This window comes from Rhamphochromis longiceps, linkage group LG13 (genome assembly GCF_057381845.1).
Source record: "Rhamphochromis longiceps isolate RC_006_pf linkage group LG13, R_longiceps_female_GT1.1, whole genome shotgun sequence".
Classification (NCBI taxonomy): domain Eukaryota; kingdom Metazoa; phylum Chordata; class Actinopteri; order Cichliformes; family Cichlidae; genus Rhamphochromis; species Rhamphochromis longiceps.
The window spans coordinates 30839201-30983379 of record NC_140569.1 but is presented as its reverse complement, the minus strand read 5'-3'; the positions used below and the strand labels follow the sequence as shown (position 1 = coordinate 30983379).

Sequence of the window (144179 nt, the reverse complement as noted above, 5' to 3'; positions counted from 1 at the left end):
TCAACAGCTTCACTTTCATGCTCAGTTCTCACCACAACAGAACGCAACACATATTCCAATCTATCAGTTAGTTTCTCACTGGACTTTTCCTTAACTCGTGAACAATATCTAAGATTTTTAATCAACTCCAGTTGAGGCAGCAATATGTTCCCAACTCAAACTGGACACTTCCCTTTTCTGACTGGGAACCATGGCCCCAGATTTAAACCAGTTGCTTCACAACAATGACTTCATTGATGCAAGTCATTGTTCACATTGTAATTTAACAACAACTTTTTTATGATTAACCCTGGCAGTCTTGGCTGTTGAGCACAGCTTGCCCTTTATTAACAAAAAACAGTCCATGCTAAGCAACATATGAGACAGTAAGAAAAGCCTAATTAATGATTGAGAACAAGTCTGGCATCACAGGTCACCAGTAGTAAGAAGACATCATCAAAAGACATCAGAAACACCACCACGTACTCGCCATAACTCATACTGAGTAAAATAACTGCCTGTAGCTACAGAGTTTGTTAAGTGAGAAAGAAATCTGGGATGCAGTGAAGCAATTGACCCTTGGTTTGTGCTCCTCCAGCCAACTTTTCCTCTCTGGTGTCTCTACAGGTGCCACAACCCATTTTTGTGATGCCCCACAATGGCAGGTGCATTTGTACTGTCAATTAAAAGAAGATGGAGGAAACAGTTGGAAGGCTAAATGAAAGAGGAAATGCTCTTCTACTTTTTTCTCTCTTATTCGCTCCCCTCCTATCTGGCTGTCTTTTTATTTTTGGCCTTGGCTCAACTGACTGGCTGCATGCCAGGGCCTGCTGAGTGACTTTGGGTACTGCTGCCAATGTGTGCCGCACCAGACAGGCCATCCTCATGTGCCAACGTTATCAGGGGCACGGTGTTTGGAAGTGGCAATGCTGCTGTTGCCTATGGCCCATGTCCCATGGGGGGGAGCATGCGGGGTGAAAGTGTTAATGCTTTCAAATCTGGTTAAGAGTAGGGTGACAGCTCTTTTACCTAGGTGGGTGGAAGGAGAGGGGGGTGGGGAGGGATAAAGGGCATCTGCTTCCCTTCCAGCACTCAGAAATCCAGCATTAACCAGCACACACACAGGAAGATGTCACAAAGGACACTTCAGCATACATTTATTTACAGAAACCACTTTAAGCTTTTAGCTTTGTTAACAGATACCCAGTTCTACAATGTTTGCCACTACTTTCACCACAGTGCTTAATTTCTATCTGATTTTCAGCTGAAGAGCAATCCCAGGTAGCACACTTCATTTCTAGTATGGCTGTCACAGAAAAACAACTCTTAAGCTCCTTCTTTGAGTTAGCTCTGCTAGCTTAAGGTCAGGTCATTTTTTCAGATCGTGATGTCCTGTTTCTGATGGCGCCCTGTTAGCAAGTGACCTTCAGCTACTATGTAAGAGTATTGTGCTGATAAAGTATTTCATACCAGCATTTCTCAACCATAATCGACAAAGTATACTCAAAGAAATTAAATCTGAATTGTTTTGTCCTAATGAATATAGGGTCCAATGAATATAGGGTTTTACTTACAAACTTGTCAATAATGGTGACCTCTTAGGTCCATATCAGCCCAGCAGAACACTTCATCCTCAGGTTGTCTGTGAAGGTTCTCAGTCATCCAGGTCATCATAGTCAAAGGAGCTTGCAAAGAAAAGCGTCTGGACTTCTTTAAGTTACTTGAACAGTGGACATAGATGGCTTCTTTCACTCAAAGAAGCCATCTATGTCCACTGTGAGCGACCATCCTTGAACAGAGGCGGGGGTTTACAACACCAACTCTCTGCCATCTATAATCCAGTTTTGAGATCCCTTCCCAGACGCCTTAACGCCCACTCACATCCTGGGCCATCTGACCTCAGGAATTCGCATGATATGTATGTATGAAATGTAGACCTTAAAATAATCTGCAAAGCTCTTTCAAAGAGATTAGAGATAATGACCCCCCTCTTAATTCATCCTGACCAAACTGGTTTCATAAAAGGTCGGCACTCCTCAACAAACACTCGTAGATTACTTAATTTAATAGACTACTCATACGATAAAAACATCGAAACCATAATATTATCTCTAGATGCAGAAAAAGCATTTGACAGAGTGAACTGGAAATTTTTATTCGCAACTTTACACAAATTTGGTTTTGGAAACTCTTTCATAAACTGGATAAGAATATTATACAATTCCCCAACAGCTCGTATCAGAACAAATGACCAGACATCCTGCAGCTTCTGTCTCCTGAGGGGCACCAGACAGGGATGCCCACTCTCCCCTTCACTTTTTGCAATTTTTATCGAACCTCTAGCAGCAGCATTTAGACAGGCTACAACAATTAAGGGCATAAAATGTAAGAACATAGAACATAAAATCAGTCTCTATGCGGATGATGTGTTGCTTTTTCTGCAAAACACACAAACCAACCTCTCTGAGGTAACTACTTTAATAAACTGGTTTTCAAGAGTTTCAGATTATTCAATTAACTGGCCAAAATCTACAGTTCTCCCCATTAACTGCTCCTTCCATAATTCTTCCTCTGCCCCACTGCAATCCAGAAATATTAAATATTTAGGTATTAATGTCTCTCCTAAGCTTTCAGACTTAACTAAATTAAACCACATCCCACTTCTAAAGAAAGTAGAAGGCGATCTGACTAGATGGAAATCTCTACCCATATCACTCATGGGAAGGGTCGCCACTATAAAAATGATGATCTTGCCAAAAATAAATTACTTATTTTCGATGATCCCTAACAAACCATCACAAGATTGGTTCAGATCTCTGGATTCATATATTTCCAAATTCCTTTGGAAAGATAAACCCCCGCGTATCAGCTTAAAAACGCTACAAAGAACCAAGGATAGAGGAGGATTAGATCTGCCTAATTTTCACCAATACTTCTTAGCCAACAGGCTTCAGTACATCTCAGGATGGTTAAAACGTACCTTCTTAGATGAGCCCTGGCTAGATGTTGAACAGGCAATAATCTAGAGATTTCAGACCTACCATTTATCAGCTCAAACATCCAACAACATGAATGCTTTAAAAGCATCAACATCAGCTCTTCTCTGACAGCATGGTGGGAGTTTCTAAAAATAACGGAGTCTTCATTAATCCCATGCAAACGTACACCTATCTGGAATAACCCTGACATATTACAAAACAATAATATGATTAATTTCCCAGAATGGAGTTGTAAAGGAATTAAATACTTAGAACATATATTAGAGGGAACAGAATTTATTCCATTTGACAGACTAGTTGCACAATATGGGATCAACAAGACAAGATTTTTAGAATATCAACAAATTAAATCCATAGTAAAAAAAAAATTTAGCCTCAGTCAAGTTGAATTACAAACACCACCAAGCGCGGCACATTTTCTTACTCTTAAATCCCCCAAATTATTATCTAAAATATACAGAACACTTTCTAAATTAGATGAATCAATATCCCTTCCTATTGCAAAGTGGGAAGCAGATTTATCAGTCAGCTTAGACCAAAACTTCTGGTCTCAGATTTGCTTAAAATCCTTTAAATTAATTAAAAAACCCAGTCTGCAATTAATACAATACAAAATACTACATAGAGTGCACTATACAGGTCATCGGATGTTCAAGATGGGCTTTACATCTTCCAACAACTGCTCACACTGTCAAGGCAATACACCAGACAATTACATCCACGCTCTTTGGTTCTGTCCACCAGTGCCAAAGTTTTGGCCCGAGATATGTGAAGACTTATCAAAGTGTCTGAAATGTAACATTCCAACTTCCCCCTTAGTGTGTTTGTTGGGCAGCTTAGATAATGTCACTTCAGAAAAGAATATAGCCCATATGGTTTTCACTGCCCTATGCATCACCAAGAAGTCCTCATGAACTGGAAAAATAAAAATAATCTTAATTCTAACCAATATAGAAATTATCTATTAGATTACATTAGTCTTGACACAGCCTCTGCCACCACATCAGATCAATTGCTCTGGGCTCCTTTTATCAGCTCCATCACCTAGTGGGGGTGGGGGGTCATAGTTTGGTCCCGCCTTCACTGTTGTGATTGGTGTGGGGGTAGGGACAGGCTTAGGGCGTCGGGGGGTTCACCGGAGGCATCTTCCTTGGGGGGCTCAACCCGGGGTAGCGGTCATGTCCGGTTGGGGGCTCTGTTGGCTCTCAGGTGACTGTTTCCTCACGGCTGCGTGCAGCGGGGCTAGGGGAGGGTCTGTGCTGACGGACGTGGGTTACTGACCTGGTAGCCTAGGAGGAGTTGGCCGTCCGACTGCGGTCTGGGGTGTGGGGCCTCCCTGCTGCTACGGAGTCGGGGTGTTCTGCCTCTCCCCACCGCAGGGAAAAGGGTAACACCACCTGGGTCTGGGTGCAGTTCCCCCCTCCAGGGGCAAGGGTACCTAGACCCGGTTTGTAGAGTACGCTTGGGGAGTGTGGAGTGAGTGCATATGAGAGCATGGGGGGGGGGGGGGGGGGGATGGATGTTTGTGTCTGTGTGTGCCTGTATGTCTGTGTCTATATGTCAGGTTGGGTATCAGACGCCACCTCTCTGGGGACACCTCAGGCCCTCCAAGGTTTGGAGGCCTATCTCCGCCCACCACCACTTCCCCTGCCAGTGGCGGACTCCCTCAGGTGTCGGTGCGTTGGTGGTTCTGTGTGTCTGGGGGTGGGCGTCCAGGTACACACCGGCTCACTCCTTGGCGGCCGCTTATCGGGGCCTGGAGCCTGGGGCTCGCTTGGGCCCCTTCGGAGGTGGGGTGCCCCCGGCCTCTCGGCCTGGGGCTCGGTCACTCAGGCACAGCTGGGGGCCGGCGGAGCTCATGGGCGCGTCACTGCAACTCCCCCTGGCTTCTGCTCCGCGGCTGCTGAGTGAGCCCTCATCTGGGACTCTCCTCAGCTCTTACTGGAACAGTGGCGCGGCTGCCCCTCTGTTGGTCTTCCATGGTCTCTTGTGTTCTGGGGGCCTCTGGATGTCTGGAGTTTTGATCTCCTCCATACCCGCTTCACACCCCGGAGGACGGGGCTGTGGCCCCCCCACACACTCCCTAGCAGATCATTACACGGAGAAACCTTTGGAATACAAGCGCGCTGATCCACACAGGTCTGCACATGGGTGTTCACTGCTCGTAGACCCAAATTACACCTTTCTTGGCTGCTACTTCGAAGCACATCTGTCCTGCGTGCTGCACAACAACATTGAATATTTAGTATTTACTGCTGTTTACACTTAGCTAGATTAATGCGATGGTGTTGTGTTTAGTATGTTGCTTTGTTTTTTTTCTGCTTGTTTTCTATTCTTCTCTCAACAGGTGATCCAGGAGATTTTTATTTTTTTTCTCCCCCCCTTTCTCACTGTCCCTCTCCCCTTCTGTTTTTCCTTTCCTTCCTCTTTCTTTCTCCCTTTCCTATCCCTCACTCATGTCTGTCCCGTCTGTAACATCTGAAAATAAAATATAATAAATAATAAAAACAAAGATCGACCAAATGGACCAATACGGCAATGCCACGATGATCCATTTGGCAAAGTAAATCCATTGGGTATCCTTGTTGGTCTTCAGACAACAATTCTGATGGCTAAAGAACCAAATGGGACAGGCAAAAAAAAAAAAAAAAAAAAAAAAAAAAGGAATTCGCATGATAAGGTGGGGCCAGGTTTCACAATGAACTCACCCGAAACTCTGGCTGATTGGGACCCACGCCCAGTTTCCCACCTTGGCTCAGGCGATTAGAGGATCATCAGGGGGTCCTTTTGTCCCTCTGTGGGAGGTTACTCCCACTAGGTTTATATCTGGGACTCCCCACCATTTGACCTTAGAACTGAAGAAGCTTCTCGGATGAGAGGTGAAACGTCTTCAAGTAACTTAAAGAAGTCCAGACGCTTTTCTTTGCAAGCTCCTTTGACTTCGTCCTCAGAATGATGGCTTCTGGTTCTTAGGGTATTTGAAACTGGAATGCGAGGCAGAGCCTTCAAGCTTTCAGGACGTTCGTATGTTCAACCAGCCTCCTGTTTGGATACAGACACCCTCTCTATTTTTGAGGTTAGGCTTAAAACTTTCCTTTCCTCACCAGTCACAGCAGATTGCTGTCCCTCCCTGACACTGGTTCAGCCAGAGATCTACTCCTGTTAAAAGGGAGTTTTTACTTCCCACTGTTGCCAGGTGCTTGCTCAAATTCAAATTTTATTTGTCACACACACACAACCATACACAGTATGACATGGGGGTGAAATGCTTGTAGCTGTACAATGCCCGACCATTAAATGACAGAAGAAAAGTTTTACAATATTTACAATTTACTACAAAAATTTACAAATTAACTTAGGAATTTACAGTAAATAGGGGGTTGTTTAATTGTTGGGGTTTCTCTCTATTATTGTGGCTTGAGACGACTTTCTTGTGAATTGGCTTGTAAACAAAATTGGCTTGTAAACAAAACTGAAATGAATTGAATTACTGGAATAATTTAGAGTTATGCAAAGTCCCACCTTCTTTCTGATAGCCAAGGTTGAATGACAAAGTGAAAGGAAACCTGGGGCCATCACACAGGCTGCTTAACCTCTAACAGTCCATTTTGTACTTAGTTTTTTCTCTGTAAGTTGATGATAAAGTTCTGCCCCATCACTATTAGTATTTTGCAGACCAACATTACAGTTATTACAGTTTAGTGTTTTTTTTTTCTTTTTTTCTTTTAATTCTAAATTTTGGTTTGTTAGTGTAGTTTCAGTTAGTTCGCATCATGGATTCACTTCATTCTCTCCAGTTTCAGTATTTACTTTTTTTTTTATTAGTTAATTAATTTGAAGTATTTTTTTCAGGGACAAGACAGTTTTTTAGGTACATATCAGATATTGTTTGGACACCCTAGTTTTAACAAATTTGTTTTCACAGCTTGTCTATGATGGTTGTGTTGACAAATTTGTCCAAATTTAAAGCTGATGATATAAATAGAAACTAAAGAGTTCACATAGACTTTAAATGCAAAATATTGTTTTTGTTTATTGTCATTGTACACTTTTTTTAAAGTTCATATTTGTGTATTTGCACAGACCCAAATGATACCCCTACATTAACCTGCTTGATATTAGTTCAAATGAAGATGATAATTTCACATAGTAACTTCTTTTCCTTCACTTCGCTCAACAGACAGACGTGTGGAGAGGTTCAACAAGACACAGATCTCGATTAGACAATAGGCCAGCATCACTGAAGACAGACTGCATTAAGAGTTTGACTTTTAAAGTGCTTTTTTCTTTCACTTCAGCCAAGCTGTTTTCAATCCCCCTTTTTTTTAATCTGGTGTGGGCTAAGAAATATTTCCTGTATTTAACATTTTTTAGAATTTGGCACACTATTCCCTTCAGTCACATTTTACTCTGAAACATTAATGCATGAATTAATATTTTAAAATGACTCTAGATACAAAACGGTTACTGTACATTCTTCTTGTTTTAAATAAGTGGTATTCCTCCACCCTGTTTGAACGTTTCAGAATAATTGTTTTATTTATATATAGGCTAAACAGGCATGTATATAGAGTAGCCTGCCCACTGTATAAACAATGTTACATGTAAATGTAAAAGTATTTATGTGTTTTGTGTGTGTTATATTTCCTTGTTTGTTTACTTAATATTTAAAGATTATTATAGATGAGAAGATCAGCATGTGGCTTATGAACATTGCATAGCGCACAGTAGGGAGTCGTTAAAGCAGCAGTAAGCTACATCGATGCTACATCATGCAGACAGAAAAAAAACACTTGAAGAAGCAGAGGTAAGCAGCATCGCCCTGATGTCTTGCAGACGAGCAAGATATAGCATCACTACCTGTTCCATCTCTGTGTAGACTGCACAGAGATGCTAAGCAACATAGCAGCAACCCTTTATCAATGAGCAAAGACAGGTCTATGCTACATAGTGGCTCAAACTGCACACTCAACGCATATACGTCAGCAATACATCACTGTACTCTTTGTAATGCTGGACATACTTAACCCTGAACATTGTATACAGACTAAACAGCCGTCGCGAATAATGGAGAAAAGCCTGTTTTAATCTTACAAACAACATTGGCTCATTACTTAACGAGTAACACTTCAACGGCCTTAAATAAGAGTTTTCACTTATTTGCCTCCAAAAAGTCCCCAAAATTCGCTGGTGTTATTACACTTTTTAATAAAGGATCATTAATATCTAACTTACTTTGAAAAAATAACTACATTTACTTGTAGGGTAAGTTTTTGCTGAGATTTTAGGCTCATGGCAAACAAGCATAGTTTCAGAAATTGTAAGAATTCTCAGGAAAAGCTTAACACAAATATGATGATCCAATTTTTTTTTCAGTAATCCTATCACATACATGGAACAAAATCATCACTGCACCTAACCTACCAACAGTTCCATACTGTTCTCTCTAACACTCCACTTGAAAAGCCTCACAGTTGTGGGAGGCTCCCTATTAAAATGAGAGAAAGCTATTTTTTTCCTCAGCAGCTGCTGCCTTCGCTGTCAGTGGTCAGCAGTTTTTCCAGAGGAATAATGTTGTCTTCTGTCAACCTCCCAGTAGCTGCTGTCCGAGGTTCCAGTGTTAGTGTGCCAGCCTGGCTGGGCGATAAATAAATGATGAAAAGTGAAATGAATAAAAACATGAATGACTGTGGCAATGACACTGTGTGACAGCCCAGAGATGGGAATTAGGAGCCAAAGCGGCGCTAACGCTGGGTTATTGGGCAGGGGCCACACTAACGAGCCGTGAGATTGAGTTTGACACGTCAAAGAACAGGTGCTCGTTTATTTTCCCAAATAAAAGGACTGCGCCAAAACTCGCCCTTGCAAAATAGCACATAACAATGTAAAGCCTTCAGCTGGTAAACAAGCTAATTGAAAAGAGTTTTTCTCACTGGGTTGTGTCCTTATATAGTCTGGCTAATCTTGTGTAGGGTTATCATACACATTCTTGAGGTATTTCCAGACGCCTTCCGGCGCTGTACCGGCATTTTGCCGGGCACAGGTGTGGCAGCGTGGGCAATAACAAGCACTGAGTAATTACCACAGCCATATCCATAACAGCCCTAAACCCCCAAAGTGTGCTCAGGGTACCCCTCTACCCCTTCATCTCCTCCACCACCTCCCTCCATCCTCTCGTCTTGCTATCGCTCTCTCTCTAGCTAAATCATAGAACTGGGCTCAGGTCCAAGGGTCTGGCTGCTGCTGCCCGGTTTCTGTTGAGAAGGGAAATAAAGCTGGACGGGCCTCTCGGGATGCTCTAATGTCTGCGTTAATTGTGAGTTATGGGGAAACATGGCGAGAGCACAGGGGTCAAGCCTGTCAGCAATCACACTCTTCGGGCAGAATTCGCAACCACGCTACCTGTTTATCCTTCCATCACCGGGAAAGAATGCAAGGAAATTAGCATTAGCACACTGATCTGCTTCCCCCACCCCAAATGTCCCCTTAATTTCTTTACTGCTCATATTCTTCCTGGCTGGCTACATCACCCTATGGTATGAGTTGAAGTAGACCAAAATTTGACAGTGAGTCCTTTTATTTCAGCAGCCTTGGGAAATATAAGATTTTATAATACCTCTGAACAGGGCAATATAGTGATGTTATTCATTTAATGAGAAAAACGAAACTCTCTGGCTCAAAGGTAGAATGAGAGCAATAATGGTTCTCGTGATGGCCCATTTTTCTCTCTGAGTCATTGCACACTCTGAACCTGGTGTCGATGTCCCCATCTCTCATTAGCACATCAGTACAGAGCCAGATTAGCTAAAACAGACTGTGTCAGATGGTGCAGAGACCCATCTTTAATGTCACGCACTCAGATAAAGGCCAGTTTATAAAAAGTGAGATATTAAGAAATGAGGGAGAAATATTCCCTCTCAAAACAGCATCTATGCAATCGATGATGCACATGATAGAGGAGACTAGAGCTAATTTTGTGCTTAACAATATATTGCTATAATAATCTCTCTGTAATTTATAATTTAATTTTCTGTAATCCTATCACAGTAACCAGAAAAAAATCATTACTTTCACACCATTACATTCCCTAAAAATATATCTGACTGCACACCTTAATTTGCCGCCTTCCTCACATAGTGAGCTAATTTATGATTTTTTTCTGCGATTGTAAGTACAAGTTGTACTTTGGTGAGAAAGTTCTCTGAATTCATATGGTGACTTAACTTTAACTATAAGCTTCTTAAAATTTTTCAAAGACTACAACTACCAATTTTTGACTACTAACAAACATGAAATATAGGCTTTTTACAACAAGTAATACTTAATAATAAGTATCTGATATATATATATATATATATATATATATATATATATCATGCACAATCATTTTGTAATAACATAATGTTCTATTGGGTAAATATTTGGTCCTGGGAGTCATGTGGATCTTATTTAGACACATACACCCACCAAAACATTGTTTCACACCAACATGGGTACAGCATTTCCTAAATGCAGGGCTACAGGGCCTTACCGAACCCTTCCAGAAAAACAAAACAAAAAACAACTAAAGGTATTTGATAATTAAGTCCAGTTCACAGGTTAATCAGTGGACAAAAAGAAAGTTCTCAGAGGTTATGCAATCCTATGAAAAACTAAGTACACACTAGGATTCGGTAGCTTTTAGATCCATGTTTAGCACCAATAACTTTAAGTAACCATTTTCTTTAAATATTTTTTTCTATAGGGCACAACGAAGAGTGATAGGAAAGCAGAAGAGAGGGGGGAACACATGGGGCAAAGGGTCAGATTCAATATACAGCATGTGGCCACCGGCTCAACCTGGCGAGCTAAACCAGCGCCCGAGTAATCCTTTTCTGTATGGCTTTATCAGTTCCTTAGAACATTTTGAAAGAATTTTGCCAAACACTTCATTATAGTGTTGTTTCAGTTCATTGAATTTTTCTGCCATTTGTTTATGCACAGCTCTCTGAACATCCTACCACAGTATTCCAATGGGCCCGGACATTTCCTATTTGGTCACTGTTCCAGACTGTCATGGCTGTGTGCAGGCAGGCAGGGAGGAAGGACCCAAAATGCAGGACTCACTCAGGCAAAGTTGAACTCAAAATAACCGCTTTATTACGGGTTGCAGACTGAACAGAAGGCTAACTATACTGAGGGAAAAGTACACTAACAGACAGGCAAAACAGGCAACAGAACACAGCGAAATCAGAGGGTGAGCCGCCGTTAACGACGCAACAGAGAACAGAGGAAACACAGGGCTTATATACACAGGGAGTAATCGGGAAATGGAAAACAGGAGGGAGACACAGCTGGGAGAGATAGGGCTAACGATACAGGAGGAGCGAAGTTAGACACAGTGACAAAGGACATAACCCTTCAAAATAAAACAGGAAACAATACACAAAGACGCAGACTAAGAAAACACGGACTTTACACAGGCAGAACTAAACTTAAACCAGAATAAGATGGAACATACTTATTAATCATCATCATCATCATCACAGCCAGACAAGAAATCAAGAAAATAACCAAAAATACAAAATCCAACCAAAACGTGAGAAACTCAAAATGCTGGGTCGAACCGACCCAGCACCGTGACACAGACGTCCTGTGGTTTGTGATTCAGATGCAGCTTTGCAAACCTAAGCTGTGCTTCCACGGTTGTTCTTATTAGAGAGAAGACGTTTGCAGTTTGCAGTTTTTCTGAGCATTTCAGGGTCTGACCGTGGGGTGAATTTGTCCACTCCTGAGAGCAATGTGGCATCATCTTCACACACACCTGTTTGCTCCAACCTGAAACTTCTGCTTTTACAGAGATGTTCACATTTGCTGACAATGAGTTAATCAAGTGTAATTAATTAGCACCAACTGGCTGTAACTTATCCTCTTAAATCCTATGGAAGCAGTAAGGTTATATACAGTAAATGAAATTAAAACTGAAACAAAAAAGTCCTTTAGCGGAAGTAAATCTTTCAGGATGCCACAGCTAAAGTGAGCAAAAGACATTAACTGGAAAAAATAAAATTGAAATTTATGACAGTGGGAGGACTGGCGTGACAAGAGCCGCACTAGGACGATGTGTTATCATCCTTGCAGCTTGCAGGCCCTGCCTCCGGAGAAGAGGAATGAGGTAGCATTACTTTAACAGCTGTGCAAACAATGCTAATGCCTGCTACTGCTGTTTCCCCTTTCTGTATGCAATGCTGCTAATCATAGTGCCTAGCCCCTGTGACTTTACCTAGAAGCCTGCAGACGCAAACTAATACAGACCTCCAAAAATACTATCCTCCTCCAGCTCCTACCAAATGACTCAGGAATTACAGAGAGGATTAGATAGGCCTAAACCTGAGAGGGTTTAACTGAAGATGCTCAGTTGGGTGATTGCATATAAGATCAGGCAACAAAACACAGATAGCAACATCAGAGCCACAACCCTGACCGCTGTTCTGATGTTACGCTCCAAAGCACATTTGACTTTTTAAAATGAGTTATGTTTTCAAACCTCATTATCTAAAGGTTGTAATGTGGCATTTGTGAGCCTGGAGAGTTGGGAGTTAATCAGCATTCTGCGATGCAGGAGAGGAAACAGGGCCAGATTATTTTATTCAAGTAGAAGTGTTGTTGTGGTCGATGAATTCAGGCGACACCTGCTCCATCATCCTCTCTTCCCTCCTGTCTTCACCTGGAAGTTCGCCTTCCTCTGCTACCTCCACATGGTTTTGTTTCATGCAGATGTGTACGGTTGTTGGAGATGTGTTTTTTACTTGATTTATATATTATGAGAAGGTTATGAGCGTGACCAAAGCTGGTAGATAGTTTTCTATTACTGTAAATAATAACAGAATGGGATGATTTGCAAATCTCATAAAACCAATTTGTTTCCTCAGTTGAACACAGAACCATATCAAAACTTTAAAGTGAGAAAATGGACGAAATATTAGCTCTTTTTTTATTTCATGCCTGCAAAATATTTAATTTATGTTGTGACGGGGCCATTTTTACCACTTTGTAGCGTCCCCTCTGCTTTTAACAACAGTCTGTAAACATCTGGAAACTAAGAGAGACCAGTTCCTGGACTTTTGGGAGAGGAATGCTGTGGCATTGCGACCTGATAAAGGGTTCTAGCTGCTTTTGCTTTGTGATGCACCAAATGCTTTCCAGTTGGTACAAGGTCTGGACTCATTATGCAGTTTCGCATTGGCTTACTGAAATATGCAAGGCCCTCCTTGAAAACGACATCTGGATGGATGCTCTAAAGCATCAATGGTGAATTTCCAGATGTGGAAGCTGCCAGTTCTAGAAGCACTAGTGCAACCCCATACCATTACAGATGTAGGCTTTTGAGCTGAATGCTGATAAATATCTGTTATTAACCTCTGTCTCTCTTCCACAGCATGTCTTTATCCTTTCTTCCTTCTCTCACCCCAACCGGTTGCAGCAGATGGCCCCGCCCCTCCCTGAGCCTGGTTCTGCCGGAGGTTTCTTCCTGTTAAAAGGGAGTTTTTCCTTCCCACTGTCGCCAAAGTGCTTGCTCATAGGGGGTCATATGATTGTTGGGTTTTTCTCTGTATCTATGAAGCGCCTTGAGGCGACTTTTGTTGTGATTTGGCGCTATATAAATAAAATTTAATTTAATTTAATTGATAACAAGCTAAATGGAATTTCAAATTTCAGTTCATCTGAACAGTTTTCTATTTTGCCTCAGTCCAACTGAAATGAGTCTTGGCTCAGAGAAGACTGTAGCATTTCTGTTCACATATAGCTTCTTCTTTGTATGACAGATTCACATTTGTGGACTGCGTGGTGAACAGTACTCACAGACAGTCATTTCTGGAAGTCTTCCTGAGCCCATGCAGTGATTTCCATGTTGCAAAGTCTGCGCACAGAGATTTCTCCAGATTCTTGGAAACATCTTGATGAAATTTGGTTTTTGGAACTGGGGAGGTACATCAACTATATATTGTATTAAAAGTTTAGCATGTGGCAATGGGGCAATGAATAGCAGGGTAACAAAGTTTATTTAGTTTTACCACAAGCTGCTGAAGTCTGATAAATCATCATTACATATTAGCAGAATTTTTAGTTTTAGAAAATCATTAACAAACGAAAATAAAAATAGAAACAGAGTCAGTAGATTCAGTTAATGAACTACTTTGGATGTTACTGTGTTTTTTCCCTTTTTAACACACAGTGGGAACTCTCTTTAATGAGCCAGCTCACCCACATGACAAAGAACTCCTCCCTGTGTCACTCCAGCAGATTTTGACTATTCTGATGTTTCCATTTGATAAAAATCCGATGCTGTCCATTGTCAATCTCTCACATGATTAATAAAGTTCTGTTTAATATTTCTGTTTTCACTGATCAGGTTAATCAGTCTCAGTGAGGAGACCCAAATTGGATTCTTCCTGGACACTAAGTGCCTGGACACTGACCCTCAATGGTTAAGTTTTGTATTTAGAGATACAGTAAGAGAGGGATGCTGCAGAAGTCATGAATAATAGACAAAGGACATCACATCACAGACAATACTGCACACACAACTGCCTCTCATACACTACTCTGCCTCCACCTCCTCCTCCTTGTCCTGTTTTCCATAAATAATGCATTAAAGGAAGAAGAGCTTGTTTACTTGTGGTCTGTGCGGTTCTTCACAGGCAAATTATTTCCCTCTGTTTGACTGATGGGTCAACATAAGACTTTTTTTTCACATTTATGGTTTCTTTGCGCGCACGTGTGTGTATGTATGTGTGTGTATAGCATGCTGGAAACGAACTAGATAAATTCAAATATAATATTATAGCCAGGACACATTTATATCACATTTGCAGTGGTGTGCTGGAGAGGCAGAAATCTGAGCGGGAGTGAGAAACTACCCAGACAACAGGTAAACATGCTAATAGCGGTGATGATGGTCCAGATCTGACAGAAAAGCCCACACAGCCAGACTGGCCTGTTAGTGTAATGATCAGCAGACTGTCAGGTGTTTAAAAAAATAAAGAAAATCTTTCTCAGTTTGTTTACCTCACCAGATGCCATACCTTTACACACAAGCAAAAGAGTCCTTCGTGCAAAGACTTTTTCAAATAGACTGCACCATTTTGTTTTCCCAAGCAGAAGCAAAACCCATCTTTGCCAGAAATGGAGTATGTGTACAGTATGGAGAGACAATTAAAACCACGATGTGTAATGAAGGAAATAGGAGTCTAATGAAGAGGTTCAGACGGAGCATCGCTGACCCTCTCCGACCTGCACATGAAAAGCGACGCATTCGGCAGAATGCCTACAAAGCACCATCCCTGCCTCTTTGAAGTGGCATGCGGAAAACTCGCCATCTGGCGTGATCACCACATTTTCACTTTGACAATCCTTAAATTCTCACACTTAAACCAACGGTCTGCAATCTCGCCGCCTTCCTTCTCTTCCACTGCCTGCAACACAGTTGGCTGTGCAGTTAATATCGACACTTGAAAAACTAAAGTTTCTTTGTATGGATAATTGCTAATTGTCCACATTGGTTTCATTACACACAGCAGATATTAGCAAGAACAAGACTGGGCTTGAAAAAGTAGTGCTATGGGTTCACTGACAATGACTTGAAAGCAGCTAGCTTTACATCTTGTAATAATTAAAGGTCATGTGTCACGTGCAGTACTTCAAAATAGTAAAGGCCTTCATTACGGTCATCCAGTCCATTTAGCTACACAACAGGAACAAAATTTGATATCCAATATGCTACAGAACTTTGCTGGAACATTTTAAAACAAGAAGGTTTCAGAAATGATTGTATCACATGTTAGTGAATTCTAATCAAGTAGATTTCAAGGTAGCACGGACATAGATTCTTCAGATCTATACCCTTGGTGATGTACGGGAGTCTTCTGAATCCTGAATAATGAAGCTTCATGTCTTAAAAACCTCGTGGTCCCAGCTCACACACAAACAGGTTGCAGACTTACTTGTGGTTCCTGGAGTTCCCAAAAGTAGAACTGCAGGCAGAGGCTTCATCTATCAGGACCCTCACCTGTGGAATCATCCCCAAGTATGGATTCGATTTGGATTGGACATAGTTTTAAAATTAAGCTCAAAATCTTCCTTTGTGATAAACCTTATAGGTAGAGCTGTATCTGGTGACCCTGAACCATGTCTTAGTTATGCTGCTAGAGATTCCAGTTACTGGAAATTTCCCATGATCCACTAAGCACTCCCCCCCCCCCCCCCCCCCCCCCCCCCCCCCACCCCCTCTTCTTCTATGCAGTCATTAACTACTCTCTCCTTTCCATACTTTTAGTTAGTTTTCTCTTTGTTTATTCTGATCTCTATATATCCCCCCTTTGTCCACACCTTTGTACTTTTGGTTGCATAGGTTTCCCTGTGTCCTTCCAGGAAATAGTTTAACAGTCTCTGCTTTTAAACTCTCCTGGTTCAATTTTTTTAAAATCTAATAACATGTCTCTGACTTGGCCGAGGCCTTCTCTTATTGTGCTGTTATCCTTGCAGATATAAATAATTACTACTGTAATGTGGTCACATAGCAAGCTACAGTTCTCATCACTGGGTTACAAAGTGGTAGAAGTACTGTAGAAGTGGAAGGCTGGAGTGAGACCCGCTATGATGTATGATTTAGACACAGTGGCAGTGACAAAAAGAAGGTGGAGTTGGCAGCTGAGATCCTAAGACTTTCATTGGGAGAGACCAGGATAGACGGGATTAGTAATGAGTATACTAGAGGGACAGCTCAGATTGAGCAGTTTTGAGACAAAGAAACATTAGAATCCACTGTGGAGACCCCTAATGAGAGCAACTGAAAGAAGGAGAAAACTTTTGTGCTGAGCTGATCCTTTACTCGCAAAGAGTTTCCCAAGAAGGCAGCTCCAAATCTTTGATTTGGCAGATTTTGACTTCTTTTAATTTTATGTTAGACACTTGGCATTCCCTGTTAATTGTTCATACATTATCTGTTCCTTTAAGTGTTTGTGATCAGCACTTACTATTAAAGTTTAATAAAAAGGGACTTTCTGTCTTTCCATTACCATTATATGATCTCAATTTGTATCTATAAGCACTCTGGACAATCATGGAAAAGTCAACTCAATGTTGGATGAACGAACAAAACAGAGTGAGAGATTTTCCCAATGGATCCACTGAGCTGGAAATGACCTAGGACTCATTAATCAGTAGAAAAAGCCTCTCATGTGCTCAATCTGCCCTCAGTACCAGTTCAAGTATAAAGTGTGTGTGATGTCATACCTTGGTGCATCTAAATATGGCTTAGAGCTGTGTTGAATCCAGCAGTGTCAAATATGCACAGCGAAATACAAATCTTGTGCTATTGATGTAGGTGTAACTGTTACTAACACCATCCTGTCCACCCAACCTGGCAGAATCCAAGAGTGTGCTACTTCGCCAAGTCCTCAACCTGGCAACAAAGAGGTGTGATCCTCACTTCAAGGTCTATAAATTATACAGGTCTGGGTGGGATGACAAAGCCATCAACTTTCCCTGCTGGCACCAGACTGGAATGCTCTGCAGGCTAAGCAAACATGTCATGCAGAGGGCTCCTTCTGCAATTAATTCTTAAAACCTATGGTCATCACTAGTAAATCAGAAGTAAAGCTGAGAAATAAAAAATACACAATGTTCTTCCAGATGTCAAAACTAAAGTCAGTGTGGAAGTGCCTTAAACTTGGATTCTTTCTCAAATCCAGCAGGCAGCAGTCCTGTGACTGGTCTATGAGAAAAATACCTTTTGGCTCCCTTGATGACCTACGTAAACACATTCACATGAGCTTGTGGGCCAGGTCAGTAAGAGAATACTCCAAGAACTAGTATAAGATATAAGAAGGGATTATTTCAAGCTGTAAAAGACATGCAAAGGCGGCTTATGCTGAGCACACTTTCAGCCTGATAGCTAATCTCAGGGACGTGCAGCACAAAGCCACTGGAGTGCTCTCTTTAATGTACAGCTCATTTCCAACAATTCTCTTTCGTGGTTCTTGATCTCTGTCCAACAGCACCTTGTTTATGTGCCGCAGCATGCCACTTTTATTTGCTGTTTCTCATTGCATGTGAATGCGCTCTTCATATTTTTACTGATGTTTCACTTGCCTACTGGGTGTTGTTGGAATATGAATGTCTGTGGCCATCATCCAATAGATATTACCAGAAGGAGTTTGGGGATTAGTTATGAAGTAAAAACTTGGTGACAAGAGATGATTGGATGAGTGTGTGTTTGTGTGTGCTTGTGTGTTGGCCTTGCCTGGCACTTGCGTGACTTAAACCCCATATACACGTTGCTGAACACGTGGCAAGATGCATGTGAGTTTCTCTGTGTGTGCCTGTGTGTGTCACGTACGCCGCCGGTCACAGGTGAGTGTCATGTGTGATGATCATTATTGCCATACACCTGCTCCGCTCCCGCAATTAACTTTGCCGATGCAAATGAGCCTTATTGCATCACCGAGGCCTAGCCTCCTCCCCAACAGACTAGACGATGTTCATCTGCTGGATCTAATTAAGGTAATGAGAGAGGGAGGAGGAGATGGAAGGATGGATGGAGGAGTGGAGGAGCAAACGAGAGAGATGGGGAGGGAGTGGGAGAAAGGGGCAAGGTGGAAAAACAGGGAAAAGGGGATGAAAGACACTGGCACCAGGAAATATTGTGTGTGTGTGTGTCTGTGTGTGTGAGACAGAGAGAGAGAGTGGAAGACAGCGCGAGCCTTTATAGAAGTGTGTTTGCAGGAGTGTGCTTGATGACTTTCATTATATACAGTAGTGACATGTCCTATACTGAATGAAAGTCCTGTATTAGTTTGTAGGATTTCCTTGTATTGTATTTGTGTGTGTGTGTGTGTGTGTGTGTGTGTGTGTGTGTGTGTGTGTGTGTGTGTGTGTGTGTGTGTGTGAGAGAGAGAGAGAGAGAGAGAGAGAGAGAGAGAGAATTGATGTAGTGGTAGACCAACAAAAGGAGTAGAGAACGTAGGGGAGGAGACAGCAGGTGTTCTGACAAGGACACTCTTCTCTCTCTCTCACACACACACACACACACACACACGCACACGCACACGCACACACACACACACACACACACACACATATACAACATGCAGTATATAATGCAATTTTGCACATGCAGGGACACAAAACACAACGTCAAATATGCACAAGTTCGTGCACGCATCACCCATACTGTACTAATACGCTGTGCCAATCAGAGTAGTAGATATACCATAGAAAACTGGTATTGAATATAGTGGGTGCAAAAGAAAAACAAAAAAAAACTCTCACACAGATTTATTATATGAAAAGTTGCTGAAAATTGTTTTATATTAGAGGCAAAAGAAGCATTTAAGTCATATTTCTAACTTGATAGTACAAAAGTTTATATCCATATATATATATATAAACACCCAGCACGCCCCTGCGGGCGGTTTATCCTTCAAGCTCGGGTCCTCTACCAGAGGCCTGGGAGCTTGAGGGTCCTGCGCAGTATCTTAGCTGTTCCCAGGACTGCGCTCTTCTGGACAGAGATCTCCGATGTTGTTCCCGGGATCTGCTGGAGCCACTCGCCTAGCTTGGGAGTCACCGCACCTAGTGCTCCGATTACCACGGGGACCACCGTTACCTTCACCCTCCACATCCTCTCGAGCTCTTCTCTGAGCCCTTGGTATTTCTCCAGCTTCTCGTGTTCCTTCTTCCTGATATTGCTGTCATTCGGAACCGCTACATCGATCACTACGGCCGTCTTCTTCTGTTTGTCTACCACCACTATGTCCGGTTGGTTAGACACCACCATTTTGTCCGTCTGTATCTGGAAGTCCCACAGGATCTTAGCTCGGTCATTCTCCACCACCCTTGGGGGCATCTCCCATTTTGACCTCGGGACTTCCAGGTTATACTCGGCACAGATGTTCCTGTACACTATGCCGGCCACTTGGTTATGGCGTTCCATGTATGCCTTGCCTGCTAGCATCTTGCACCCTGCTGTTATGTGCTGGATTGTCTCTGGGGCATCTTTACACAGCCTGCACCTGGGGTCTTGCCTGGTGTGATAGACCCCAGCCTCTATGGATCTTGTACTCAGAGCTTGTTCTTGTGCTGCCATGATTAGTGCCTCTGTGCTGTCTTTCAGTCCAGCTTTGTCCAGCCACTGGTAGGATTTCTGGATATCAGCCACCTCCTCTATCTGCCGGTGGTACATACCATGCAGGGGCCTGTCCTTCCATGATGGTTCCTCGTCTCCCTCCTCTTTCTTGGGTTTCTGCTGCCTGAGGTATTCACTGAGCACTCTGTCAGTTGGGGCCATCTTCCTAATGTATTCTTGGATGTTCGTTGTCTCATCCTGGACTGTGGTGCTGACACTCACCAGTCCTCGGCCCCCTTCCTTCCGCTTAGCGTACACCCTCAGGGTGCTGGACTTGGGGTGAAACCCTCCATGCATGGTAAGGAGCTTTCTTGTCTTTATGTCAGTGGCTTCTGTCTCCTCCTTTGGCCAGCCTATTACCCCAGCAGGGTACCTGATCACGGGCAGGGCGTACGTGTTGATGGCCCGGATCTTGTTCTTACCATTCAGCTGACTCCTCAGGACTTGCCTGACCCTCTGCAGGTACTTGGTGGTTGCAGCTTTTCTAGCGGCCTCTTCATGGTTCCCATTCGCCTGCGGGATCCCCAGGTACTTGTAACTGTCCTCTATGTCTGCAATGTTGCCTTCTGGTAGTTCAATCCCCTCAGTTCTGACTACCTTCCCTCTCTTTGTTACCATCCGACTACACTTCTCCAGTCCGAACGACATTCCAATGTCATTGCTGTATAGCCTGGTAGTATGGATCAGTGAATCGATGTCTCGTTCACTCTTGGCATACAGCTTGATGTCATCCATGTACAGGAGGTGGCTGACAACTGCTCCGTTCCGTAGTCGGTATCCGTAGCCAGTCTTGTTAATGATCTCACTGAGGGGGTTCAGGCCTATGCAGAACAGCAGTGGGGACAGAGCATCTCCTTGGTAGATCCCGCACTTGATGGTGACTTGTGCTATGGGCTTGGAGTTGGCCTCTAGTGTTGTACGCCACATCCCCATTGAGTTCCTGATGAAGGCTCTTAGGGTCCCATTGATCTTGTACAATTCTAGGCATTCCAGTATCCAGCTGTGGGGCATTGAGTCATAGGCCTTCTTGTAATCAATCCAGGCAGTGCACAGGTTGGTCAGTCTGGTCTTGCAGTCTCGGCTGATTGTTCTGTCTACCAGTAGCTGGTGTTTTGCGCCTCTGGTATTCTTGCCAATTCCTTTCTGTGTCCCGCTCATGTATTGACCCATGTGCCTGTTCATCTTAGCCGATATGATGCCTGACAGGAGCTTCCATGTAGTACTGAGGCAGGTTATTGGTCGGTAGTTGGATGGGACCGGTCCCTTCTTGGGGTCCTTGGGGATCAGGACCGTCCGGCCTTCAGTTAGCCATTCCGGGTGTCTCTCGTTAACTAGCAGCTGGTTCATTTGTGCTGCCAGACGCTCGTGGAGTGCAGTCAGCTTCTTCAGCCAGTAGGCGTGAACCATGTCGGGCCCTGGTGCTGTCCAACTCTTCATACTGGAGACCCTTTCTTGGATATCTGCCACTGTGATGGTTACTGGACCCTGTTCAGGGAGGTTGCTGTGGTCTGCCCTCAGATCCTCTAGCCACTGAGCATTGCCGTTATGGGTTGCATCCTTCTCCCATATGCTCTTCCAGTATTGCTCCGTCTCCAGCCTTGGTGGTGCTGTTCTCTTATTGTTCCCTTGCCACTGAGAGTACACCTTTGCTGGTTCTGTGGAGAACAGCTGGTTTATTCTGCCTTCTATCTCTCTGGTGTACCTCCTCAAGCGGCTGGCCAAGGCTGTGAGTCTTTGCTTGGCAGTTTCCAAGGCCTCAGGTATGGACAGCTTGCTGTATTTCTTAGACACCTTATTTGTCGCACCTTTCTGCAACTCCGTTAGTTGGCTAACCTCCCTCCGTGCTACTTTGATCTTGCCCTCTAGCCTCCTTCTCCATGGAGGGTACTGCCCCTTGTCGCTGTTCAACGTGTAGCCAAGCATCTCACTGATCACTGCTGCCGTATTGTAGATCAGCTTGTTAGTGTCGGTAATCGTGGTTGTAGGTATTGCCCGTAGTGCTGCATTAACATCATCTAGCAGACCTTCACGTAATCTTGGTAACCGGCTACGGGGGATCGAGGTTTCAAGCTTGGCCATGATCCTATTTTTCAGGTCAGTTCCTCTCGCACTCAACGATCCTTCTCCTATCGCACTTGGGGCTATGTACCCAATCTCGGGTGGGGGTGATGATATCGCCCCCCTGACCTGGCGTCCTGACTCCTCCTTGCCGTAGCATTTGTGTTGTACCTCGTCAATCTCTAGCTGTGAGAGCAATCCCTTCTTTCGAATGTTGGAACACTGAGCGGTCAGTAATTTGCACCAGAGGTACACTTCAACTGTGAGAGACAGAATGTGAAAAAAAAATCCATGAATCCACATGGTAGGATTTGTAAAGAATTTATTCGTAAATCAGGGTGGAAAATAAGTATTTGGTCAATAACAAAAATACAACTCAATACTTTGTAACATAACCTTTGTTGGCAATAACAGAGGTCAAACGTTTACTATAGGTCTTTACCAGGTTTGCACACACAGTAGCTGGTATTTTGGCCCATTCCTCCATGCAGATCTTCTCGAGAGCAGTGATGTTTTGGGGCTGTCGCTGAGCAACACGGACTTTCAACTCCCGCCACAGATTTTCTATGGGGTTGAGGTCTGGAGACTGGCTAGGCCACTCCAGGACTTTCAAATGGACAGCTTGCTGTATTTCTTAGGCACCTTATTTGTTGCACCTTTCTGCAACTCCGTTAGTTGGCTAACCTCCCTCCGTGCTACTTTGATATATATATATATATATATATATATATATATATATATATATATATATATACATGTGCTTGATGTGTGCATCCATAGTGTAGAGGTTTACACCTTTGCATAACAAGCAAAAGATTCCCAGTTATCCCAGAAGGAGACACAGGTCCCATTGGGGTTGTGGCACGAAGGCCTAATCAAACATGTGGAGCTCCACACTGGCTGCCCCTTGGAAATGAGTGAGCAGCTCATAGTAGCTTTCTATTATATTTATATCACTGTAATTTTGTGATTTTGATGATTTTGATTAACACATGTGTAGAATGTGTGTAGAACTAAAGCTTTAATATAAGTGGTACAGAGTACAATATTTTTAAAATATATATATAGTGGGGTAGAAAAAGCAAAGGGAGTACCTGGAATACAAACTTCATTCAGTAAAGCACATTACCAAATGAAATCGTCAATAATATGTTTAGTTTATTCTTTGTATATAGGGCTATGGGGACTTTGTGGTTTAAAAAGTTATATTTAAAAATACTTTGGGTCATGCTATATAAATAAAAGTGACTTGACTTGGACAGTGTAATCAGTGAATTACTAGTGAATGAGTCCCTGTTGCCTTCTTAAAACAGCTGGGTAACTGCATATGGCAACTGTAATGTCATATAAATAAATGAATAAAAACAAACAAAAAATAGAAAAGAGAGGAGCCTTCTCCAAACTGCAAACACAGAGTTGGCTGTACACTGTTGTCTGAAACACCATCATCCAATATGTTGCAGTCCTAAGTGTTGCAGTGTCTTTTCTGAAGCAAGACCAATCACTCCTTGACACAGCCATTATTTATTACTATCATTAATAAATGAATAAGCAATCGCATTAAGTTCACATTAAATTAAAACTCTAAGCTCTAGCTTAATGACCCTTGGCCATACACGACAGCGCCTGGGTGTTATTATATTGACTGGATTTACTTTTTCCTCTCTCTGTGAACTAAAATCTCAAACTTGTTCCTTGAGAAGTACTTGTGTTAAACCTCAGCCAGTAAAAACTCATCTCTGATCAGTAACTGTCATGCTCTTTTAACAACTCATCGACCACACTGGGTAGCATGTTGTCTGTTCAGCGCTATGCTGCTGAGGCTTTTAACCTGACTAAGAAAATACAGCTGGTTCTGATTCTTTGCATTGGGTGAAACAGATTTCACAATGTATTAATTTTTAAAAATATTTATGTATATTACTGTAAAAATATCTGTTATAAAATTAGAGATTTTTTTCTGCTATGTCTCTAAACTTTGGTGCAACCTGCTAGCTAGCTTCAAAAAAGCTAAGACCTAAATTCAGTCAAGACTGGTATGTTTTTATATGACTGCATGATTCATGATTCACTCTTTTATACACATACACAGATATGGCCTGAAAAGACTGGTTAGCCAAATAGATTAAATGTGTAATATGTTATGCAAAAGGAAAGTTCTGTCACAGACATCAAATCATTTCAATTCCCACTTGCTGAAAGGATATAATGTATTATAATGTTTATAATGCAGTTCTAATGATGCCATGAACACGTTTAACATTCCAACTCAACATCACAGTTTTTCACCGAATGAGCTTATGGATTGTGGGTTCTGATTTGTCTCACTGGGTTGAGCAGGCAACCTATACTGTAGTTGATGCAAGCCTGGGTTCGCCCTGAGTCATTTGCCAAGTCCTCTTCCTCCCAACCTTCCTGTCTGCTCTCAACTCTCATAACAAAGCCCCCAAAACGGTTTATGTATTACGCTTAATACCCATTCATGAAATGAAGTAACATCCCAGAAACCTTTGATCCTCAAAATCTTAGCAGTATGTACTTGTGTTAAAGTGTGAGCACTATGTACCTATAACTATGCATTCCTCTCTTTTGCATAAAGATCAGAACGAGTTTCAGGTCTAAAACTGTCCTCCAGAGGTTTGCTTAAGAAACATGACTGGACGATCCATCAGTTTAGCTTTTGGCCTTTGTCTCTGGGCAGACTGACTGAGTGGTGTGAATCAGTGACATTTCTGTGCCGTACAATCGCCTGTACGATCACCCACTCCTTCCACTTGCTTTAAAGAAACTAGTCCCTGCTGAGCGTGATAGATTCTTTTACACATCGGACACATTTACACATATATGTCATTTCAGATGATTCCACTTAAGGCTGGTAGAAATGTTCTCATTTTAAATACCGTTGCTGACCTAATATGTTCTGAGGTGTTAGCATGAAAAACTACAGTGTGTAATCCACCAGGTGGTGTTCTCATCACTCATCTCATAAACAGGACCAATCTCCAAAAGCTGGTGCGGTCACCAAAGGCATCACTGAGCAAAAGGCGACATATATTTCAGATGAGTGGTATTTTGCCATTAGCTCTTTGCCTCAGCTGTCCTCTCCTCTGGTTCTCTTTTCTTTCTGTCAACCTCTGCTGGGTTTAATCTGACTAGCTGCTGTGGTGACTGATTGACCGGTGAATGAGCTGTTTATTGGATGCAAGGGAAACAAATTGCGGTTTGACGTGTTCCCCGAATTGTCTAATGAGAGTCGGGATGAAGTATATCACTCTCTGCTTCTGCTCTCCTCTCTCAGCATGGGCTAAACCCAAAACAAGGTTTGGACCTCTGCCAGGGCAATCTCAATCATTCAGAGGCACAAGCAGAAGCCCGTGTGTGTGCATACATGTGTGAAAATGGAGAAAAAGTGCTATGTAAATCCTATACACACACACATGCACACACTCTGAATTAGCTGCACTCGCAAAAACTTATTACTTCACTATCCTGAACAATGGACACGCATACATTGTGTGGTCTTTTATTACTTAAATGTATGTCCAACAGCCAGCCATCTCTGATATAATGAAAGTGCCTTGCTCACAATGGCTTTGGTTTGGAATTGGAAAAATTCATGTCTGAACGAGATAAAACGCAGAATACTTGCGAGTCATTGAGTCCTCCCTATCTGCTAGTGAACAGCACTGATTTTCAGCAATTACAAGACATCAGCTACAAACAGCTACCATTCACTATCTGAATAATCTGTAATCATTTAGATGAGCAACAAAATATGCTGCACTCCCTTTCCCTCCACGCTGCAGGTATTAAACTGCCTGAGAGAGCCGAGGTGCTTCGGTGTGCAGAGAACCATATCCCAATTCTGACAAAAATTATTTCAGGAGTTTTCATTACAAAGGAGACTATTAAGTCAAAAGAGGATACAAAGGAAAATCAAGATATCTTAATGGGGTCTATTATGTGTTTTCTTGTTTTTTGTGATTATACGGTTACGGTGTCACATGTGTATATAAATATGGGTATTGCTTCAAATGAAATTGATTCAATTTCATTCAGTCATCACAATGTGCGAGTTAAAACTGCTCCAATATTAGAGAAGGGGACCCCCTGTGAGCAGGCACTTGGTGATGGTGGGGAGAAAGAACTTCTTTTTCAGATGTTACAAATTCCAATTAAATTCCAATAAAATACTCTTGGTATTTTAAAAGAAATATTGATATCATGTTACTAACACTTATGTGACAATACTGTAAATACTTTAGTGCCAGCTGTAAAACAGAAAACAGAAGATTTTAATCATGACACATTTCATCCCCTCAAAAGAAAGTTTTTTATTCCCACTGTCGCCAATTGCTTGCTAACCTGGGGTTTTCTAGTTACTAGAAAAAAAGTTTATTTTAGCTCACTGTGGCGATTTTAAGGAATTATATACATTTTAGCTATGTTATTGAGTTGTACTCAAAGCACGAAGGTTAGGAAACATTTCAATGAATATCAGGACAAATTTCTAGGTCTGCAAACCAGCAACAGCCCTTCCTAACTAAAAAAAAGAAAGACTTACCACGTAGATTTTGACCAAAAAGAAAAAAAACCCAATATAGGGCCTCATCCTGGTTCCTCTGTGGTTTTACATCTGCCTACTTGTACAGTAAGCAGGACCAGAGGAGAAGCTTTGTTGCTGCTGACTGAGGCCTGATTTAGACTATTTAGAGCCTATGATATAGCCTATAAAAGTGGCGATTTAAGTGGCAAGGTGGCATTACAAGCATTTATACCTGTGTTGATGTGCCTCCAATGTTCTGCAGTTTTGTCTCTTCAAGTTGAAGTTTTGGAAAAATGGCAGCATAAGGAGAAGTAGATAGAAATGCACAGACGGAATTGCTGGTTCCAAACGGGCCAATCACAGTTGTTATTGGCAACCATTGAAACAACCTTTGTTGGTTGTTTCTAAGGAAGTGCACGTCAGATAATGCCACACGTTCCAGCATAGGTTTCAGAAGATTTTGTAGTTACATTTGGCATCTGTTAGATCCACATTTTATTCCTCCAGGCATGGAAGCAATGCTACCTGTGTCACAGCTGCTTGTTTATGCATATTCGTTGGTAAACAAAAAATGTATGTATGTGTTGTCTTTGTCTTGCTGAGGTGATTGCAGTTCTCAAAAAAAGGCAGTGGCAGAGCTTGAATGAATGCAACCAAAAGAATTTAAGTATTTTCATAGATGTTCAGTACAAACATCAGTGACACCTGCATACTGTAATATACACACAATCAGTGTTGGTCAAGTTACTTGAAAAAAGTAATCAGTAACTAATTACTGATTACTTCCCCAAAAAAGTAATCCCGTTACTTTACTGATTACTTATTTTCAAAAGTAATTAATTACTTAGTTACTTAGTTACTTTTTAAAAACACGATTTACAACCTGAAGAGGTGATAAAGCGATAGATCTTTCAGTCCAATTCTACTTTTTCTGCATAATCCATCATACAAAATGGAATAAAATGGAAAAGTCTCTTTTTAAAACTTGTTTTATTAGTTTTAATCTTTTAACTTTATGCATCAAGCAAAAATTTAATTATATGCAACATTCACTGACTGGAAGAAATTAGTTTAACATTTAAACCTATTTTCTGCACATTCCAGCACATAAAATAAAATAGTTTTCGTGTTTACACTCAGTCTTTCAAATAGATGCAAGTAAAACACAGCAGAAAATAAATAAAGTCAAAGACTAGCGGTCCTGTTGCTCTATTTTCACCTGTAAAGCAGGAGTGGGGCAGGCGGAGGTTTACCCTGGTGCAGGTGTGCCGCAGCGGTCAGTGGAAGAATCCGCGAGTCTCTCTGTGAGTTTCCCATTACGTCGTTGCTTGTTTAGGGTTTTTTTCGCTGTAAAAAGAAGTTTTCTTCCCACGCACAACGGACACTAATGTTTTTGTCACTTTTTATGGAATCAAACTCAAAGTAAGGTCAGTACTTCCACGCTTAAAACGCTGCACGCTCATACTCTCACCGCACTCCATATATGATCCACTGTTGATCTGCACACAGCTGTTGTCACGAACGGCGCACTCGCTTACGTCACTGTCATGAGACATTCTCGCAAAAAAATCACGGTTTTAGTAACGCAGTAACGCAGCGTTCCTACGGGAAAGTAACGGTAATCTAATTACCATTTTTGCAATAGTAATCCCTTACTTTACTTGTTACTTGAAAAAAGTAATCAGATTACAGTAACGCGTTACAAGTAACGTGTTACTGCCCATCTCTGCACACAATGCATCACAAACTTTTACAATATAAACTCAAATCAATAAATATTTAAGAAAAATGAAGTAACACAATGAATTAATTCAAATGAAGGACAAAACCTAATATTTAAACTGTATTCCCAGCACTTCTGACTCGCATCAAATCAGTTTCATATCTGCTCAAAGGCACACAGTGTTTTTTTAGATTACACACACACTGTCTGTAAAAATAGTAGGACAGTTCAGTAACATAAAAATGCTGTATGCTGTAAATATTCAAGATTGTAGCGGGCACAGAGAATCTGCTGAGGGCTGTTCTCTCGTAGGTCTGTCAAAATGTTTGGGTGTCACATACAGTGTTGGGGAGTAACGGAATACATGTAGCGCCGTTACGTATTTAAAATACAAAATATGAGTAACTGTATTGCGTTACAGTTACTGTTTAAAAAGGTGGTATTTAGAATACAGTTACTTTGTTGAAATAAATGGATTACACGGCGGTATTTTCCTGTTTCATATTGTGGCGGGTCAGGACTGTTTGGATTTTGTTTGACAGCTATGTTCTGTTGTTCTAGGCGGCAGCGTTGCGGTTGCCATGGTTACAGGGTGACGCACTCTCTCTGCGACTGTGTGTTTCCTGGGTGAGAGAGCGCCTTTTTGTTGTTGTTGTTGTTGTTGTTGTGCTAAGCTATGCCGAGGAGTTGGGTTGGCGGCGGTGTGTTTCTGTTGGAAAATAAACGGCTGTGCTCCCTAGCAAGCAAGACCAAACAACACCTCCGTCTCCTCCTTGTCTGAGCTCGCCACAATATGTATAATACACAGCGGTATTTTCCGTTTCATATGTTGGGCTATACCCTCTCTATTTTTGGTAATTCCACACTGGTAGAAACCCAAAAAAACACCCATTAAGAGGCCCTAATGCCTGTGTCTCAATCTCGCGTCTCATAATGACGTGAAGAAATATTTTTTTAAATGATTTAATATGAAGGGCTTTGGAGCGTGATGTCACGGGAGGGGGCGTGGCCGCAGAGGCGCCATTTTAGCAGGCCAAAAAAAGGGCTAAAGGAGCTAAAGCATAAGCAATGGATCGCACTTGCTGTGTTGTCAGTTGTTATATTAGATCGCACGATCGGGAAGGGAATAAGCTGGAAAATTGGCTCTCTTTTTATCCCTTTCCACCTGGAAGCAACGTGAGGGAGCTTATGTACCGGATGTTACCAAAAGAAGGCGCCTGGATAGCAGCTGTGAGATGAGCTGATACCCAGTTCTTTACCATCCCCAGATATCTGTTGGTGCTCCAGACATTTTCATTCAGGTAAGATCTAAATAAGTTCATATTACTCTTTATAGCCTATTAGTTTTATTTTCAATGCGCTCTGAGGTCATAGCAAATTAGAACAAACATCCTAATGAGTGATTTTGTAGATTTATTTATAGAGTTGCTAATTGTTTTTCATTATTGCAGCAAACCAGCCAATGAAATGAATGAAACAAATCCTGACTGGGTTCCAACGCTACACATGGGGCACTACGAAATCCCTGCTTCAAACTACATGCTACATACCACCATGCCAATCAGATTACCTCTTCCATGTGAGGGTGAACATGTGTGGTAGTAAAACCAGGGAAAAATGCTCTTGTTCAATACTCTTAAATGTCTTGTGCTGTATATGTAGTGATAAGTTTTCAAAAGAGACAGTAAATAACAGAATGCTAGTAATGGGTGATATTATTTAAATGCTGTCATGATTTTATGTGAACATTTTGTCATTTGTAAACTATAAACAACATGGATTCTACATTGTTACTGATGTGATGTTCTACACAGGGGTTTTAATAATAGTAATAAAAGTTTGTTTGTTTCTTTATTCAACTTTTGAACAGTGTTACTTAGTAAATGCAAATTATTTACATGGCAATGCACTTGAGGCATAAATGTAGACCCCCTAAATAAAACATTATGGGTTATTCAGAACAGAACTGTGCTTGGGGAAATATTTTCCCATCAACTGAGACAACACTCCTCCACAGTAGCAGGTGGAATTTTTCTTTTCTGAAGACAGCTTCTTTTACCTTTCACTACGGATGGTCTGTTTATGTTTTGATTGAGAGCCTTTTTTGGGGCAGCTAAAGAGGAGAAGTCTATCTTATGGCCAACCACTGACTGTATCTTGGTCATATTACCCAGCAAAGCCCAGTGAGCAGGTTCATCTGTAACTGTCCTTGTGCCACAGATCAACACTGTTGCTTCTACTTTAAACAGAAGAGCAGCAACATGGGTGCAGGTGTCCGCGACTCTGGCCATACAGGTGCAGTGGGCAGCTTCAACCTTCCCTGTGATGCTCACAGTGACCCATGGCTGCAATGCTGGTTCATTCAGTCTTTTAGAGTGCAGTACCTGAAACACACACAACTAGTAAATATGCTAAAGCTCGATGCAACTATTCAACAATATATGTTAAAGTAAAGTTCAAAAACTAAGTGACGCTATGTTTCTAGACACCTTTTTTGTTTTGTTTTTCATTTGAGTGAACTGACCCTTTATTCCAAAGCCTTGATTCTGCACAGCAAGCAAGTTTTTTCCACTCGCTTCCATCTCGCAGTGTCGTGGCGACCGTGACGACTCGAGCATGGCTATTTAACAGTAAAGATTTAGTATTCATGCGGTGTGCTGCCAGATCGCAGCACACTCATAAAAGCTCTGCCTGAGTCCAGCCCAAAACAAATGGGAGCTGCATGTTTTTCTGATTTATTAGAGGAGCCCTCCCTCCTTGTTCTCCTTCTCCTCCTCTTAATCTTTCATTATTGTCTTTTCCCTTCTCTCCCTTTCCCCTCCTCTCCTTGTGTGTTACAGTGTGAGGGCGCCACACTTCCACTTTCCCGCCTGTGCCGTCACGATGATTGCGCGTGCATTGTGCAGGGTGCAAACATGACAAGCGTGTCACATGACGTCCTTAATGACAATCTGTCTGTGATCTCACATTTCTCCCCTCAGCTTCTCCTGTTGATGAAGCATGATGCTTTCCTTTTGTTGCCCTTAATGGAGGCTTAACGCCTCTACTCACAGATCAATATGACTTTATGAATTATTTGCTCTGAGGCTGTTTTTTCTCTTCCCTTTTTTTTTAGGGGCTACACTTGCTCATTAGCATGCTGTCTTTATTAGCCAGGGCCACCAGTGTTGTGTGCTTCTGCTCACGTGTGTGTGAGTATGTGTGTGTGTCAACATGAGGCTTTAGGTGTTGTGTGTGGAAGCCGTGGTGTAATTAATCTGCTGGCCCTCAGCTCTGATTAAGCTCAGATTCTTCCACACAGCTGAACACTCTCCACCTCCCGTCCTTTTGGCTTCTGCTCATCAACACGCTGCGAAACACACAGTCAAATATGATGATTTGTGTTTGTGTGTGGCAGCAAATACAAAGACTGACAAAGGAAACAAGAAGAGGAAACATGTTGGCTTCAATTTCAATTTAATTTCAGTAGCTTTTGCTCCCTGTTTTGTCACCAAAAAGCCACACTTTTTAAAAAAAACAGGTTTTGTGCAAAAACTGCTAATAAATTCGAATGCATTTTCCTGAGTAGCTTCTGTAAACTGTGTGTAAAAGTAGCAACAGGGGCTGGAAAGCAGTTCCCACATCCATGCTTAATACAACAAAACAACAGAAAATATAAGTCCTCTATTTCATGGGTGTTGCCCTTTAGGTGATATGAAAAGTCAATAAGCGCCATTGTACAGACCTAATAAAAAGCTGCTTTACGTGAGCGTGTAAGTGTGTTTGAGTGCACGCCCACAGGCGCGCACACTCCTCTTCCCTCGGCATAATCTGTAATAATTGTAGCCATAATAATCTTGCAAACAGAAGAAAAGGTCAAGTGAATATGGAAAAAAAAAAGAGAAGAAACAACAGGAGAGTGATTGAGGAGGAGAGAGGTAAACCAATATGACAAGAGCAGAAGGAAAAATGGGAACAGAGGAGAGAGGCGGGCATACGTTGCTACCTTCCGCCACTAGTCTCTGCTGTTGCATCAAGGATGAATGAGACTCTCCGTCATCGGATTGGACGCCACACACTTTTTCTTCTCTCTCTCGTCTTTATTTCTTCCTTTCCTGAAAAACCTCAAGGTCTCTCAGGCGGCATTGTGTTCCTGTCTAACTACACAGACAGCACTGTTGCTGACAGATTCATTGTTCCTTTGCAAGGGGAATCAGCACATTCTTCGCAAAAGTTGAGGTTCACTAGCCACGTTTCCCACGGAGAACAGAGGTGATGCTCGGCTTAAAGCATTATGAAGCATTATGCATTAGAGAGTATTACATAATGTTTACAGTGGGCTCATTATGTTCTCGTGGCACTGATGAGCAGAGATGGAGTGGTAGAATGAGCGCCGAGTTTCATTCTCAGCGTGATACATGATTATTGCATGAATTTAATGTGACATATGCTTGAAAAAATAGCTGATGTATATATTCATGTATTCAGAGACATTAAAGTGAGCTTTTGCAGTTTTAATAAGCATTAACACCTTTCTAAAATTACATATGCTAAAAGAGTTATACATTATTTAATAGTGTAATTCCCTCAATTAAGCATATTTAAGGTAAGTGGTGCATAAACACATATCACATAAAGAATTCAACAATGTAGCTGTGAGCAGAGGTAAGGGTATTACTGGAGTTAACTTATGTTAATCTATGAAATTACGATTTCTCCTGTGAAAAGATAACAGGCAATATAACACTGTTTATAATATTTAACCACAATTAACAATAGTAATGTGATTCATGGGGTTTTATCTGCACACACATAATTTAAAGGTAGAAGTATTTATAAATTGTGTGCTTAATTATAGAATGTTTCAAATGTCTCTGTCTTTCTTAATGAACTAATTTCTTGTGTTACACCATCAGCTGAAGAAGCCTGTGTGATGCCGGCAAAATCAAAAAAGAGTAAATAACCTACAATTCAGTAGGTAAGCAATTCAGATACAAACCAGTTAAAGCTCCTGTCGGTCATCAGCTCTTCACACAAAAGGAAAAATAGAAAAGAAGAGAAAACAAAAAGGATTTTAAAAAATGGTGAATGATCATTTTTGTTTATGGATTTAAAGATTTAACAATTACGGTGACATTTAAATTTGAAATGTTCACTAATGATAATGCCACGAATATTAGTCTAATTGTTCCTTTTGCATGCTTTTGTACAGATGTGGCTAAAGACTCTCTCACCCCCTTCATGCACTTGTATTTTAAGCATAATTAATTTGCCACCAAAAGACATGCAAGAAGCCAAATGTAGAGTAAACAGCGATACAAGATTATCACTGATAGCATTTTTGCTCTTATTTTTTAAGTTTGATATAGATATTACACAAATATTGTTCTAATTTATTTAGCAAGCTAAAAACTGTTATTTTTTGTGCGTGTGATTTTGACGTGCTGCGGTGGTTTTGAATGTGCATGATCATTTTTTAATAAATATATTAAAAACTACAGCTAAGCTGTGTTATGAGTCCTTCTTATCATTCTGTTTAAACATCAGTGAAAGATGCCAGATTCTTGATGAACGTGTTAATAAAGACTCAAACTTTTGTTTTTTAATTTCTGCTCACAAATATCATAAATACTTATTATTTATTGCTATTCATAAATGATAAAAAGTGGTGAGCCACACGATTATATGTGTGTATAGTATATCTAAGATTAAATAAATGAATATGTTCCATTACAACTGGTTTATGTCTGTCTGTCTATGAACAACTGTCCACTAAATTCAGCTGCTATATGCAAAACATGGGGGATTACCCAAACAGTGATATTTCTTAACATGAATCCAGTTGGTTTTATGAGAAGATGGACAGTGTTAAATTGACACTCATGTTTGAAAAATTGCGAAATCTCTAAATATTCATTGTGGGGTTTTTCCTCTCCTTCCTTTTCCCTCTCGGGTGCTTGCGATGGGTGCTCTGAGACTTTCTTTCCATTGTGTCGACTTATTTCCCCACAGAGCAGGAGATAAATGGGTCATCACAGATCAGCAGCAGGGACAGACTCTTTAAGTCTCGAGATATGGCTGTTGACAAGAGTGAATACTCAGAAATACTTTTTTTTACACATTTTGGAAAGGAGGGCTGCTCCGCCATTAAATCCGTGTCATTTAGTGAAGCTGGAGGCTGTCATGCAGATGGCATCGTCTTCCTGTCGAACTAACCGCATTTGGATGTCTGTGACGCACAGTGCAATCCATTTCATCCCGATTATTATTTGGGATTCAGATCAGAGAAGGAAAAAAGAAGTTTGGATCGCCTGTACCTGCATGTAGAGCAGTTTAAAGGTTTGGCTCGTGTGCAAAGGCTGAGCGTTTGACTCATGATCATTAGACCTGTTTGGAGCTTGAGCATGTGCAGCCAGCTGATTAAGTGTCTCTTGAAAGAGTCAGTTAATACACTGCTGTGAGGGGCTTCTCTTCTAAAGCTGTCATAAATAGGATGAGTTTCATAAAGTTTATTCTCACTGAAAATCACACTGATAAGATTATATAACATATATTGTGTCTGCCAGTGAGTACATCTTCCTCTTGTTCAGTTTCTTTGTTTTCTTTTAATTACATGCTCTCCGAATGGTGAAAATATAAATAAAAATACACATGTACGCACTGTTTTTTTTAACAGTTCTTTTTTAGTCTCTAAGAATCTAACACACTTTCTAGCAGCACTGGTTTGGCCTGCATGTGATCATGTAGTGAGAATAAGACAGCAGCTGCTGCTACGTTTGAGCACAGCCAGATTTATCTGTTAAAGGGTGTCAAGGCAAAACTATGCTGTGGGTCCCCCTGTAAACCCCCCACCACCTCCTAGATGTCCAGGCTTGAGAATTTTGATGTTTTTGGTGTTTGATTTTTTCACTCTTGTGCATTCCTGTTAGTTGTACTTCGTTTTGTTGGTCATCCCTCCTTCATGAGTATTAACTAAACAGTCACCTCAGTACCACCTCCTACTTGCCAGATGGTCTTGTTACTACTTGCAGTCAATTTCTCTTTGTCCTTGTGATTTCTACTTTCCTTGTGTTTGACCTTTCACCTGAATTAGTGTTTTTGTCTTGATCTTGATTTGTGGGATTAAAGATTTTGATTTTTCTGTTGAATCATATCATTACAGTCAATTTCTTGTTTTTCAGTGATGAAGCAAAGTATGCTCATGTTGTCTTTTATTGTTGCAAGTAACTTCACACATGTGGCTGTTTGGGTCTTTCATGTTCTGAGCAGTTGCTCCTCCAGGCTCTGCATGTTAGAAGTTGTGAAATAGGCAAATAATCATTTTGATCAAAAATGCCCCCAATCACACTTTCCACCTCTATTATTGCAGTCTGTCTGACAACAACATGGAGCGGAGAGTCCTAGGATGAATCCAGAGTTCTGTCTGGGCACTACAGCTTCCTCCCACAGTCCAATAACGTGCTTATGTTATGTATGTCTTTGAATCTTGAATCTTGAATGTTAGGAAAGGTGTGAATGTCAGTGTGAATGGTTGTCTGTGTCTTGTGTTGACCCTGCAAGAGATCTATCCAGGGTGTCACCCTATAACAGCCGGGATAGGATCCATACCTGTGACCCTGAATTGGATTGACATTAGCATAAGTACATATTTGAAAAAATTCTGCGCTGCTGCTAGTGCTCCTATAAAAATTAGAATAACACTATCTTTTTTGTGAGGCTGAAAATGTGGGAAATTGGATTTCACAGTGTTCAGTCGCAAACTATGGGAACAGGGGGAAGACCTTTCATGTCTTTTTTCTTTAAATCTTATGATTTACTTAAATTATTCAGTGTTTCCTCGTGTAAAACACATTTTACAGATTAAATGTTCACAACTTGGTGCTCCTGTGTGAACTTGTGTGAACTTTATTTCTGACATGTGCCCACAAGAACAGACTGAACTGTGAGATGAATATCTCCAAGCATCAATTTCACGCACACACACCTCATCCAGACGAAAAGCAAAGCCATCTTTTCACAGATATCAGCATCACGTGACTCAGCTCCCAAACAGACAGAACCTGACTTCTCTTTGAAAGTAAACTTTTGTGGCGTGAAAAGAAAAAAGAAAAGTCATGCGTGGCAAATATCACACAGCGCTGTTTCACTGTGTGACCAAACACTGAGCCCAAGTTGGGACTAATGAAGTCTTTAATTTGGTTATAGTTTATTAATGTCAGAGACACTCTTCCATTAATCATATTATAACGCCCCTGTGTGTGTGTGTGTGTGTGTGTGTGTGTGTGTGTGTGTGTGTGTGTGTGTGTGTGTGTGTGTGTGTGTGTGTGTGTGTGTGTGTGTGTGTGCAAGTGCTTGCACTAATGTGTGTGTCTTTTTCAAGTGTGTCTGAGCATATGTCTGCATGTGTCCATGGGCCTTCGCATATGTGCATGACTATGTGTTTGTGTGTATGTGTGCATGTGTGCATGAGAAGTGTGCAGCTCTCCACCAGCAATAATATCGCATACATTTTAAAGGACCGTCATTATCGCCGTGGGTTACCCCGCGGCCCCCCATCACAAACCCCACAAACCATTTTCATTCCAAACTCATTAATATGCAAACTTATTCAAATGAGATTGTAATTAAGCATCTACTGAGTGGGAACCCTTTTCATGATAATTTATGATAAACTCCTCGCCACCTTTGATTGAGATTGATTTTTGGCGCAGACGAGCCGACCTGAATACAAAGCTACACCTGAGAGACCTGGAGGGAGAATAACACTTTTAAAACAGCAAACTTATTTCATGGCTGATTGTGCCACAATCATCTTGGAGGAGTAACAAAGATCTATTTGAATAATGCATTCCCACTGTGCTGGTGATGTGCTTAGCCTTAAAAAAATAGAAGAGGAAAAAAACTGGGCATATCTGCTCTTGGCATCAAGGTGACAAAGTAATGTGTGTCTGTTTTTTAATGGAAGGTAAATCAGCCATAACTCAGTTTATCCAGTGTTTTATTGGAACCATTAGAACCTTTTATCAGTCAAACTGACAGCTTGAAAAATATTAATTTTGTGTTCTTATAGATGGTGTGTTGTCTTTATAGTGATCATCTGTAGCCTGAAGCAGCCATGCAAGCCTGTTTTCCCTTTTAATGGGAACCAGGATTTCCAGCTTCATATTTTTGTTCTTTGACTCTACTAGACTAGCTTTGCATGATGCAGAGTTCAAAATAATCCTCATTTATTTTATACTTGACATCGCAACCCCTCAGTTCATCTGTCTAAAATGAGCTGTTTTAGCTCTCCACCTTAAAGCCCACTTTCCTCTTATTGGCTGCCCTTCACAAACAAAAGGTTAAACTGCAGGATGGGCCAATAGACGTTGTTGAGAATAACTTCGTTGCTACTCTTGGTTTTATTCTTTTGGCTCATACTAATCACATTATTATACATTTTGGCTATGTTTAACATAAACATCCACCTTTATTCTAGGATATATTACTGAAAATGATATGTTAAGGCTACAAAAGCATACCGGGCTCCTTTTAAAGGTATGTTCAAGCAGTTTGTTGTTAAACTTTCTTGAAGCTGCAAAGAGAATTATGTGCATGAACAATGATCAAGTAAAACATTATAACAACCTGCCTAATATTGTGTCTGTCCCCTTTTTGGCTGCCAAAACAGCCCTGACCCATCACAACATTGACTCCTTAGACTCCTGAAGGTGTGCGGTGATATCTAGCACCAAAACGTTAGCAACAGATCCTTTAATCAGGGAATAACATTTCCATAAAAGAGTGCAGCAATGCTTAGGTAGGTGGTACGAGTCACAGTAACATGGATGACAGGAACCAAGGTTTCCCAGCAAAACATTGCTCAAAATAACACACTGCCTGTGCCGCCTTGCCTTCTTCCAATAATGTATACAGATGCCAGATGTTCCCCAGGTGAGCAACTTACCCGGCCATCCACATGATGTAAAGACAACATGACTCATCAGACCAGGGCACCTTCTTCCATTGCTCCATGGTCCAGTTCTGGTGGTCATGTGTCAGTTGTTGGTGCTTTCTAGAAGTGGACAGGGGTCAGCACGGGCAACCTGACTGGTCTTTGTCTATGCAGCCCCATACACAACAAACTAGGATGTTTGTGCTACAGCAGCTCGTCTGTTGGATTGAACCACACGGCCCACCCTCCGCTCCCAACATGCATCAGTGAGCCTTGGCCCGGGACCCTGTCGCTGCTTCACCACTGGTTCTTCTTTGAACCACTTTTGATAGATACTGACCACTGCAGATAGATAGATAGATAGATAGATAGATAGATAGATAGATAGATAGATAGATAGATAGATAGATAGATAGATAGATAGATAGATAGATAGATAGATAGATAGATAGATAGATAGATAGATAGATAGATGTAGCTCTAGTGAGTACAAGTATATAATTTAATATCACAATCCATTTTCTACCAAAGTTAAAGTCCTTTTCAAAACTGTGTATGACCCACATCGGCGTCCCAGTCCACCGCTTGGGCAACGGTGGTTTGGATGCAGATGGTAATCACCTTGATAATTAACACTCTGCAAGTACCAGTGGGGGGGATGAAGAGAAGGAAGGCATTGTTTGAGGAACAACATCAAAGACAAAAGGTAGTCTCGAGCAAATGATAGCTGTGTAATTGCCCTGCAGTACCTGCGAGCTGCATGACCGTACTCTCAGAGCTAGTTAGAAGCCCCAGGTGAGAGAACGGTGAGGCCAAAACTCTTCATCCCTGTAGTCTACTCACATGCACATACATGCACACACATCTGCTCAAATTGGATGGAAAATTTGGGATCAACATCAGAGAGTCTTTTGTTTTTTCAAAAGTATATTGTTTATTGGGGTCAGAATGATTTAGGGGTGGGACTTGGGATAAAAGAAAAGAAAAGCAAAGTGCTGTTTGTTTGTGCATCTACAAAGTGTAGTTAGCATGGAGAATAAATCAATATGTTCTTCTCTGCCAGCAGTGCTCCTTTGTTGTTTATTTTTACTTTTTTTTTGTCTCAACGGCAGCTTTATGTCGGACGCTTAGTGGAGGTAAAGTAGGTGAGTCTTGTTAGTGTGAATGGCTTGCAGGCCAGCAGCCACTCTCCTGAGTGTGAGGTGAGCGTGTGAAGCCGCTTCAGGTGTTCACAGAAGCAGTGCAGCAGAGAAACCTGCAAAAGTTTTTGTTTTTTAAAAATGATGCACAAGTGCCAGTTTTATCCTTATGTCTTTCATTCCCCCCCCCCCACAAAAAAAAAAACAAAACTGCACACTGCAACACTAACATCCAATGCCTTTTATTGCCACTCACTGGCAATAATAGCGGCTATCCGGCCTCTCTACTATGGAACCAGCTCTCACTTTGGAGACATAGTCATACTCTGTCTCTACTATTAAGATTAAGCTTAAAACATTTCTTTTTGATGAAGCCACATCAGCACTGATATAGGAAGAGAAGAAGTCAATATTGGAAGCAAAGACATTGCCAAGTGTTTTTTAGACTGTTTGTTTTGGAACCGTTCAACAGCTCCCTCTGTATAATCTGTGACTTTGAGCTTCAGTATTGCTATATCATTAAAATGACAACATAACTGTACAGTTGTGTTTCAACCCAGCTGCAGGAGCGCGACGCAACAGGATAAAAATACTAAGAGGTGCATGACCGGCCAAAGCACCCATGTGACAAGGAGTAAGTAGTGAGCATAAAGTGGCCGTAACCCAACTCTACAAACTGTATGCCTTTGGGCTGTGAGGTGACCAAGCGTGAACCCACACAGGCACAGGGAGAACATGGAAACTCCATGTGTACTCATGCCCAGCTCTCTCTTCTATATTTGCCCTGCTGTCTTATCTTTTCCACATGGCAGAGGGCTAACCTTCCCTGAGCCTGGTGCTTCTTTTCTGCACACACATACAGTTCATTTTGCATCAATCCAACACAGTCCATTACTGTAAATTTCACCACAACACTGCAAACTATCTACTTTAACCTGACTAAAATGTCATGTAAAACCTTTGAATAATAAAATGTTATTATCACTCAGTTTATTATTTAAAAAATGAGTTTTTTGTGGTATTTGTTGAGCTTTTGAAATTACCAGCCATGTTGCACCACTTTAAAAATCTAACCCCATTTATGCTTGCTCTACTGCTGTAGCTAGCTGTAGATGCAAGAGTACTCTGGTGAAGAACTATGACAGAGATGCCAAAGAAAAAGAATCAGTGAAAAGGTGCTAGAAGGCCATTATGAATAGCCACAATGGTAGTGCTCCATGCTAACATACTAGTAACTACTAGAATACTAGAAAACTAGAATTTCTCTCAGATTTCTTGAACAGTCTATATCACACAACAAGCCATATTATTTGTATGTTAGTTACACCCCAAAAGACACCAACATCACAAACACAAACAAAGAGCTCCAGTTCAGAGAATGAGCTAATTTGAGTCATCTGAGCTAATATGAGAAGGAAAAATGTCTTAAGGTTAAGATTATCACCTGTAATGACTTAGAGACGTTCTAGTCCTTGCTTTTTACTTTTATTTAAATTTGACAGTTTGTAAACAGCGTTACATTGTGTTCACTTTGCTGATAATACTTACATATTTTTACATGACGAAGGTTTGTAATGTATAAATGTTTCTGGTAACCAAGTATGTTTAGAGTGTCGTATTGTAACCGGAGATTATAGTGGGCAAAAAAAATCCAGTGTCCTGGCAATTTCATTTAATGAGTAATCGCAGTAAACGAATATTAAAATTCTAATAGCAAGATTAATGAATATTACTATAGAACGAGTTAATTTTTCATGTGCCATAGCCTAGCTTTGCTTCCAATGCCACCATGGAGATACCCTCTCAGTAATAAAATAATGACACCACACCCACACCTTCAGCACATGCTTTTTTGTTCTCATCCCTGTGTGTGTTCATGGTGCAGATGTAATGTTAAGCATCTTGGTAGCTGGGTCATTTTTTTCAAAAATATATTTTTTGGCCTTTTAACAAGCTTTACTGGATAGAAACAGTGAAGATTGTAAGGAAAGTGGAGGTAAAGACATGCAGCAAAGGCCACACTCGAACCTGGGCCGGCCACTTTCAACCGTGTGGAATAGTGTCGCCTGCTCAGCCGACTGAGCTAAACCAGCACCCAAAAGGAACCATTTTTAAGCGACAGATCATTTCAAATGCAACTTTCCAAACCACTGAGCAGTTTGTTTCAAAAATGTGTCTGTAAGGTAAAGAAATAGTTCCTATGTTTCCCGAGGAGAGGAAAAAAAACAATGTTAATGTGTGATATATGGAGAAAGATGGAAGAAAGACAGGGAAAGAGAGGAATATGCCATTATTTTCAAAGTTAAGCATTACTTAGCAAGTGGAATTTTTATAAAGTGAAAATTTTAATTTTACATTTAATGTGCTAATTTATTTTAGATGTATTAGATCAGATTGTTTTTGTAAAACATCTAACAAAACAAACAGGAGTTGATTGTTATTAGCTATTATACCCATGTTCCCTTTATGTTATTCAAAGCTCCCGTGAATATACCAGGCAGTACAGCACAGGCTAGTTTGCAAGTTTACAGTAATTCATTGCTTTGCTGGTTACGCCCATAGCCCTGTCCCTAGGTTACATCAAGGGTAACAGGCATCAATTTATACTTAAGGTGATGATGCCGATTTGATTTTATCTCTGAGTTCAACCTTTTATACTAGCTTTATAGTGTCTAGGGGTTGGAAACATCCTTGTGTAACATCTGTTTATATCGTGTTGGATTCAGCTGGTTAAATCCACAGAGAGCAGTGAGTATAGGAATAGCATCACAGGTCAGCTGATAACAATACACACACACACACAAACGCACTTCTGGAACCCACAAAACAAATCACTATGTGACTTATTTCTGAGTAATCCTTTTTACTGCCCCAAATGAGAAATCACACTTTTCAGCCTTTAGTGTTAACTTTAAGCTGCACTATGAACACCGGCCCACAGGCTTCATCCAGCTCCATGTAAAAGAAAGTTTTTTCAATAACCACAAGTAAAACCATTTCTCTGTGTGTTTAGTGTCATTAGCAATGACATTGATGGCCACTGTAGTAATTACAGCATGTAAACAAAGGGTTTGATGCTGTGATCGTGTTAGCTTGCCATTATTAACATTTATTAGCATTTGCATTTGTAATTTCAAATGCAAATGCGTATTTGCATTTGAAATTATCATTGAAAGAAAATTTCAACAGCAGCAGAGTTTATATGTCTTTACTTAATCTGGACAGTGTAATTAAAATGTAAAGGCATATTATCTGCTCGCATGTGCATGTGTTACTCACCAGGTTATAACACATACACTATATTTTGTTACTGGGTTAAAAGTTGAAGTCTGTTTACATTCTGCTTTGTGCTAAATCATTTCTGAATCATCCTTTAAGACCCCCATAGGAGCAATTACAACATGAAAGATGACATATTGTTAAAATTACTGAAAGACAAAATTAGCATTGCTGGGTGTTGTTCACTGCTTGATTCATCACTCTTAAAATCTCTGAGGACCATTGAAGGATAATGTTAATAAGCTGCTTGAAGACCTATACCAATGTATGAAACAAATTGTGATGTAGTATGGGGTTTATTAGAAAGCATTAAAAAACGAACCCATAGAACATTAAGACTGCTAAATTACTAGACAGTAGCAGGCACCAAAATCAGACTTATATTTTAACCACATAAAACTGAATATTTACGACTGCTGTATTACAACAACTACTACACTGATAGTGTGGAATTTGATTTTAAAAGCAGTGTCTATCTAATAATATAGTCATGCCCTTTGTAAAGCATGATGTCTTCTTAGATTCAAATATAATTAAAAAGATTTGCCCTGACGTACCTTTGAAAGCTGTGGTCTTATATTTAGAAATTCAAAAGAAACTGCAGTGACTGTCTGTCCTAACAAGAAAATATTCAGTCTGTGTTGAAGCTATGTCTGCATTCAAGCAGAGCAACACAATGCCCAGGTCTAGGTCTTTTAACTGTAGTATAACACTCTGCAGAGATGTCACTGTGATTTTCTTTTCATGCAAACTTTTTACTCCCATTCAAGACAGAGGGTACAAGAAGCATTATGATGAAGTAAAGCACAGAAGTATGAGTAGTGAGACAGCGGGCACGGTCAAGGCATGACTTTAAAACATATCCAGTCAATAAGGTTCAAGGTATGTCCAGGTAAGAAGAGATCCTGTCTGTTTCCCAAAACCAAACTGGGAGCTGGTTCCACAAAAGAGGGGCAGAAAGCTAAAGGCTCTGCCTCAGCTTTCAGGCCCCACAAATAAGCCCGCAGTCTGAGAACAAAGTGCTCTATTGCAGGTATATGGTACTATGAGGTCTTTAAAATAAGATAGCCCTGATTATTCAAGACCTTGAATGTTATAAAAAGAGTTTTACATTTTAAACTTGATTCTAGATTTAAGGGGAAGCCAGTAAAGACAACATAGGAGAATTATCTCTCTCTTTCTAGTCCCCATCAGTCCCTGTTCTAGCATTTAGGACAACAAAACAAAAACTTAATAAATACAAATTACAATAGGTGAGCACAGAACCTTTGATATGTCGTTAAAAAACATTTTATCAAATTTATTCTGTCTGCTTCCACGATTGGTGTGTTTTCTGTTCAGAGATTCTCAGCTGTATACCTTGGTTTTAAAGATATTTGAGTTACAGCTGCCTCTCTATCAGCTCAAGGGACATTGTACTTTGACCTCTCGCTGGATAATTTTTCTTTTTCAGACCATTCTCTGCAAATTCTAGTGATTGTTCTGTGGAAAATCCCAGAAGAGCTGCAGTTTGTGAAACACTCAAACCAGCCCATCTGGTGCCAACAACCACACCACATTCAAAGTCACTTAAATCATCTTTCTTCCCCATTCTGATACTCTATCTATCTAACTAGCTGGCAAGCTAGCTGGCAAGCTAGCCAGCCAAATGCATTGGGTTGCTGCCATGTGATCAGCTGATTAGATATTTGTTTTAACAAGCAGTTGAATAACATTGTATATTAACATGGATAAACAAATCAAAACATCAGTATGTGGTCAGTTGAGCCCAGTCAGTGCTGAAAATCTTATATTTGAAATGTTCTGTAGCACATTCAATCCGCTGCTTGATAAGTTTTCTCTGGATAGCACACACCAGGGAGAAAATCCATAAGTGCTTAAGGAGTTGAATTCATAGGGAAGAAGCTGCTGAGTGGACGCAGATTAGCGCAAATGAACTGTTATTGCATCACAACACAAATCCAGACGTGCGTCTTCGTTTCACTGGGTGCAGTCTCTTCAGTGCACTTCAATGTTTGCACTAAAGAAAGCAAATTACAGTTTAAACAGCTACACGTCTCCAATTTCCACTTGCTGGGCCACATCAAGAAACGTAAGAACTAAATGATGTTTGGTTTGGAGTTTTACATTTCAATTTAGCCTCAGGCCTGGAAGCCATTAAGGCCTAATCTGAATCCTGGTCAGTGCTTGCTCCCTGGAGCAGAAAGTATGGCTTTATTAGCATCAAATCATACACAGCACTGACAATGCACACACACACACACACAGCCCACGCCCAATAACAGCGAAACAGCATCTCATTACTGGCCATTAGATTTGTATTACTTTCATTTGAACCAGGAATACATCTCATATTCATAAAGGGAACAAAGTCGCAACATGAAATAGTGACACAGCTGCATGACGGGAGCTGAGAGTCAAGGCCAGAAACAAATGACTCATAAAATGAAACAGTTTGAAAATGTCATTTATGATGCAGGGAAAGGATGTCCATAATTACCGACAAAATGTAACGCCCACTAATGTCCCGACAGGTATGGCTACTGTAGGTAATTAAGCACATAAACATACATCGGTGAATTTGGTTTCAGATTGTAGCCAAAATGGAAATTTATGTGTGACTGAGAGAGGGAATCGAAAGGAGGGCAAAGAGAGTCAAACCTCCTCCATCTCTCTGCCACCGCGTCCATACTGAGTATCTCTTACTGATGGACACAGCACATTAACTGGCTCATTATCAGCCTCCCACCATATGGACTCAGGCCGGGGTGGGTCAGAGCTGCGGCCGCCCCGATCCGCGCTCCCCTTCCTAATTAGGACAATTATGCCATCTCCATCACGAGGGCCAGTTACACAAAATGGTGTCGCGCCCTCGCCGAGATTGGTGTCACTTAGCCCGGACTATGAGAGGCGGTGAGAGGAAATCGCAGTGTCGTTCAGCCGGTGCCGTTGAGCCCACAGAACAATTACCCTGGGTGAGGAGGTTGCAGACTAAGGGAGGAAAGAGAGAGAAGAGACCAAGGGAGGTAGAGGGCAAGTGAAAAGAGGGAAGCCAACAGAGAGGAAATGGCAGAGAGATGGAGGAGGGTGAAGGTTAAAACCTGGTTACAGTATCAATGAAGTTAACACTGGTGACTTCTGGATCGATTGGGTGTGAGGCTGTGTACCTACTGTATCCTACTGGAGAAGGACAAAGACTTCACTCATTTCAGTCGTTTAACCTCTGCTGGTCCCACTCAAGTTAACAGCTTCTTCCAGCAGAGGGCTACTTAAAGGAATATTGTTGGAAAATGTTATAACAGCTCAAACGGTCATGATTTCTTAATGACCTAAGCACACGCACGATAAAATCCGAAGCGGTTGGCACACTAACATCCACCAAGTCACCAGTGATCTGTACACAGACAAACAAACAAGAAATGGAAACGTTTTATAATAAAGGCCCCATGAGCTCTATATTCCTTATTTATAGTAGTTATTCTTATTATCCTAGTATTCTTCTATAACATGGGTGTCAAACATAAGGCCCAAGGGCCAGTTTCAGCTCAGCAAAGACTCCAATCTGCCTCACTGGATGGCTTTGGAAAATTTGAAGGAGGGCATAAATCTTGGACTTTTAACTGCATTTTCTGACTTTTTATAGGTTTTTGTACTGATAAAGACCTCCCGATACCCATTCATCGTGCACCAAAGTAATTTAGCAATACACAACTAAATGACAGAGAATTAAAATGTTTTTTTCAGACTCACATATACTTAGAGCAGCCATTCACACCAACCGTGTAACAGGATGAATTTCATGCTTTTATTTTGTTGGATCGAGCTCGATTTTTCAGATTTTTTTCACATGCGATTAAACGGATCTGACAAAAAATGTGCTCATAGCTTAAAATGTGCACCGTAATGATTATACAATGATATGTAAATAGTAAAATGATGCTATTTTACCAAAGACACACAGCTACACACTGCTCCAGGTCAAATGGCTCTCTGAAACTATTTCTCTCCTCATCAAAGGTCCCAACTGTATCACCAAGAGCTCAAACTGCCCCACTTACATTCTGAAATATGTGATACAGCTGTAATTGTCCCCTCTGCTGGAGAATTGGATAAACTCAGAGTCTCAGTGTCTTCCTTTTCTTGTTTAAAAATATCAAGACAAGCTCATCATCGCTTGATGTCGACTCCATTTTTTCAGTGTGGCTGTGTGGCCCACATTGTAAAATAACTTTGATATCAACGTTCTTGGGTCCACGTTAAGTGTTTAGTTTACAGACAGGAAATATATAAAATAGCATCAAAAGGGACAGAGGTCCTTAAGGACAACTTGCCTGGCCATTTTATTTAAAAAATCTAACAATATACTAAAGTGATGATTCTCACATTTGTAAAATGCCGTTTAGTCAGGGCTACAGGTATGCAATTAAAAACATTCCTTATCCCATTTGATATAAGCTCAGTAATAGCAGCTATTCAGACACATCGTGAGCTCTGTAGTGCAATAATTAGACTATATTCATTATAAGTGTTGTTTCATTGATCTTCAGACAAACAGCACACATGACTTAGAGCTGATCTCCAATCCAAAGCAGACCCAGTTTCTCCTCCTTTTTCCTGCGACTACCTGATGTTCAACCAGTGATGTTTTATTTTCTTCCTTTCATAGCAGAATCCTTGAGAGTTAAATTAGGCCCTAAGGGTGCCGGTAGATCGATAGGCTCACTGCAGGTGCACGCCGACAGGAACAACAAGAGTAGGCATTTTGCTTCTCCTTTCATTGGAATAAAACACGCTTGATTGAGAGCGATGAGTGGAGAGAAATGTGTGAGTTTGTGTCCACCACAACCATCACCCTTGGTTTCCAGCGTTTTGTTCCTGCAGACTGTGTTCATTAGCCAGCCGTGGTATTGACCGTGTTGTACAGCAAAACGGAGATCAAGCTCGGTTACAACAGGGACGCTTGAATTCCCGAAAACAAACTGCTATTGATCTGTGTAAATAAGTTGAATAAGCAGTATATAAGAGGCTGGTTTGAAGGCCCAATCCCGTGTCAGAATGCAGCACCACCTCTTCTTCCATTTTATTGCGTGTTGCTGCTCACACCGACTGCCCTTATTGACTATTTGAAGTATTTATGCAGAAGTGGAGTCCACTTTAAGTGTAAAAAGGGAGTGCCAGGCTGTGTGTGTGAAGCTGGAATTTATAGATGACACTTTGAGCACCTGCCCGACTGGAACCTGCTATATTTTTACAAGGTTGATACACAGGAGACTTTTTTTAAAGCAAAAGTTACCTATAAGATCAATAACAACACAACGCAGCCACGTAAAGGACACTTAGAAATGTACTCTTGGTCCTCTTCAATAGCATTTTTTATACAACAGGAGATACTTAGACCGTGACTAATTAATTTGTTATATAGCGTTCATCTGCTTGGCAAAGCAGGGTAACCCACAGCTATTCAATGGCATAATTAGACCTTTAAGTTAATGAAAAAGAGTTATTCCTCAATACACTAATGAAGTATTTTACATTCTCTTTTCATACAGGGGACTTGTATCCTACTCCAAGGGAAGGACATCATCTGGTTTAAATGGCATTGATTTTATTTAGAGAAAAAATTACACTGATCAATAAAAGTACATTCACTGTAGCTTTACTGTAGGCTAGTTCATATTAAATTGGGATCAAGGCAGATAATCATTCATATGTCAATGGGCTCCTAGAGCTGGTCCCACACCCGAATAAATGGGGAGGACATAGAATAGAATTTTGGCCAAATCAAGGATGTGTATCATAAAGAATGAGATTTCTATACCAGATCGACCAATGCCCAGTTTCTGGTGCTGTTGGCCAATAGGGTGCTAGTGGAAACTGTGCTACTGTTGGCTGATTCCAAAGGGAAAGGAAAGGAAAGAGGGAAGGCATGTTAGGAAACAGCAAGAGAGAAAGAAAAGTGGAGAGTAAGGACTAAATATAGGGGCTATGAAAGGAAGAGAGCTGACTGAAATGATGAAGAGAAGATACGTACATGTATTGTGTGTGCAGGAGGACAGACGGAGAGGAAGCAAGTCCCCGGGCACTGGAGGTAGATTCAAACTGGACTAAACACGATCGCAGACTTTAGAGGGAAAACCAGCACACCGCAGACCACGGCCTCTCTGTGTGAGGATCTAAACGTATTCTACGCTAGATTCGACGCAGCGAACACCATGAGACCGGACAGTGTGCGCACCGCGGATGACGTCAGTGCGCACACTGTGTCTGAGGAGGATGTGCGGAAGTGCTTCAGGAAGGTGAACGCACGCAAAGCTACTGGTCCGGACGGGATTCCCGGCCGCGTCCTCAGGTCATGCGCGGCTCAGCTGGCTGGAGTGTTCACGCACATCTTCAACCTTTCCCTCTCTCTGGCTGTAGTCCCAGCCTGCTTCAAAATGGCCACCATCGTCCCTGTACCCAAATCCTCCACCATCTCCTCATTGAACGACTGGCGACCTGTAGCCCTGACCCCCATCGTAAGCAAATGCTTCGAGAAGCTGGTCAGGGACTTCATCTGCTCTGCACTACCCGACTCACTGGACCCTCTACAGTTTGCATACCACCACAACAGGTCCACTGATGATGCCATAGCCCTGACACTACACACTGCCCTGTCACACCTGGAGAAGAGAGACACGTATGTGAGAATGCTGTTTGTAGATTACAGCTCAGCATTCAATACCATCGTTCCCTCGAAGCTGGACAGGAAACTGCAGGATCTAGGACTGAGCAGCTCCCTCTGCAGCTGGATCCTTAGCTTCCTGTCTGACAGACGCCAGGTGGTCAGACTGGGCAGCATCACCTCATCCCCCATCACACTGAACACTGGTGCTCCACAGGGGTGTGTACTGAGCCCTCTCCTGTACTCACTCTACACCTACGACTGCACAGCCACTAACAGCTCCAACATCATTGTGAAGTTTGCGGACGACACTACAGTGGTGGGTCTTATCAACAACGGTGATGAGACGGCTTACAGGGAGGAGGTCAGCGCCCTGACCCACTGGTGTCAAGACAACCATCTCACCCTCAACGTCGCAAAGACAAAGGAGTTGATAGTGGACTTCCGGAGGTGCAGAGAAGTACACACCCCCATCACCATCAGCGGCGCTGCTGTGGAGAGAGTGAGCAGCTTCCGGTTCCTTGGAGTACATCTGGCTGAGGATCTTACGTGGTCAGTACACACAAACAAAACAGTGAAGAAGGCGCAGCAGCGCCTCTTCTTTCTCAGGAGACTGAAAAGATTCGGCATGAGCCCCCGCATCCTCAGGACCTTCTATCACTGTGCCATTGAGAGCATCCTCACTGGATGCATCACCACCTGATATGGCAACAGGGCAGGGATAGCTCAGTAGGTAGAGTGGTGGCCCCATGATCGGAAGGTCGGGGGTTCGATTCCCCTGAACAGCTACCCTGAGGTACCCCTGAGCAAGGTACCCTCCCCACACACTGCTCCCCGGGCGCCCAATGGCTGCCCACTGCTTCACTGAGTGAATGGGTTAAATGCAGAGAGGGATTTTCCCCACGGGGACCAATAAAGTACACTTTCTTCACTTTCTTCTAACAGCACCGCCTACAACTGCAAAGCTCTCCAGTGAGTAGTGCGGTGCTCTGAGCGGATAATTGGAGGTGAGCTTCCCTCCCTCCAAGACATCTACAGGAAGCGGTGCCTGAGGAAAGCGGGGAGGATCATCAAGGACTCCAGTCACCCCAGCCATAAACTGTTCAGACTACTTCCATCAGGAAGGAGGTTCTGCAGCATCCGGTCCCGTACCAGCAGACTGAGAGACAGCTTCTTCCATCAGGCCATCAGACTGCTGAACACGTCATAGACACCTCAGCTTCACTACTGGAACTTTAACATTATGCACTCCATACTGTACAGTAATGCCACTGTTTTGCACATATTCAACTCTGTATATTTTTGTATATTTTATTTATTGTTTACTCTATTTAATTTGTAAAATATGTGTACACACACACACACACACACACGTAGAAAAATATTTAGTATACACATCCAGAAATGCATATACTATTATATATTGTACATATATTTATTAGTTTCAGATGTAGCCATTCTTGTATTTTGCTTGTTTACATTATTGTATTTTGCACAACTCTGTTGCTTGTGAAGCTCGCACACAAGAATTTCACTCACATGTGCTGTACCAATGTACCTGCACATGTGATGTGACAATAAAAGTGATTTGATTTGATTTGATTTGAACTGTTCTTGTATAGATAGGAAGAGAAGTGGAGTAGGGGTAATCTTGAAGAAGAGTATGTGAACAGTGTCAGACAGGATACTGAGTTTGAAGCTGTAAATCAAAAGGGTGATGATGAATGTTGTCACTGCATATGCTCCACATGTTGGATGCCAGTTGGAAGAGAAAGAGGAATTCTGAAATAAGTTGGATGAAGTGGTAGAGAGTGTCCTAAGGTGGAGAGACTAGTAATTAAAGCAGACTTTAACGGACATTAAGGTGAAGGAAACATGGGAAGTGTTGGGTAGGTATGATGTTAAGGAGCGAGCACAAATGGTCATTAGTTTTGCGAAAAGGATGGAAATACTTGCGGTCAAGAAGAGGGAGGACATAGTGTAAGAATGGACAAAGGTTCACATATGTGGACGACATCTTCTGCAGAAGGCGCAGTGTGAAAGAGATAGGAGACTGTAATGTGGCGGCAGGGGAGAATGTAGTTCGGAAGCATCGTATAGCAGTGTGTGCTTTGGAAACCAAGAAAGGAAAGCACGTGAAGGAAGACCCAAGGATTAAATGGTTAAAGTTGTAGCGGGAAGAATCAATTCACTGCACAGAGGGAAAGTAAAGCTGCCATGCTAAGGGAAACTACAAAGATTGTGTTTGGTTTATCATTTGAACAGAGGAAGAAGGACAAGGAGACTTGGTGGTGGAATAAGGAAGTGCAAAGTAGGTTAGTAAATAAAAAACTGGATAGTCAGGGAGATGAAGAAAGTAGACAGGAGCACTGGGAAGTTAGACGTGCAGTAAAGCGAAAAGTAGCAAAGGCAAAGAAGGAGCTTATACGGAGTTGTAATTGAGGCTGGACACTAAGGGAAGAGATGAAAACTGTAGGGATATGGAGACGAGGAGTCGGGTTGGAACTTTTCTCAGATTTGCATCGAGGAGAAAGATATGGCAATAGAGGAAAAACTTAAGTGGATGTCTGAGGAATGGAGAAGTATACTGGTACCAGTTATCAAGAATAAGAATGTAAAGACCTGTAAAAAATACAAACGGATAAGTTGATGAGCCATAACCAAGCCCAGAGAGGAACTGTGGTACTGCATGAGGAAGTCAGGAGGGGCAAGTATATGAGAGTGGCGAGGGAGGACAGGACAGTGGGGCAGTGGTGAGGTGTGCAGAACGAGTGACAGATGGGTTCAAGATGGGGGTGGGATTACATCAAGATCCTGTTCTGAACCTCTTGGTTGAATGACTGAAGGACATGTTTACAGATGAGGTCAGGCAAGACTCTTCATTGATTACGATGTTTATAGAAAAAATTGTGATCTGTGGTGAGAGTAAGGAGCAGGTAAAAACAAGAGCCACCTGGAGGTATGTACTGGAGAGAAGAGGAATGAAAGTCACTAGAAGTGAGACTGAATACATGAGTGTGAATGAAAGAAAGAAAGAGACAGTAGATAGATGAAAATGCAAGGAGTAAAGTTAGTGAAGGTAGATGAGTTCAGTTATGAGTACCTGGCGATTGTCAGGAGTGATTTGTGACAGAAGGACGGCAGCCAAAATGAAAGGGAACATTTACAAAATTATAGTGAGACCTGCTGTGATATATGGTTTGGAGGTGGTGGCACTGACAAAAAGAGAAGGAGGCCAAGCTGGAGATGTTAAGATGACCATAATGGATGAAGTCAGGGGGACAGCTAAGGGTGAATGGTTTCGATATAAAGTAAGAGAAGCAAGATAGGCAAAGCTGAGTGAATTAGTTTGAAACAGCTTGATTAAACCTTTAATTAATAATAATAATAATAATAATAATAATAATAATGGATACTTTATTGATCCCCATGGGGAAATTACTTGTTTTTCTCTGCATTTGACCCATTCACTCAGTGAAGCAGTGGGCAGCCTACACTGCATATAAACGGAGCAGGGAATACATACATTGTACTCGTAGCAATGTTTATATGTATGTATTATGAATCATCCCACTTAAATGAAACAAAGAGGCTGCGGTTATTATTATTATTATTATTATTATTATTATTATTATTATTATTATTATTATTATTATTATTATTATTTCTACGTTATTTCTACGCGCCTCCTTCGCGTCCCTATTGGTTGTTGAGATTTTTTTGGAGCATGCAATTGGCTGTGTGGCGTAGCGGGAGGGATAATGTTCAGGAAGTGAGAAGGGGTTTGTTTCTGTTTCCAATTTACAGGGCAGCAGTTTGTGCTGGAACCCAGCGAGGAAAGCGTAGTTCAAATTACTTATCGGTGTGTTCTTAGTTAAGAATCCCAAGGGACGACGTGCGGCTTTTCTTCATCTCGGCGGTTACTGAACATTTCAGCCCGTGAGTCATACTGAAGAACTTCTCATTAGCTGAGTTTAGCAGGTTGCTAATTAAGTTTTCTAACAGTAAATGTCTTTGCAGAGCAGTTCTGCCAGTAACTTTTAGCCAACACTGTAGTGTTTTTATCGGTCTTGCGTTGTGCTGTATTCAGCTGTCATTCCATTTTTTATTAGGGTTCTTGTGTTATTAGCTAACTGTTTCTACTACTGTTAGATAGCCGTTGGTCATAGCAAACATTCAAGCTGACCAAAAACTCCATGTGATAAACACAGTCAGTGAGTCGTTAACGTTTTATGTGTATATTGTGCTAAGTACTTGTGAAATATAGAACTATACTTTAATAATGGTCAGTTACACTCGCTGTTTTAGTTTTGTTTTTCAGTAACTGCTTCAGCCTCGTGTGAGTGCGTCATTAACTCCCTTGGAGGTTTTCCAGAGCTCTTGAGTAAGTCCATAAACAGCCCTGATTCCTTTTCCTCATAGGCATACAGCGTTCTGTGGTTTCAGGGCGTTACATGTTTTCATATATATAATTTTTTTTTTTTTAAACAGTCTCAGTTTTTATGGCACCTCCACGAAAACCGGTGCTACCCAAACCTCTTCCAGGAGGCTTCATACTAATAGACACTGATAAGAAGAAATGGAGGCTGGGGAAAATCATCGGGCAAGGTGGCTTTGGACTGATCTATCTTGGTAAGGAGCAACGTGTCAGATGACAAACCTACACATACGCACACACGAAAGCTTGTTTTATGCCAGGGGTAGGCAACTCCAGGTAATTTTGCCATTTGAATCAGCTGTGTTGGATCAAGGACACATCTAAAACCTGCAGGACACCGGCACTCGAGGCCTGGAGTTGCCTACCCCTGTTTTATGCTTTATCATTCACTTCATGGGTTTTCAACCATGGAGGTGCAGTCCCCCAGAAGCCCAGCAACACATAGCTGTGGGTGACATGCTTCTCTCATTCCATTTCTAGAAAAAGCTTGAAAAATCATTAAAGTTTAAACAATACAGTATGAAAGGCACAGAAAGCAAGTTGCTGTAGTGGATCCTTTTTTTCGTTTTTTTTTTAACAATGGTTTCACTTCAAGCCTTTGTATGTTATAACTGCTTTTTTCCACGCAAGAGTTGTCCACAGACCAGCTGTATCACATACTTTGGACACTACCTCAATCTGACAGCAGATGCGCTCTGCAGGTAGATGGCCTGTCCCTTGCTCTCTACAGTCTGCCAGTGTATTGCACTTGAGCCCAAAATGAGTCTTTGAATTTCCGCAAAGACTGACTGAGGACGAACAGATTTGTGATTGTTGTTGATTTTTCACAGCTAATTGCTGTATTGTCACAGACAGATTGCATGTAATTGTCAACTTGACCATATTCAGTAACAAACTTATAACAGGGTGATTCTTATTGCTGTTGTATCTCGGTCTTAAAATGCACCAACAAGATGGCAACTGAATGTGAGTGGTCATAAACCTGGTCGCCATCTTCAAAACAACCTTTTCAAAGGCAACGAGATCACATGCTCATTCCATACAGGCAACCACCATATTCTCTTGCGTGACTGGAGGATAATCTGGTCCTCCCAGTGGCAGTAGACTGTGCTACCTTCAAGGACAGGAAACACAGATTGAGGATGAAGTCATATGCTGACAAACCGCAACATTTATTAATGTTTCAGATTTTTATTGTGTAATTTTCTTTTCTTTATGTTGTATTTCTTGATGAAATTAAAATGTTTTTATTTGTTTTACTTCTGACAGAATGCCTCATTGTAAACCAATATAATTGCTTATCTATGCAAAAATATTAAATAAATACAATTTTATGCAAAATCTTATTTAAAGTAATATCCTAATATTCCATGAAACTGCCAGGATTGTAAAAAAATTCAGTGGCAAGCTTTTAGGTGCACAGGCACCGCTGGAACATAAATGTTGATGCTTGTTATAAACTGACTTTTCAGTCCCTCTAATATGTATAGATCTTTTTATTTCCAAACAGATAACTGCTTACATGCACAAATCCAGTGATGAAAACACTCGTATACATTTCCTTCTGGCCTTGGATATATTTTTAAGATCCAAGAGGCCTGCTCTCATCCATGAATTATGTTGTCTCGTCTTCATTCTGTCTTCTGTTATGTTTCAGCCTCCAAGGACATTGACAGACCTGTTGGAACAGACACTGACTTTGTCATCAAAGTGGTGAGTACATATGTTGCACGCACAGCTGACCTGTCCACCTTCAGGGACACGTTAATGCTGTGATACTTGAATGTGGCTGCACTATGCTGCTGGCAGTAGAAAGCAGGTGTAACTGTGGTTATTGATATTAAATGACTAGACTGTTATACAGCAAAATGACGTTTCCTCTTGTTTTTCATTTTCTATTTCACCAAATATCACCTGACTTTCTCACATGGACCAAAAATAAACATGAGAGCAAAGTGCAACCAAAGTCGGTGTGATGATTCCTCCAACTTTGCACAAGAAGTAATGTTTAGTGTTAACAGAATGGCCTTTGATGGAATCCACATGTTCTTCTTGCTTGGAAGTTGTCACACGTGTGTCTTTTTGTGCCAGTTATTGGACTATAGTGAAGGGAACAAAACTTTGGTGACAGCATCTTTATCTGTTTATCCCTTCAATAAAGATGCTAAAATAATGCACAGGCCATAAGCCACATTCTTTGTTTACTTGCAAGCAGAAATGCTTTGGACTTGAATTAGTGTCTTCAGCCTAAAACACAAGGCTGAAAACAAAAGGCGACAAAGCTTTTGTAACTGTGGCCCCCAGATTGTGGAACTCTCTCCCTTTGAGCCTGAGATCTGTGGACTCCGTGGTCTCGCTTTAAAAAAAAAAAAAAAGCAGCTAAAAACTCATCTTTTTAAACTTGCTTTTGGTTGATTTTTATTTTTAGGTTTTAGCTTCTGTGAAGCACTTTGATTTTTATCTTGAAAGGTGCTATATAAATAAAATTTTACTTACTTTACTTACTAGTGTCCCCAAGATGCTCTGAAACCTGAAACAGGAATCAGAGATGTCTAATTAATGCCTGTTTGTCTATGTGCCGTACAGAAAAAATGCACAGTAAATTCAATTAAATCCCAACCAAAGTCAGAGCTTAAATATTGACACATTTTGGTTTTAAAAGGGCTTATGTCCTGGACTGTGTCTTGGCTGGGAGCAGTAACTTCCTGAAATCTCTGCTGGTTGCATTGCAAACTCTCAACGACACCAACAGTTTAGGAGGTGTGTGCTTCCAGTTAGGAAACAGTCAATCACAAATACTAGTTTTTACGGTTTCTTTATTTTCATCTCATCCCCTTTCACCTGGATGAGAAGGTTCTGTCCGTACACCTCATGTTACATGGCTCTACTTCTGCCGTTTCGTCAGGGTCTGACTCTGGGTTCTGAACCAGTCCTATACATGCTAAATTTTCTTGCTGCTTCCTGATGTTCCAGTGAAATAAATGGGAAGAAGAAAATATTGTTTGATGTTTTACTGTCAGCTGTTTAATTTGAGATATAACAATAACTAATCCCTCTCTTAAGCAAGCTCAATAAGTCAAGTAATCAATCAGTAGTCAATTAATTATTATGCTGTGATGCTAAATTAAGCTAATGCTATTATTCTAATTCTATTTGTCAGCTAGCAGTGTTATTGTATGTGTAACTGTGTGAAGTAGTTCTAAAAGATCTTCGCAGTGACAATTGCAGTTAACATACGTTTGGGCATGGACTTGAGCTAAAAAAAAGAAAAAGCATTTAGAGTTGCACGGGGCTGTTCACATGGGTTCACGAGACTAAAGTTAGACAACATTCATGTGTCATCCAGGTATTTTTATGATTTCTCCCGATACATAAGGAATAATAACATAAACAACCAGGAAACAAAGCATTGAAACAGGCATGTAAGTGACATGATGCTCACTGGCCGAGACACAAATTTTTTTCACAATTTTACCTTTTGGAATTAGACACAGACAATTAACTTTTGCATGGTCACTGGTTAAAGCTGCACTGTGCTAATACTGTGTGCTCATACATGCAGGAGTACCAGGAGAATGGCTCCCTGTTCTCGGAGCTCAAGTTCTACCAGAGGGCAGCCAAACCCGAGAGCAGTGAGTAGCACCACCCGTCCAGTGTCCCGGCAGCTTGCTGGAGCACAAGAGCGTTTGACTGATGAAGTGGCTGCAGACTCAGAGGCTTTGCTGAGTGCTGCTCAGTAATTAATAATAAGCCAAAGCAAACATGCACCTCAGTGGCAGTTGGGCCCCACTCTCCGTGCTTGTCTGAGCTCTCCAACGCCTTCGTTTGGAGAGGAAGCTACTCACACGTAATGATGCCCGGGCCTCCACTGAGCCCCTGACCACCTGCCAGCCTGGTTGAGAGCCAGTCAGGCCAGCCGCCATCAAGCCCTGAGCCAGGCCCACTGCTTTGTCTGGGGCCTCTGTGTGTGTGTATTTGTAGTCCCAATAAGATTGATATTTGTATGCACACGTTCTTACACTTACAAGGACAAATCTTTTTTTCTTTTTTGGCAAAACATTTGCCTACTTTTCCTAGAGCTCAGTTTTTGTTTTTTTGTTTTTTGTTCAGACACAATAGCTCCATGTTAGCACCTGTGTAGATGTGTAGATGCATACCTGTGATTTTTCCTAAACTTGTTCCAGTGCAAAAATGGAAGAGAAGCAAGAAGCTGGACTTCCTGGGCATCCCGACGTACTGGGGGTCAGGAATTGCAGAGTATAATAACCTCAGGTATTGACACAGTCAACACTAATAGGTTTGATTAACTCATAGGTTGCTATGATTGTTTTGTTTTTTTTGCAGCCACCAAATTTTAAGCAAAGAGAAAATAACTTGAACAATGCTGTGTTTAGATTCATAAATGTAAAAAAAAAGCAGGAAGAAAGAGCAGCGTGTTTCTAATGTTATTAAATTTAATAATGCAGCTGTCCTAACTGGAATGAGTGTAGTATTTTGTAGAAATTGACACATTTGGTATTATTTTATGTTTTCCTTAAAAAAAATAAATAAAAGTGTGTGTGTGTGTGTGTGTGTGTGTGTGTGTGTGTGTGTGTGTGTGTGTGTGTGTGTGGGGGGGGTGGGTGGGGGGGTCTGGTTTCATAACCGAATGTAACATAACAACTGTAAATATGATATTTTACATTCAGTTATGAAAACCAGATCAGGTCTTCGTGTCAGTTTTGAAGCTATTTTTTTTCTCTCTGCCTTTCCATGCATCTATTCATGATGTGTGCACTGTCTACATGAAGCTAATTAGAGACGTATATTGACATTGATATAGATTATTAACACATATTAATAACTTATAAAAAAGATTAATTGCCTCTTGACTTAATGCTTATTACAAGAACCTTAATATAAAGCATAACTGAAAAAAAATTATTTTCACTGCATATGGCTTATAGCCTTAATCTAACCAGAAGATGCATCAAAACACAAACGGAGCATGTTTGTGTTCTGTCATTTTTTTTCATCATTTAGCTCCATGAAGTTTGCTCTAAAGTAGACTCTTTGGGCAGAACTTAAAAATGGTAAAATATTTGGAACGTAAAGGAAAAGGAGCTCTGGGGTTTTTGAAACCAGGCCAAGCTGGCTTTTGTTCGTGTTCTGTACATGAGTAAAGTGGACATCAGTATTTATTTGTGCTGTCATATATCAAGTAAATTGTATGCACCAGGGGTGGTGGTCCCCATCTTTAAGAAAGGGGACCGGAGGGTGTGTTCCAACTACAGGGGGATCACACTCCTCAGCCTCCCTGGGAAAGTCTATGCCAGGGTGCTGGAAAGGAGAGTTCGTCCGTTAGTCGAACCTCGGATACAGGAGGAACAATGCGGTTTTCGTCCTGGTCGTGGAACACTGGACCAGCTCTTTATCCTCTCCAGGATACTTGAGGGTGCATGGGAGTTTGCCCAACCAGTCTACATGTGTTTTGTGGACTTGGAGAAGGCATTCGACCGTGTCCCTCGGGGTGTCCTGTGGGAGGTGTTGCGGGAATATGGGGTGTCTGGCCCATTGCTACGGGCCATTCGATCCCTATACAACCGTTGCAAGAGCTTGGTTCGCATTGCCGGCAATAAGTCGGACTTGTTCCCGGTGGGTGATGGGCTCCGCCAGGGCTGCCCTTTGTCTCCGGTTCTGTTCATAATTTTTATGGACAGGATTTCTAGGCGCAGCCAAGTGGCGGAGGGCTTTCGCTTTGGTGGCCTCAGAATCTCATCTGATTTTTGCAGATGATGTGGTTCTGTTGGCTTCATCGGGTGAGGGCCTCCAGCTCGCACTGGAACGGTTCGCAGCCGAGTGTGAAGCAGCGGGAATGAGGATCAGCACCTCCAAATCTGAGGCCATGGTTCTCAGCCGGAAAAGGGTGGAGTGCCCACTCCGGGTCGGGGATGAGTTCCTGCCCCAAGTGGAGGAGTTCAAGTATCTCGGGGTCTTGTTCGCGAGTGATGGGAGAAGGGAGCCGGAGATCGACAGACGGATTGGGGCTGCAGCTGCAGTAATGCGGACGCTGCACCGGTCCGTCGTGGTGAAGAGGGAGCTGAGTGTAAAAGCGAAGCTCTCAATTTACCGGTCGATCTACATCCCTACCCTCACCTATGGCCACGAGCTGTGGGTAGTGACCGAAAGAACGAGATCGCGGATACAAGCGGCAGAAATGAGCTTCCTCCGAAGGGTGGCTGGCCTCTCCCTTAGAGATAGGGTGAGAAGTTCGGCCATCCGGGAGGGGCTCAGAGTAGAGCAGCTGCTGCTCCACATCGAAAGGAGCCAGCTGAGGTGGTTCGGGCATCTGACAAGGATGCCCCCTGGGCGCCTCCTGGGTGAGGTGTTCCAGGCATGTCCCACCGGGAGGAGGCCCCGGGGCAGACCCAGGACACGCTGGAGAGATTATATCTCTCGGCTGGCCTGGGAACGCCTTGGTATTCCCCCGGATAAGCTGGAGGAGGTGGGTGGGGAGAGGGAGGTCTGGGCCTCTTTGCTTAGGCTGCTGCCCCCGCGACCCGGCCCCGGACAAAGCGGATGAAGATGGATGGATGGATGGATGGATGGATGTATGCACCAGTGTGAAATCCACATGTATAACAACCAAAGTTTAAAAAAAACAAACAAAATCAAGCAGATAAACTGATTTTAAGAAGGGGAGGTTGCGTGTGCTTTCTTAAAAGCTCTGTCATCTGCTTTAATATCAGATTTCAACCATCTAGCCTTAGAATTAAGGCAACTGTAGTAATTATTTCCAATAGAATATCTGCTTTTAGTCAAAACGTGTTGGGGTGTTTTTCACATCACTGTCAGTATTAGATTTTTTCTGTTGTTTTCTCTGATTTTTTTATTTTTATTTGATTTTTCATCTTTGTTTGCTATATTATGACTCTTGTTTGTGAATCTTATGAAAAGCGTCAGTTATTTGGCATTTTGTTCCACTGTTTTAAATAAAACATCCTGTCATAGTCTTTTATACAAAGTACAGTTTCGGTGTGGGTCGTTAGTAAATCTGGTGTTGTGTTATGTCAGAATTAGGACAAGAGTTTGAGCTTTTCTTCTCTCACTCAGGTATCGTTTCATGGTCATGGATCGACTGGGAAGTGACCTTCAGAAAGCTTGTGAGTCCAGTGGAGGCCAACTGAAGAAGACCACTGTTCTCCAGCTTGGACAGAGACTGGTGAGATAATTATCATATTTTGACCTGTTCAATAATACCAGTATAAATAAGCTGAGGCAGCCTGATCGCCTATCAATGACACAGTTAAAGGCCAGTTTGTCAAATTATGACCCCGTTTTACCAAAACGTTCGTTTTACTGCATTACTGTCTGCCTATAAAATTCTTGTTTTGTATGCTTTTGATTCTTGTGCCAGGTGGATATACTGGAGTACATACATGAGAATGAGTACGTCCATGCTGACATTAAAGCTGCCAACCTCATGCTGGGTTACAGGGACCCTGAACAGGTCAGTCCACTGCAGATCCCTGGTACAGTTACAGGAGAGAATAAAACCCGCTGATTTTCTTTAAACTGCATTGATCTTAAATATAACCCAAAACAACATCTGTTTCATTAAAGTTATAAAAAAGATGCAGAGGATTCAGTTAAACAATTTCATCTAGCAGAAGGCAACATTGCAGACATTGACGACAGATACAAGTACCTGGGAATCCCACAGGCAAATGGGAACCACGAAGAGGCCGCTAGGAAAGCGGGAGGAAGGAGGCCAAGGGCTAGTGTGTGTCAGTACCACAGTGAGACAACGAACATCCACGAGTACATAAGGAAGATGGCCACAACTGGCTGCATGCTCAGTGAATACCTCAGGTAGCAGAACCTCAAGAAAGAGGAGCAGAAGAGGAACAATCATGGAAGGACAGGGCGCTGTACGGTATGTACCACCGGCAGATAGAGGAGGTGGCTGATATCCAGAAATCCACCAGTGGCTGGACAAAGCTGAACTGAAAGACGGCACAGAGGCACTAATCATGGCAGCACAGGAAGAAGGTCTGAGCGCAAGATCCATAGAGGCTGGGGTCACACCAGGCAAGAAGCCGGATGCAGGCTGTGTAAAGATGCCCCTGAGACAATCCAGCACATAACAGCAGGGGGCAAGATGCTAACAAACGGGGAACACCATAACCAAGTGGCCGGCATAGTATACAGAAACATCTGTGCCAAGTATGGCCTGGAAGTCCCAAGGTCAAAATGGGAGACACCCCCAAGGGTGGTCAAGAAGATCACCCAAGCTAAGATCCTGTGGGACTTCCAGATACAGACAGACAAAATGGTGATGGCTAACCAACCGGATATAGTGGTGGTAGACAAGCGGAGGTTGACGGCCATAACAATAGACGTAGCGATACAGAATGACAGCAACATCAGGAAGAAGGAACTCGAGAAACTGGAGAAGTACCAAGGGCTCAGAGAAGAGCTCGAGAAGATGTGGAGGGTGAAAGCAACAGTGGTGACAATGGTAATCGGAGTGTTCAGTGTGGTGACCCCCAAGCTAGACGACTGGCTCCAGCAGATCCCAGGATAGCACAATGACCCAATATTAAATATCTGTGAGAAGGGAAAAGTCTGTTTTTAGTGAATGTCTGACAGTTTTCAGGAGGTGCCCTTTCTTTTTGTTTTTAAAGAAGAGGGATCTATAGGATACCCAAGTCTATCATTGGGAGAATATAAAATAATCCATGTCATGACTGGAAGGTGAAAGTACTGTTCTCAAGTCACTGCTGCTGTCTGCAATTTGCTAAAGATATTGATGAAAAGCCAGAAAGCTGTTTGAAAGAGAGTGTCATGTTTGGAGAATGGAAAAACTGTACCTTATCTGTTGAAAGCAGATATATGGTAATGGATGTTTTCCCCCTGTATATCAACTCCACTATTTTCACTTAGTTTAATCAGCTTTTCTTTTCCTGCTTTGCTTAATTTTGAGACAATTGCAATGCTTATGCAGAAATGAAAAACATTTCAAAGGTTTCACAATTTTTTCCTGCAACTGTTGACGTCGCACAAACTCACATGTATCTTTAAGATGGGAAGACTATTTTTTTTTTCTGTCCTGTTGGGAACTATAGGTCTACCTTGCAGACTATGGGCTGTCCTACAGATACTGCCCTGATGGAGTCCACAAAGAATACAAGGAAAACCCCAAGAAGGGCCATAATGGAACCATCGAATACACCAGCATCGATGCCCACAAAGGACTCTGTAAGCACTTGACTTTTTAAATAGTTAAACATAACAGAAAATAAAAACCTGTCTAAATGTTCAAATTTTATGTCAGGATATTAATGGTTGGTTTACGTGCCTGGTAAATTACACACAATGGAATATATGACCCACACAACTTGTTTGTAGGTAAGCTAAATAAAGCTTCACCATACATTTGCACAGTCCATTTGCCTCCATACATCTTTGTTTTGGTCAGTAACTTTTATGGAGTACAACATTCAAAGGGGCTCATTCTGTCTCGTTAAGTGTTCAGTTCACTTAACAGTCAGCAGTCTGTACAAATTTAATTCTCAACCATTTTCCACACATCTTTGCTTGATGATCTTCAACTTAAGTCCAGATTATAATTATTACTGGCCTACTTAAATGGAAATTGGATAAATAAGATACCACCAGGTACTTAAATTGCTATAAGAAGACACCCCTGCTTATTACAGGGGCAATTGTGTCAGTATTAATTAAAGTGGTCCGCACTTGCACACCTACAGCAAAGTTTCTGAAGCTTATGATGATTCGAAACAATCTTCCTCACTTTGCCAATTGCCGTGTAATGTCCTGTGAATTGTTTCCACAGCAGGGCCAAAGCCCTGAGAAGATTAAGCAAATTAGTCCACTGATGCATCAAAAGTCTGATGCTCCAAATTCCTATTGTATCTGATTCTCTGCAAACATGGGCAACAAATCCTGGACTTGTCTGTCTGCTGGCGGCCTCATACTGGCTATTGCTGCACACAAACTACAAACAAAGAAATGTTGCGGTCTCTCTGAAAATGCCTGTGGAATAATAATGCTTAAAACGCATTGCTTGCTTGACCAACGAACAACATTCTGATCAGGGACTTCTTATAGAGGCTAAAACGATCATACCTGAATCATACCACCCTCATTTCTGTGATGGAAACACAGTTAAACATGAACAAAGTTGCATTATTGAAAATTAGATTGAGCTACTTAATGTGTTAGTAAAAAATACTCTTAGTTAGTTAAAAAGAGTTCTGACATATTAGCAGATGTAGCGTTCGTCTGCTAATATGTAGGTGAATGCTACATATCAGCGTTTCTCTAGATTACATCATTGATATCATATTTTAGTGCTCCTGAAACTGATCAAAAAAACTGATTACAAATGTATTTTGTTTTTACTGGCCACAGTGTATTATTATTATTAGTAGTAGTAGTCGCATTATTTGTGGTGTTGTTGTTGTTGTTGTTGTTGTTGTTATTATTAGATGTATTTTTCATTAAAATAATGAGGAAAGTTTCCATGATACTGACAGTAAAATGAACAAAGACTGAAAAATGCCCCCTACCTCATTTTAACTTTCAGATATGGTCTTCTAATGCAAACTACCAGAACAGAGACATTAACTTGATTAAGTATGTCAGATTTTACAACTTAGAATGAAAGGTGTTCAAAATTCACAAAGTGCTTTACGTTATCTTTACTAAGGCTACTATAATGTCTATTCTTTCCATCTTTATCAATAGATGTAAAGTAGTGTCCACTTGAGCACCGTCTGGCTTCCTTGCTGGTATTGGGAACACATTAACTGGCAAATTGCCTACCTGCTCCCTTTCCTCATTGACCATCGATTCTCCATCCGCGGCCCCTGCTGAATTCCCCAGCACCATCTCTGTTTAACAATTCCCTAATTAGCTAAAGTCATAACCTGCATCGTGTTTTCATCCCCCCATTAATTAAGGGCTTTGATGTTTGGTTAGAGCAAGTCACAGATAACCCCTGTGAGCTCCACACCGACCAACTCCACTACCCACCGGTTCAATATTGTGAGTTAGCATGGCTCAGACTGCCTAATCTCCATGGGAGAGTTTCTATCAGCATAATCGATAATTGAAAGAGGTTCAGATTGTGTCCTGTCAGCAAAACCTATCACATGAAAAGCATGTCAACTGTAAAATGTTTAGAAGAGGGAAAAGAAGGCGCAGAAGAAAGAAAGATACTGTTTTTTTCCCACATTTTTCTTTTCTTTTAGTTGGTATCTGGCAAGCAAATTACTTATTAACTTTCTTGATAATATTTTGTCTTTAAGCTTTTTTTTTTTTTTTTTTTTTTTTTTTTTTTTTTTTTTTTGCTTTTTTTTTTTAAATCAAGACACAGTTTAACACACATTCTAGTTTGGTACTTACAAACTTTTCAGGTACTTAATTGTTAGAAAAGAAATCCAAAGAATAATTAACTGGTCACATATCAGGACCAGAGACTGTAAAGAAAAGCTAGATATAGAGACGGTTAATTCTCTCATTGATTTCTCGACTCGTGCATCTCACCTGTTAATCTAAATAAGATGTCTTGAGTTTTCAGCAAGTGCTAGCAAGCTTGGTTACTAAGCTGCGTTAATGGCTGGCCTCTCCCTTAGAGATAGGGTGAGAAATTCGGCCATTCGGGAGGGGCTCAGAGTAGAGCCGCTGCTCCTCCACATCGAAAGGAGCCAGTTGAGGTGGTTCGGGCATCTGACAAGGATGCCTCCTGGGCGCCTTCTGGGCGAGGTTTTCCGGGCATGTCCCACCAGGAGGAAGCCCCAGCCGTGCTCTCCTGTACAGTACAGAATCGCTACATCGATCACTAGCAATGTGACTCTGAAGTGCTGTACTGTATGTTTGTAAGTTTTCTCCCCAACAAACACAACAATGTCGATGAAATGTTTTGCACCATCAAAGGCACCTGCGGTAGCACCCAAAAGGCAGAGGAAGATGCTAACCATCGCACAAAAAGTTGGACTTCTGGACATGCTAAAGGAAGGTAGCAGTTACCGTATTTTTTAAATTTTTAAATTTTTATTTATTTTTTTATTTTAACCATACCGCGCACCGGATTATAAGGTGCATTAAGCTTAATTTAAGCAATTAAGCTTAAAGTTAAATTCATTAGTTCTAAAATCTGTCATTATTATTTATAGGAAAACAAATATACTGTAGGTTTATTTCTCAAATAAATGTTTGGGACTGAAAACAGGTTTTGATCTTTGGTTTCATTCTATAATAGCCTTTGTTTTGTTTTTTTTTGTTTTTTACAAAGCTTTGAACTTTGAGAGTGTTTAAACACCTATCCCTGGTTATTTTTAGAACATAACATCCGCGATAAATGAGGGAACTCTATATACAAATACTGAGAAATTTCAATCCTTTCTCTCTTTTGCTCTGAGGCACGAGGGAAAAATATCGACAAGTCGACGAACATCATCTACAGATATATTCGGTAAATGCCCAAGACAACTTGAGAAATGTAAATCGCTGCTTGATTCGTCCATTTGGTTGACTTTTTTTGGAAAACCCGACCGTAAACAAGACACGAATATCACACTGGAAACAAAGCGCCCTACAGGAGTTTCCCCACCGGAAGTAGCATATGCTAAGTTGCACATAGTCTATAGCTGTTTATTGAAGGAAGAAACTACCCATAGAAGCCAAAGCCACTTCTTGTACCAGGCTGTAAACATGCTTTTTAATGGTGTGTGGTTTGACATTTTACACTGGACTCGATTTTTGTCGCCAGTCTCAAACAACCTCTCCAAGAACTGCATTTTTGGGCACTTCCAAGTTGGACTAATTTTTTGGTGTTTCCGCTTCGTTAAACTTGATTTCTCCGAAAAAACGTAAAGTGACAACATCAAGCGACTCTTAGAGCCAACAGCAATAAAAAAGTTTTGTTTTTTTGTTTTTTTTTGACTGGTGCCTGAGCTACACAAAAATTCGACATGCTTAACATTCTAGATATTGTTATATTTAATACCTGCTTAGCTGGACCGGTAAGTGTTAGAGTACATGTGACTGCTCTTGGAGATATAGTTTAAGAGCTTGACCCTTCTATGCCCTGATGGCAACAATCCCCACAAAGATGTTGACAGGTTACCATGGTGACGAGTGCCGGCCTATGAACTTGGAGTTAAAAAGTGTAATTACCGCCATTCGGTGGGCGGTCGGCAGACAGAAGACCGTCTCTGAAAGACAAGACTGTGAAGCAGAAGGGTTAAGAGTGTGACACCGCAGCGTGCTTTAGAGAATCTGAATAACAATAGGAGATAATTGACAACAACAGCATCACTTCCTCACCTCCCTGTCTAAAGCATGTAGAGAATGCATGTGTATGCCAAGAATGCTACGTATGCACGATACTTGCGTATTTATGTTGTGTCCAATCTTCCGTTGAGTAAGTGTTTATATGTGATGGTATGTACTCAGATGCAGCTGTCTCTGTTCTGTCTTGTGCTGTTGAGGACAGTATGAGGGGAAATGCTTACATGAATACAGAGGAGCAGACACACAAAATGCTATTTTGAACTGCGATAACAGAATACACAAAGGTCTGCAGCACTTACTGTAGCTGTTGTCTTTTTAATTTTTAATCTATTATAGCACTCTGGAAGTTGCAACACTTATTTCTAGTGTCAGTATCACATGTATTTTTCATCTTTATTCCCTTTCAGCTGGCTCCTGGTATCTATGGAGGGCTGTGTAATTATTTACAACAATAGGCAGCCTCAGTGTAACACTGACTTAATGCACACTTTACACCCACAAGGGCAAACGCATCTAACTCTTGTTATCAGAGTTGTTGAGATGAAGCGTGGCACATGACGACAGTTTCTTAAATGTTGGATTGCTCTTTCTTCTGTTTTCTCTGTGGCTTTGTGCATATCTGTTTTGTTTAAAAAGTAGCCATTAAAGATGTTATTCAGGACTGGTTCTACCATTTTAAGTCATTGAAGTCATCTTTATTTAGGACTTTATAATATATCCCGTCTTTCCCAGGTTTGCTTATTTTAACAAAGACTAAATTAAAAATGAAATCATGTGTGAAAAAATATTTTAAATTCTGAACTCTTTAACCCTTTCCCCCATGAAGATGAAATTTGTTAACTTTCCCTTTACCCTTAATGACAAGTTTTGACACCTTAGTATACATCAATAAAGACAGTTGGGTAGCTATCAGAGTAGTTCCCGGGGTTTTCAAAAGGTATTATACAGCCTATAGACTGAGACTACCCATACACAGGGTGTGTATCTCAATAAATCTCAAATTTATTGAGACTGGAACATTTGTGTAAACCAGAGTCAGCTGCTGCTAGATTAGGCTGTCAGAGTGCACTTTCTTTGAACCTGTTCTCAAGCACTCAAACATTAAGGTTTGAAAAATATCAAAACAGGTGGAAAAGACGGTATCTGCCTCCTATATATATATAATATTATTATAATTTTTTTTTTTTATTATTAGGGGTCCAACGATACACAAAATTCACGATTCGGTTCGATACTTTGGTGTCACGGTTCGATATTTTTTCGATACAAAAAAAATGTTCATGCCTTTTCAATTTATCATTTATTAAAATTATAAATATATATTTTAACTCAAAAGTACAGTTTTTAAATGTAATGTTGCTGAAACAACAAAATAAAAAAATAAATCTATCTGATTGAGAAATCACTCATCTTTGGAAAAGAGAGTTTATTACAGAGAAATGGCTCTTTCCAAAATAAAAGCTATACTATACGCTTCTTCTGGGCTATATTCAACAACATATTAAACAGATCGGGTCCCCATAAGGAGACTCGTGTGCTAACGCGGCCAAACGGCTGTCTAAATGACTCGGGTAAAGTTTGTAGCATGCGTGCTTGTTGTTTTTGTCTGCTTCCACTTGTCTTTGCACTAGGATGATGTCGGTGTAAATGTGCAGTGATACTCGTTGTGTTCCCAGTAGTGCTGTCAGCGCTAATCTCGTTAAAATGACATTAATGCCATAACACGGCAAATCTCCGTTAACAAGTTACCGCGGATCGCCCCGTGCTTGGGGCTGGACGGCGTCAACACGTTAACAAGCTAACTGCGCTAACGCACTAGTTCCCACAAATTGAGCATTGCGTGACACATCCGACATACTGTTTTACTTTTGTCCATCAGGGTCATACTTCACATGAAAACCAAGATAGTTCCAAACGCCAGATCTGAATGAGAGTGGGGGAGGTTCAATTTCGGGTAGCATTGAGGCAGTTGCCATGTTGCAACAAGCTTAGCTTCTGTCTTGCTAGCTTGCGCTGCGCTCAGTGGATCTGCACTCGATAGTGCAGCCTAGGCAGAGTAGTTGAACGCAGATCCACTGAGCGCTCAACAAAGACTGCATCGTCAGAAGAAAAGTTGATAAAATAAATAAAAAATGTTGTATTGTTCGATACATATGCGTACCGAACCGAAAGCACTGTATCGAACGGTTCAATATCGATACGAGTATCGTTGTACTCCTAATATATATATGTGTGTGTGTGTGTGTGTGTGTGTGTGGTATATCCATATAATCTTTTCTTAAATACTCCATAGAAACGGCACATGCTGTTGGGTGGGAGGCATTATCTAACACCTCTTTTCTCAACCCCCTTTCTATACATCCAGTCTTTCACCACTACTCCTGTTCTGACCAGCCTCACTGATTATTTAGACTTCCTGCTGGGTCCACTTTAGTATTCTATGCTAGCCTTGCAGTTTCTGACTCAGACACAACAATGTTTCCTTGAAATGTTTAGTACTTATAGGTGATCTGTGCCCATCTTCATCTTGAAGATGTAACCTTGCATTCGTACATTTGAATACTTACATTTCAAGAATTTGCATGTTGTCAGATTACTGCCCTCCCATCCCACATAATGTGGTCTTCTGTGCCAGTGACCACGCTTTCCTCCTTAGACCAGACTATTGGCTGGAGAGGATCAATGCTGGCTGCGACTCAGGGAGGAGATTTCTCCCCTCTGATGGAGTCAGTCGATAGGTAATTTCTCCCGAGACGTGTGGCGGCTGTTACAGTATTGAGCTGCTAAAACCCTTGGGCTCGACCCCTCTGGATGGACTTGGTCGCTAAATATTGATAGACCTCACACATTAATGTAGACTCATGCAGTCACACACACAACCACAATAAGACACAAACACAGTCTGGACTTGTTCTTAAAGAAGCTTTAGTACATAGGTGTCAAACTCTGGCCCGCGGGCCAAATTTGGCCCGCAGCCTAATTACATTTGGCCCGCGAAGCCATACCAAATTACTATTAGAGCTGGCCTACTGGTATTATACAGCTAATATATATATATCGTTTAGTATTAAGCTTTGCTTGTTCCATATTAAGTTTTTCAGCAAAACTTGTTTGAGTCCATAAGAAAAGATTCATTCTTATATCTGGAGGAAGATTTTGTTTTTCAATAAATATTAGTGTTAGCCCGCGACTTTGTTCCAGTTTTGAATTTTGGCCCACTGTGTATTTGAGTTTGACACCACTGCTTTAGTACATGGGAAGCCACACTTGTAAAATCTATTTAGTTCCCTAACATCAACTTGTGCCGTTCAGATCCCTGGTTATGGTTTGTGGAAACTTTTTTTGTGTTGGGATATTTACAGTGCTGAGATGGCTGATTACAGGACTCTTAGGTCTAAGGCACATATTGAGAACAATAGTTCTTTAAAGTCAGCAACTGATCCACTCTAATTGTACTCTATAGTAGAGATGGACTGATCCGATATTACGTATCGGTATCGGTCCGATACTGACGTAAATTACTGGATCGGATATCGGAGGGAAATAAAAAATGTAATCCGATCCATTAAATATCAAAAAAGCACATCAAAAAACTTGCGACATGGCGTAACTCGGCTCATAACCGTAGCACGTCGGAGCAGTGTGCTCATGTGATAGAGCGGCTGTGTGTATTTGTAGCCTGAAATCTGGCATTTCATCTCCGAGGAAGTTCTCTCAGAGAGAAGTAAAACAAGTGTGTAAGTTCATCTCTGAATGTTTGTAAAGCATTCCTGCATTAAGCTTAACAACAGATATATGGAGCGACTGCCTCGCCCTCTCCTGCTGCTACTTCAATCGTCAAACTGATCAATGATCAGCTGATCGGCTTTTCTGCCGCGAGTCCGTCTCTCTTGCTTGTTTATCGCCCACTTCGCGCCAGAAAGAGGAAACCAGCGGCTGAACAACAGCAGCACGTTTAAGCTTGATAATCTGTTGTTAGAATTTATTTAATATTACTTTCTACACCAGGATCTTTTTCTACGTAGCTGACGGCTGGTAACCGTGCAGGGGCGGATCTAGCAAAGTTCAGCCAGGGGGGCCGATAGGGCATGAACAGGGAAAAGGGGGCACAGAAACATACTTTTCTTTCTTATTCTCATTTAAAATGTGTTGCTTTTAATAAATAATTATCCGAATCTTACACCCAAAGTTTTAATCTGATGTAAAATGTACAGAAGTCCATTACTGTATATAGTAACTATTAAGTCTAATATACCCCAATAAGCTATAGTACTTTTTCCTTTGGGAAAATGGTAAATGGCCTGTATTTATATAGCGCTTTAAAGGACCCCAAAGCGCTTTACATATCCAGTCATCCACCCATTCACACACTGGTGATGGCAAGCCACAGCCGCCCTGGGGCGCACTGACAGAGGCGAGGCTGCCGGACACTGACCACCACCACCAGTAGGCAACGGGTGAAGTGTCTTGCCCAAGGACACAACGACCGAGACTGTCCGAGCCGGGGCTCGAACCGGCAACCTTCCGATTACAAGGTGAACTCCCAACTCTTGAGCCACGATCGCCCCATCTAAAAAATGAAGTGTGGAAGTGCCAGAACTCCAGTTCCTCTGACAGCCATATGAGGCACGCTTGAACACGGAGTCAGTCCCCACAGACTCCAATGTTTAAATGCCGAGCTTACCAGCAATGTAAAGCATTTTTACAGTCTGGTGTGAGACACATATTTTGTACTCTTTAGATTGGTTCCTCCTTGATAACAACTGTTGAGGGTACGAGCTTTTAAATCGTTTTCATGTCTCACCTTGGAGTTATCAGGTGTGCCGACACAGCCGGCTGTGCCCCCTGCAGGGTTTCAACTCTGCTAATTTAAGTCACTTCACTGGATTGTGCTCTCGTGTCTGTAGTTAAGCAGTCTATCAGACAAACAATATTTCCTGGAAGCTTGTCCTTTAGTTTTGATGAATATATTCTAGTAATCAGTCTGTTATGTCCCACTGATTGACCATGTGTCACTTTTGGCTTCAAAAAACCAACATGTTGCAGTCAAACCACTAGTGTTGGTGCTTAAAGATGTGGAGTCCGAAACCAATTGGGTGATGTCATGGTGGCTGTGTCCATCTTTTAAATACAGACTTATATAGAGAGCCTGTGATCTGCCTTTCACTTTCCCACCAGTTTCAGACTAAAGTGAAATCAGTTCCACCATTTAAAAAAAAGAAAACAATGTTTCTGTTAGCAGACTGGAAGAGCACAGATGGGGTCAGCAGTACACTACTGTTGACTTCTGTAACATGTGGTAGTGATTTGAACTGAGATGTGTGTTACAACCAGTCATTGAAGTTTTACTTTGAGTGTCTGGATGACGCACAGGTTTTTGTTTTTTTTTTTCATTTAAAGATCCTAAAGAAAAAATGACCAAATAAGTCAGCAGGAATCCTCCAGAAGGGTTTTTTAATCATAGTAAGTGTGGGAAGCTACACAAGTCCATTTGGAAGTAGAAGCTGAACCCACCCACCAAAAAGTCATCATGATGGTATAACACAGTATTCAATCTCACATAGAGACTGTAATTGAAAAGAGGAATCTAGTTGATATACACTTTCTTGTCTTGATAAGTTTCCATCCTGTTTGGCCAAACAAAATAACCCACTGAGAGATGACACAGTGTAAGAATTAGTATCTGTGCTTCAGCCTTTTTGATTGATTTCTACTGTGTTAGCTTTAACCTCAAAATTTAAGAGTACTTGTGTCCAACCTCGGCTATGCTACAGGAAAAAAAAACCCAACTATTTGATTGAACGACAAACAGCAATATTTTCTAACTACGGACTTACGTGCTTCTACTTTTTCATTGTCTTCTTTAAATTGTCTTTATAGAATTATGCTAGCAGTACTGCACCATCACCATCATCTCATTTTTCTTCCTCTACAGCGGCATCTAGACGTGGTGACCTCCAAATTTTGGGTTTCTGTCTCCTTCACTGGTTATGTGGGTCTCTGCCTTGGGACGACGTCCTCAAAAATCCAACTCAGGTCCAGGAGGCAAAGACCAGGTAGGGAGTAACTGAGACTGACCGTGTATCCGGGTACTCTCTACAGAAGGATGGAAGATTTTAAACATCTTTTTTTCTGGATTAGTCTCTTTATTGCCATGAAAAGCTGTTGACTGATGTCGCAGATTTCTGTAGTGAAATTAAATTATAATAATTGCATTGCAGCATCTGTTGCTCTAACAGTACAACATATAGTACCACACACACACAGTCTGATACTGGAATTTCACTTATTAACATAACTATAAATCGTTACTACCTTTCTTCCTGTTTCTGCCTTAAAGAAGCATGTGCAGCATAGCATAGGTGTAGTCTGTTTTAATGATGTCCACCCAGACATCACCCAGTCCACCTGTCTGGTTTAAGGAGTGGTAAAATTATATCAAAGCTTTGAGTCTGTTTCGCTTACAGGACACTGCTTGAGCGCATTTCATTAAACAGGATAAGTTTTCTTGTCTGTTGTTGAAGTTATACCTGAGGGCAGATTTTACTGTGTGCTTTTAGAGTTATGGAGCTCTCATTCATTTTGATTGGAGCTTGGATTCATGCTAGGGTGGCTGCCAAGTCTCCTCTGCTTCAGTACTGTGCAAAAGTCTTGAGCCACCCAGAATTTCCTTATCTCTGGGTGAGCTTTCTATAAGACAAGACTTTCTTGTAATTTTTAATGAGGTCTTCAGCAATAGTTCTCCAGGTTTTTATGGTCTTTTAAAGTTTCCATTAATTCTTTTTAAATTTAATGAAAAAGAAACAAAGACTACAAGTGCAAATAAGAGTGTAATGACTTAACAGCTCTGTCTGATATGAGGCTAGATATATATGTACTCCACAGCAGTGTTGCATACATAATCTACTCCTAATAATTATTTTGAGTGTGTGTAGTTGATGTCAGAGTGAGAAAAACTAATGTTGTGTGCTTTGGCTTCATTTCAACTCGTTCTTCTGCTCTGCCCGAGTCCATCTCTCAGATCTTTTCTGTTCTCACCTCTTCTGTTTTCACTTCTTCTCTCAGACTGATGGATAATCTGCCACATTCAGTCCAGCAGCTGTCAGTGAGCGGAGCCAGCACAGGTAAGCCAAGGCCAAAGGGCATCTTCAGGTTAGCGAACTTGTTCTCCACTTCTCAGGTTAACGAGAGAATTTGAAAGTAAAACTACAAGCCTTTGGAGGGGAAGAGAAAAATCTTCTTTTGGGCTCTGGGTTTACTGAGAGTCTCTGTTAATAAGAATACAAGATTAGACAGAGCAGCACTTCTTTATTTTTTTAAATCAGTACGTGTTAATGTAGAAACAACATATCTAAGATGACGACTTTTCTAGTCATTAGAATGATGTCATTACTTATATTTTCTCTACAAATGGACTATTTCAAAGATTTTTTACTTATAGAGATATACTGAAGGCAAGTTCAGGTCTAATGGAATATAGCTACAGCCCAACTCTACAGGTGTTTCTGTATTCTTCCACATGCTGCTTGGAATCTGATCCAAGAACTGAGTCAGCACAGTGTGGGTGACTTTTACGCACTGTGTAGGCAAATTGTGTGGCTAACTGCTTGACTTTATACTCCTGACTTCAAAGATTAAGCGGCATGGCCGAATATTTACAGTTTGGTGTTGTGACCTTAGATTCCCATCGTAAATTAAGATTCCAGTACGTTAATAATGCAAAGAGTGCAAAATCCTTTGCTAGCTGGGTGAAAATGATGACGCGTGACACATAAACTTGGTGTAGCTGTGTGGTTATTTGCTGAGCTCAATGAAGAGGCTAAACTTAGTTTGGCTTAAAAATGCCTGAAGTGAAGACAATCTTTAAACTGGATTATAAGAAGAGACGAGGCTGTGACAGTCCAGGCTACATGAAAATGTCCCACCCAGAATAAAACACTGTCTCCTTTTCTCTCACCTGAAGCTCCAGAATAACTTTGTAGCAATTAAACAGCTGTCCCATTGACATGCCTTTCAAAGTTAGTCGTGTTTTATCTCTCCTCTTTATAAGGAGAGGTCACACCTGTGCTATGGCTCTGTGTGTGATGTATGGTTGGGACTAGATTCTCCTCTGCTGACAAAGCCCGGCTGCCCGCCACAGATAAGAGCTGGGGTATGCATCAACCCTGTGTGTGTGTGTGTGTGTGTGTGTGTGTGTGTGTGTGTGTGTGTGTGTGTGTGTGTGTGTGTCACCGTGCTACTGCAGTATGTGCCAGACATGTCACCTGGCCAGTGTGTGATGCATCAGGACTGACTGAGTATGACACTTCCACACATGCAGGTCCTTAGCCACGTGCTCGCTTGATCTCCTCTGCGGAGAGATACCACCACACACATAGACACACACACTCAAAAATATACAGGGTGCTTCATTTTCTGAAGATGCACACTTTCTGGAATAGTAACTTTGTAAAAATCCAACCAGATTTAATCAAATCACTATCAGTATCACTTAACATATCTGATTCTTGATGTCCACTCTGCTCCTGTCTTCAGATGAGGTGGCCAAATTCCTCCTTTATGTGAACAAACTGGGCTACCAAGAGAAGCCCGATTACCAGTATCTTAAAAACCTGTGGGGCAGTGCTGTCAGGGGAGGACTTGATTTGTCCAAGCCACAGGGAGCTGCAGGGGAATCGCCCACCAAAGATCCTCGAGCCAAGGAAAAGGTGAGGACTCAAAACCTGTGAGATGGTGTGGAAAAAATTTGGCACCACTGACATCTTTTCCTTTATGCACTGAAATCCTGTGAACCCACCTTCATCCTCCAGTAGGTATTTGGCTTCTTACTGAAATGTTGGCTCAGTTGGACATCTGTCTATAGCAGCTCACTTTCTCAGCGGGTGTGGTCACTTCACAGGCACAGGCGTATTCCAAGATGACAACGCCAGGATTCGTCAGGCAGATTATGAAAGTATGATTCACCACCACAGACTGCTGGCTTTAACCCCAGTGGGAATCTTTGTGATGTGATGGTCTGATTACTCTCACCATTGACTGGCCCTCCTTAAAATGTTTCTCGTGCATCGGAGAATAACCACTATGACACAGAAGCTGAGAATACACCAAAAAAATTAGATCTAAGACTGGTGATAATTGACAGAATTTTACCATTCAGTCAACATTCAACTACTTAAGTGTTTGGCCACAAAGGTCCTCATTTCCCCAGCTCAGTCTCTTAACCCTGAGTGCTAAATTGTGACAGCAGTGAAAGGGAGGGCTAACCTGCCCCAACGAGCATGTGAACTAGAGGTGGTCAGGTCTGAAGCTGGAGGGCTGCGATTCTGCCTCAATTTAACAGAATAACTTCTTGACCCCCCCTACTATCAACGGCCCAATTTGAAGGAGTTGATGACACACACTACAGAGCACAGGGTGTCTCCAATTATGCTCCTGATTTCCTCTCCTCTCCTTGTGTCATTTAATTTCCATGCTAAAGTGCTGGCCAGTTTGATCCCTAGTTAAACAGAAGTGGCCATTTACAGGCGGTTTAGTGAGGAGAGTAAATGTCAGCTGAGATAAAGGCCACTGAATGGGTATGTTCACACAATCATTTGCCACTAGTGTTGGATAAATATGGAATTATTTTATGGAGGATTATAGTTTTGTAGTGAGGCAAAGTTTTATTTAAGGAAGACAGTTCAAAGATGGGCTTATGGGGTAAAGAGATTTCACGTGACATTAAAAGACATAGGAGCAAAGCATGCACAGCTGTAGATCAGGAATTCAGAGGAAATGGCCTTTAGACTGAGGCTTCACACAGAATCTGGACTCAGCAGCAACTTTTGTAGTGATAATGTTGGTGCTGGCATCAGGCAGCAAATATTATCAGTTCTGCCTATGTGTAACATGAAAAATGTGACTGTGTATTCTCCTGGATATTGGTATTGAGTTTGAGTATTTATTTTGGACTTGACAACAGTAACAGTCCAGTAAAAGAAACAAACTGAGAGTCAGTAGCTGAGATGAGGAAGTGGACAGTGAAAGCCTTACCTTCATCTGAGACAAACTGCTGATGCTTGTCTAGCGTCAGCTAATGCTATGTTAGCTCTCCTGCTAGCAGGTGACACACGGTGAAGTAAACGCAGAACACTGAACTAAATTGCACTGTATAGCTTCGTACACTGAAGAAGGCAGGATCTCATATCTGACCCAATCTATCCTCCAGCTGCGTTGCATTAAAGGAGGAGAAATAAGCTCGCAGATAATGTTGTGACTGAAATGAGGTCAGTTAGAAAGCAGTCGTGTCGGCCTCACATCAGCCATCACAGAGATAATAAAACTGCTTTTTGTTTCCGTCAGCAGAAAGCAGGAGGAGCGAGCGGAGTCTCTAGAGCCAAAGCTGCACCTCTACAGGACCATGATGAAGTCCATGAAGGCGCAAAGTCCAAAGCAGTGCCAGCTGGCTACATCAGAGGACCACCCATCAATAAACCTCTGTCAGAACAGGTAAGGCCTCAAACACCTTAACTGTCACCCTTTATGCAACAGTATGCTGAGACAACATAACCCGAGTCCCATTTTAACATCTCTTGTAAATACAAAAATAACTTTGAAACTAGATTTGAAATACACTGGAATATTAAATCAGAAGGGTTCAGAAGCTTGTGTAACAGTTTACTGTGTGACATTTCTGCTTCCTGCTAAAGTGTCTAAAAGAAAGATCAGAGCTGAAGCCGGAGTTAACCTAATGATGAGGTCAGCTTTGACTGACCTGATGTTGCACCTCTGTGTGTACAAGATGACATGAACACCACAAGGCATCCAAACTCTGAGTAAATTACTGTCCAGCATTTTTCAGCCTTTGTGCTACTTTTAAGACCTTTGCACACAAAACACACTGCATTAAAAAGAAATCTGAAAAATGAAGTTACAAACTTCTCATGTAATATATTCAAGGTGAAACACTGGAAGATTTACACAAAATGGATCAAAAATTAGTATTTTTAGACAGAATGACATTCAAATATCTGTCACAGGCACTTTGTTAAAACAGAGTGATCAGCAGGAGACGTACGATGTGTAATATTGCAGGTCATGCATAAAAGCAGTTGGTTTCTCAGTCAGGAGCTGCAGAACTGTGTTGTATATTTCTGTGTTAAAAGTAATACGTGGGTAAACTGTTTTCACTCAGCAGGTTATAATTTGGTTTCTTTGAAGTGATCTCCCACACAGACAAGAGCCTGAATCTAAAACCTCACGCTGCTGTGGACACAGTCATCAGGCACAGATTTTACACACCTCAAAGAACCAATATGGGTTTAAGTAGACGCCAACATTAGAACATTCTTACTGCTTTACCTGCTGTCAGACAAGCCATTACACTCCACCAGCCTCCACTGACAAAAACAGTCATTTTACCTCATAAAACAGGAGCTGTTCACTGCTGCCTCGATTGGTTGGTTAGTGGATTTTGTCCCCTATGGATTCCACTATGAGCACGTTATGAAGATGAAGAATAATTTGGCTAGTGTTTTTGTTTTATTATGAATCTGGACAGGCAGGGGTTACCCACAGCTAAAAATCAGTGGTGGAACAGTGCAGACAACACAGCACCCTGGGTTCTTGTGCGTTTGCCATTAGATGTTGTACTTTGATGTGTTCATCCCTCTACCTGTAATGCACCTGAGAGCTGTGGCTGTTTAAAATACTAAATTTCACTGTCAAATAAATGATCAAGTTCCTGATTGGTCAAACTGCCTTTTATTTGTTTGAATATAGAAGGAAGAAGTTCTCCCTGCTGTCAGAAGGTCCCCGAGGCAAAGGCCTGTGTGCAGTTATGAAGACATTGACAGTGAGGAAGAGGAAGAAAGGCCCAAACCCATTGCTGCACGTGATCTCAGAAGTCCTCCAGTAAAGCCCAGAGCTCAACCCAAACAGGTGTGAGGCCACAGCTTGGGCAGTTTGAACCTGTTTTACACTAAAGGCTACAAAACAACTATTTACACCTGACTAAATCTTTACGATGTGCTGTAGACTTTTCAGTTAGGTTGTTCCTCCAGATTTCTAAAGGTTACAAAGAAAAAGCAGAATTGAAAGTTGACACCTAAATGCTTCAAAGTGCACACACTTGAATTACCTTCTTTAACAGAAACGTAACCCCACAAGGACAAGCAGCAAAACAGATGACGTGCCCCTGATCTCAGCGAGAATGGAGCGCCGAGTCTTCCCACAAAGGAGAAAAGAAGAGCGAGCAAACCGTGACATGGACAGGCAAACACACACACACCAGAGAGCGGTGTACAGCCATCCAAAGTACTGGGATAGCCAGCTCTACTACAGAGATGCTTTGGGTAAATGGGAAGAGTCTGTTCCCAAAAACTCAAGTCCTGAAGCCGGTCCCCAATGGAGTGAATGGCTGACGTCCTGGTTCCTCTTTCTGGGCGCCTTTCTTTTACTGCTTGCTGTTGTCAGAGTTTGCCAAAGTACATTGAAGCCCCTTTGAGGAGCTAATGGATCGACGAGTTTTAACAGCTCCTTTCAAAGCTCCTTCCCAAAGTGGAGATGGAGCAGCCGGGAACACAAAGCCTCTCATCAGGACTTCTGGGCTGCCATTTTCACAGTGATGGGCTGAAATAGAAGGACAAGCCTCAGTTTATTCTGCCTATTAGATGTTCTGTAAAGGTAAACATGCGATGAAAGATTTCTTTATGATAAAAAGATGAAGGGGGCTCTCGTTTCTGACTGCAACTCACACGCTCGAATAAAACCGTCTTTGACTTTGAATCGGTGGCGAGCTGCATTCACAGACACGCAGTATCACACTTTCAGACGAGGAGTAGCTTCAGTCAAAGTGTATGAATGCAGCACATTGTTGAAAGCGCAGTGGCAGAAGAAAAGGCTACAGGATGTATAGAGGCATGCTAATTAATAAGCTGAATGTCTATTGAGGGCTTTCTGAAGGCAGCTGTCAGTCACACTGTGAGGCACACACATACCTTACTGCAGTAAGGACACTCTCCAAAAACAATGTTGAAGCTCTGCCTGCTGGAGTGCAGCGCTCGCAGCCACTGAAGGCAAAAGAGAAAAGATCAAATCATTACCTTGAATCTGATGTGTGGCTCATAACAGCACTTTCAATATACACTCTGTACAGCTATGTTTAAGATTATCCAGCACCCTTGAAGCATTGAAGGGCTCTTTTTTTTAAGTCGATTAGAGTCCTGCGATTTGTTTCTGAGCTTCAACGATATCTGGCCGTGCAGCATGTCACCGAGGACAGAGTCCAAACAGAGTCATCTGTGCTCATTTCCTGTGTGTCGTAAGGCTGCGCTAGTCCAGTTCTACCTTTGATCATATCTGACTGTCACTCACCTTGAGCAGCCCACCTGTTGAAACACTAAAACACTGATGGCTAATGAACACAAATCGTTTGTGCCTGATTAAATTAAATGCTGTTTAGAAACACTGTTTACAATATGTATGTCCTCAAAGGGGAATCTGTATTCATGTGCATGTTTACTGTACCTGCAGCTCACTGAAGGCAACAGGATAAGGCTTTGTATTATGACTGAGTGAAAATGGCAACTGTAATGCGCAAAACTTTGTTCATTTAAGCAAATAAATGAAATAGATGTTTATAACTGTGTCCACTACTCAGGAGGAACCCTTACAGTGTTTGAGGAGGGAGCACTGTAAACTCAAGTCAAAAATGGAGAATTGTGTCCCAGAGGCATGCTGGTGGTCCTGAGGGACTTGAGAAGAAGTGGGATTTTTTTTAATTATTATAACCAGATCAGTTTTTTGGTCATGTTGTAGCTTTGAAGTAGTCCGGGGTAAATCTTAAACTTTCTGAGATTATAATATGGGTGATGTGACAGTCTAGTTGTTGGGCACATGTCATATGAACCCATACATCCTAAGCAGTGAGTTCATGCTCAGTTTTTTACCCACATACAGCCACACATGCTTTTTCAAAAAGTCATAATTATACAGTGTGGGGGTTTCCACGCTCATCTAACAAACAAACAAATCCTTTTGCATCAGGAAGACCATCAGGTCCAACCTACTTGCTGTGGTGAGCCTTTGAATAGGGAAACAACCCAAAGTAGCTTCCATGAATATATCCATTGCTCAAAGAAAGAAAAAAAAAAAAAAAGACTTGATAATTTTGGTTTCCACTGACCGCTGTTATGTCATTTTATTCTTGAGAAATCACATACTGTATGACAGCAAAGATTATTCAACTTGAATATTTCTATATCAAGATATGTCAGCTATATATAAAAAACATTTCCGTAATAAGTCATATCACTGTGGCTTGACATCTGGGCTGTTGTCATGTCAGACATCTTTATTAGAGATGGCACGATACCACTTTATGTCCCATACCGATATGAATCCGATATAGTGTTTTTTTAATCAATAAAACAGTTTTTTTTTTTAATATCTTGCTGCTTTTTGTATAAGTTCATACTCAAGTAAAAAAAACACAAACACTAAAGCTATTCTGTTATACCTGTATGCAAAAAATACACTGCACTCAAAATATTTTATAGTTCAGCAACACTGATCAGTCTAAAAAACTTAAACCTGCACCATCCTCCCTATTCTGGTATTTTAAAGAGTAAGCAACCTAACTAGTGGGGTTCTAAAACTCCCAGCAAAAAAAAAAAAAAAAAAAAATGGGGAACCACCCCCCACCCTCCACCTCATGATGCTTAATCGACGTAATCAACTTTAATTTGATGCAGTGTGAAAAAAATGCACAGAAATCAATTATTTTTCAAGAGTAATTAAATACATACAACATCTTTCTTCAACAGAATTGCAGACTGCACAGATCATACCTTCCCAAAGGAAAAAGTACTATAGCTTACTGGGGTATATTAGACTTAACAGTTACTATATACAGTAATGGACTTCTATACATTTTACATCAGATTAAAACTTTGGGTGTAAGATTCGGATAATTATTTATTAAAAGCAACACATTTTAAATGAGAATAAGAAAGAAAAGGATGTCTTTGTGCCCCCTTTTCCCTGTTCATGCCCTATCGGCCCCCCTGGCTGAACTTTGCTAGATCCGCCCCTGCACAGTTACCAGCCGTCAGCTGTAGAAAAGGATCCTGGTGTAGAAAGTAATATTAAATAAATTCTAACAACAGATTATCAAGCTTAAACGTGCTGCTGTTGTTCAGCCGCTGGTTTCCTCTTTCTGGCGCGAAGTGGGCGATAAACAAACAAAGAGACAGACTCGCGACAGAAAAGCCGATCAGCTGATCATTGATCAGTTTGATGATTGAAATAGCAGCAGGAGAGGGCGAGGCAGTCGCTCCATATATCTGTTGTTAAGCTTAACGTGGGAATGCTTGCTCCGACGTGCTACGGTAGTGAGCCGAGTTATGCCATGTCGCAAGTTTTTTGAGGTGCTTTTTTGGTATTTAATGGATCGGATTAAATTTTTTTATTTCCCTCCAATATCCGATCCAGTAATTTACGTCAGTATCAGACAGATACGTAATATCGGATCGGTCCATCTGTAATCTTTATATACATAGTCTATATTCTCCTTAAAAAAAAATTTCTGTTTAACTTCCAGGACATTGATCTGGTCATCTGAGTAGCAGAGGGCAGACAGGGCTGTAGAAGGCCCTTAACTCATCAGCAGGACTGGTATCTGCTTGCATGCCACAAATACAGAAACAGACTTCATGAGGGTCATCTTACAGCTGACGTCCTCCAGTGGGCCCTGTGCCCCAGTGGAGCCCAATTCTGGTATTCTATGACATTTGCATTTGCCATAGAATACCAGAATCGGCAGTTGCACCATTAGTGTGGACCTGCTACAAAATGGACTACCTTGCTGTATTAATTTTTTGTTCACTGTGATTTTCAGGATGCCTCCGAATTCAGCCTTCTGTAGGTTAATAATTTGCATTTCCATCAAATGATATTGCATCCTTTTGTTCCTAAAACATAACACATGTATACATATCCACTGAAGTCCGACGTGTTTCAAAAGCTTTCGGTTTTGTGTTGCCTACAACATTATTGAATCCTTCATATTAACTTGCATCAAACGTGTCAAATAGTTCATACACACATATTTCATTGAGACTTACTGAGTTAATGTCCAGTTTTAATGTAAGGCCAATGATGAGCCATTATATGCAGCTTGTATTTTTTTCCCTCTCATCTGTTATAAAAAGCTGATGTGAACACATCTGTCTGATCTCATTGTTCAATCTAAAAATGGAAGAAACCCTACTGTAAACCTCAAATTGTGTGTGTGTGTGTGTGTGTGTGTGTGTGTGTGTGTGTGTGTGTGTGTGTGTGTGTGTGTGTGTGTGTGTGTGTTCATACCTCATAGAGACAAGTCTGGTGGAAGGGCTGCCCACAGCGAGGGTCATTACACACCTGATCAGGGATGGCAGCTTCAAGTTGATATGAATAGCAGATGCCACACTCAAGGTTGAAACTCTACACGGACAGAGAGCAGTGAATGTGCATGTGCAGCATGCTTGTTGGCACAAACTGTCCTCACACACACTAAAGCACACACACTCCACACGTCACCCCGTAACTCCTTTCTCCCTGCTCATCGTTGCATTTTGGTGTAATGAGTAACTCCTGTTTTCTTTGGGGGTTTTTCCTGCAGCTATCCATTAAAAGAGACGATGTCAGAGGAAAGAAAAAAAAAAAAAAAAAAATCAACATCTGGTCAACTCAACTTTTTTGCACTCCTCTGAATGTTAATGAAGCGGAGGCATTAATCACCGCGGCGACAGTGGATAAACAGGACACCCTTTCAACCCATCCGGAGAGAGGGGAGGGGAGAAAAACGAGGGCTTAAAAAAAAAAAAAAAAAAAAAAAAAGAGAGAGACAAATGGTTTTTCGTGATTAAAGCGGTTTGATAGTGCAGAGAATTCTGCCATCTTTGTTATTCTAATGATCTTATCAGTAAACAACCCAATTAAAGGAGAACCGGAGCCCACCTCTAAGAAAAACAAAACACACAAAGAAAAATGCGGAAAGAAACGGGAAAATAAGCAGCAGTGTATGTCCGCCCCCTTAGAACTCTGAGCTCAAACAGGAGAATGTATGCAGAGATGTAAACACACACACACACACACACACACACAGATGAAGGGACACGTTTGAAATGGAAAATGGGGCAACTATGTGACATACAGATTTTTCGTGGGTGGCAGGTGATGGGAATTCGATCTCCAAAACATCCTGGAGGTTGTGCAAGACGCTGGAGTCCGGGTTCCTGCCAGCAGACCACAGACAGCTCCTTCACACACTAATTAACCACATGCAAATGAGCCTGCAAAGACACTGGGGGATGATTAGGAGACTTTCACTACTGCTATATAAAATGTAAGAAAAAAAAATAGCAGGAACATTTGAGCTGCCTCAGACTGTACAGTGGTGGAGGGGAATTTACTGAGATGTGTGTCATGCAGGGAGGCAAATGTTAAAACCTGGGGTGAAATTTAAATCTGTACCCAGCTTCATTTGGAAATGACTTTTTTCCCTTCTTCCCCTGAGTGTTAATCAAATGGTTCTCTGCTCTCTGTGCAGGGATCCACTTAGACACTGATAATGCTCCTGGATGTAAAGATAAAAAGAATTGGAGTTTGAATGGCAGATATGCTCACAAATAATAAAGAAAAGACCAAAACCAACAATTAAAACACGGATGACACTTTGTTATGGACACGGTGGAAAAGCTGCAAACACCACAGATGAGTTGTTCTTGTGTTTTACCCTTTCGTAGTACACATGCTTGTATAAAACATGGGCACATGGTGACAGTGGGAAGAAAAAACTCCCTTTTAGCAAGAAGGACTGGGGGGAGTGAGACAGGACAAAAATGTTGGCAAAACGAAGTAGGTGGGTCCTGAGATAACCTTTTCTTAGCTTTGAGGTGACTGAAGTGACTGCCAGTGACAGCACAGGATACCGGGGACCGACATGACCTGGTAGGAAATCAGGAACCAGAGCCTGGAAGGTGGGAAAAGTGGTCGGTCCATTGAGGCAGTAGTGAAAGACACCTTATGGGCAATTTTCTCATCTGGGAGTTTCACAGAATGCAGTTTTGTCACATATTCACGCTGGAACAACTACTCCATGGTGTCTGCAGCTGTGTGTCTACTTCCACAACAGACAAGAGGGCCTAAGTTCAAATACATAATCTAATATTTTTGTAGACGAGGCCTCAGGCCTGTGTGCTGTTTGGTGAAGGGCAGGTACCATTCAGGGAGTTCCTCTGAGCTTTTAATCTAAAAACAGCTCACTGCTCTGAGAGTGGCTCAAAATGCTCTCTGTGCAGGTCAAAGATAATGAGCCAAAGGATGCTAAATCTAAGAAAGATAGATAGATGGTGCAGACGTGGATGAGAATGCTCTGCAGGTCCAGAATGTGCTCTTCATTCACAGCGGTTTTTGATAGGAACCACAACACTTGCTTATTATTTATAGTTAAATAATAAGTAAGTGTTGTGCAAGTATTGATGGGTTTGCTTTTTTCCATTTGATTTGTTGACAGTAATGCAAAAATCATATCATAGTACATCACATTATAATGTGATGTACTATGACATCCACCATATTCTTCAGAAAGTGTGTGACATTCAGAGCTCAATTTCTGCTCAAAGAGATTCTGCTGAATTAGCATGTGAAAGCTCAGTGACTGAGAAAACCTTACCACAAGTGCATGTTAGCGTTTAGCTTATTCCTCAGCGGAGTCACCACTGAAACAAAACACAAGAAATCATGTGGAATTGGATGGAAATCAGAATAGTAATAACAGCCTTAAATTAGATCTGCAGTCACATTTCAAGCAGCTTCAGATACACTATCACTGTATATAAGGCCCTGGAAAATTAGACTTCCTTTTAAAAAAAAAAAAAAAAAAAAAAAGCACTCTGCATACCCTCAAACAACATCTCTTATTGGACAAAGGCCCAGATCAGCACAGACAGCGGCGTCACCGCTGTTAGATATGAACCATGGTTGCTTGTGCCATTCCACAGGGGAGCTTTGTCTCCGTGCAGCGCTCATCACTCTCGCTGTTTGTTATTCCTACATGCAAAAAGCAATATTTCTATGCGACCCCCCTGTATTTGAGGGTCGCTGCCTGCCTCCCGTCTTGGTGGCTGAAGTGTGCGTGTGTTTAATATCTTTTGAGTTGCATTGCTAGGCAACAGGCTAGGAGTCGCGTGACCTTGGGTTTACAGAAACAATGGCCGACAATTGACGGGGACTTAAATAGAAAACTGGAGCCCGAGCTCGCCTGCTGACTGGCTCCGGTGTTGCTGCGCTGGGAATGAAGATGTGCCACTCTGGAAGCAGATCCTCTGACACAACAACGCACAACAGTCAACACAACCAGAGATGTGTGGAGAGCAAAAAAAAAGTGCTATTTTCTTTCACAGCTCGTAGCTTCTCACCGATCTGATCTGAATAACGACAGAATTTAGACTTTATTGCCTCATCTGATCCTCAGCTGCTACGTTATTGTGTGAAGACAGGCAGGATGCACAGGCCTCAGGAAGATCCCATTTATGAAACTACTACTTTGTTTTTTAATTGAACTCATTTAAGTTAAGTTAAAGTCCAAGAAGCAATGCTTGGACGTGGGCGTCTTAGTGACTGTCACATGCATGTCACCTGATAACTGTGTATTTCCCATGCTGTATCATTGTCAGTTAGTTTTGGGGTTATAATACTGCAGATGAGCTCTTGCGCTGCCTGCAAACACACTTTGACTCCCAGGTCATACCCACCATGCTCTGCTCCTAGCAGGCAGCATTCTGGCAGCATCTTTGGGTGTCGGGGATCCACCTCTACTTTGATGGAGACGTTGTTTCCTGCACACATACACACAGATCCACTTATAAAGACCAGTGGGTAGTTAGGTGGTTGTAATATTTGGTTGTATTATGGTCTGTGAAGCGGCATCAAGATCTGCTGATGTGTGGAGCAGTACCAATGGCGATCCGCCTCGTGGTGTCTGAGTGACATGGTTTTTCCGGTTCCAGAATCCAGGTCTTGCTATCAATCTCATCCAGAACATCCCAGAACTCTGACAGGGACTCCAAAACCAGCAGGAACTGGCTGTGGAGCTGCTCCAGAGTGCTCTAATAAACCAGACCAGAAGAATTATACTGCTGTAAGAGCAGTTAGTTTGATACAACTATCACAGGTCCCAGTCTGACCTGCTAACTATGAGCACTCCTTACTGCTTACATTTGATTATTAGCAACCAGGTGCTGATAATCAAATGCACTTAGGAAGTATGAGCACTGTAGAAGCAGAGGTTTTTGACAGTTTGCAGGTCTGAAGCATCCAGGTCATCCCAGCATAATTACAAATGCTGAGTAATTAAAAAAAACAAAACCCTGAAAAACAGCATTTGGACATTCATCTATCGCAGAGACGTAGAGTCAAATGTGAGCCCATCTGAGACCAAGGTGGAGATGTGTGACTGTAATGCAGAGCCCCATGTTTGGCAAAAACCTAACACAGCACGCAAGCACAGGCAGGAGGGGGATGATTTGGGTATTCTAGATAAGTATTCTAGAGTCAAATGTGAGGCCATCTGTCAGGCCGCTAAAGCTCGTGTCAAGAAACAAGACAATGATCCCAAGCACAGCAGCACATTTACAACAGAATGGCTGAAGAGAAAAGAAAAGAAAAGAATCACGATGTTGCAACGGCCCAGTCAAAGTCCAGAGATGTCGTGGTGGGACCTTAAGAGATCTGTGTATAAATGAATGTCTGCAAACCTCAATGAGCTGAAGCAATGCTATGAAGAGGAGCAGGTCAACATTCCTCAACAATGATGTGAGACACTGACTCTGCCTTAGAAAATGATTTCTTTAGGTTATTGCTGCTAAAGTGGCTCTACAAGCTAATGGTGGAGTGGAGTTTTTCACATGGCTGGAGCACGGCTCGTGCATCATTCCTGTCCTAGTTTTTTTCTATCTTTATCATATCTGTAAGATTATAATGATTTATTAGTGAGCTTGAGATATATTAGTGGGGGTAAATAGGAACTAGCTGCCATTTCTAATACATGTTCAAAATAAAAATGAGTGGGACCGAGCTTAAATCAATCTCAGAAAAAAACATTTAAAATCTCCTAGGCAGTTCCAACAATTTTACAATATTCAGTTAAGATATAACCAGTTTAAGTATTCTGGTTATATCTGTAAGCAGGTACCTGTAAACAGTTAACACAGAGTTCTTATTGGACAAATTGTTTGGTTTTCAAAGTCAGTGACACAGGGCAGGTTTTTAATATGCCATTTCAAAAGGTTAATAATTACATATAATGTTTTTAATGCCAAAGCAAATGCACAGAAGACATTTGCTGCCATGTTTCATTTGAAAATTAAAGTGAACTCAAAGTGTAGACAGCAAATGGACAGTGAGTGAAGACTGTATAAACTTGAGGTGCGCACACACATGGTTACACACACACACAGAAGAGAAAGGGAGGCTGATAGAGGTGTGGGAGAGCAATACAGATGGAATGAGAAGGAAAAAATTAGAGGAAAAAATGAACCAAAAATTATGGGTCATTGTGCCAGCACAGTGCACACAATTAAGCATCGTCCAGGTGCCGAGAGCCTCAGCAATTACAGCCCAATTAATGCCAGTGGTATGATTACGGTTACAGCTCAGGATAACTGCGCTAGACCCAGTTCAGAAGGAGAAAAAAAAGAAAGAAAAAAAAAGGAAGAAGAGCTGGTAATTGAATTCCTGCTGCATCTGAGAAGAGAACACGCGTAAGAGTGGCAAACTGTAGGAAAGTATAAAAGAGAGTGAGTCTGAGCTGAGATTTGCTCTTTGGCCATCTCAATCAGTCCTCTTTATCTATTTATGACTGACCTCAATTTGACTCCTAAAAGCAGCCAGGTTGAAATTATTCACTTCTCTTTACTTGGATGCTGTTAAATTTTACTGTCTTTAACCCCCTTTTTACAATTTCTTTTATTTGTTCACTATTGTAATTTCTTTCACTCTGTAATTTTATAGAATTGCAAAAGGATGCCGTCAACGTGACATTTTACTGAGAATGGATGTGAGCATGTTGCCAGCATGAACATTTTCTTCTATGGAACAATGGACAAATTATTATTATTTTAAATCGCTCATTATATGTAATGTTATTTACATGTGATCTTCAGATTTTACAACTTCATAGATAAACAAAAGGAGTATGACCACTCACAGACGAGGCAAGCAAGTAAGATTGACACCCCTGTTCTAGATGGACAGTCAAACTCAAATACACAGTGGGCCAAAATTCAAAATAAAAAAAATAAAAAAAATAAAAAAGATTTTTTTAGGGGTATTTTATATTTTAGGGGTGCAACAATACACAAAATTCACCGTTCGGTTCAGTTCGATACTTTGGTGTCACGGTTCGATATTTTTTCGATACAAAAAAAATGTTCATGCCTTTTCAATTTGTCATTTATTAAAATTATAAATATATATATATTAACTCAAAAGTACAGTTTTTAAATGTAATGTTGCTGAAACAACAAAATAAAAAAAATAAAATAAATCTATCTGATGGAGAAATCACTCATCTTTGGAAAAGAGAGTTTATTACAGAGAAATGGCTCTTTCCAAAATAAAAGCTATACTATACGCTTCTTCTGGGCTATATTCAACAACATATTAAACATATCAGGTCCCCATAAGGAGACTCATGTGCTTGTTTTTTTTTGTCTGCTTCCACTAGTCTTTGCACTAGGATGATGTCGGTGTAAATGTGCAGTGATACTCGTTGTGTTCCCAGTAGTGCTGTCAGCGCTAATCTCGTTAAAATGACATTAATGCCATAACGCAGCAAATCTCCGTTAACGAGTTACCGCGGATCGCCCCGTGCTTGGGGCTGGATGGCGTCAACATGTTAACAAGCTAACTGCGCTAACGCACTAGTTCCCACAAATTGAGCATTACGTGGCACATCCAACATACTGTTTTACTTTTGTCCATGCGCTTACCTTCAGGGTCATACGTCACATGAAGACCAAAATAGTTCCAAAGTCCAGATCTGAATGAGGGTGGGGGAGCCACTGAGCATCGTCAGAAGAAAAGTTGATAAAATAAATTAAAAATGTTGTATTGTTCGATACATATGCGTACCGAACAGAAAGCATTGTATCGAACGGTTCAATATCGATACGAGTATCGTTGCACCCCTAATAGATATATCTATATCTATATATATCTATATCTATCTATATCTCTATATATCTATATATCTATATCTATCTATATCTCTATATATCTATATATCTATATCTATCTATATCTCTATATATCTATATATCTATATCTATCTATATCTCTATATATCTATATCTCTATATATCTCTATATATCACGGTTCGGTTCGATACTTTGGTGTCACGGTTCGATATTTTTCCGATACAAAAAAAATGTTCATGCCTTTTTAATTTGTCATTTATTAAAAATTATAAATATATATTTTAACTCAAAAGTACAGTTTTTAAATTTAACCCTAACCCTTGTGCGTGTTTTTTATTTTGACAGCGAATGCGCACCTGCGGACCACTTATGTGCAGCCCTGGTTATTTAGCTCGTCATATTGCAGCCACAGAAATTCTTTTGTCCATGAAACCATAAAGCTGCACTTTCTTTTTGCCTTATAGTCTGATTTGTCATAACTTCTCCGTTTTGTGGTAAGCTTTTCTTTGGCTGTCACTTCTTCACCCTGACCTGTCTTATTTGGCTCAGCAGAACTAAAATATATATCCTGCTGCTTTTACACACGGACTCACATAAGCTCAGCGATTCTCTGCGCGATCAACCTCTCAGATGTTTAAGCTGCGGGAGATTTCACTTGTCATGTTTGCATAGTAAGCTACCAATTAATAAGACGATGTCAGAGGAATTGGTGCACAAATTATCATCACTCACAGATCAGTGCTGTCATTGCAAAGTGAAAGCAAAAAAACAAGCGCAAATTCAAACGCGATTTCAATATGTCACATATTGACAGTGGCTCACCGATGCCAATGACATAATTACCCAGCTACATTTCTGAAAGAATGCAAAAGCATTGACATATATTTTTCCTTCCTACAATAGCCCGACGGGCAGGGCAGAGATAGATTTTGGTAGCCCGACTGAAAAAATCGCTAGCCCCGGGACGTCGGGCTAGCGATATTGCAAGCCCTGTATCTGATTGAGGAATCACTCATCTTTGGAAAAGAGAGTTTATTACAGAGAAATGTCTCTTTCCAAAATAAAAGCTATACTATCCGCTTCTTCTGGGCTATATTCTCAGCAGCATAAGGAGAATCATGCTGTCTAAATGACTCTGCTAAAGTTAGTAGCATGCTTGTTGTTTTTGTCTTTGCACTAGGATGATGTCGGCGTAAATGTGCAGTCATATTCGTTGTGTTCCCACTAGTGCTTTCAGGTTAATCTCGTGTATATATACACACACACACACACACACACATATATATATACATATATATATATATATATATATATATATATATATACACATGTGTATATGTATATATATATATATATATATATATATATATATATATATATATATATATATATATATATATATATATATATATACATACACACATGTGTGTATATATATATACATACACATGTGTGTATGTATATATATACACACACACACACACACACACACACATATATATATATATACACACACACACACATATATACACACACACATACATACATATATAATACCAGTAGGCCAGCTCTAATAGTAATTTGGTATGGCTTCGCGGACCAAATGTAATGGGCCACAGTTTGACACCTATGATCTACAATGAAGTCCTCACCCTATCACTAAGCTTGTGACCAAAGGTGAGTATAAGAATATAGACGTATCCAGTACAGTATCCACATCACCCCAATAACTTTGTCAACTATTTTACCTCCTTTTCCCAAGGCTGTGCTTTGTATAGGTAAGGTAGTACTGCTTTTACAGATATAAGCAGACAGGCTATAGCAGACAGCTCTCCCGTTGGTAATTTGAGTCACTGAACATAACCGTACATACCTGCTGTCATTACGTGATAACTTAGCAATCCACAAATCTGACCAAATACAGTTACTTCTGGCTCCAAAGAGCCAACATGGCAGCAGCCAAAACACACAGACAATATACATATATTTAAAAAAGGATGTAGGTTAGGTATGCAAGTAATAAACCTACATACCTGTGGTTTCAAAAAGACTTCTGTCCCATAGAAGCGACGAGGTTGAACTTGACCTCTGTAAACACTTTAGTGATGAGTTTATTCATTGGGTCACTTCTTCCAGGTCATAGTGAATAAACAATGAGTCAGTTTACTAAATTTTAGTCATTGTAAGTATTAGAGATATAGAGATATATGAAAATTAGTTCAGAACTAATGGGTAATGCCAAGGTGCCTATAGAGTACATGGTCTGAACCAACTAGGACTGCAACTTTTCAATTTATTATACAAAAGGCAATCACCAACATTTAACAGCAAGTTTGTATTTTCATGCAAGGATGTGTATTCAGGAGGGGCTTTTTGGGTCCACTGCTTAGCCAGTCACACACAGAACTTCCATCATCTCTCATGCTTGTACTTTTTGGTCGTTAGAAAAAGAAAAAAAAACAAAAGAAAAAAAACACACACACACAAACCATTGTATAGCCTTCAAGCACACAAAAACTGCATACACACCAAGGTTCCACACAAATGCACAGAGTGGCACGTCTTGGCCCTGCAACAGAGCAGGCAATAATTACTCATTCAAATGAACATGTCAGGACTGCCGACAGACAAGCCCTTCCCCCCACCACACACACCCTTCACACATCAGACAAAAACACACTTGCCACAGATGCAAGCGCACATACACAAGCATATACACACACTTCATGTTGCAGTGTGGGAGAGATCCATCAACGGCCCAGCAGGCAGACAGGCTCCATACGGTAGCGCTGTTCTAAGCTGGTCCTCACTGTACGCCTGCCATGTATCAGCTCGCCAACACAGACACACACACACACACGCCCATGCATTAGCATCTCTCTCCTCACATTCTCTGTCGCTGGTGTTTCCTCTCTCTGATTGACATAACGCATTTCACAGCTCCTTTTTTGTCACTCTCCAAACATCCTCACTCCTGAGGTCTAAAAGTCAAACTGGTCTTTACAAAAGTGCACATCAAATTGGCACAAAGGACGTGCAATGTCGAGATACAGAGTGCCACCGTATTTTTTTTAACGATGGATTAAGTGACTGTTTGCGTAAAAATAAATAAATAAATCAAAACGTGCGTGCGTGCGTGCGTGCGTGCATGCGTGTGTGTGAGAGAGAGAGAGAGGGAGAGAATGAGCAACATCCGACTCCGAGGCAGTGACGGAGATAAAAAGCAGCACCAGAGTGAAAGAAGAAAGACGGCAAACAACAATAATGAGGAGCCAAAGAAATACAAAGAGTCCACAGCTGGTTTTACATCAAAGCACTTTTATGCCAATTATAGTGGACTAAATTTGAGGGGCTGAAAGAAAATGTCTTAATAGAGCAGGTGGAGATGTGTTTTGTCAAATTATGCAATATGCAGCCGAAGATGAGTCAAGTGGATCAGTGTAGTCCTTAATCAGAGTTTGAGTCTCCGAGAGCCTCAATACATTACAGTACAAAACTCTGACAACAATAAAGAATTTCTAAAATATCAATTACAAAAACACTGACACACACACACACACACACACACACACACACACACACGCCATGTAAAAGCCCGATTCTTGTGACATTACACAGTCACATAAGTTATTCACAGGACTCTATGAATCCTTGTAAAAAACTAAGTAGACCACATAATTCAATAGCTTATAGAACCAATTTAATACCAATATCGATTCATCAATCCATCGATTTTTTCTGGGGCGGGTCGTGGGGACAGCAGCCTAAGAACAGAAGCCCAAACCTCCTTCTCAACGGCCACCTCCTCCAGTTTATCCAGGGGGGCACCAAGGCATTCGCAGGCCAGCCGAGAGATATAATCTCTCACACGTGTCCTGGGTTTGCTCCAGGGCCCTTCTCCCAGTGTGAAATGCCCAGAATACCGCGCCCAGGGGGCATCCTTGTTACATGCCGGAACCACCTCAACTGGCTCCTTTCGATGTCTATCCTGAGCCCCTCTCGGATGGCCCAACTTCCTCACCCCATCTCTAAGGGAGAGGTCTGCCACCCTTTGGAGAAAGCTCATTTCCACATACATCAACCGGTAAATCAAGAGCTTCGCTTCCATAAAAATTATCAACAGAATCGGTGACAAAGGGGAGCCCTGGTGGAGTCTAACACCCACCGGGAACGAGTCCAACTTATTGTGGCTATGTGGCCCAAGCTCTTGCAATGGTTGTACACCAAACACATGTAGACTGCTTGGACAAACTCCCATGCACCCAAGTATCCTCGACAGGGTAAAGCAGCATTAACATTTTCTGTATGACTTTATCAACCTCTCACATTGCTGTAAAAGAATTTTGTCCTACTTATGCTTACCGCATTTCTTCAGTTCATGGAGGTTTGTGGATATGAATGCATGACTCTTTAAGATAAGTTGAGTGTAAGTCTGACCATTGCAAAATCATTGCAACAGCTTGATACTTTTCTTCTTCAGCCATTCTGTTGTAGATGTACTGCTGTGTTTGGGATCATTTCCCTGTGACATGACTGAATCTTAGCCAAACTTTAGCTGTCAGTCACACATTTGAATCTAAAATCCTTAGAGATATAGAGTTCATAATTTACTCAAAAATGAGAAGGTGCTCAGGTGTAGTGGCTGCAAAATGAACCCAAATCATCAACTACTCAACCACCACCAAAACATAACAGCATATGAGCACAAACTGTGCTCATATGTGCATTATGAACAAACATCTCCTCTTTAATGTCTTCCAGTGTCCAGAGACCACTGTTTCAGAGGTCTCTACTTTGTTCAGATGCAAATTTGCAACCCTAAGCAATGTTGCTTAGGGTTTTTGTTTATTTGTTTTGGGTTTTTTGGGTTGTTTTTTTTTTACAAAGAATTTATTTTACAAAGAATTAGAAAAGAGTTCTCTTGGCAACCCTCCCAACAAGCCAATCTTGTTCTGACTTTTCCTAACAGTACTGTCATTAATTTTAACACGTTAAATGAGGCCTCAGAGTCTGAGGTCTATCTCGAGTTTTGTTTTTACAATTTCTCTGACCACTGCGTGATGTGACTTTCAGGTAAATCCTGGGAAGATCACGAATGTATCAAAAGTTCTGTTTCTATAAAGGTGGCCAATACTTGCTGATGATCAATTAATTGAGCATTGATTAGAAACACCTGGCTGCTACTCACCCTCTTAATTTCTATGAAAGCAGTAAAGGTGTGCTTAGTTTTTCCTCAGGACTGCGTCCTGTGAAAAACTGTTTTTAAAATACTGTAACTGGATGTTTATTACAGGCTTTAAAGCCTGGTTCACGGTTCCAGCACTACTTCTACAAGTGCATGCTCAGTCCACTGTCAGCGAAACCTTACTATCGTAAAACTAAATGTGACTGTTATATGGATGCATGCACGAATAATACTGCACTTGAGTTTTAGAAAGCATAACAATGAGGGGGCAGCAAAATCCAAAGAAAGTTCACTTGGTTGGTTTTTTTATATTCATTTTTAACAGTTAGTTATACATTGGTGTAATAAATAGGGCATATTACTTAGTGTTTGCACATTGAGTTTGACTGGCTTAATTTATCTGTGCACATTTACAGATGTTACACAGTTCCTGGGTTTTATTAGAATAATTTTTTACATGAAAAAAATTGGGGATGTGCCATCCGCACGTTTATTCTAATCCAGTAGTGGGTGCGCAGTAGTCTGGGATTTCACCATCTTTTACTGTGAATGTAAATCTTCAGTAATTTTAGAATCTGCAAACTTCAAGATCTTTTGCCACAAAGTAAGAATGGGTGGATAAATTATACTAAAATTAAATAAAAAGCATGAAATTAAAAAAAAAAAAAAAAAAAAAAAAAACATTACACCCTGAAGTTTAACCAAACATTTTTAATGCATTATGGTGTATCCTTAGCAGAGATTTAATCCTAGTTCATCTTGCCTGAAATCACGAGAATGTTAGAATGTGTGAAATGTATTGAGAATTCATTTAAGATGGGTTTTTATTTTAAAACAAACTTTAATATTTGACCCTCAAACTAGCATTTTAAGGTTTAATCTGATGTCAGTATGGATTCTTGTGGTATTGCTTTTTAAGTGAGCTTTCACTGACTTCATACATTTAAAATATTGGGATTTTTTTTTTTTTGATGTGTCAGATATTTGTTGTGAGTTAAATCTTTTAGATGATATGTTTCTGAAACAAAGGTCGAAAGTGTGACATATAGCAACCTAGAAGCATTTGACATTCACTGAACAGAAGTAAAACCTCTTTAGACAGACACTGTGCGCAGCTGTGTATATTCACTTACCTGTGCTGTCCAGTTTATAGCTAGTGGCACTGGCAGGTCAGCTGAGCATTCGGGAGTCTCTGCAGGATGCTGTGTGTTAAGAAGATGGGGTAATACTGCGGCATATATTAAGACTTCATTAAAACAAAAAAGCAAAGTGATCTCCGAATTCTGATTAAAAAATGTGCATCAGGAAGTTGGGCATCATAGTTTAGCAATTAGGCTTAAACTGGGATTTCTCAACATGCTAGAAAAGTCTGCTATAATAGGTCAATAGCCTCTTATAATTAACATTAACAGCCACCCTGTATTTATTTAAAACAGTCTTGTTATTAAGACTTTATTGGCTCAACTTTTTAAAGAGCTGAAAAATACATTTTGGTCAATATATATGAGCAGCTCTTTTTTTTCCCCCTGTTCACCTTCAGCATCATACTACTCTGTCCTCATCCTCTCTCACTCCCCTGCCTTCCAAGCCTCCATGCGTCCGTGCCAGTGCTGCCTCCTCCCTGGCTGTGCCTGGTGAGGGATGACCTGGCGCTGGATTTGGCGGAGGCAGCTGGAACACAGGGAGGACTTGGAGCTGTTTTTTTACAGTGCCAAAAAGTTGAGGAGGGCCAGGTAGGCAGGTGGGCACAGAGTGGGGTACCACCACCCTCCTTTGTCCCTGGTGGATGTCATCTGGGCTTAGCTAAGCACCAGCTCACCATGATATCCACCCACCATGCCCAGAATATGCTTCCCCACTCTGACTTACAAAAAGTAAAACATTCACTTGAAAAGTTTTAAGTAATTCTGCTGTCAAAATCTCAAAATTAAACAATTAAAAGAACAAAAACAACCCTTATTCTATGTGTGGAAGATAAGCTGCAGAGCTCACTTCTTCAAGTATCCATTATGTAACCTATTTTTAAAGGATGAAATATTTTTTGTTGAATTATAAATTGTAATGTAAAGCAAAAACAAAATCTGCGTGTGCACAAGTGGCACACCGCTTTGGTTGCATCCTTAGGTTTACCTCTTTCATCTGGTTTAAAGCCAAAGAAATCCCAAATTGGTGACTTTATATTCTTTAGTGCTGTCAGCGTTAACGTGCCGTAATCACTGAACTGATGACATACTGACATGGATTAATTGTTAGCGCGATTTACAATTAACCCATCTGGAGTGCAGACTGAGTCAAAATCCTTGAAACGTCTCTGTCAACGTTTTTCGGGCAGTTTGTCCAAAGTTTGTTCATTCTGCGCTTCAGATGGTTTGAGCGCGTTAAAAATTTTAACCACGTTAATTGTGATGACCACGGTTAAGCCGCGTTAACGCTGACAGCTTCTTCTTTTTTTGTGGGGGGGAGGAAATCGTCCGTGTTTGGACTTCTGTGTTGTAAACACGCAAATCAGTCCGTGCATGATAACATTGCTCTGCCCATCAAAAAGTCTGCGCATCCACGAATATATCGCCCATCTGTGATTGTTGGACTGACGATTTCTGGTTGGAAAATTTTTACATATTGCCCAACCCTACACTAGTGAGCAGCACTGTGCTGACTTAATTAATTTACAGATGCAACCTATGCAGCGCTCGTTTAAATTTCCACTTTGGCGATGCATGATGACATTTAAATTTATCCTTTATCCTGATTTCAAAAATAAATTGTCTCATTATTTTTCAAAGTTCAACTTGTTTTTTTTTAAAGTTTAGCGTTTTAAAACCAGATCTCACCAACTTTACCAGAAAGATCAATCTTACTGGACGAGCAGAGGAGAACTGCACGTCTCATTTCTGCAAGTAGTTCATTAGTCTGGGACTAAGATATCACAAATCATGCTTTCAGATAGTGAGGCTTTTCTGCTCGAGCAGTCACAGCAAACTCAGAGTCAATCACAGGGAGCTACAAGCGAAACGAAAAGAACATTTCCATGATCAAAAATCAAGAATGCAGCCTTACTACTGTAAAGCTTACAATCAACCAGAATCATCACATGTACCTGTGACGAAATGTCATTAAGTGTCATTTTATATGGAAATTCCACAGCCACAGCCTTCCACAGCCTGCGTTTAGGTTAACCTACACTGGGCAGAGGTTTTGTGTATCTCTTTCAATAGCAGAGCAGAGACAGCAGCTATGCAGATGAGTGTGGGTGTACTGATTTTCTCTATGCATAGAAGAAGGTTTTCCATCACGCTGGGGTTATGTGGAGATATTTTATCTGTGCTACGTCTCAGTCACAGCGGGTTATCGTGTCTCTCCACACCCTCTCCAGTTTGACCCAGATTTAGGGGCACAGATGTAAATCACTGATTTGCCATCAGCAAAGTGAACAACCCCACATGCATTTGGTGAAGTTGGCCTGTTTGGATTTGGATTGGCTGTAGGTCAACATCAAGTTGTAGAGTATTCCATTTGATGATGAATAATTTTTTTAGTGTGGAAAATGATCCAGTCCTTATGGTAAACTGTGTGTTTCTCAGTGTGCACAATGAGAGTGCGCCTTACCTTAGACTTGAGTTTAACAGTGAGGATGTGCTGCCTTCCAGCGGAGTCCTCCGCTTTCAGTCTCAACATTCGGAACTCGGTGTCAATGAAGAGCAGCCTGAAGATGGACACACACAAAGCACACGCCATAAATCAACCTCTATTCATAGAGAAGGGCACACGCAACACTGTAACCTGACAGCAGCCATCATCCGTCATTAATCACAGCTGCAGAGAGCAATATTGAGACATAAACTCTACCTTGAGATTTATCACTCTGGGTACCAACACAGTGACATTACATCAGACTGCAACTCTGGAGTCATGGCCTACAACTATGGATCATTTTCTGCTAATCTGTGGTCCTCTGCAGCAAACTGTGGCCACAGTAACCTGACATCACACATAAAGTCCTGGCCCATACCTTAGTGTGCCATCCTGTAAGTTATTTTGCCAATTCACCCTGTTAATAAACAGTTGACTAGTCATCTTACCATAATGATGTTCACATATATTTGTATTAACCACTAAATACAGAATGAAAATAATTTTTTAAGTGCCACTAGCTTGGCAAAACCTGTCTGTCTGGTGGGTTTTTGCCAGTAAAAAGAAACGAAACACAGTTTGTTTCAGCACAGAACCTGGTAACTGCATCTGCTGGATAAGAATATTGGGTCTCCCTGCTTCTTGGAGAATTCCATCTATGGATATGATTTATGAGGAACTTCTGGGTATTAAAAAAACAAACAAACAAGGAAGACAAAATAGATGGTGGGCAAAAATGAACTGTGACCCCTTTTGCACAGGTATATGATCCATCCATTCATGGTTTCTGACATGGGATGAATCTTAAAATGCAACTGATGGCCATTTCCATTATTTTGTCATTTTATTTTCTCTTTGTAAAAGTTCCCAAAAATAAAGTAAAAAAAAAAAAAGAATGAAATTTAGCTGAGTCCTGCTAGTCCCAGACCCACCTATCAACCAGCGTTAGCAAAGAAGGTAGTTTTATATTAGCATTAGGTTAGTGAGCTAAAAAGAAACATACAAGACAAAAAATACATTACATAACAATTACGTTGCACATTCTCAGTCTTATGCACGAACACATTATTTTTATTGAACAAATAATTTATAGTAATTATCCCATAAATAAAGTTAATAATGTTTGTATATACTTTAGTATTTAATAAAAATATGCAGGTAATTAAGACAGAGACAACATTTGTTAATTAATGTTTTAGTTATTATATGAATAATGTTAATAAAAATTCATTAGCTGACAGAAACAAACCTCAGCCAACACCAGTTTGTCCAGAGGAATAACATGACGCTAACATTAGCGTGGCTTTAGCAGTTACAGCAGTGGGAGGAAGCTCTCAGAAAATGATGCGTCTCTGGATGACCTTAGGCTGAGATGTTTTTCAGCCTGAATCAACTTGTAAATCAGACCTTCTCCTTCCTGAGCTAATTATAACCTATTGAGGTTAAGGACACAACACTGATGTGGCTGGAGCATTCGCCAACACTGCTGTCAGATTTACTGCTCCTTCTGCTGCTCCAGCACACTGTAAAGGAGTCAGTTCCTCCCCCTCGCCAGACCAACTCCAGTCTACTGAGACCCAAAGATAAAAGACTGATCCGAGACAAAGGATTTGAACAGTCCTCCTCCAGATTTACAGTACATTACGACGGGCGCTCTATGCCGAGGCTGACATGGCTGTATATCAGCTGAGGATTTATGGAGTGTGTTAGAGAGGACTGATGTGAACATTGTGCTCAGGGAATGACACGCGCACACACACACACACTTAGGGAAGTGATGGAATGATGGGAGACGGTGTCCGATGGGCCCGACTCATAAAAGCGTCTGCTTGCTCACTCACTTTCAATCAAACGCCGGAGTAGGGCGTCCGTGCTTTACTGCAATATGCTCACTAACATCTATGCATACAGGCACCCAATGTCACCATCGAGCTAGTCTGACAAAGCCACAATTTTGGTTTTGTGTGAACCAAAAATCGGTGCTACCTGCTGAAACAATCTAGCCAAAGTATTGAATTGAAAGGCACTACTCTGACTATTTCATATCCTGCACTTTTACCAAAAGGACAGTCATAAAATACCGATTGCTGCTCACAGCAATAAAGACACAATAATGACAAGTTACCAAACCTATTCAGGTGATGAAAGTGACCAGTTTCCGAAAGAACAATTCAATGGATAACAAGTGGAATCATTAAAATCAAGTGCCAGTGAGTTACAGAAGGCATGAACAAAAGAATGACCGTCTGTGAAAAAGGAAAACCTCTCAATGTTTTTACTTTTGATATCAGAGTAACCCACGATCGATCCCTTTCTACAGCTCTCAGTCTCGTAGGCTTGATGGAACTCAACTTAACAACCATTATAGGCACCTTGAATTAAAATGAATCTTTTACATTTTACTATTTTACCTGTACAACTATCTACATCTACAGTACTGTGCAAAAGTCTTGGTCAGCCTTCTTTTTTTTAATATCTCACAAAATGCCAGCCATGTTTTTTTTAAGTCACCTTGAGTCCTCCAGTCTTTGGCTGCTTTTTCACCCATTTTTAGCCAAGTACCTGACCACTGAACTAGGAATCATTCAAGTACAAGAAAAATGGTACATCCAAGGATAAAATAAAATAAAAATTAATTACGCAGCAGTCCTAAAACAATAGATGAACAGCATCTGAAAGTCATATCCTTAAGAAACAAAAAATAAACCTACCAGCAGCGACCTGATACAGGACCTGACAGACACATCTGGTACCGAATTACAAAAGAACTAAACTGAAAACGAGTGGTGACAGGTCGTATGGAGTTATGAATCCAAATTTGACATTTCTGGTTCAAATCACTATCAGGTTGTGGGGAGGAGGTCAGAAGAGGTACAACTGTGAGTGTCTGCAGCCTCTAAAACAGGCTGTGTCATGGTGTGGAACTACATTTCAGCCAGTGGTCTGGGAATGTTGTCAAAACTGATGGAATTATCCGATGGAATAACCCAGAAAAGTACTGTCAGATTTTGATCCACAATGCAATACAATCTACAGAGCGCATGTTTGGCAGCAGACCACAATCCAAAGCACACAGCAAAAGCACACCTGGATAGAAAAACATCAGTCTGGCCTCCCCAAAGGTAGAACCTCAACATTTGTGTTGAACGCAGCTAACATCCAAAGAACTTTGGAATATCACACTATACAATTTTTAAAGACAGAGAAAAAAAAATTAAAGCAAGAAATACTTAACTACTAAATATCTGTTTGTGTTTGTTTTTTAATTTAATGCTTATTCAAGAATGTTGGCAAACCACTCTACTTCAAAATCTACTTCACAAGTTCTAGCAGTGTGCAATGCAAGTACATAGTATTCATGAGAAACCACTGAAGTATGTTTTCTCTGATGTGGTGCACGCAAAGAGTTATGAGAAAGAAGTAAGGCTGGCACAGCAGCAAATTTGCCATTGGATATTTAAGCTGTAAAACAGAAATTCAAAAAACATCAAAGATTATTGCTAAAGTTGACTTTTGCTGTATAAATCTGGCAGAATGTACAGAGATAATCTAGACCATAGGTGTCAAACTCTGGCCCGCAGGCCAAATTTGGCCTAATTACATTTGGCCCGCAAAGCCACACCAAATTACTATTAGAGCTGGCCTACTGGTATTATACAGCTAATATATATATTGTTTAGTATTAAGCTTTGCTTGTTCCATATTCAGTTTTCCAGCAAAACGTGTTTGAGTCCATAAGAAAAGATTCATTCTTATATCTAGAGGAATAAATATATTTCAGTAAATATTAACGTTAGCCCGCGACTTTGTTCCAGTTTTGAATTTTGGCCCACTGTGTATTTGAGTTTGACACCCCTGATCTAGACAGAACAAATCTGACCAGTATACTGTATAAGAAAAAGAACTTGTAATTTTGGTTTCTTGACAAAGAATATCAGGAGGGAGAAAAAAAAATCATTGGTGCATTGCTAAAACACATTTCCAGCTCCTCTCCTCTGGGGTTTCACACCCCGTATAGCAGGGACTAGCTGCCGCCCCTACTTGGCCATGATAGAAACAGCGTGACAGTCAGATGTCCTGCTGGGAAGACTGATGAGAGCATCCCATTTGCAACTCCACACTTCCAGACAGCGCACACCACGCACATCAGTGTGTGCGCATGTGTCTGATTTTTTTTTTAATATGGGAGTGCGTGTTGACAAAGTGATTCATGAATGGTGAGATCAACACATATGTAATGCTTGTGTGCGCTGCATCAGAAACACACATGCAAAACGATGGCATGCACAAGAATGAAGAATGGATAGAGAACGATGTAAGCCGTACAAAAATAAATAAATACTAATAATAATAATAATAATAATAATAATAATAATAATAATACTAATAATAAATACACCAACTTTAATAAGATAGAAGCCACTACCTGCTTTACACTTTAACTGTGCTATTCAGGACATTCTCATTACTTACAGCAACCCCAGATAACAACATTGTGTAATTTTACAGAACAGGATTTTACATGCACTTTATTAGCTGGCCTGATAATGTAACAAAAACAGATGAAACCGTGCGCCCCCCCCAGCTCCAGCCCATCAGAAGCTTGCCGATGTATCTGGCCTCAGAAGAGCAGCAACGCAGTGTGACCGCATGATAATACTGAGATAAGAAGAGACGGCGCTCTGCACATCCACCAAGAGGCTGTGAACATCGAGTGCCAGCTGTGCCCATAATGAGCCCTGCAGCTTCTAGGGCCACGTTTGGAGGCCTCCGAGTGATGGCAGCTGACCTACTTGACCTCATTTTCCATTAATTAACACATGGTTTGCCATCTCCAGCCAATTAAGATGACCACACTCTCAAAATGCACAAATGGAGACACATGGAGAGAGACAGAGCTGCTCACTTACCTGGCCCAATCAGCAGACAGAATTACAGCTGAAAACCCCTGGTGGCTATTAGCACGGCCCGTACCAATTAAGACGCTAAGCGAATCTCGAGTGCTTTGGAGATTGAGGCCCACTGTGTATAATGCCTCCTAACCGTAACACGACACTGAAAATGATGTTGGTCCCATTTCAGCATAAAGCATACCTTCACCCCCCCACACTCCTATTAAAACCTGAGAGTCTTCAATTAGAGCCATTTGCATTTCGCTAATATCATAATTGTAGCTCCGGTCATTAATAGGAAAGTAGAAAATGAGTGTAGTAGTCAAGGCTTAATCCGAGCTGGGGGAGAATAGATATCTTTCTCCTAACCGCCGCCGCCACCTCCTCCTCCTCGTTCTCTCCTGATGAGCGGAGAAAACGGTATTAGCCAGACCCGTCAGCGCACGTGGGCTGAGTGTTATTAAATGTGACCTGGATTTAACTATAACTCAATAACTAAAAATAAGGAAGTCATTAAGAGCCATTTGTTAATGTAGAACTGTGTTGTTGTAGGCTCTCCAATCAGTTTACGCTGCTGAAGAAAGGGGGGGGTGCTCTATACAGCCTTTTAAAGCAGTGGGGGTTTCTGCTCATATATGCACCACAATAAGTTAATCCTGCCCCTGGGGAAAACGCAGAAAACTAAAAATACATATATCAAAGCTTTGACAGAGGAACAGGAGAGCCACCGAGTTGATACGTGGAGCTCCATCAGCAAGCAATTCCACAGGCAAATTACTACCACAGTATCCTGGGACCATGTAAGTGGGGAATGGAACCATGTTACTACATTGTTCATTAAGAGAAAATAACTTGTTTGATTATGGCTTGATATTCTCAAAGCTAATTTCAACATTGCATGGGGATTGAATCTGCACTATTTTAACTTGATGATCACACCCACAGCTTTAGGATCACCACATGCACCTACAGACTTAACATTATCTGATCAATCTCATGGAGGTCATCCTGATTGCAAATGTTAAAAGTGACAGAGGGTTTACTCCCAGCGTATGAACATGACTGTGCCTGAGCAAGCCTGACCTACAAAATCCAGTTCTCCTCAGACTAGCGGGACCACTGCATAAACTCACAGGGCACACTTAAGCATACAGTGTCCTGAACCACTTTTAGATGTGGGTCCAGGAATGGTTCCATTAAATGAGGCGGTGTGACTGCAGTGCTTCTACGACTAAGACTGCTTGTGAAAACAACTGTTAAGTAATTAATAAACCTATAAGTCATGGGAGGACAGTGTGCAGTAAAAATAGCCAATAAATAAACCATAAAATTCATAAACCACAAACCTCTTTGTGCTGTGCGAGACAGAGAGCGGGCGATCAGAGAGAGAAGCTGAGCCTGACCATAAGGCTGGATGCATTTCACAGCAAGTGCTTATTTGGATTACACTCATTTTGATTGCTTTAATAAAGTACGCCTTTTTAAACTTGTAAGAACGTGTAACTATAGTAACTGGCTGGTTCTGGTTAGACTTAGTCTGATGATGACGTAACAACTAACTAAATGTCAGTTTCTTCTAAATTTTAAGACATGAGAAAGAATGATAATTGTTTCAGCGAGTATGAAGAAACGCATACTAACTATTAGAATATACACAGGTGAGCGGTAACAGTGGCATGTAAAGGCCTGATGTTTTGGTAAGAAAACAGTTGCAGTGCAATGAAAAAGTATTTTGCATCTTCCTAGTTCCTTAGTTGTTTTGCACATTTCTTTCACTTAAATCTTTCAGATCAAACAAATTATATTAGTCAAAGATAAAGTAAGAAAAATACAAAATGCAGTTTTACGTGATTATTACAGGAAAAGAAAAACAGCTATCCAAACCTAACTGGCCCTGTGTGGAAAAAGTAATTTCCCCACCATTGTTAAATGATGAATTAACAGTGATTAACCACACTTTTTGGAAAGCTGAGTTCACTTCCACTTGCTACACCCAGGCCTGATTACTGCCAGACCTGTTGAATCAAGAAATCGCTTAAATAGAAACTGTCTGATAAAGTGAAGCAGGCTAAAACATCTCACAAAGAAACATGCCAGGATCTAAAGAAACGGGGAAACAAAGTCACTGACCTCCGTTGGTCTGGAAAGGGTTACAAAGCCAATTTAACCTCCTAGGACCTGGCGTCCACATATGTGGACATCACATTTTGGGTTATTTAGACCAAAATACTCAATTTTGCTCTACAAGGGCCTGATATCCACTTACGAGGACATTATACTGCTACTGTTCTATCAAAATTTTAAATGAATATCCTCATATATGGCTCTCTTTTTTCTTAGAAACTAAAATTAGGTAAAAAAGAAAAAAACTGCTAATTCAGCCCAAATATCAAAGAGAAATTAAAAATACATGCTGTGGCAGAGTTTGGGTCTTAGGAGGTTAAAGGATTTGGGCCTCCACCAAACCATGGAACACCGGTGAACCTTCACAGCAATGGCCAGTCTACCAAAATTACTCCAAGAGAGCATTGACGACTCATCCAGGAGACAAAAGAACACAAAAGAACCCAGAACAACATCTAAAGAACTTCAGGCCTCACTGCCTATGTTAAGTTCAGTGTTCATAATTTAACAATAAGAAAGAGAAAGGTCAGAAATGGCATCCTTGGGAGAGTAGCAAGGCAAAAACCACTGCTGACTAAAAAGAACACAAAGTTTCTCATTTGCCAAACAATATTTTGATGATCCCCAAGACTTTGGGGGAAATGTCCTGTGGACTGACCAGACAAAATCTGAACTTTCTGGAAGGGTATGTTATATCTAGTGTAAAAAACAGAACATCATATCAACAGTCAAACATGGTGGTGGTGGTATGATGGTCTGGCGCTATTTTGCTGCTTCAGGACTTGGATGAGTTGCCATAACTGAGGGAACCATGAATTCTAGTCAGTACCAGAAAATCTTGAAGGAGAATGTCCAGCCATCAGTTTGAGCTCTGAAATTCAAAAGCACTGATCCAGGAGGACAAAACAAACAGAAGGTCCATCTCAGACTAAGTCAGAAAAGAGCAAAAATGTCTGATTGTGCCACTTTTGTTGCCAAGAACAGCAATCAGTTATTAGGTTTTATTTTTTTCCACGTAGGGCCAGGTAAGTATAGATAATCTTTCATTCCACTAAAAAAAGGTGACTCGGTTATCCGTTTGTCACAACATTCTTGGCAAGTAAAGTATTTTCCCCCTACAAACAGCAGCATGCACCATAAGCAGGCCTGTAGGATATTTCCAGAGGACTGCTTTGTAATAACACGATCAGTGTTGTTGCCTAAGCAGATAATTTCAGAGCCTGCCTCTGTCAGAGATTTCTGCCTATTGAAAGGAAATACTTCCGTCTCCAAGTGCTGCTCACGGGGGATTGTCTGACTCTTGGGGTTTTCTGTCCAATAATGAAGGGTCTTTACCTTACATTATAAAGTGCCTTGAGATGAATGCTGTTGTATGTTGTTGTGGTGTCCTATACTCAGCAGACACAAACCTAAGCTGCGACTCAGACAAAACCACCAGTAAAAGTGCCGTTCAGAGCTGGCAAACATGCTGACACACATTTCACAGCTTAATGACTGACGCGCCAATAAAGCCCTGGTTCCGGAGCATGTGTTGGTACTCTTACTGGCCCACTTACTTGTCCCACCCGAGGGTCTCCATCTCAGAGATGAGCTGAGAGTAATACTGCGGAGGCGGGATGGAGCGGCACTCGGGGCGGCTCTTCAGCACCACTTCCTGCAACAACACACACAGAGCTCTTCTTATTTTAAGCCCAGATTACTATGCACATCATATCACAACTTACTCTCAGGAGCAATCTTTCTACAGAGCAAGCTGAATCAGGGCCGTGATGACAGTTTTCTTTATTTTTATGGCACAAAATACACATGCACGTGCATATGCCTCTCAAGCAAGGCTATTGATAATGCCTGGAGGTTCCCATTTAGTTGCTATTCATGAAGCTACAATGTCAAAGTGACCGTGCGAGCCGCCATGTCATTCTCCTCCTTACCAAGACAGTCTTCAGCTCCAGAATGAAACCGACAAGATCAGCCGACTGCTGCAGCCTCTGTGAGGAGTCAAACACGAGAGAAAAGACATCCTTGAATGGAGGGATAATGAAGTGACAGTGTCTATTTTTTTCCTCTAGCCAGCCATTCAAATCAAACAGTGTTTGTGATTAATGGGGGCTGCCACCAGCTTTAATAATTAATGATAGCTTAAAGGCTGTGAAAATAATGAACTTTGCAGCCCGGGGTGAAATATCAATCTCATCCAAATAACCCTGAGGGGCCACATAACAAATAGGGACATTTTCCAGGCGATGTTAATTAAACAGTGAAAAATATTTTTTCTCTGCCTGTGAGTGAGGCGAGCCTGATGGGTGACAGAGGGAGCAGGAGCGACACAAAGGAGCCAAATACAAAGCACGCAGCACAAAACAGCGTGCTCTCATAGACTGAGACAACATATCACTAAATACCAACATGCGGCACATTTACCTGCTTCACTATGCGCTCATATCCACGCAACAGGTGCTTCAGCTGCCAGCAGCAGTGCAGCCTGTAAGGACAAAGTTGTGAATGGGTTACTGAGGACATCTTCTGTGGCCAGGCACAAGTTTCAAGAACATCTTTTCTGGCTCAAAATCTGCTTTCAATGGTGCGTACACACGTATCGCTGATTGGCCAAGTTACCTTACCCTAACAGTAATCCATACATTTTCCTGTTAGTGCAGGCCATAATTTAACCTTGATTAAAGGTCAAAATGCTTTTTTAGTGGTGCCTTATGTTTTTTATAAACCAGAAAATATAATAACTAACGAGTGATTGCATAGGGGTGTATAAACACATAGAAAGTGAAAAACAGGTAAGTGAAGAAGAAACACTGATCAGAGCAGCCTACACCTATTGCAGAGTAACTAAGGAAGGATTCAGTCACCCGATCCATCCCTAACTATATGCTTTATCAAAAAGGAAAGTTTTAAGCCTAATCTTAAAAGTAGAGAGGGTGTCCAGAACAAGAATTTCCATCTTGTTGTCATGAATTATTTTACTTAAATACCAATTCAGTAAATTTATAACTCTGCATGTATTTGTTGTTACATTTTATTTAACAAAGCTAGTAACTGTATGTAGATTGGACAAAGGATGCCATGTGGAGTTGAAATGTATGAGGAAGAGGAAGACCATAGACAACATTTAGAAATCTAGTGAATCCTTAAGATGCTCAGGATAGGGTGAGATGCAATCATACGAATACATACAGCAAATGTGCATGAGGCAGAGATCCAATTTCCCCTAAACCTTCATCGGTTCCCTGTTAAATCCAGCACTGAATTTAAAATCCTCCTCCTTGCATATAAAGTCCAGAAAAATCACGCTCCGTTATATCTTAAAGACCATATAATATCATATTATGTCAACAGATAACTTCACTCTCACACTGCAGACTTACTTGTGGTTAAAAGTACAGGGTGGGCCATTTATATGGATACACCGTAATAAAATGTGAATGGTTGGTGATATTAAAGTCCTGTTTGTGGCACATTAGTATATGTGAGGGGCAAACTCCTCAAGATGGGTGGTGACCATGGTGACCATTTAGAAGTCGGCCATCTTGGATACAACTTTTGTTTTTTCAATAGGAAGAGGGCCATGTGACACATCAAACTTATTGGTAATGTCACAAGAAAAACAATGGTGTGCTTGGTTTCAACTAGAGCTGGGCGATATGAGATTTTTTCATATCACGATATGTTTTTTTCATTTCAGGCGATAACGATATCTATCACGATATAAGCCAAATAACTATATTTGTAAGATTTAAATGTGCCGTTGCTCACAAGTAAAATGTGAAATAATCAGCAGCTTGTTTTGATTTAAATATTTATTTCTCATAATAAGTTCAACAGGGTAGATGTACTTAAGGAACATGAGACTTTTTCAGATAAATAAAGGCAAATATTGCAAACTACACAAAAGGCAGCCGCTAAAGCGTTTAAGTTTCAAAATAGAACAAACGAAACAGACTAAATTGTCAATTCCACTTAGAAACAAAATATTAATTCTAAAAATAAATCTTAGTTTGTTTTACAGAAGAACAGACAAAACTGACTAACTTTTGTCAATATCAAATAAACTGAGAACTAAAAGGAAATTCTCAATCTCTCCTTGTTGTATAGCTGAGCTTTTCAAACAGTTTTAACAGTTACTTTAGTCTGACAAAAGCCGAATGACGAATTAGCGCTTCCAGTCAGAGACTGAGGCTACGTCCACACGTACACGGGTATTTTTGAAAACGGAGATTTTCCGTTTTTGTTTTAAAAAATAATCCCGTCCACACATAAAGGCAGAAATGAAGGAAAACGCTGCTATGAACATGCCAAAGCAGCAGGTGGCGCTAGATTCCTAACCGTGCAGAAATGTTGGCCAATCAGAAGTCTAGAAGCCTCGGTGGGAAAAAGTAAACAAAGCTGGGGCATAGAAGCAGAACCGAGTCGTATGTGTGGAGGGACAGTAACTGTGTGTATATGTAAGCATTTAAACACTGCAGAGAGTAGAATTAACAGTAACAGTATTGTAGAAATTCATTTCACCGAAACAATAACGTGGCGCACAGTGTGACGCATGCACCAGTTTATTGTATTTAAGACTTGCTTTCGGCACAATTTACAGTGCACGCTACTCTGTTTTTTGTCAGACTTGAAATAGCCGAAATACCTTCACACTACGGAACTTCTATGGCTCTTCTGTTCGACAATCTCTCCGGCATTGGAACCATCATCTGTTTTCTCTTCGGTCACGCTCGGTTGATTTTTCTAGTCGGCACACTCATTTCCTCCATTACGCGCTGGCTCCATTACGCGCTGGCTGCTTCCCAAACAAACACACGTGCGGCTTGGCACTTGTGCTGTACGTAACAAGTCACGCGACGTGACGCTGCGGCTGTGATTGGTTCGGCTCTGCGCTACCTAATTTGGATTGGCTGACCTTTTTTTTTTTTTTTTTTTTTAAAGAGGACAAGAGCGGCGAGGTCTATCGCGATAGCTTAATTTCTCTATCGAGTAAAAGTTATATCGCGATACATATCGTTATCGTTCTATCGCCCAGCTCTAGTTTCAACGTAACTTTATTCTTTCATGAGTTATTTACACGTTTCTGACCACTTATAAAATGTGTTCAATGTGCTGCCCATTGTGTTGGATTGTCAATGCGACCCTCTTCTCCCACTCTTCACACACTGATAGCAACACCGCAGGAGAAATGCCAGCACAGGCATCCAGCATCCGTAGTTTCAGGTGCTGCACATCTCGTATCTTCACACCATAGACAATTGGCTTCAGATGACCCCAAAAATAAAAGTCTAAGGGGGTCAGATCGGGAGACCTTGGGGGCCATTCAACTGGCCCACGACGACCAATCTGCTTTCCAGGAAACTGTTCATCTAGGAATGCTCGGACCTGGCACCCATAATGTGGTGGTGTACCATCTTGCTGGAAAAACTCAGGGAATGTGCAAGACACCCTACGAGACCACCCATCTCCCATACTACAGTTAACAAACTGCTTGTTAAGTTTCGTGAAACTGGTTCAGTGTTGGATTGAAATCTGCTGCAATGACCCGGTTACTGCGTTCACCAGATATCAACACAATTTCGATCCGCTCCTCACGTGTTAACCTCTTCGACATGTCAATGGCTGTGAACAAAGAGAAACTTGTAAATAACTCATGAAAGAATAAAGTTACGTTGAAACCAAGCACACCATTGGTCACCACCCACCTTGAGGAGTTTGCCCCCTCACATATACTAATGTGCCACAAACAGGACTTTAATATCACCAACCATTCCATGTTATTACTGTGTATCCATATAAATGGCCCACCCTGTAGAATGTTTTGGTTCAAGATACTCTCTATATCAGCTCCCCCTCCCTGAGCCTGGTACTGTTGGAGGCTTCTTCCTTTTAAAAGGGAGTTCTTTCTCCCCGCTGTCAACATCTGATTTTTGGTGTTTTCTTTTTATTATTGTAAGGTCTATAATATAAAGTGCCCAGAGGTGGCTGTTGTTGTAAATTGGCGCTATATCAATAAAACTGAATGGAATACACAAAACAGACCACAGTCTTATAATTAATAACCTGTGGGGCGTAAAATTGAGCAGGGACAGACGCGAATCAGGAAAAATAGCAGCAACAGAAATTCAGTTTTGGTTTAAGGGGAAGCAGCAGAAAGCTGAGGATATGTCTTAGGAACCAAACAATGCAGTTTAATGTTGTTACTAAACAATACTGTTAAGTTAGCTCTCACAAATTAAGATACACTAAAATACTGTTACTTCCTTATAATGAAGTTGATTCTGCCTGAAAAGAGCCTTTGCTTGATGATGTTGGTCATAACTACATGTGGGAAAGTTAAGCCATTTCATATAAATCTTATTTTCTTTTTATTCTTTGGAAGCTTTTATAAGTCATTTTCATGAAAATTATATATTTTTAAGGTATTTCTGTTTGGCACAGTTTTACCCAGCATGCCCTTCCTGATGCAACCCCAAAGGTTCTTTGAGTCTTTGGCTGGAATCAGCTTTTAGTTTACTAAGCAAATCTGTTAACTACTACATTATAGCAGCACTTTACTACAACTCCCTTATTAGACCTTATCCCGTATCACATTTAAAACATTTGTACAGAGAATGCAAGAGGATGCTTGTACTTGGCCTCCTTGAGCTGTCGATCTGGTGGGAGTACTATTCTCATCCTGAAGTCTCTTTCCTGGGGGGGGGGGACAAGACAAAGCATTATTAAAGCAGATTACTAGCTCTGCGATCAGTGTACCACAGAGGTTAATGCCTTCTACAACTAACGCGCTAATGAAGAACACGTGACCGACCAACCTACGTTAAGGAATTGGATAATATTACGTTTCTTTGGGTGTTTCAAGAGACACATAAATAATAGAAATTTACTTTAGACCACGTTTTCAACTTTTTTTCATCGCTTTAATACGGCATGACACTCGTAGTAAGTAACTGCTTTCAAGATTATATACCAGCTTATGAAGTCGTTTCATGCGCTAATACAATTACGGTTCTGCTACCGATACTAATGTAAGCTGCTTAAAAAACAGGACGAATTTACCAGAAGTTTCTATAAATCAGTTAGATGTCTAAATATATGGTTTCCAGACAAGTATTTGCATCCAAAGCAAAAAATCTTTAAATTAATCGTTTTTTCAATATGACACTGACATACGTCCAACAAAAAACAACACACAAACGCATAATTTTACCTGAACAGTGATAAATCCATCGTAGACTGTCTGCTGCTTGTTGAGAGGTACAAGCAACGGGTTATCGTTTACCAGTGATTTCTCCATAAAACTTTCTATGACCTTTTACGCCTAAGTTTCCGCTCGCAAAGCAGGGTGGCTACTTCCTAGCTTGAGTTGGACCGTACAGACTGGCACTTTCTGATTAGTCGCTGACTTGAACCAAACCTGAGAAATTCAAGCTAAAGCTGTTAAACGTAGAATTAGCAAGAGGTGCGTTGACAGGAGAATCAATCGCAACCCCTGCATCCCGCCATTAAATCCCAAACAGTCGACGTCATCGAGTTGCTTTCAAAGACTTACAAAAAGTATCGTAATTCTGAAGTTTCTTGACAGTCGTTGGTGTGACGTTTAAACGTTAGTGTGTTGATGATTTTACTGATTAACTGCCGGTCTCTACGGAAGGTTTAACTGTTGAAATTACTGAAAATTACCGACATTATTGCCCATTATGTAATTGCGTCTAATTGACAGAAACATAATTTTTATTTTATATATAATCTTGCTCTCATCCCTTGGGGCAGGGGTGTCAAACTCAAATACACAGTGGGCCAAAATTCAAAACTGGAACAAAGTCGCGGGCTAACATTAATATTTATCAAAAAAAAAATCTTCCTCCAGATATAGGAATGAATCTTTTCTTATGGACTCAAATAAGTTTTGCTGGAAAACTGAATATGGAACAAGCAAAGCTTAATACTAAACAATATATATATTAGCTGTATAATACCAGTAGGCCAGCTTCGCGGGCCAAATGTAATTAGGCTGCGGGCCAAATCTGGCCCGTGGGCCAGAGTTTGACACCTTTGCCCTGGGGGTTGGTGTGTTTCTCAAGCTCAGGTCTTCTACCAGACAGCCTTGAATTTGAGGGTCCTGTTTCTAGGACTACGCTCTTGTGGACAGAGCCCTCCGAAATGTGCCTGGAATTTGGTAAAGCCATTCTTCCACTTTTGGGGTAACAGCTCCTAATGCTCCTATTACCACTGAGACCACTTTTGACTTATCCTTCCACATCTGTTGTTTCTTCACCCCATGATGCTTCTCTATTTTGTGTGCTCCTTCTTCCAGTAGTTGCTTTCCACTGGGATTGTCATATCTATCACTACTTTGTCAACCGCCACTACATGTGATTGGTTGGCCTAGAATGCAGGTGTCAAACTCCAGTCCTCGAGGGTCGATGTCCTGAAACTTTACATGTCTCCCTTCTGCAACACACCTGAATAAAATTTAGTAGGTCCACAGAAGTGAACTGCATGCTGGTGATTCATGTTGCAGCAGCTCAAGAGTGAATGAACATGGTGCAATAAAAGCAGTTTTAGAAGTACTTTTATTTACCTTTTATTTAAATTTACTTGAGTAGGGTTAGCAGTTGCCACCTCTGCATGTAGTCAAGACTTGCTAATGACCTACAAATTCTATTCAGGTGTGTTGCAGCAGGGACACATGTAAAGGATGTTTCAGGATACCGGCCCTCAAGGACTGGAGTTCAACACCCCTGGTCTAGAACCTATTCCTGTTGTTCTTAACCACTTGTGGTGGTGTCTCCCATTAGGACTTGGGGACTTCTAGTCCATATGTGGCCCAGATGTTCCTCTGCACTGTCTCTATGGATCTGGTGCTTAGGGTTTGTTCTTGTACTGCTATGCTCAGATTCTCAGTTTCAAAAGTACCAGTTTGGCACCAGTATAGGATAAAACCTAAACGATACCCATCCCTATTTGGCAGATGCTCTGTGTTTCAGCCTGGATTGTGACTCTGACCTGCACTTCTCCTTGCCCTCCATCACTCTATGTCGCTCAAAGAACCATAGAAAAAGTGCTGGACTTCAGATGGACACCGTGCATTGTGTCTTGACATCAGTGGCATGTGTCTACTTCTGTGGCCAATTTATTATTCCAGCTGGGCATCTGATGATCAGAAGGGCATATGTATTGATGGCTTGGATTTAATTCCAACAATTCAGCTGACTTCTCAGCACCTGTCTTATTTTCTGGAATGTATTTGGCTGTGGCTGACCTTTGTGCATCTTTATCATGGTTCTAGTTGGCCTGTGGAATACCCAGACACTTGTAGCTATCCCCTATAACTGCTGTTCTGCCTGCTGGTAGGTCACCTTCTCTCACTTTACAGCCATTTGGCCACACATATTCCACACTTATTCATAATAGTTTTTTCATACTTATTCATACACAAAAGTATCATGAGAGACAGGTCCTGGATGAAAAAGAGACACAACGAGATGTTGATTACTGACGTTTTACAAACTGCCAAACAAAGGCTCATAACTCTTGCCACTAAACTGAAGCGATATACCAGAAACACAGAGGCCAGGAGAATACATGGTCTGTTCTCCAAAGATCCATCTAGGACGTATTCTTATCTACAAGGGACCCAACACTGAAACTTAATAATGCTGGACAAAAATCTAAGAGTCTAAGAGAAAGAGTTGACACCACTTCCAAGTGCCTAGTGGACCTAAGAGCAGACCGCAGCAGTCTCCCAGAGCATAGCCAGTCAACATCACAAAGGAAGACATCCAAGAAGTTTCCAAAATGAAGAGCTGAACAGTACAAAGACCTGACATCATCTGCACCTACTGGCTGAAGAACCTAACAGCACCCAATGAGGTACTCATCCAGACTGATCCATCCAGACCCATCATAAAAAAATCCCTTTAAGGGACACTCAGGCATTTTAGACACCATGGTGAGTAGGCACAGGAGTCAATACGTAAGCACAGTTTAAAAAAATCTTTGGAAATAACACCAGAGGACCAAAGCAGGTTGACAGAGCAGTACACCAGAACTCTAAGACCAGGCAGACCAATCATGGATATGGGAGTGCTTGACACTGTACAAGGTTGATAGTGTGCTAACATTTATTAGCAACTCAGTGAGACTGTGGAAGACCACACCGGAGGCCTACTCCAAGGCAATCGCACAAGATGCCATCAAGTGTGGAATATTCCAAGTTGATGCACTGTCCTCATTGCTTTTCTGCATATGCCCGAACCCCCTCATCACTAAGACCAATTACAGATTTAGAGTGTCAAATAATACAATATTAAAAAGTATATTTTATAGCCTGGTAGAAAAATCTGTTTTAGACTATGGATATTCACCACTTCATAACAACTCTATAGGGATACAATTTCTTTTTTTAATCCATCATTCTGGATACCTGCCTATTTGATTGACAGGTATTTTCACACAGTCAGCTTTACCTCCTCATTTTCTTCTTTGCTTCAGATCTGCTAATTACAGCCACTGAAGTGGATCTTCCTGCTGTGGAGCTTTTATAATGTAATTATCTGTCAAAAATATGGCTTGCTGTGTCTTAAAGCCCATTCAAGAAATTTGTGCTTCAGTTTTAGTGAATCAGTTACTGTTTTCTTGGTATGCTATTAGTTTATTATTGCTAAGATACAATTATGTGAAAAATAAAGTTTTCATAGGACTCTATGTAGTCCTGTGAAGTCAATAGCTTGTAGAACAACAGATGAAGGTTGGTGGGCTGTAGTAGCTCAAAAGCAGAGAAAAAAAGTGCTACATAAGAACCAGTCCTTTTAATGATAATGTACACTTTTATTGATCCCCGTGGGGAAATTCTTCTCTGCATTTAACCCATTCACTCAGTGAAGCAGTGGGCAGCCACCAGTGCAGCGCCCGGGGAGCAGCGTGTGGGGATGGTACCTTGCTCAAGGGTACCTCAGGGTAGCCGTTCAGGGGATTCGAACCCCTGACCTTGCGATCATGGGGCAACCGCTCTACCTACTGAGCTATCCCTGCCCCTACCATCACCCGCTGGTTTGTAAACTCCAAGCTAGGGCTGGGCCATATCATACCGTTCATGGTAATACTGGTTTAATGTTGGGCAACGATAAGAAAATGAAATATCGAGATAGAATTTGGGTAAAACGCGCATTTGTTTTCATACACACATGGCAGAAAAAGCGTGCCGGCAGCGACGAAGAATGAGGAGGGCGAAAGCAGATCGTTGAATGAAACGGATGAACCAGAATTGGTTTGTAAAAATGCTGCAACTTCAGTGTGGAACTGGTTTAGCTTTCAACCGTCAGATACACAACAAAGCACTATTTTTGGTAGAGCATGCTAGCAAGCCGGCGTTATTACCGTGTTTTTTGGAAAATACGGCACACTTAAAATCAATCCTTTGATTTTTCTGAAAATCGAGAGTGCCCCTTATAATCCCGTGTGCCTTATGTATGAATTCTGGTTGTGTTTACTGACCTCAAAACGATTTTATGTACACGGCGCTCGAAAATCTGTCAAATATTTTAGTACAACTTTGCTAAGCTACGAAGCCGCACCGCTTGATGGATTGTCGGAGCATTACGGCTATCGTAGGCAGGAGCCTCGCGGAGTGATACGTACTGTGCTTCAACATAATATTACCGTATTGTGTGTGTATAACCTCTTTTTAAGTGTTGTGGATATTATACATGGTTATGCTGAGGATATGTCGGCCAATTTCCACTGGAAATGCCTTTTGGTTAAACTGTCAGCGAGGAATTTGCATTTGCACTGTTACATTTTTATATAACTTTAATGCACATAAAAAAACAGCTGCTTTGTTTAAGTGAAAATACATTGATGTTTTTTTTTTTTTTTTTTGCACTAATAAAGTTGTGGAGTTGTAAAGTATTTTGTCTAGTGTCAATTATATCGTCAGTTATATCGTTATCACAGATTTTCAAATGTATATCGTGATAAATATTTTTGGTCATATCGCCCTGCTCTACTCCAAGCTAAGTATTTTAGATGTCAGTATTTTGGTATTTTGGAAACAGAGGTGATAAGCAAGAGGTGGATCTGACTGTGAAGCTAAAGGCTAACTTGCTAGCCATTTTAACAGCTCTATTTTCCCTCAGAGTCCTATCCAATGAAAGTCTATTTGGAACCACAAAGGTCACACACCAGTGACTGGAGGCACCTCACATTGGCATCATTTTTCAGATCAAGAAGCTTAAAATGCAAAGTTAAAATGACTCAAATTTTCAACTGTGGAAGTCACTACATCCTGGTGTTATATATACTCTCTGGTATTTTATTGTATTGTACAGAAGCAGACGAAAAAAAACACCAAAGAAAGAAGAGTAACAAAGAACAGACACACTTAGTCAGAAACTAACAAGAGCAACATAGGGGAGTAAAAACAGAAAGCCTGACCTTCAAAACAAAACAGGAAGTACCATGAAAGATGGACAATCAATGCAGATAACAGAAGACGCATTCAAAGGAAAGACATGGAAAAGGAAGACAACTAAAAATAAAATAGAGGCAATGCTGTGGGACTGAGAAATGCAGCCAAGTCCTAAAAACTACAGTTACTCCAATGGCCACTTGAAAGTGGATCTAAATTGTTCTATTAAAATGGGGGTTTTTTTGTGAATACTTTACCTCTCATAGTGACTAATTTTTTTATTTTTTGGGGGGGGTCTTTAATTACCTGGCCGCATGGCTACTTTGATCGACACATGACCAACAGATAGCTATGGCTTAGTATCTGCTCTAGTATACAAAAAAGTGTAAAATTACTCCAAACATGTCTTATATTTTTTTATATCTTTGATTTGATTACTGCTTTGCACACTCTTGGCATCCTATCAATGAACTTCATGAGGTAGTTGCCTCAAATGGTTTTCCAACAGTCTTGAAGGAGTTCCCATGCTGAGCCCTTGTTGACCCTTTTGCCTTCACCCTGCGGTCCATCTCATCCCAAACCATCTTGATTGGGTTTAGGTCAGGTGACTGTGGAGGCCAGGCCATGGCGCAGCAGCTATTTGACCATAAAGTCTCCTCTGAACAGCTGATTTAGAGATGTGCTACTGGAAGTCTGTGTGGCATTTAACTGGGCTCTAATCTGACGTGCTGTTATCTTGTGATTTCTGAGGCTGGTGACTCGGATGAATTTATCCTCAGCAGCAGAGGTGACTCTTGGTCTTCCTTTCCTGGGACGGTCCTCATGTGAGCCAGTTTCGTCGCAGCACTTGATGGTTTTTGCGAGTGCAATTGGGGATACATTCGAAGTTTTAGCAATTTTCCAGACTGACTCACCTTCACTTCTTAAAGTAATGATGGACTGTCGTTTCTCTTTACTTAGCTGATTGGTTCTTGCTACAATATGAATTCTAACAGTTGTCAAATAGGGCTGTCAGCTGTGTACCAAGCTAACTTCTGCACAACACAACTGATGGTCCCATGAAGACAAGAAATTCCACAAATGAACCCTGACAAGGCACACCTGTGAAGTGAAAACCATTCTAGGAGACTACATCATTAAGCTCAATGAGAGAAGGCCAAGGGTTTGCAGCGCGGTCAACAAAGCAAAGGGTACCTACTTTCAGGATTCTAAAAAATATGACACATTTGAAGTTATTTTTCAATTTGGTACATAATTCCATATATCTTGCTTCATACATTTGATCTCTTCAGTGTGTATCTACATTGTAGAACATTATAAAAATAGAAAAAAAAAAACAAATAAATGAGAAGGTATGTCCAAACTTTTGACTGGTAGTGTATTTACCACTAAAAGCAGAGATGTTGATCATTGTCTGTATAGTTAATGGAACTTTAAGGTCAAGCTTGAGCCACCATTTAAATTTGGTTTTCCTTAAATTTGACACCACCTTACCATTACTCTTTAGCAGGTTTGTGTTTTTACAGAATGGCTCAGGAAGTAAAGCAGGTCATCTGCTAATCTTATGGTTGGTGGTTGACTGCTCCGACCGCCAACCGTACGATTAGCCAAAGTATCCTTGGGCAAGACATTGAATCCCAAGTTGCTCTTCGATGTAAAGTGTGAATGTGTGTGAATGTTAGTTAGAAGCCATTAAGGCATAGAAGAAAGTTTTTGTATTGGTGAATGAGGCGTGTTGTATAAAGTACTTTGAGTGCTCAAGTAGAGAAGAAAAGCACTATATAGGAATCAGTCCATTTCCCATCCATAAAAACACAAATAATTCTGTAGGGGGCTCTTAAAGAACACTTTTCTCCGTATATTAAATCCACCAGTGTCTCCCCTTAAACAGCAACCAGTAAAATCACCTCAACATATGGCAAATGAAACTCTAGAGATCCAGCAAATTCCTATTCTAATCCAATGACAACATGATTACTACAGAAGTGCTCCCCGACAATGCGCACTTGTCCTTCGGTTTCCTTTTGAGTCCCGTATTCATTTGCGGTGCTGCGAGCAGAGAATGGGAAAGTGTGATTATACAGTATAGAGCTGGTGAGGGGAGTGTGTCAAAGCGTGCATGCCACACAATGTGCCTGGAGAGATTGATGTTTTTGTCATCCACCTGCTTCAAAGCTGTAAAAAAAAGCCGGCTGATGCAAATAGAGAAACCTAGGCAGGCAAGCACACAAACAAAAGAGGGAGAACCTCACTGCTCCTCTTTGCACGTCTGTTTTTTTGTTTTTTTGTTTTTTTTTGAGGAATATCTGAGGTTTCTGTTTTGACGCACATTGGGCTCAAATGAACACTGACTCTGAGTCTTGTATCTGGGAGTGGGTAAGTGTTTGAATGCCCTTTTTTCAGTTCTCTTAGGGAAGTGGGAACAATTTAAGGCTGTTGTTGCTTTTTTTCTCTTTCTTTCTTTTTTAAATATGATGCATCGGCACAGTGGCAGTGGGAGAAGGAAGCAGCAGCAGAAGCAGCTTCCCTCCCTCTTTCTCTGTCTTTCTCTCTTGGCTCGCTCTCTCCTTCTTGTCACAGAGACAAATTCTGCAGGCGTGCGACACGGCCGGCTTTAATGGCATTCCAGTTGCAAAAAAAAAAGGGCGTCAAAATGTAGCATCTGAGGATAGCAGAGGGGCAATATAGGCGGTGAGCTCTCTGTGGTCTTCTCTGTCTCCTCTCTCTCTGTCTTGCTCTCTTGTCTGTCTGACCGCTCTCTCCCTTCCGCTGCCTCCAGCGCCGGGCTCCGTCTGGGAGAAGAATGATCTATGGTGCTTTGTTTATCACTGGCCATGGTCACTTCTCTGGAACGCAATTGGCTGGAACTACACCGTGTGGGTCCTGCACCCTGAGTCTCTCTCTCTCTCTCTCTCTCTCTCTCTCCCTCCCTCCCTCTCCCTCTCTTTGAAGGAAGACATGAGCAGGGGTGCCTTGTCCGACTTGCCTTTTTTATCTCTCTCGTTCTTCTTCTTTTTTCCCCCCTCTCCCTCCTCTCTCTCTCTCCGTGGCGTTTTGCATGTATCTGAATGATAATGGAACATATTGTTCTCTGGACCGCTGATTGATTGAATGGGTTGACAGCAAAAAAAAAGAAAAAAACTGTGTTGACGGCATTAAGGAATTTGTGCATGCCCGCTTGTAGATTATCTTGTGTTTTTGTCCTTTTTGAGCACCGTTTGAATGAATGTGTAATGTTTTTTTTTTATCTGAATAGCATATTCTGCGATTTTTAAGCGCAGTGGGAGTGTTTGTGGCTTTTATTCTCGTTCCTATCTCAAGACGTGTTTTTTTCTTTGCTTCTTCTTTTTCTTCCACTAGTCAGATTCTAATGTACAAATTATACAGAGCATCTTTTCTTTATTTTATTATTCTGCATGTAATATGTCAGCACCAACACGCTCGGCACTCTCAGTTCCATCAAAGCCAGACAGATTTTGTTCACAGTGTAATCAAATTTCTGTTCTTTTTCCCCATCCTCAGTAAAAATCTTTTTTTTTGTTTTCTTTTCTGTTTGTATTTTAAGATCCATTTCAACTAGTTTTTAAAGCTCATCTGATCCATTTACTTGTGATTATTTTACAGGATTTGGAATCTTAAAAGATGTTTTTAACCTCGCTTACATGCAGATTCTCCTTTCCCTCACACAGACTGAGTGGGGGACCCATCTACTATCACTTTTCTCCCCCAAATATCTCGTAAGAGTGTGTGTCTGCATGTGTGTGGACCGATAAGTGCTGCGTGTGAAGTCTTAGCCCGTGGATTACAGGCCTCACAGATAGGCTTGTATCCAGACTGCTGTCTGACATGAGTTGATGGGATTACAGGAGCGGGCATCTGTCCCGTCTCTTCACACACACACCCTCACCACCACCAATCTATGGGTGGAATTTGGGGTCACCGTTTGTGTGTGTATGTGTGTGTGTTGTTAGGGAAGTTTTAATATATACATATTTTTTAATTAAGGCTGCAAAAACCAGATATTTTATGTGACTTAATGTGCAAATTGTTATTACTTTTCACGCTGTGCGCCCTGGTGCAAAAGGAATACAAGTCTGTAGATCAGGTTTCCAGATCTGAATTTTACCCTTCTAACTTTAAAAAATTAGAAGGTTGGAAATATTTTTGTTTGTCAGGCTTCAAGCAGCTGCACAGGCGCTGAAACAGCAGCACATCGTTTCTAAGGCTCAGTTATCGGTGTCAGTTGTTTCACCCATCCGTGCTATGACGAGCAACATCAGTGCTGTTTGCAGCCTGTCACACAGGAGGCCTTGCTGCTTTTCGTTTTGTATATTATGATATCATCATATTCATTAGAAGGGAAAAAAAGACATTGAAAGAAGTCACGTTGAGCTCACTGGTGACACTTTAGTTACACATCAGTATAATTTTTCTTTTCACATAATTGTGAAATATTAAGGCTGGGAGGTTCCATAGTAATGCATAAATAATAATAACAATGATTAAATGCTTAAAAATGATGCCAATTTCTATACTGTGTGTATGTAGTGTTTGCATAGTGTGGTTATTGAATCGGGGTGTGTGTAATGGTTTCACAGTGCATGTGATTTTTGGCATTTTAAGCTGTGTGTTTTTATTTTATTATATTACTCTAATACTGTGAATACCTACTCAGGGATTGTGTATGCAAATTAGTTAGTAGCTAAATCTGCTAAAATTCATTTTCTCTATTATAAAATCAGTATTTTTGTGCATGATTCTTGGAAAATAAGAAACAATTAATAAAGTAAAATAAGTGTAGGATTAGAGTTAGGTTGGGAAAATGATAAGAAACTAAAAAATGTCACACATCAGCAAAGGGTTAGGGTTAGCTTATTTCTGTTAAAATCTAAAAAAACAAGTAAAAGTTAATCAAACCCTGAATATAGATGAGTTGCTAATAATAATATTTGTGGATATTAAGAGGTTCAGTATTTTAAGTTGTAAGAACAAATACATACTACGTATAAAAATGGCAGTGCACAGAGGCTGGATCGCACTTGTGTTAATCCAGTAGTCTTATTGCTTGTGAAAGAAAGCTGTTCCTCAGTCTGCTACTGCGTGGTGTATAAAGGAACAACAGGCTGTTGTGTTGTGTCCTTTATGACTCTCGGGGACCTCTTGAGGCACTGCTGGGTTTACGGCTCTCGCAGACTTGTGCAGCTTGCACCCAATGATGTGCTGAGCAATGCACCACCCTCTGTGGAGCCTCACGGTCCTTGCTGATGTAGTTGACATATCGGGCAGTAAAGCAGTCCGTCAGACGGCTGTCTTTGGTAGAAGTCCCCGCAGATTTAAAGATTCAAGCCAAATGTCTTTATGCACTTAAGGACACACAGGTACAATTTTGCTGGGTTTCTTTCTTTCTTTCTACATTGGAGTGTAACTAGCCCTTCTGAAGTCCTTGTGAATAGGGACTCCAGGTATTCTAAATTGTCCATTTTGCTCCACCACTGTGCTGTTGAAGGCTATTAGGAGGTGAAGCCCCCCCCACCCCTTGTATAATCCACAGCTCTTTAGGGAGAGGTGGTTGTTGCTGGCTGTTGTTCCAGAGTGGTAACTCCTTCCTGTAAGGCCTTCTTCTTGCCAAGGGGAGATCAGTCCCATAACTGCTGAGTGGTCAGGTGAACTTCACAATGCTGTTTGTGGCCTTTGCTGCCGCACAGTTGTGGATACTGCAGAGCTCCCAGTGTGACGCTGTGTCGATTCGTCTGTCCTGCGAGAAGAAAAGTCTTTGGAGGCCTGCGGGAGAATCGATGCAGGTAGCATTTAAGATTGCTGAGAAAAAGCACGCCCTGTGTATGTGTGTTATTTCTCTCCGATTAGTTCTGACCCTCTCTTTGCATCCAACGCTTTGTTTTAATCACTGGGCACCACAGGCATCATCCCTCCCAGCCGCACCACGACGAACCTTTGCGCGAATCGGTGATGTCTGTTGATACCATCCAAATAGTTTCATCATCTGAGCCGGGTGGAAACCAAAGCCATGGATGCAAGTCCACTTGAGCTGATTAGCGTGTGGAGTGTGCTTGTTAAGGCATACTGTGAAGTGTGCTTGTTACATATACACCCCTCATGTTTGATTACTGCTGGCGCTTTACGACTGGCGGCTGTGTACAGAAGCACTGCTGGGATCTGATGTGTCCAGCTCCTGTTTTGACAGCACGATATTTATACCTGTTATCATCATCCAGCAGTTTGCCATCGACATATTCAGGGTTAGAGTTATGGTTAGGGTTTGGTTAATAGGTTTGCCTTTTTTAAGAAAATGTCGAAAACAATAATGCCAAAATGTGCCATCTTGTAGTTTTTGAAAATTTACCTTTTTAACTGATAGCTGCAAAAAAAAGGTTGAACCCTAACCCTGGGGAGGTTGCTTGTCCCTAAGTTATCATGTGTAGTAACCCCAACCCCAACCCTAACCGTAAACAATTTTAAAAAAAGGGTTAGGGTTTTTATTGATGATGACTGAGACGTCAGAGCGTTATAAATTAAATTTATGAAATCACTGTAGATTAATGTAGACATTAATGAGATCCTATGACTAACAAGCTATAAAATATTAGATTAAGTTATCCTATGTATTAATCCCTCAAGCCTCCAAAAAAAGCTCTTTTGAGCTTGGCTTTGCCTGAGTACCACCAGCAGAATATGTTATAACATATGCTGCGTTATTGGACATGCTTCTCTATAATGCATGCATTTCAGCAAGAATTCCTCTGTGATTTTGCAACTGATTCTAACACAGATTTAAAATACAATGTGAAAAACTTTGGGTGGGTGGTGAAATTGCCTGCTGTGAGTCTCCATCTGGCCTGTGCAGTGTTGGAATGGACCATCCTCCTTCACTATGCCAGGCCCGGAATAAAGCTTCACTTTAAAGGATCAATTCTTTTATTATTGAAGTAGGTCTCAGTAGTGCAGGATAATACATTCTACATTGATCCCCCTCCCACCCAACCCTACCCCATTCCCTACTCCGCTCCTCTCTCCCCCCCCTAAAAAACCTTTATTGCCATTCCTTCCAGTGAGGCTCACATTAAAAAAAGAAAGAAAGAAAAGACATGTTCAACAGAATAAAGATTTTAGAAAGTGACTGGAGGACAAATAAGCCCATAAACTAGGGTATTCACATTTTAGTGCGAAGGAAAGACAGGGGGAGAAGAAGGAGTCGGAGTTGCCAGCAGGCTTTTTGAATATCATTACCAGCTTTGCAGAGAGAAATTGAAATCATAAGCATAAGGAAAGTACCTGGTAATTAAAACTGTCTCGCCACACCGAGGCTTTGATACCTGCTCAACAAAAGTATACGCGAGTGTATGTGTAAATGAGTGTGTGTGCGCGCACATGCTTCTTGCTTGGATGTACATATTGTGGCTGCATACATTTAGGTGGCACACAGCAGAGGATGTGAGAGTGTGTTTTACACTTTTTACCCCGTCTGTCAGGAGGATGCCTGATGACGCGCTGCATGGTGTGGATTGCCGTGCGCCGTGTCTCTCTCTCTGGAGACGCAGGCAATATTTGCAGCGAGCACTTCAGCTGAGCAGGAGTGAGCGTGTTAAAACGTATTTATTTTTGAAGTCATGTGCACCATTTAGATTTTTTTTTTGTGATATTCACACAGAAAAAAACAGAAAACAGGCTTCCTTCATGTTTTTTTGTATTTAGTTTTGTGGCCTGTGCTGGGGGGGGGGGCAAACAGCTTGACGTGTCTGTATCAAAATCAAACCCCCGAAGCATGCGTGCCAGACCCTTATTGAACAAATTTGCGCCAGTGAAGCCAGCAGTTGAGGACATTAATGATCTGGACCCACTGGGGTCTGGTGCTCAGCGCCCACAGGCTACCCGCTCGATCCCCAATCAATAGCTTTTTATTAAAATTGTTTGCGAGGCAACACAAATCCATATTGTTTTGCCTCGGACAGGGGTGGCCCGTGTGAAATATGTCGGACATATTTATATATTTTTTTCCACACGAATGCATAAAATGATTGGCTGATATGCATGGAGAAGAAAAAAAACACACAGGGGCAGTGGTTTGGCTTTATTGGAATATCCATTTCAGCATTGATTTTCATAAGAGATGCATTTGTGATTATCTTATTTTCTCCTTCCTCAACAGGGTTGAATTACATATCATATCATCCCTGGTATTAAGGCAAAATTAATAACACAAGTAATTATAATACTTACGTCTAATGATATGCTGTGAGGGTCCTATTGATTCAGTCGAGATGCATCTAGGGGAAATGGCTTGGAGCTCTGCCTGGCGACTGGCGCTACCAGCGTGCTGCGCTCTTGACAGCACAACGCTAGGCTCAACCCTCAATCCACACTCAGCATCACTTACACTTAAAAGCCACTCCGTGCTCAGCGATTAAGCTCGCTTATCTACTCGCGCTTGTTTTCTCCTCACGTAACCTCTGACACCGGCTGGTGCAGTCACTCCTGGCTGGATGTGAACTTTCTCTGTGTGTGAACCCTTTCCTTCTGTTTTAATTTTTTTTTAAAGCTATCGAACAAGTACTGTTTAAATTAAACTTTTAATTTCTTACTTTTCCAACATTCCTGAAACAATTAACACAAAGAATATCAGTATTGAAGTAGGTGTCACATTTTATTCCATCCGTGGTTTTTGTTCTCGCCGAGTGGCCGTCACTGCGCGCTCCTGCACACAAATCTCACTTTGAGACTTGCTCCTCCTCGAATACATACACACCTATGTATGTCTTGCATCCTCACAGTCTTCTAAAGATCCACTTAAACATGTCATTTTTACACCGCAAACAATGCGCAGACCTTGTGAGTAATTCCTGTCAATTTTAAAGAGAGAAAAACCTCCACCATCTCGCCTTTTGATTTATTGCTTCTTCGTTTTTAGTCGCCTTTTTTCAAACTCACACTAATCCCAGTTTATGCTCGCATGCAGGTTTTTTTTGGTTTGTACTCCATCTTGCTGCTTCTTAATTTTTTATTTAAAATTTTTTTTTTTTTTATCTTTTAGTGTTTTACCTGGTTAAAGAGAGGAAACGTGAGAGAAAGATGAGGACGGAAACCAAACTCTGGCCTTGTTGATTCTCAAATCTGGTAGACAGGATACTGCCAAAAATAAAATAAAAAAAAATTTCTAATCCAGGCTTGACTCACAAGTATGAAAATGTGGAGCTGTTAGATGTGAGAAGCTGCATGATAATCATGGAGGGAAAACACATTCGATGGGTTGAAATTTTTTTTGCTCTATCGCAGGGATCTGACCCAGCTTGGCCTTAGGTAAATTCTTTAGATTGTCTAATTTTTTTTAAAAAAGGGTTCAATGTCCACGATTTTTCGTCACACTGGCTGTTCCATAAATTAGACCTCCCTTGCTCTTATCTCATCGTGTCGCTGCATCGTGAGGAAGACGAGCTGCCTTTGAGGTGAAAGGACAGTGGGCTGCAGTTGCAAGTGCTGACCAAAAGAGGGCAACATGATGTCAGAATTATCCCCCCCTCCACCACCATCGCCGCCACCATTACTACTACAGCCGCTGCTGCCTCCTTTCACAGCCAAGCCCGAAGCCGGTGCACAGGGAAGAGTTTCGCTGAGGGGGTATAGGTGGCTGGGTGCACCGTCACTCAAAGCTCTGCCTCGCTCTCTTGGCAACAAAGCTGGCCGCCTTGTCACGTGGGCGCCACATGGATAAACTTCTTCACAGGCGTAGGTACGGCGTAGGTACGGCAGCCCCACTTTAAAGAAATAAAAAAAGAGCAGGGATGGTGGTGGGGTAAACGGGGGGATTAAGCATGACGCTCTTCCCTTCTTACTCTCGCTTCAGACCCCGAAACGTGGTTTGGGCCCTCAGCCAAGCACGTGTGGGACTTTGTCCTGATCCCAAGCTCGTTTTGATTTTGTCATATTTGCATTCTGTCTCTCGCTTACTAACTGTTTCCCCGCCGCCTTTGATGGGGTGAAGCGCGGTGGCCGACATTTATTGAAAAAGGCACAAAAGAGCAGCGATAGATCACATGCTAACTGACACCTTTTTTTGCCATTCCCTGTTTTTGGGGGGCTGTAAAAATCCCACAGCCCATTTGTTCTATGATGTGACAGCATTGATGATAGGATGACAGATGTCTTACCAGCCCACCCCGTCGGTGCCAGCAGCCACCACCGCCAGTACCCCAGCCTCCTCCTGAAACAGTTTGCCCCTCATTCGGTGGGAGTCCACAGCTGCATTACTCCAGTATGGCAGTACTCCCTTAACCCTGCACACCCCCTCCTCCTTCTTCTTCTTCTCCTGGAGGCGCCCCCCTTCTACCTCCCCTCTAGAGGAGAGAGTGATAGGCCTCTTTGGCACAGCGCTGCCTCTTTGTTCCCTGCCAGGTTGGCTCCAGGAGGCAGGGTCAGCTGTAATTCGCTGTGCGGTCAGTAGAGGACGACATGCCCTGCACAGCAGCAGGGGCTCCGGGCCTGGAGGAGCTGACACTTATTGTTCACATTAAAAGGGACTGTTATATCTAACACCAGTGTTTGTTAGCGGTTATTAATAGAGAACAGTCTAATCGCTTGTATTTTAATTGGTTTTACATGCAGTAGCACTGCACTGTAATACATAATGCTGCAGTACTGCCTGTAGAATTCAATTACATCTGATGTGATACAGAGATCTGGGTGTGAAAGAGCTGAATAATTGATTAGTCTACAGACAGAAAATCAACTAAATGATAAATGATTAATTGCATAAGAAAATGCAAAATAACATTTATTTCACGTGGCATTTGGGACTAGACGCGCCGCTCTAATGTCGCTGCTTCAGCTCTTGTCTTCCTTATTAGCAGCAGTGAGGTACTCTTTAGCAAGGTGTTTAACCCCCAGTGGAGCCGCTCAGGGGCCAGTAGGTGAGGCGGCGGGGACCGAGGAGAATTGAGTTGCGTCTGTGTTCGCAGGATCCCTGTTTGTCGTCTTCTGTGCACAACTGTGTCTTCATTGTTTTATCATCTCAGCTGAAAAAGACTGTACAGAAACCAGGAGAGGGGCGCTTGGCACCACGGTAGAGCAGTGGTGTCATCTAACAGCAACGAGGTTCATTGTTTAAGCTCGTGTGTAAATTTTGGCTTCCACCCAGAGTCCAAAAACATGCATATTAATTTGTAATTCTATATCACGAGTGTTTCCAGAACTTTGAAATCAGGTGAAATCAGGTGAAAAAGAATATTTGATTTTTAAAAAGTAAATACGGTGATACAGTGTAAAAACTGGCTTAGAAAACATGTAGGTATGTTTCATGCTCATGTGCAGCCCTTCAGGCTCAGATGCATTACATGAAAAGTAAGAATTTTGTATTGAAACACTGATTTGCAACGTGGCTTCAGTGAAAGTCTAAACATACTTAAGCAAAAGTACAAAAGCTCACAATGTACTTATCATGCTTAAAATAAAAGGCGTATACATATTATATCATCAGATCACGATTAATGATTTATTATTATATGTATTTATCACTTTAATGTTTCAGGCGGAGATGATCTTATTTCACATATAAGTACATTGATATTTCAAAATATGCAACATTTTTTAAATGGCATGGCATACAAAGAACAATAACTGGATACTAAATATCAATTCAGTCAATTTTAATGTGAGGTAAAGACCCCACGATGATTCCAAGAAAACCCCCAAAATTGGACGACCCCATATGAGCAACAGTGGGAAAGAAAAACTCCCGTTTTACCCTTTAAAGCCGGTCGGAGCGGTCACTTCCGTTTTGCATAACTATTTTTAAATCCCTGTAGAACCGGACCCACTTAAGCTAGCGCAATAATTTTTTTTGCATATGAAACCGGAGGAGTTGTACTTACATCTTATGCCACCGGCTTGCCCTAAGTCACGGTTTCCTTCCACATAAAGCTTTGCAAAAATTGCATAAAAAGCGTTTGCAGTAACAAAAACATAATATTCCAGAAACACGCTTTGCCGATCCGATCAGCTGTTCGTAACACTTCCTACGTTGGAATAGACGTCAGCGTGAACTATCGCATATCCGCCATTACCTGGCCAAAACCAGAAGTGACGGCATTTTCACGGAAAATGTAGTTTTTTACCTTCAGGGCCTTATAAGCCTATATTGGTGTTTTTAAAATTAATTTTTGACTTTAGGCTTTTCTGAATAGTTTCTGGGATGCTTAGAACTCAAATTGAACTGCTGGAAATAGTTTATTTTGATGCACATGCTGTTTGTTTAGGTTTTTTTGCAAATTATATAAATATATAAAAATTGGTGTATTTCAAAAATAAAACTATGAAGACACTCAAAATAAATTTCCTGTTGTTGGAAACTATTTTGTGCAACTTTTTTGTATTTACATTTTTGAGGGATAAACCTATTAAATGTCTCTAACTAGAAATATATGTAAATAAAACAAACAATTTTCAATTTTTTTGTAGTTTATTGCACTTTTTGGCAATTTATGTAGTTACTATAGACTTAATGCATACATATTATTAAAATTTGGCCTATAATGGTTGTATTGATGTATAGCAACTTGAAATGCTCTCAAAAATGGCACTACAGCATGTAAAAATGTAAAGATAAGCTCTAGCGGACTTGGTTCTATGGTAGGTCTTAAAGGGTTAACAGGAGAAACATCCGGAAGAACCAGACTCAGGGAGGGGCAGCAATCCGCCATAACAGTTTGGGAGTGGGGCATAGATGTAGTGGTGTAAAATATATTAGAGCAGGAAAAGAAAGCAGCATAAAGTATAGCATACAAGGGTTAAGTACACAAGAGTTCCTCGAGCTCACATAGGCAGTGTTAACCCAACAATCACAGGAGAAACCAGAGCTCCTATAGAAAACCTGCAAACTCTTCAGAGAAAGGCCTTACCTGGGTTTGATCCTAGGACCCTCCTGCAACAAGGGAACACCAACACTGTAGTTTTATCTACTCGAGTAATGTCCTTGAATATTAATAAATCAGGTTACCATCCACCTTTTGTCCATGCACTTATCAACTGAGGTTGAGAACTATAGTCAACTGGAACTGGGTCCACTGTGGGACCACCCATACCTCCCCTCTGGACATGCCCCTGTTCTAGGGGTGGTTGCCAGGTAAATAATGTGCTCTACAGACGAAAACCGTATTTAAAAATATGTGAGAAATATGTTGTAGTGTAGAGCACTTAGAACACTGCTCTCGATCGCAGTTGATCTCAACAGGGAATTGTAGCAAACACACGGAAGCACTCGTCTCTGAATAAATAAATGGATTTAAAACTTTTATATAATTCCATTTTTATACAGCTAAAACGTTGCAGACGTCACCCCGGAAACAGGAGCATGTTCGCAAAGGCCTCGCAGCACATTGCTGAAATGCTACACGTTTCTCGATCGCTGTGAGCCTGAAAACCACAAAAACGACACAAAAACAGGCGTACTTGTGAAAATGACACCAGGTCTGGTCCTGACTGCCACACACACACACACACACACACACACACACACACACACACACACACACACACACACACACACACACACACACACACAGTCTCCTGTAAGATCCCTAATCCCGTGTGCACCGCACAGGAAACAGCAGGTGCGTTTAGGCTCCCTCCATGTTAAACAAGCTCCTTTATATTGTCTGAATGCTGGAAACAAACTAACTCATTAGAAACACACACCCTGCTCCCTCTTTTTTGGGGGGCGATATTTTATCTAGGCTAATGCCGTACGATATTTAGACTTCTGCTGAACTCGTCATTTCGCAACATCACTAACATGCGCGTGCATATTTATTTTTATTGCCTTTTTTCCTCCTCTTTTTTAAAAACCTCCCCCTTCTTGCCAGGTTTTTGTAGAACATTTAGCTAATTGATTATCACATGCCTCGGCCTTATCAGCAAACCGTTATTTTGTAAATGAATATTCAGGAGAGATTTCTCCTCTCTTCGCCTTTGTAGTACATTATTTGTGGACAAAATATGCAAACATTGAGGAAAAGGCAGCTCGCTCTTCTGCCTCGCTGCCTAATTACATTTTGCGCTCGCACCTATACAGAGACGCGGCGTGTATTTATAGAGGAGAATGAATTCACACACACACACGCACACTCCCCCGGCTGCAATCGCATGCCAGGCATCTGCTTATGAAGTGGCTCTTTTCTGGATCTGCAACTGTACCCCCACCCCTCCACCAACCGTCCCCTCCAATCTTTCTACAAGAGGAAAAGAGAGAAAGGAGCTTAATCGCTCTCGTCTGTTCTGACTTTCACACACACACACACACACACACACACACACACACACACACACACACACACACACACACACACACACAGCACCCTTCTCTATCACAAACCCCCTTAAATATCCGCCGCCTGGCTCATCTTCTGTGTGATCAATTTGACTTGTTTATGTTTACGCACCGGCGTTCTTGTTGTCGCCGCCATCTTTGTGATGAGGAGCTCTCTTAGGGGAGGAGAAGAGATGGACAGATGGATAGATGGAGAAGAGGGGGAAGGAGGGAAAGGACGGACTGACAGGTGGAGAAGGTGGGAAAGGAGGAGGGTGGATCAAAGAGCGAGGGGATAGAGTGACAGAGGGGGATTTGACGCTGAGAGGATGGAGAGCGGGGAGGTTTATCTGCGACATCCCTTGTCATCATATATGTAGATGCCTTTTGAAGTTTGCGGCGTGTTCCTGAACCCGGTAATGCAGCGCACTCCAAAAAACCCACAAAACAACAACAACAACCCCCCCTCCAAAGAAAACCTAGAGCACCTCATTGCGCCCAGTTAGGCTGCGGCGGCTAATCGTGCTCGCCACAACACACTCTGCTTTAATTTTAGCCATAATGATGGCAAGAAGGGCAAAATGATACTTTAAAGAGCAGAGGAGAGTGGAGGGAAAAGAGAGAAGAAGAGGGGAATGAAAAAAGTGAAAAAAGGGATGGAGGGAAGAGGGAGACAGAGAGGAGCTGTGAAGGTGATTAGTTGTACTGGCGAATCTTTGCGGTGGAGGAGGTTGGAACACTAATCCTTGCTTTGGTTGGAGACATTTTCGCGCAGTAGGTCCCTTCTTTCCGCCCCCTCTCAATTTTAAGCCCCGTGTCAAGCTCAAGCCCTTCTTTTCCAGCACTCACTTGCTCTCATTTCCTCTGCCTTCTGGCAAGCCCTGCTATTTATAAGAAAAATCATTTTTCTCCTTTTTTTCTCTCTCTCTTTCTCTGTCTCCCTTTGCCTTGCTCTCTTTTCCTCCTTTAAATCTTTCCTGGCGTGTTTGATTTTCTGCCTTACTTAGAGAAGGTGCCCAGATGAGTGGCAGCCGGCCAGGGCTCGTCTCTCTCCGCCGCTCTGTCCTCCCTCCGCCTCTCGTCTTCCTCCATCTCCCCTCACATGTGGTCGTTTTAACAACGTAAACACACGTCTTTAAAATGTACATCGGGAAAATGGCAGCGAGACGCTCTCGCTGTTGCTCCACCAATGACTAGCTCACGTTTCCAAGCGTCCCCGCCGCTTTGCGTAACCAGTGTAGCGATGTGAATTGGCCCTCTGCCCAGACAATAAGCCATAGATTTTTTTCTTACAGTATGACATCATTTATCCAGTGCATTATTTTATTGTTTTGGCTGCTTTCTAATTTGATGGATCTCGCTGTTGTCTCAATCATCAGCATCGCTTCTCCTGCTTAATCTGTTCCGCCAAAATGAGGAAAATGTATGTATTTAGAACACTACTCCTGCTGCTGCCTCAGATGCACGCACTGATGAGCTTTAATCAGGACAAAATAGTATATCTACATATATATTTATATATATATAGATACCAGCTTTGGCCTGACTCACTACATATAAAGAAAACTTCACTTTTCACATTTACATTCATGCCAAACACTCCAGGGCCTGTCAGTGCTCGGGGCCAGATATCATACAAACTGCCATTGATTTGTTTGTCCTTTGGCCCTTTTCCATGGTTTGGGAAATGAATCATTCTTTTTTTTATATATTGTTGTTGTTCGTCTTGGCATCATCTGTTTAATCCATACACTCCATGTTTTCCATAAATAACAGGGCAGAACTCGGCTTGGACCGGCTTGTAATGCTCAGTGCTTTTGTTCTCAAAAGGATGACAGCAGCGCTCGAGGTGCTTCACGCAAACACACTCACACACACACATACACTTAACCGCTCTTTTAGAGGTAGATTAAATTTAGAGGGAGAGAACAGAAAGGATGTACACGGTCAGATCTGCAAGGGTACAAGTTCACGTTTCATGATGCGTGCACGACAGTAAACGAGGGACATGCGAGCTTTTGAATCGTGGAAGTAACTCATCAGCTTTGAATAGCACAGTTTGAAAGGTTCAAGTTACACAGGATGTCTTATTGTTTTTATAACCTTTCAGCTTCTCTCCATTTCCTATTCCTTTTCTCCATCTTTCTCCTGCAAGAGTGGGCAAAATTAATTTCCTTGACCTTTGCCTGGCCCCAACAGTGTAGGGGTCAAATTCCAGCGTTCATTACTCAACCGTTTTTATTTCACTATGAAATATGTGTGACTGGATAACGAGAGCTTGGGGAGTCCAATTATACATTTTTTATTTTCTGATCCATGGGAGGAAAAAAATGAAGAAAATAATTAAGAGAAAATAAACAGCTACCTGGTCAGATTGGTAGTTTAAACAGGGGCTTAAAAAAGACTAAGTGGCTGGGTTTTTCTCATGTGTGTGTGGATTTGGGAGGGGGTGTGTGCATATGGAGTTCATGAGATGGTAGCGTTTGCTTCTAAATGATCGTGTCGTGTATGTGCTTGACTGCAAATTTGCAGACTCACACGTGTGGGTACATACAGACAAAAAACAATCTCTTCTTTTACGGCCTTTGAAGGTACCTGCTGTATATCAACCTCAAACTTAAATCGCTCCTCTTATTTTTCATGAAGGGGTGTTTGGGGCTTTGTATGCATTTCCAAAGGTTGGTTTACACTAATGGACACCAAGGCAATTGTGCCAGGTGTGTGCTATGGATGTAAGCCCTGTGTAAGCACGATAATTGTGCCACTTAGCAAGCCCAAGCTGTGTGGGTTTACCTCCAAATAACCTTCCCCAGCCTTGGATTCTGTAGCTAACAGCTGCCACGTAGTAGTATCAGGACTTAGAGCACTGTATTTAATGTACCTTAGATGGTGAGGATCAAATCTTCCATCTTGTCTGGATAATATTGTACATGACATTTCTCTGAGGCAGAGAAGCTCTGAAGGAAAAATGATCTGACTGACTTACAAAAGTTTTGGTGGTTAAACTTTGTATCCAGCTAGGATGTTAGCAAATAACAATAACTTTCACTTTTACTTCCAGGGTAGCCAACTTCTCTTTAACAGTTATACACTGTCTAAAAGTCGTAAACTGTCATGCTAGCTTTAATGTTTATGAAAACTCTTCAAGTTATACTAGCCATTAAGCTAACTTGCTAGTGCTATTTTGTAAACGAATTATTACACCTAATCCTAAAAAGTTAGACGATATTAATTATTTTAAACATACCCACATTATGAAGTTACAGACCCTTGGGAGCAAATGTTTGGTGGACCTTAACAGTCATTGTCTTTCTCCACTTCTGTTTGTTTCTCTTACAGCGTCCTCTTTTTCCTCCTGCCACCAGTACCACAGGGTGTTGAAACAATAATGAAGTTTAGCTCAGAGAGCTTTTCCAGAGAAAAGTTTTTTTGAGATGTGTCCACTTGGCAAAGGAATAAACAAAACAAAAACAATAAATATAGATTTACATATTTATATTATTAATGCAAGGAAACAGAAATATTCCCTCCACTGGGGAGGGCAGGCTGGTTCCTTTTGTTAGATCCAACCAAGTTTTATATCATGACTCCACTATGATTGTGAGCAGCTAAAGTTATGATTAGCTAGCATATCATCATTTAACAGCATTGTTTTGATCCTGAATGGGAGTAACAATTTTTTTTAAATAAAAGATAGACATCAGCAACAAAGAGGAGAAAAGGGCAGGTAAAATAAATAATACCGTATTCTACCAATTACATAATTTTGCTAATATATAGTTTCAAGATGCCACAAACCAAGATTAGATTGATTTCAATTGGCCAAATTAACCTGGGAGAGAGCTTCTAGAAGTCAGTTTTCAGAGGGAAGGTTTTTGAAGATAACCAAACTGACTGACCTGGTTGGTTGCTGGGTGCAGTCCACTGCTGATTAGCAAATCATTTACTTTGATTTGTTGAAAACATGGCCTCTTTGGTGTCCTTATAGAACTTGTCACAGTGTTTTAAGTAGTGCAAATTGAAGGTACAGAAATATCATCTTCCAGATTTAGGAGCATGGGTGACGAGTATCCTAAGGAGACCTCAAATGGAGATAAACCGGTGGCCAAAGAGGTCATTCTACCCATGGCATGTGTGCACTCCAAGTAGATGGGCTATTGAAGACTGCACTGATTTAGACATTCATTCTGTCCACTTGTCTGTGGATGGAAACCTGTGGATAAATTTACTTACTCTTGTACTCGTAGTGCTGAACAGAAAGCTTTTGATACCTGGGAAGTGAAATTAAGTCCTAAATCTGAGACTATTTCAGTCAGCATGTTGTGTAGCAGGAGCATGTGGCATCTGCAGGTTGTAGAGCGGATGGTATCTTAGGTAAGTTAAGAGAACAAAAAATGCTTAGAAAAATCGTCAACAATTGTAGTAGTCAGAAGTACATCATTTCAATGATGCCTCAATGATAAAACGTACCAAGGGCTCTGGGTGGACGGGAACCAGTCTAGAGGTCTCCTCTCCAAATTAAGGTTTGTTGCACTGGTAGAGAAAGGGACTTCGAGCAAGGTGAGTCTGATTGAGGTAACTCAAATTTCCTAGTCTTTGACTAACTTGTGGTAAAAGTTTGCAGAACTCCAGAAGTCTCCGCAGTCCCTTGCCACTGAAAGGATGAGGCCACTCTACCCTTAACTTTCCTAGATCTGCTTTGACCTGCCTCCTTTCAATGACGAACTCAAGAAAACTAACAAAGACGCATAGAATTCACATTTCTCAGTTTTGACAAACAACTTATTTTCAAGCATCCTTACTTGTAGTTGGTGCTACTCCAGGCTGTTTGAAATGATAACAATGTTGTCTAGATAAACATACACAAACTGGTTGCAACACTCCTGCAGGACATCATTGACCAAGACCTGAAAGATAGCATGGGTATTAGTCCAAAAGGCATCACAAGATATTTGAAATGCAGAGTTGCTGAGGGCTAGTCACTTAGTGCATATGTATTCTTGATAGTAATGTTTCAGCGTCTAGGAGTGAGGCGGGTGGATGAACGATACTTATCACTAGAGAATATAGTTTTCCATAGCTTGTTACTTTGGATGGGTCCGATCTTCTGCATTGGTGTCCATTTCACGTTTTGGAGAGGCAAAGTGAGAAATTGACACAGTGGGCCGGCGTGTCTATTGCATGTTTTTGCTGTTACTGGTTTCAATTATAAATGGGAATTTTACTTCTCGAACCTGACTGCTAATCGGCAGGTGGACTACACTGGATATGCAGGTGGAACTTGGGATGGAGAAGTTAATGCTAATTCTGGCTAGCTAAGCTTAGCAGGGCATATTAGTAATTCTGCTTATAAAAAAGATGCTAATTTTTTCAGACAAGTTTATCTAAAGTAAAGTATTGGCCTACTAAACCTGAACTTCTGACTTTAAAAAAAAAGTCTTTTAGTGAAATTTGATCCTGAATAACTGACATATAGTGACTATTCACTTATTTAAATTCATTTCTCAATCTTAATACCTGTAATATCTATAGCTAATTAGATAAGTTCCAATGGACTGACTTTAATGTGGACACTAACACACCACAGTTTCACACTGGGTAAAAGACTCGAAAAAGAACATCCCCTTACATGACTCAAAATGCCAGTCAGTAATGGACTACATAGGTGTCGAATACAGCTTGATCGAGATCCTCCACTCGCCAAAAGCTGCACACTGACCCTTTTCTTTAGTAACTCTACACAAGAATAAAAAACGGAAGAAGTAAAGGTCTCTTAATCCTCTCACCTTAGCACGCTCGGTAATGGCGAGAAGTGAATAATGTGTGTTCAGGAACCCTGAAAAGAAGTCATCTGATCCAGGCCCCACCCCCCGACACACACACACACACACACACACACACACACACACCTTTTTTTTGGAATGACTACTGGGATCTTAAAGTATATGCTGTGTCCTTTCCAGCCATACTCCGTCAAGTCAGGGGTCCAGAAGCGCTCCGGACGATTAATGGAGTAAAACTTTAAAATGTGTGAGTCAAATCAAAGGAAGTGAAGAGAGACGGAGCCACAAAGAGGAGGAGGAGAGTTGGGGGAGTTGAGCTTCATCTTTTAATGGCAGCAAGTGTGTGTGGAGAGGACGTGGAAGCAGGAAGGTGGAGGGAGAAAGAGGGAACGTTTAGTTCTGATAGATATTGATAGAGATTGTAATGAATGTGGTGAGGGCATGGCACCCTAAAGCGCTGCAGTGGTAATGCAGGGTGACAGTGTATTTGTACTAATAACCCCTTAAAAGTGGTGATAAAATACTCCACTCCCCTACTGGAGCCCCTGATGGATGTGCTGGGAGTAATTAAACTCCATTAGGCTGCGGGTCCACTTACCGTGCTTCTCTATGTGTGTGTATATGAGTGTGTATTTGAATGTCTTAAAACACCACTCCCCTCAGGGATCAGGCTAATTCAGGTAGAAGGGCAAGTGTACAGCCATTGTTTCTGTGTGTGTGAGTGTGTGAGAGAGACAGAAAGAAAGGGAGAGAGAATGCCATGTGTTAGTGTGTAGAAAAGCATATGCTGCTTTAGAAGAGCCCGCTGAATGACACACACTGTACATCATTTGGATCTGTGGCGCTAACTTAACATCAGCTCTCCTCTCCAGTGAATTCCCAAGGGCTGGCAGTGCATAGTAGGTGCAGTGTCAGTGTCATTGTCATCCAGCACATGGCTGTGTTTTTTCTGTTGACAGGGAAACGCACTCTGCTGCGCTCCTGTGTTGTATTTTTTTTTTCATACCACAGGAGATGTTTTGACTCAACACTGAGCCAGGGGAGAAGCCTGCGGCAAGACCACCGTACCGGGCTCACTGGGAATAGCAGCGGCCCTGCAACTCCCGCCATGTTTTCGTTTGGCACTCAGATGCACGCAGGAGCAGAACTGCTGCGCAGACACACACAGGCCCAGTGTTAAACAAAGTGGCTGGTAAACAGCAGTATCCATGACCTCCGGTTCAGGCAGAGTAGAGCGATGATGACTACAAATGCTAAAGAAAACAGAGTAAGAAGACAACAAATGATTCATAAACTGCACACGGGCTTTCCCTAAAAGCACAAGCTCGTCTTTGCTGCTGATTCTGGAGGCCGGTGCTTTTGCACCTATAAGGGGCCGATCATTTTTAAATGGCCCTCCTGGTGAATAAAAAGCCTTACCTCATGGGTCAGCTCTGAGCCTGTCTGTTTCAGGTGGGGAAAAAAACAAAACAAAAACCATATATATGAGAGAGAGGGAGAAAGGCATGTCTTGGCATGCATCCAAAACTACATGTATGTCTTTTTTTCTACTTCTTGTCTCTCCCTTCTCCTCTTCCTCCCCACCCACATGCTCTCTCACTCCCTTTCCCTCTCTAATCACACCCTGACTTTACTTGACCTTTCTGTGGCTAATTAGTCAGCTTGTGAAAAAAAGGATCTCCAGCGAAGATGGTGACGATGGCGCTAGTCCGGTACTGCTACAACATGCAAATGCGTTCGTGATTAATTCAGAGACTCCTTTATTGTGCTTTACTCTCGAAAAAAACAAAAAAAAAACAGTGAGCAGTGGTGACCTCTGCATTGCATGTAGGTGAGAGGAGAGCGCTGGCTTGAATATACGGCGAATATTTCTTTTTTCTTCTTCTTTCTGCTTAATCTCTAATTTCAGTAACTATAACCACACACTTCTTTAATATAACCAAATGTATGATGGTGCTGTTTAGAGTTAGAAATAATTAAACTAATACCAGTTATTTGTCTCACGGGGGGAATCACAGTTGATTGTGTTAGTTGTAATGAGTGGGTGGAATAGCGCTGAACAATATTATTTTTTATTGCTTTGCTAATGTCAAATGTGTTTTTATGTGTGCGCAAGCACGCAGCAGAAAGCATTTTGGTCTTGGCCGTGTGTGTCCGTGTGTGTTTGTGTGTGAACAGCTGGATATGACTCAAGTCCTGAGCTGATGTCTGTTCTTGGCATGTTGACGTGTGCCTTCAGGTGCATAGTGTTCTCCATTTCACGCATAAAAGAGTTAGTTTGTGCAGACATACACACATGCACACACATAAGCAGGGACAAGGAAAATGCATGCAAAACATCCGCCCACATACACAGACACACTGGGAAGAAAGGAGAGGTAAGAGCAGGTGTGTGTGTGTCACATGCTCAGTGAATCTAGCGTGATTGACTGTGTGTGTGATGTGTCGGTGTCTGCTGCTGCCTCATTATTACAACTTACATATGCTGTTTTTCAGTTTAATAGTTGATCTTCCTTTAGTTGAGAAAAAGGACGTTTAAATCAGATTCCAGCGGAGTATAATTCTCTTGGAAGGAGGTTTATAATTAGCACGGTGCTAACATGTGTTAACAGACACATGTATAATACAGTATAGTGGATTACTATTATATGCACGTGATGGTGGAGAAATAGGATGCAGTTACTATGTGCAGGTAGATATAATCTATGACAACATGCAGGTTTGGTATTTCGGAGCATCATTTAATCTTATTAAAGTCAATATGTTTGAGATATGCAACTTTAAAAACAAAAGTGTGAAACAACTCTAGAACGTTGACGTGACCAGGGTGGGTTTTTTGTTTGTATTGCTGGAATGATTCAGTTTGAGCCTTTTCTGGGAAATGATGACAGTAAAAGAAAATAACTGCTTCTGCTATTAATAAAACATATAACTGTCATGTCACCTAAGCTTGTCAAACCCACGTTCAACTATTTGAAAAACAATGTGCGTGAATGATTAACCTTATCATATTATGCTATAAGAGCTGAAGTGGAGATCTCCTGAATCTAAAATATGAGGAATGCAAATCAGACACACACATTTCCAAACTTAGTTTTACATTTATGTCAGACTCTGAACGTCTGGTAAATTTGAAATGTAACATTGTCGTGGCACCTGTGTTACCCTGGGTTTTTGAGATTGTAACCTTGAAGGTTTACGATGTGATTTTCCTCCTTTTGGCTCCATTCATGTTCTTTTTTTAATCATGTTTTGCACAAATCATATTTTCTGATAATATGAGTGCACTACGTGACATTGCTTAAACACAACGATATCACATCACGATTATCATTGTTTTTTTTTTGTTTTTTTTAAAAACATCATGGTAACAATATTATCTTAATATTTTTTAAGAAACCAGAAAACAGGGCAATAACGCTTTGAGTCAAATTCATCACAACTCTGTTTATATTTTTTTTGTTGTTGCATTTGGCAAATGAATAAAACTCAAAACGGGAGAAGTCGGAGGCAGTGAGTGAGATTGTGTGAAAACTATTACACTACTGTTTACCACGTGCATCAAGGACACAATATCATAATTTGAGTGAAATTACTTTGGTTCATGACACCTACATTAACTTGTCATCAATAAAAAGTGAACATAATGTCATCTTACAGTGACAGATGAATAGTAGCTCCAGCTCTGAGGTACATTTTTCCCTTTTGTTTGCTTGAAACTGTTTGATCTTTGACTCCTGATTGAATGTTTTTGATGTCTTTGTTAAGTACTGTTTAGAGAATTTTATTTATATATTTATTGTAGAGCATAACAATGTGTGTCCTTATTTACAGTGGAAATAACGTTCATCTGAGTTTTACATCCACGGGCCTGACCCCTATCGCTTTACAGTACATCTAATTTGCTGCCCTCCTTGATCACTCGCCGAGCCACCGGCTTTGCGCGCCGCACTCCTCGTTACACAAACTGGCACGCTCTGTTCCATCAAATCACAATTCATCTTTTCACAGCACTCCGACGCCACACACAGCAAAAATGCATTTTCAGTTTCTCACCCCAGCGCTCAAGGAAATACCTGCTACTCTCCATCAAACGTGCATCAATTAAGCGCTGATGTGAGGAGAAAGGACAATCTATAGTTTGGAGGATTTATTCAATTTGCATCCGTAATTGCGTGCAATTTACAAACTCATTATTTTACAATTTAGTGCATTTAACAGCAGCTGGAGGGCAGATAATGGTGAGGCTATAGGGGGCTAACACAGGCCCCAGATGGGTCCCCCAAACATGATGCAAAGCACAAAAAAAATGATGATTTTCGTCTGTCTGACTTTCCAAACAAAAAGCAAAACATTTTAGATGATTCCAGGAGAGAACAGAGGGAATAAAATAACAACACAAAAGAAAGTTGATACCGGGAAAAGGGGGAGCTTCTAGTAATGATTGTATTTTTACAACCTGACGGGGATAATGTGAAAGATGTCAGCTCTGAATAATTCATAATATCTGCGCAATCGCACCGTATCGATTGGTTTCAATTGACTTTTGATCGAAATAATAGTTTGAATGTTTAATGATGAGAACCCAGCAAGCACAAGCGCCACACGCGGTACAAATCTACCAATCTGGACACGATTGTTTTTTAACTTCCCTTCAGGTTTCGGTACACTGATGCTTGAAAGGTGGCACACGTGAGCTCATGAAAGACCTTAGAGCAAAGGTGGGTGGCTTCTTTCAGGCCTTTCGGGTTTGATCTGCGGGTGAGGCGGCTTGTAATAAAGTCCAAGGATTTTCAGTGTGTTGTGCTGTATTTAAAGCTGGTGTGTGTGTCGCATTGCGTGGATGTGTCTGTGATGGCCTCTCTCTTCCTCTCTTCTCATAACTGATTGTTTACTGAGTGCTTTCCACCTTTTTTTTCTTCCCGAGCCTGTAAGTATAAAATTTTAATTAGGAACACTGACAGGTCTGGCGCATGATCCACAGCCTTGCATCCATCACAGAAAAAAAAAGGGAGAGAGAAAGATGGAAAGAGAGAGTGAGGGACACTTTCACCACCCCACCCCACCAACGCCACCCCCTCTCCTCGATCTCCCCTCTCCTGACGCCGGACTTGAGCAGCAGGTGCCATATTACTGTGTACAGAAAGGCAATTAGGCAGCATATTGGATGAATGAGGAGTGCATTAATATTAGCAAGTGCATTTGTCAGTGGCGTTTGATGCGAGTCCTTTTCTTTTCTTTCTGCAACATTAAGATTGTGGTGCTCATAAATTCACTGCTTAAACCACCATCTGCTGCGCTGTCAGCCCATACCGAGGAGAGAGGAGAGGAGAGGGGGAGCCATTTATTCCCTTCTGTCTCTCTCACCGGGAAAAGAGAGTGAAAGACAGATAGATAAGAAGAAAACACATTCATTCCCTC

The 144179-nt window shown here is 41.2% G+C and overlaps 2 protein-coding genes across 4 annotated transcripts; one reads left to right on the top strand and one right to left on the bottom strand.

Annotated features, from left to right (window-relative positions):
• Window positions 1-53233: 53233 nt before the first annotated feature.
• vrk2 (VRK serine/threonine kinase 2) lies at window positions 53234-80826 on the top strand. Of its 2 annotated transcripts, none has more exons than XM_085428984.1 (15): window positions 53234-53403; window positions 53773-53848; window positions 53956-54096; window positions 55560-55615; window positions 57465-57534; window positions 58087-58174; window positions 60995-61103; window positions 61299-61391; window positions 63010-63142; window positions 73140-73260; window positions 74270-74328; window positions 75740-75912; window positions 77549-77692; window positions 78965-79123; window positions 79335-80826. In XM_085428984.1, exons 3-15 carry the CDS (start codon window positions 53967-53969, stop codon window positions 79686-79688), a joined length of 1689 nt encoding a protein of 562 aa, XP_085285110.1. In that variant the 5' UTR covers window positions 53234-53403; window positions 53773-53848; window positions 53956-53966; the 3' UTR covers window positions 79689-80826. The 2 variants fall into 2 exon arrangements, with proteins under 2 accessions (XP_085285110.1, XP_085285109.1); XM_085428983.1 differs by having other exon boundaries at window positions 77546-77692.
• Window positions 78109-113795, bottom strand: fancl (FA complementation group L). Of its 2 annotated transcripts, none has more exons than XR_014914412.1 (14): window positions 113463-113795; window positions 112887-112945; window positions 108677-108737; window positions 108187-108243; window positions 107812-107909; window positions 99216-99312; window positions 96743-96811; window positions 87183-87333; window positions 86980-87063; window positions 85899-85944; window positions 84378-84459; window positions 83549-83665; window positions 79939-80253; window positions 78109-79813 (listed from the first exon to the last, which is right to left on the bottom strand). XR_014914412.1 is itself a non-coding variant. In XM_085428989.1 (14 exons), exons 1-14 carry the CDS (start codon window positions 113547-113549, stop codon window positions 79778-79780), a joined length of 1116 nt encoding a protein of 371 aa, XP_085285115.1. In that variant the 5' UTR covers window positions 113550-113795; the 3' UTR covers window positions 78109-79777. The 2 variants fall into 2 exon arrangements, 1 of the variants encoding a protein (XP_085285115.1); XM_085428989.1 differs by having other exon boundaries at window positions 80182-80253.
• Window positions 113796-144179: the final 30384 nt, after the last annotated feature.

Excerpts from the sequence above, each read along its gene's own strand:
- vrk2 (XM_085428983.1), top strand. The coding sequence starts at position 53,967 with ATGGCACCTCCACGAAAACCGGTGCTACCCAAACCTCTTCCAGGAGGC. Across the intron at positions 58,175-60,994 it reads GCAGAGTATAATAACCTCAG|GTATCGTTTCATGGTCATGG; the intron begins GTATTGACACAG and ends TCTCTCACTCAG. Across the intron at positions 63,143-73,139 it reads CGATGCCCACAAAGGACTCT|CGGCATCTAGACGTGGTGAC; the intron begins GTAAGCACTTGA and ends CTTCCTCTACAG.
- fancl (XM_085428989.1), bottom strand. The coding sequence starts at position 113,549 with ATGGAGAAATCACTGGTAAACGATAACCCGTTGCTTGTACCTCTCAAC. Across the intron at positions 80,254-83,548 it reads ACCAGACTTGTCTCTATGAG|TGGCTGCGAGCGCTGCACTC; the intron begins GTATGAACACAC and ends TTTTGCCTTCAG. Across the intron at positions 79,814-80,181 it reads AGTGTCCTTACTGCAGTAAG|CCCATCACTGTGAAAATGGC; the intron begins GTATGTGTGTGC and ends CTTCTATTTCAG.